Source organism: Saimiri boliviensis, chromosome 4 (genome assembly GCF_048565385.1).
Source record: "Saimiri boliviensis isolate mSaiBol1 chromosome 4, mSaiBol1.pri, whole genome shotgun sequence".
In the NCBI taxonomy this organism is placed as follows: Eukaryota; Metazoa; Chordata; class Mammalia; order Primates; family Cebidae; genus Saimiri; species Saimiri boliviensis.
The window spans coordinates 64,420,835-64,565,013 of NC_133452.1; the positions used below are offsets into that span (position 1 = coordinate 64,420,835).

Consider the following 144,179-nt stretch of genomic DNA (forward strand, 5'->3'; position numbering starts at 1 on the left):
GAGGATATGTTAATACCACTTAACTTATGCCCCAATTGGTGTAAATACTGCCTAAATGACCTCTTATCCTTTCACTTAACTTAGTAATAACACACATCATAAAAAAATCTCCAAAACCCATCATAAATGCCAACGTTATATGTTTTATTTTTAATCAAGTAGTTTTTTTAAGCCACAACATGTTCGTAATTGACAGAATAAGACATTAGGCATGAAATGAGAATATAAAACCAGGGTCTACAGAAAGGCAAACAGTGCTTCAGTCCATCCTGATGGCCGCACGCAAGTGAAATGCATTCCAAACATCTACCCCTTTTTTAAAAACATACAGTTCACGTGTTTTTATTTTCACTTGTAAACAATCTGAGTCAAGATGGACAATGAGGTAATCTAAATACTACATAGGATAATTTAAAAGCACTAAATAAAACACCATTATTAAAGACATATAAAAGTCAGGGTTCACTTTGGTCTCTAGTATAGTTAGAGTTGTTAATACCAAAAAAGCAACACACACTAATTAAAGCCAGCTTGGTGGTAGATAAATGTAAGTTAAGTGATTCACGAGGTAGTCAACACCATCATTTTCAAGCTGGTAACTCTCACAAGTGTTAAGCCATAGATGTATTAAATATCATAATACTTTCTCATAGTACAGTACTTTACCATAACTTGTAGCTCTGTTCCAAATATAAAATTTAAAAATGAATCATAGGTCAACTTCTCACTAACTGAACAACTATGACACAGATCACACAACCACCACATCTTAAAGAGGCTGTTTTCAGCTATGTAAGACAGAGTTTGATGCTTTTAACAAGATGTTCTTTTCTAAAACAAATAAATCTCATTAAGACATCTAGAAAATTAAAGTCAGTGCAGCTGCACTTGTACATACTTTCCCAAATTTTATAACCAAAGGGGAAATACACATATATATTTTATGATAAACATTTCTTAGGGAAAACAGATAAATTAATTTAAATTAACTTTAAGACTTAATGAGATTTCCCATGTCCTGTATAATTCATCTTATAGTGACTGTTACAAAGTCTATTAACACTTATGGGCTCCTATTCACAAACTAAATACAACCAGCAGTAACTTGGCGCTGCAATGGTGCAAAATAAAACTTAGCCAGAATAAAATTAAAAAATTGGCAATATTGGAGGTGGACTGATGCTAATAACATGTTATTTCTTGATCTTTTTTCTTACATTGCACGCTAAACTTCCAAGTTATAAGCAGGTAAAAATCTTTCTAAATCTTTCAAATGCAAAAATACATCCAAGGTCTTCTACTGAAGACTAGAAATCCAAATATGAAAATGTTTTCATTATAGTCTGCTATGTAGCAAATGATTAGCTTGCAGGGCTGAGACTGGTAGTGCATCTTGTTGAGGAATTACATTTATGTTGACATGAGGGTGAGGTCAAGAGATAACTTAATTCACAGACCTGCTGCCCCACCATTAGTAATCCCTGCCAACTGAAGCTTCACACAGACCCTTTTCCCTCAATAGCTAGTAATGGCATTGCGTTTCATTCCTTGGCAAGCCAGTGCTAGTTAGTGATATGCCTGGGGCTATAATGCTGCAATATGCTTGGCTTCAGGGCAGCACAGACAGTAAATGAAGGACACTGGCATCTTTTAAACCGTTTGCCTAGCATAAATACCTGCATACACCAACCCCTCTCCCTGCTTCCCTCTTCCAAACTCCACCTCTGGGCAAAGGGATGCTTCTAAGATTGCTTCGGTGTTCTGTTTTGCTTAAGTTGAAGAGTGCCCATAATTCCTTAAACTAAATACATGATAATTTTAAGAAAATGTTTGGAGACTTTGCTAACTAAAAAGAGATGCTTCATTATTCACAAGTGTTTGCCAGAAACATGCAGTTGTGAATTGCTATTTGTAATACAGATTAAAAGGTTCTGTACCAGAGAATTATCAGCCACCTGTAAGGCTGGAACAACATACAGGTGTGTTATGTATCAACTATGAGGTAGCCTTTTGCTGTAAACAGAATATTTTACCTATGTAAATGAATAATGTGGTCACATCAGTGATATTCACGTATGCAAGGAGTTGAGGGAATCTGCTTTAGAGGAGTTTTCACATGAAATAAAAATAGGATAACTGATATCTGAAATTCAAAAATTTTGATCTATGTCAAACTCAGAGGTAGTTACTATCATCAGCACATAATACTTATATAAAGGTATAAGTTATTTGGTTTGTTTTGAGTAAGCAGGACTGTAGACTAGTCTGTAAAGAAACAACAAAAATATTATATGGTATGTTCCCTGAGCAAAGTTCTTTGTCCTGAGTATGTTATGTAATAGTGATAATATTCTCATATAAAAAATAAACCCCAACTTTCAACTATAAGATAGGTTTGGTATGTGCTCTTAGTAGTTCAGTCTTGTAAGATGCTGAAAAGGATTTCAAATTGCACCCATAAGGACCATAGTTCTCAACTGTTTCTTTTTTTTAAACCATGATTTTAGCTCTGAATTTCTTTTTGTAAACAGGAAATGTCCAATTTTCAAGTCCATAATTTCCTATTTCCATAGGGTGAAGGAACTTTGGTTTGAACTTTCAAAGTGACTTTTATCTATCATGTTTTGCATTTTTACTGTTACCTGCTTTTTATACCTGCTAAAAATTGAGCAATGCTTATCATGTTTTGCATTTTACTGTTAGCCTGCTTATATATGCCTGCTAAAAATTGAGCAATGCCACTTTGATTTGTCTATATACTTTAAATAAAGTTGAAATCCTCACATAAGGCAAGGAAGTACTTCTCTACAGCTATATCACATTCATTATCGTCAAAGGTAAGCTTTGCATCACAGCACACCGATATTTCAGTGTATACCACGCAGATTCTCACAATCACTGTTGTGAAATTCAAGCTGAGTTGTAAAGGACTGGCAACCCAACCTGAGGCATGTTCTTCTTATGGTGGCTTTTGCTGAAACAGCAGCAACTATACACGTCTCCCATGACAGGACAGGCGGGAGAGGAAGTAGAAACTGTTCAGCAGAGTATGTCTCATTTGAGTCATGCTATTTTTGTTTAATTCTCTGAGCTTACACCAACAGGCCCATACATTATAATTATAATCCTTAATGTTACTCCCAATATTAAGCACTATAATGAACATCTGACCTACTTGCAGACGTTTCAGAAATTTGCCCATAACATCTAGAGCCAGGATGACCCCAAAATAATTTTTTTTCATGACTGAAACCTAATGGGACCAATACTATGACTGGGCTCTAGCCACTTTATCACTCTAACTGAGAAGCAACCTGAGAAGATTCTCTCTCTAGCACTGAACGTTCATCCTGTATCCAACATATAGGTTACTTCAGAATAAGCCTTGAAGGTAACTTCCACAGATCAAAGTTACTGTATAAAATAATTCTAGCTCTCTGGTGAGAGGTTTGGCACCTCTGCCCCAGGCTTGTCACTCTTTATGCCTGCCACTAACAATGCACTTTTTCATAGCATTCACAGGTCATATATATTGGGCAATTGTGAACATCCACTTAATTTCCATTCTCAACTCCAGTATTTCATTCATTTCTGTGCTGCTTGTTTGTTTTAGAAACAAGTTAGATAACTCTCCACAAGGAATAAAAACAGCCACCAAAAATATACACCAACAACTGGAGTTCTCTAAGGTCTTCAGTAGTAAGTAAGGAGGGCTCCCTGCTCTAAGCAACGGGCAGAAGATTGACTTAGCCAAGGGAAGCTGCTGTTGCCATACAATCCCTTACAAACCTCACAACATGGAAAAAGTTACAATAAGCTGGTATTAAAATACTACTGAAAACAAGTCACTAAGATTATCATCCCCTTCATTTCTCTTAATAAGCATCTAATTTTACAATCAAACATAGAATTAAAAACAGTGAAATATCAGCACAAATTACACATTCATTGTCTCTTCTGGAGTTATGTATCCCAGAATGAAAAAAGCTTATGGCAGTCAGAGGCATGTGAAGTCAAGGTACTGCCTTCAAAAAGGGGGAAAAAATACCACTTCAGACATTTCAAGAAAAAGAGGCAATCCCAAATTTGGGAAAACTGGATGTCTTAAAAACCTTTAGTACCACATGATTGGCAGCTGTGAGATCTGAAGTATCCTTTGGTTCACACAAAAGGTAACAGTCATGTTTTAATTTTTATATAATAGAAAAGAAGTGGTATATCAAAAAAACTCCAGTGGGTTAATTTAAAAACTATCTATAATGCTTCACTTAGATTTTCAATTATTGGAAACGTCCAATTATATGAGGGAGGGTGTGTGCTTTGATCTATACACAAATATATAAAGATGGAGGCTCTTTATATATGTGTATATATTCCTATATAAAAACCCTCATGTACACACACAGACTCAGGCTCTCTCCCTCTCACACATGCACATAATGATAGACATAGTATCTTATTCTCTGAAGTAACATAAAACATGACACCCTGCTCAAATGTAATTTGCTTAGAGTGATTTGTCTGATTAAAAAATTCACAGTTCCCCAATAGTAGTTAAAATCCTAGGTCAGCTACTGCTTATGAAATACTGTTCCCCTGTACTTTCATGAGGTAGACTTTGCAACCGGGTAAAGGAAAGAACACATGAAGAAGACCTATTATGTCTTCTTCCTTTTTTGAACTGAAGGCCCCTTTTTGCTTTGCTCTTCTGGCGCCGTAGATGACTTCGCGGAGGAAGCTTCTTGAGGTGACCTGCCTGGTCGTTCTGAGATCTCTGCTTTAGCCTCCTGAGAAAATGGTGGTGATGTACAGCCATGCCCGCCTCCCACTTCTCGAGGGAGAGTTGAAGTGCATGGCTGGGATTCTGCTTCCTGTCTTCCCTGAGAACTCGCGGGTGGCTGTGCAACATTTTTATGCGGGCAGTTTGCCACCATGTGCATGATGCTCTGACAGTAATGGCACTTCTTTGGCTGAGGAGGTAGACTACATTCCTTAGCATGATGATCAAGGCCACCACAGTTGTAGCATCTGCAAGCAAAAAGGATGAAAACATCTTAGAAGTAAGCAGCATGTATCCAACATGTTTTCAAATGTGAAAATATACAAACAATGAGATAAACTTATTTTAATGTGCTTTCTTTTTTTTTTTTTGAGACGGAGTTTCGCTCTTGTTACCCAGGCTGGAGTGCAATGGCGCGATCTCGGCTCACCGCAACCTCCGCCTCCTGGGTTCAGGCAATTCTCCTGCCTCAGCCTCCTGAGTAGCTGGGATTACAGGCATGCGCCACCATGCCCAGCTAATTTTTTGTATTTTTAGTAGAGACGGGGTTTCACCATGTTGACCACGTTGGTCTCGATCTCTTGACCTCGTGATCCACCCGCTTCGGCCTCCCAAAGTGCTGGGATTACAGGCTTGAGCCACCGCGCCCGGCCTTAATGTGCCTTCTTAAAAGCATTTATCATTACACTGCTGGTTCAAAGATTATCACCAAAATATTCTGGCAAGGTTAAAACTTAGTTGTGTGAAACACAACTAAACACAGTGAAAAACAAGAATAATAAAACATGAAAGAATACTTAATCACTTCCATAGAGAAATGATTTCTTTAAATTTGACACTATTTGGTCATTTTGAAAGAACAATTTAGCCCACTAGAGGGCAGCGAATATTCAACAATAAAACAGCCAGTTTTAAAAACAAGTGTTCTTAGAAACACAGCTGTTGGCATGATACAAAGTGGCAATTCACTCAGCAACTGGGAAAATTTTAGACCAAATTAAATTTCGTGAGTTTAACACTTCTTTGAATGTTAATTATTTTGACTGTAGAAACCAGCTAAACTGGAAAATGTTTTTCCCTTTGTATAAAATTAAGTAGTACAGTGAAATTTGATGTATTAGAAAGTCAGGATGATATCTGGCAAATTGCCAAATATTTCTAGTGCAATAGACTAAACGACTGAATCAGAACACTGCTGCAAAAAGAAAGTTTCTAAATTCTAAGATTGAATTTATAGAAGTTGATGCCACTTCAATGATGAGGAAAAATTTACTTTCTTCTCATTTTATAAGACATTAGCTTTCTTTTAGGGTGATTTCTTTTAAATTAAAATAAATGCAAATCTATCCATGATATGTGAATGCACATTAGTGACACGCTTTGTACTAGATGTTTGAAAAGTTCAGCTTTCAGCTTGGCAGGGAAAAGCTGGGTGAGAAAATTTTTTCAAAGATATATTTGGTCAGTTTCAGAATTTCTTCTAAAATTTTATATTAAAAATAACAAAAGACCGTATGTGGAAGAAACTAAAAACAATTTACATTTACCAAAGGTTTTAAATGATTGTTAAATATAGAATTTGTATAATGACTTATCTCCCAATGAAATATTTTAAGAACTTTCTATTTTATTTTCCAAATAAATTTATAACTCCGTAAATCTCATTATGAAGCAAAAAGAACAATGGGTTATAATTTTTTTTTTTTTTTGAGATAGAGTGTCACTCTGTTGCTCAGGCTGGAGTGCAGTCATCTCGGTTCACTATAACCTCTGCCTCCTGGGTTCAGGTGATTCTCCTGTCTCAGCCTCCAGAGTAGCTAGGATTACAGGCACGCGCCACCATACCCAGCTAATTTTGTATTTTTGGTAGAGACAGGTTTCACCATGTTGGCCAGGCTGGTCTCAAACTCCTGACCTCAAGTGATCTGCCTGCCTTGGCCTCCCAAAGTGCTGGGATTACAGGCATGAGCCATCACACCTGGCCAGGTCATAATGTTTTAAAAGATAATAACAAAATATGGTAACTGTGAGAAAATTGGTTTAAGACCAGAATGACAACAAAAATGAATTATGATGACTTCTATTTGTATGTGTGTGAGAACATCAAGCTTAGTAACTTACACTACCTTATATTTCAAAGACAAACTACTAATGTACAACCTGCTAAGCAGTACATGTAGGATACTTGGTATTTTATCTTCTGGGATAAATTATAAATAAAGAAGTTTTTAATTGGCAAAAATTAGAGTAACTATTGCTTGCTTCTCCAGTTAGCAGTATTACCTTACATACTTTAGAATAATGAATTCATAAGATGGGTTTTATTCTTTGCAACAATTAGCAATTATTTATCTTAGGACAGACCAAATCATATTTTCAAAAAGGGGGAAAAAAAAACAAGAAATCACATTTTATGGTTAAATTATTCACTGTACAATTACATGCCTTAATATGTTAAAGCATTACAATGCAGATTTAATATTGTTTCAGTCATATGTTCTAAGAAAGTGTAAGATTAAATAATAGATATTGGCTAATGCTTAAAATTTAGGTTCTCAAAATAACAACATGCAAAAATGGCATATTTGAAAAATATAACCACATTACTTATAATAATATATTTTCCCACACAGTTCTCCTCTACAATGGGTAAGTGAATTCTTAAATTAAATTTGCCCATCTCTGAAGTGTCTTATTTTGAATTAAACTCACTTCCTTGAGGATAACTCCCACTTAGGAGCTCATTTTCAAAGAGAGAGAAAATAGGTTAAAGGCTTCAGTAATAGGGCTGGCTCTCCTGCAGACACATCAATTTCATCAGTCACTGTGGTATGCACTACGTTATCCAATTCAGGGAACCATTTTGCCCACTCATTGACCAAGAGACTGATGTCAGTATTCTACTTTCACAAATGGGATCTTCTATTACATCTATCTGTGCATTTACCATTATATTTGGCCTATAAAATTGTTTTTAAGGATGCTATATAATTTCGGTTTCCTTACATTTTGATCTGCAGAGTTAATTCACCCTCCCTTGGCTTTTCCGTTATGTGCGATCATTAGGCTAGACTGTCTTCCACACTGAAAAGATTTGCATTTAGTGTATATGTGCTTATCCTTAAAAGGGGGAGGAATGTATTTATATTCTCTTCTATTTAATCATTCAGTGTCAATCACTCTTACTAAGAGTACAGATCACTCTCCATTATGAAACCCCTTCTTTCCCAAGGGACTGACACCAAAATAGAAATGTTCAGCTACCTTGCAGCTCACAAATTATACCACAACTATATACTCCATACAAGCCACATCCGGTTTTAGTCCCCTTTGTTCACCCTCACTTTTCCACATCAGTTTGCTTTTGTAGTTTGAATGAATTTTACATTGCGATGTGAGCATAAAAATGGCATGTGCGTCCATGTTTAGCTACATGCTTAAGAAGCACAAGGACATAGTCTCGCACAAGCGTAAGACTATACAAAGAAAACTATACTCATACTTTTTTATATATCCCCACAGTCTAACATAAAAAATAGAATTATTCACGTTAAGTACTTTATTAAATGCTGAACCAATGGCACAAAGGATATTTTCTCATGCATTACAAATAAAGATAAAATAGGCTGTGCACAGTGGCTCACGCCTGTAATCCCAGCACTTTTGGGAGGCCAAGGTGAGCAGATCACTTTAGGTCAGGAGTTTGAGACCGGCCTGGTCAACATGGCAAAACCCCGTCTCTACTAAAAATACAAAAAATTAGCCAGGCATGATGCACGCCTGTAGTTCCAGCTACTTAGAAAGCTGGGGCAGGAGAATTGCTTGAAACCAGGGAGGCGGAGGTTGCAGTGAGCCGAAATTGCTCCACTGCACTCCAGCCTGGGCAACAGGGTTAGACTTTGTCTCAAAAAACAAATAAAGATAAAATAAACATGTTCAGTTTAATCTTAGGTTATCAAGCTCTCCATAAAATCACTTTATAAATACTGTAATTCTAATGAGCTAGCACATTCTACAAGAATTATTTTTTATTTAAGGAGTGTTTAAAGATAGAAGATAAATAACAAATCAAAGTCAATTTTTTGAAAGATTATCAAAACAAGATTAAAAATTTAAGATTTTAAATGAAAGAATGGCAACAATAGATAGAATAGAGGCACTTATAATGGCCAAATAAAAACAAATTGTTTAGGCCTTTAGAACCATTTAATTATATTCTGGAATAATTACATGAGTTTTTATAAATCAAGTTCAAACACCTCACTAGCTAATAAATTAATCGAAACATATCCAAATTTTTGAGAATTTCATTAAAAAATGAAAACTCTGATTCAGAAATCAGAATTTAGATCTGCTGTGACCATTAAAAATATTTGCATTTTTTGATCCGAACAACTGAATAAGCAGATTATATTTTCAAATGACACCAGCAATAATGGAACTGAGCACAGCTGACAACCACTATGTTAAAATATAGACATTAATTTTTAAATGATATTTCAATGGGGTAAATGAAAATATTAACCAATTATATATTCTCTCTTGATCTGGAGAATGATTAAAAAAATTAAGAAGAGGGGCGATACCACAGAGGAAGAAGCAAATTTGCTTGTCTAAAAGTTCAATGGAAAAAAATGTACCAGAGTTCTTCTCAGGACTTGAACATTCTAACTTAGTAAGAATTTGTATGTAAACTCATATGCACAGTTTGAGGGTCTGATGGGGGCGTTAAGTATAATAATGATAGTGATGTGTAAGCTTCTGAGAGGAAAGAATTGTTGAAAGTATGTTAGGCAGTATCAGGGATAGAGAAAAGAGTGGTAAAAGAAGTGCAAGCTTTGGGCAGTAACAAGGTACTAATATAGAAATGGAGTACGTAAAAATCTCTGGGAAAAACAGATGAAAAAAAGGGATTAATAACTTCCAAATGGGAGGCAGAGGGGCTAAAGAAAAAGTCACAGATTGAAAAACATTTCAGGAGCTGAACTGGAGAAAAAAATAACTGATTCTTTGCAGAGATTATCATTTTAAACCTTGGTACAGTTCAACTAAAATCTAGAAATGACACAAATAACATTCTTCAGCTCTATTATTTTTTATTCTAGTATGTTTTAACACTTGTTATCTAATCAAAATTGTATGCCAATCAACTCAACACATGGAAGTGCTGGATCCCAGCCAGCTGGTAGCTTGGAGGTGGGTGGGTAAAAAGGTTATTAGAGAACGCAAGAGAGCTGACAAGCAAAGGATCCAGAGCGTAGGTTTTTATGGAAGCAATATGCCTATCCTGTACCTCCTAAAGGTAAGAGGGGCAGATCCTGGAACCAACCTTCCAGAAGAAGATTCCATTTTGTTCTGACTGATTCTACACAATCTAAATAAACATTTGAGTATAGTTTACTCACTCCACAGGACCCGCCCCAAAATACCAAGAGAGAAGTTAGGAAACTTGGCGGAGTCACAGAGCTAGTAAGTCTCTTTAATAGTATACATGTCTTCTGACCTCTATCAACCTATACTTTAATGAATTTGTTTCTTTTATTTCATTCTTCTCATACCAAATTCATAAGACTGTAGGCCAGTTAAACAGTAACAATTTTAGTAAAGTTAATTTTTAATTAAGTATGTTTTTCATACTTAAATATTTTATATATTGTTTCTAAGTACAGTGGTAAAAATACTGAGTTTTCAAAAACAGTTGGTGATACTGATGATTTACGTTCTTTTAAAAGGTTTCCTAGGTAATAAATACACATTTAACACCAGAAAGTTTTCATTTGGATCTTCTGGAATATAGAAGCCAGCATCATGTTATTACCTTAATTCATGCTAAAAACAAAATACTCTATATACAGAAGGACTAAACATACTTTTAACAATCAAAATGGTAATAACAGAAATAATAAATAGGTTCAATTCATTGAGAGTTTACTAAATTCCAGACACTGTGCTAAAGGTTTTTAATGTGTTATATAATTTAATCCTCCCTCAAACCCTATGAATTGGGTACTACAATATCTAAATTGTATTGATGAAGAAAATTAGAGATTACCTAGAAGAGAATTTTAATTAAAAACAGTTAAATTTCACTTCCATTTTGATTACATAAAAATTTTATACCCAAAAATATTGATGTAATTTTATTATATGTAAGTCTAAAAAAATCTAGGATCTTGAATTGAAAACACGAATACACACACACACACACACACACACACACACACACACACACATACTCACACACGATCTGAAGTAGATTTTTCTTGAGATTGTGTTGCTGGGGAGGTCAGTGTCTTTCCTTGAGGATCCCACCTATAAAACAAAAGGCTGGGAATAGTCCAGTCCAGATTTTTTTCACTGCCAAGGCTGGATTTTCTTTTTGTCTCTTCTATACTTTACACGTGTTGAAAAACTTGGTCTAAAAAATTTGTGAATACTTTTCCATTCTCTTTAATCTTATGTAAATTGGAATTTTAAGCTGACATGCTATATGATCAGTGCTATCAAACTGACTCAATAAAATTCCAGTCAAAAGAGAAAAGATGGAAATTTTAGTTAGCCCATGAAATCATACTGCAATATGATTTATTTAGGCTCTGATATGTTACAATCAGATTCTATTGGTTGGAGTGAATGTAAATTGAGACTGCCTCTTATTTGACAGCATATTTGAAAATATTAATACATATACTCTCTGACCTAGTAACTCTCACTCTAGGAATCTGCCCTACAGGAATATTCACTGATAAGCACAATGAATCAGGTACTAAGATATTAACAAGAGCACTGTCCATACTGGTAAAAAGTTAGAAAAATTAAATAGTAAGTTTAATTTTATTTATAAATTTTTAAAAAGCATTATTGTATTATGCTTATAATCTTATAATCAAAGAGTACTTATAATCAAACCCAGAGAGTCTGGCTAGAGTCCACGCTCTTTAACAGGAAGAGCTTTACCACTAAGCTATAAACATGTTAAAATGAAAAATAAATTAAAGCCATGTATACCAAAAAACATTTTACAGCTATAAAATAAATAACATTTTTTTAAATTGAGGTAAATTTATATGTATTGACCTGGAAAGATCTCCAAGACAAATTGTTAAGTAAAAAAAAGCAAGCCACAGCATAATACATAAGTACAGTATAATCACATTTATGTTTCAACGACTAGACGTGATTATAAGCAATTGTGTGCATTTTTTTTTTTTTTTTTTTTTTTGAGACGGAGTTTCGCTCTTGTTACCCAGGCTGGAGTGCAATGGCACCATCTCGGCTCACCGCAACCTCCGCCTCCTGGGTTCAGGCAATTCTCCTGCCTCAGCCTCCTGAGCAGCTGGGATTACAGGCACACGCCACCATGCCCAGCTGATTTTTTTGTATTTTTAGTAGAGACGGGGTTTTCACCATGTCGACCAGGATGGTCTCGAACTCTCGACCTCGTGATCCACCCGCCTCGGCCTCCCAAAGTGCTGGGATTACAGGCTTGAGCCACCGTGCCCGGCCAATTGTGTGCATTTTTAAATGCATGTAAAAACTGGCCGAGTGTGGTGGCTCATGCCTGTATTCTCAGCACTCTGGGAGCCCTAGGCCAGCAGACTACGAGGTCAGGAGCTTAAAGACCAGCCTGGCCAACAGTGAAACCCCAACTCTACTAAAAATATGTAACATAGCCAGGGGTGGTGGTGCACGCCTATAATCTCAGCTACTTGGGAGGCTGAGTCAGGAGAATCACTTGAACCTAGGAGGCAGAGGTTGCAGTGAACTGAGATCACACCACTGCACTCCAGCCTGGGTAACAGAGAAAGACTCCATCTCAAAAATACATACACACGTACATACATACATGAAAGCAAGTAAAAACCACTCAGAGGACAGACAGTGAACTGACAAATCAAGAGTGGTTATATCTAGGGAAAACAATACGGTGAAGTGACGTTTCTTTTTTCTTTTCTTTTTTTTTTTTGAGACAAGGTCTAACCTCCGTTGCTCAGGCTGGAGTACAGTGGTGTGATAACCGCTCACTGCAGCCTGGACCCTCCCAAACTCAATCATTCTCTACCTCAGACTCCTTAGTAGCTGAGACTATAGTGAGTGTGTATGTGCGTGTGCATGTGCGTGTGGTTTTATTGGTAAAGCTAGTTTTGCCATGTTGCCCAGGCTGGTGTCTAACTCCTGAGCTCAAGTGGTCCCTCCCATGTTGGTCTCCCAATGTGCTAGGATTATAGGCATTAGCCACCATGCCTGGTTGGCATTTTACTTTTACTCTATACATTTTTGTATAGTTTCTTTTTAAATAAAAAGAACTGATATATTATTTGTGTAAATAAAAAAGAAAAGGAGCAATTATAAAACTCCATTTCCTTTTTGTAATTTGACCCTCACTATTATTGTTAGTCATCTGACAGTGAGCCTGTCTGCCAGTGACTCAGAATCATTTTGGAAGCCTTCAAAAAATCCTGATGCCCAGGTCCTACTCCAGACTATTTAAATCAGAATCTTTGAGGATGAAGCTCTAAGCATCAGTACTGTTTTGAAGTTTCCCAGGAGATGGTGATGTGTAGCTACTTGAGAACTATAGCAGTTAACAAACCCAAGTGTTACACTGACAATCTTATCACTATATTTAACACTATAAGGAATGTGGTTCAAAAGAGAATATATCTCTCAAAACAGTTTTCAACAGGTTATTCACTCATGCCTCAGAAAGGAAAAGAGGGGAGGGATTGAAGGAAGGAAGAAAGAAGGGCAAGAGAAGGAAAGAAGGGAGTAAGAGAGGGAGGGAAGAAGTGTGTGTATGTATCTTATTTCCTTATTGAGAATGGCTCCTTGAAATTTCTTGTTGTAATGGCAGAAAAGTCCCTCAACCTATAATTTATCATCACTGATCCCTGGAAGGCACACACTGCAAATCTACCGAGTTTAACTTCAGATGTAGTTTCTCTGTTCAATTTAAAATTTGTCAATCAGGGACAGGATCAATGTGTACCCTGTGTCATCAAAATGGATAACTAACAGCCTTTTTTTTTTTTTTTTTTTTTTTTTTTTTTGAGACAGGGTCTTGCTCTGTTGCCCAGGCTGGACTGCAGTGGCACTATCAGGGCTCAGTAACCCTTACTAGCTGGATCTACAGGTGCCTGCCAACATGCTTGGCTAATTTTTTTTTTAAGTTTTTTTGTAGAGACAGGATGTCTCTTTGTTACCCAGTCTGGTGTTGAACTCCTGGGCTCAAGTGATCCTCCCACCTTGGTTCCCCAAAGTGTTGGGATTAGAGGTGTGCCACTGCACCTGGCCAATTTACAGCTCTTTAATCAATAGCTACTTTCCCTAAATTTCACCATCATTACAAATTAATATTTACTGATTTCCCATAACTCTTTTAATTCTCCATCTTCTATTGCCTACATTTAAAATAATTCTGAACAGCATATAAATGTTTAGTATGGACATGCTCTTGCAAACATTTCTCCTCATGGCCAAATTCTGTTGGCTTCTTATTTTTTTTTTTTTTTTGACAGAGTCTCACTCTGTCACCCAGGTTAGAGTGCAGTGGGGTCATCTCGGCTCACTGCAACCTCCACCTCCTGGGTTCAAGTGATTCTCATGCCTTAGCCTCTTGGGTAGCTGTGATTACAGGTGTGCACCACCATGCCCAGCTAATTTTTTACATTTTTAGTAGAGTCAAGGTTTTGCTACATTGGCCAGGCTGGTCTCACATTCCTGGCCTCAAGTGATCTGCCTGCCTCAGCCTCCCAGAAGTGCTGGGATTACAGGTGTAAGCCACCACGCCCAGTCTCTGTTATCATTTAAATAGAAAATTACTTTCTTAACAATATAAACAGAATAACAAGCTGTTTTTTATAAAACTTATTAGGTATATAATTTTAAAAAACTATATATAATATCTAAACTACACTGTGCTTAAAAGAATGCCATTAATAAAGTAACTCTGCTTACTCTGTTTTCCATACCTAAAGAAAAGGAAGTCCGTAATAGATAGTATTGAAACCTGTTTAATCAGACCAACCTATGGGTAGGTGCTCAATATTATTAAATAAAAAGCAAAATTCAGTCAGTATAATTGTTATTTGGTTCTTTCTGTTGCATAATAAATCGTGTACGTTTTGATGGCTCTGTATTGTCTAATACTATTCAGCGTAATAAACAGGGATCATCAGCCTGTGGGGACATGGAAGCAAAGTAAATTCAAACTCTGAAAAGCTGGCAGTGGAAATGAATACTCAGTATCTCCCTTAAAGCTCAGTTTTCAGACCAACTAAACTGATTTTTTAAAATTTAATTTGATTTTATTTTTTGAGATGGGAGTTTCACTCTTTTTGCCCAGGCTGGAGTGCAATGGCGTGATCTCAGCTCATCACAACCTCCGCCACCGGGGTTCAAGTGATTCTCCTGCCTCAGCCTCTCGAGTAGCTGGGATTACAGGCATATGCCTCCACGCCAGGATCACTTTTTGAATTTCTAGTAGAGATGGAGTTTCTCCATGTTGGTCAGGCTGGTCTCAAACTCCTGACCTCAGGTGATCCACCTGCCTTGGCCTCCCAAAGTGCTGGGATTACAGGCATGAGCCCCTAAGCCCAGTCTTTTTTTTTTTTTTTTTTTTAAATTTATCAACTACTGTTCTAACCTCTTTTATCATCTGATTATATGATGAGAAATTAACAAAACTGTCTGCAAGTGGATTCAACTGCTTGTAATACTCATTTAATCATTTTTATAAAATCAAATGAAAACCAAATGGACAAAAAAGCATTTAAGAATATTATGTGCACAACTTTGTATTAGATGCCAATGAAAGGTATGTGAATAGTTAGCTAGATAGTTAAGATTTACACATTTTATCTCATTTAATGTCTTCTTTTGACTGGTTTTTAGATTGTCTTAGGTTTATTAGCTTTTGGACACTTTCTCTGATTAATGCCATCAACTACCTCGTAACATCAATGAAAATGCATCAAAGTATACTGAAAACCAGCTAAAATACAGTAATAGCTCTATTCACAAACCTTCCATCGTCTTATAAAAACAAGATAAGATGAAAATGTGGAGGATGGGTATGTAATGAATGGTGGTCCAGGTCACTAAGAAATGGGGATGGAACATGTAGCAGTTTTAAAAACAAGCAAGACATGGAAGGGGAGAGAAATCACTGGAGGCAATGGGGGCAAAGGGAACATTTTTCATATAAGGGTTCTTCAATCAGGGTTAGTTATAAGCCAGACATTTTTATATATCATTCCATTATGTTTAAAAGTACTTGGTAGATGCTGTGGCAAATCAATGGAACAGTAATTATTTGTTGAGAGTTTCTACTTTGTACTATAACTTGAGAAGGAGCATAATAATGAATTCTAGGTCATAAGTTAAAACTTTATTTCAAATAGAAATGTTATCTCAAATGACAAACAACATCCCAGACAGATAATCTGTTCTGGCTAATGGAAAAGTTAAAAAAAAAAAGAGAGAGAGAAGATGTACTCAAACACAGATAACTTCATGTTTTCCAATTTCTTGGGAGTAAAAGCAGTTTGTTATGAAATAGGACCCAATCTCACATGCAGTGGGCACTCGGCCAGGGCTGCTTTCAGAACCCAAGACAACTAAGGAGGAGTGTCCAGTTCAAGAGTAACACACACACATATACGCAAGTAAACAAAAGCCACATGCATTTTTGCAGTTGTAGTGTTGTAACTATCCTAACTGCAGGCTTCAATCCATCCTTGTTGGAAGCAAGTTCAGTTTATTGACTATATTTGGTCTTACTAACCTTTAAGTTAAAGTTTTTTAAAAAGTTAGTACTAATGTCAATTATGAAAGAAAGGGAAGACATTCAATGTTTAACTTACCTTGAAATGGTTAAAATTAGGTGCTTGCTTAGATGGAAGAATCAGATTATAATATTTAGTCTGAAAATGTTTGTTCATTTGTTATAGCAGCCTTGCCAAAAACTTAAAACCACCACGGCTGCTTGCCTTTTTCACCAGACTATTTCAAATTCACCAGTGTCAGAGGTGTGACATCTGCTGTAAATAAGCATCAGCTCAGCCTGAAACAATACAATTCCACTAGAGCTTTGTGTCAGCTCATGGGTTTTTTTCTTGCCCATCGCATGATTTCTTTTTAGGCTTTAGTTCTGCAGCCAACATTCTTTTTATCTATAAATATGACACTATTTTGTAAGTCATTCTAAAGTTGCATCATTCTCCTATATATATATTGAAAATTTCTTTACTATTAGGACATTTGACCAGAGCACAAGAAATTTTAAAAGAATCTCATCATGATTACCTGATAAGTGAGGCAATAATTTGTTATCTAGAGAAGCAGATGTAAATGTCCAAACAGTATGTGAAAGAATTTAAACACCATATTAAAAGTATCTTAGGTATACAAAATTAAGGACTGCAAAATAGTGAATAGTGTACATTTTATCACATACACTTTTCCATTAAAACACAGAAGGAAAAGAGAACATGAAGAATTCCAAAGGAAAGAAAGATATATAGAATTCAAGAATCAATTTTGGTGGCATGACTGATGTACTGTACACAGAAGAAGAATAGATAACAGCTTCAGATTTATACTGGTTGCTTGCAAGCCAGAGGCAAAAGGGTGCTAGATTAAACAATGTTACTCTAGTTTTAGCAAAGTAAGTATCTTCTTGGTTACTAAAAACTTTGAAGTCATCTATGACTGAGTTACCTTTGATGCAAATAATAATGCTGGCAGAATCTGAGTTTTTATAAAGACAGAATGTTAAAACACCTTCCTATTGCTGTATGACTGACTTACTACTGAATTACTAGTACTTACTACTAACTACTGAATTATTTTTTGAGACAGGGTCTTGCTCTGTCACCCAGACTGGAGTGCAATGGCACTATCGTAGCTCACTACAGCCTGGAGTTCCTGGGTTCAAGCAATCCTCTCACCTCAGCCTTCCAAGTAGCTGGGACTACAGGTGTGCGCCACCATGCCTTAACAAATTTTTTTATTTTTAGTAGAGATGAGGTCTCACTTAGGTTGCCTAGGCTGTTCTCAAACTTCTGGGCTCAAGTGATTCACCTAACTTGAATTCCCAAAGTGCTGGGATTACAGGTATGAGCCACCCCACCCCCAACCCCCTGAATTATTACATTACTGAAATAGTAAGAAATATTCATAATCTTTCCATTTTGACAATGTTTACATGAATAGCGTTAAAATATTTATAGAGGATCAATGGTCTTAGAGCACAGGGCCTGGTATGATTTAACCAAAATATGTTCTCAGGAAAAATTCATGTGCAAATTCATATGTTCTCAGTAAAAATTCATGTCTCAACAGCTACATGGCAATCAGAAGGAGTTAAGTTTGATGAAGGAGTTAGTTTGATGAAGTCACCAAGGAAAGGCTTCTAATGATCGGTAAGTTTGATCTCCCATGCCAGCACCAGCTACCGCTGAGGAAAATGATGAAGTATAAATGAGAAGTAAATGACCTCTCTCCATTTCTCCCTCTAGCCCAATTATTTCTTCCAGTGATAGACTATATATTGCCCTTTGCCAAAAGCAGAAGTTCCTCAATTGTTCACTATGTATGTAAGTAAAAATTGAAAAAGGAAAACTGCTACCATGTTCAGATAACCTCTGTAAACTGTGATACTATCTTCTCTTGTTTGTGTCTTGTTTTTAAAATTAGGGCTCAAGATAAAGTCTTGTATGGTGTTCTTGGCCTCATGGCTACTTCCTTTCCTCTTCCTTGCTGACTGAGGGTGCCCTTCATGTCATAATCTCTTTATGACTAAAGCCTGATGGTCAAGCTGCTAAGACATCCCTACAGATTTTTTCTCTGATCACTGATCCCTTAAGGGATCTTGTCTCCCTGTTTGAACACTTCAAGGCTGTGACCCTGTGAATACAAGGCCACCAGGTAAAATCTGAAGGTAAGTATGGGAAAAGCAGTTCTATCCCCAGATAGAACCGGATTGTTTATATAAGTCCTAATACTCTTAGTAACTTCTAATCATTAGGGCTAGATTCTACATAGTAACAGATTTATTTGCACATATTCTGAAAGCCAAAAAATGGCTTTGTCATGAGGACAATTCCTTAAGTATTTGAATTATAAGTTTTCATCTCCTCTGGTCACCCTCTAGATTTGGCTGGAGGAAGTTTCCATCAAGAACTAGGCTTATTCTCTTAGTGGAACAAGACAAAAAAAGCCACTAAATTTTTTTTTCCCTAGATTTTTCTTTAAAAAATATTGAAAGATACCCTAACAGGTATGGTAAAGGGAAGTAAATTTGTTTGGACAATACTTGAGCCTCTTATTTAAAAGATATATTTCAGAAAATAAACATTTAAAAATACGACAGCTACAAATGGCAAAATGTTGTTTAACACTCTGAATGCAAAGTTCTGTTTATGTGTTTGACATGTAATTTGAATGACTGCAATATATGTGTGGGGGAAAGCTGTGCTTCAATGGAAAATTTCTGGAGCATGACTTTTGGATTATCTGATTCTGATTCTAGGAGGGTTATTTGAAAGCTCTTTGCATGACTGATAACTGATAGAAATACAAAATCATTTTTCTCTAAAGAGGGGCAAATTCTATCCTGGAGGGTGGAGAGTCAACTGATTTCCCTTCCCCACTGTGGAAGAAATAATTTTGCTTCATTTGCATATTCATGTCAACATACCTGATCTACAAATATGTCTGTCCTTTGATTCTCCTTTGAACAAGTTGCAACATTTGGTTCTCTCACTTAACTGGGTTAAATAAATTCTTTAACACTTGTTCATTTGATATTTGCATAAAAATCATAAAGCAAATTTTCTGAAAATTAACCTTTAACATACAGTAAACATGTACCACAGAGCCATGACATGAGATGCAAGAAACATTTATAAGCACTTTTAAGCACATAGACTTCTAGAAAGAAGACAAATAACCAAATAGCTTTAACACTCAGTTATTGGACCTAATTTTAGTTTTTTTGTTTCTTGTCAGTGATTTTGTTTTTCCTATATCTTGAAACATTTTGATCTTTCATAGTTTTTGGACTTATTTCCAACTACATTAAAAGATAAAATAATAAGAATATAATTACTGTTTTAACTATATTTAATAAGACATATTAAAAAATAAAATTCTGAAAAAAAATTTTAAGGCTGATCCTCTCTATGTTGCTTAGGCTAGATTGCAGGGGTTATTCACAGGCATGACTGAAGAAAGGTGCAGCCTCAAACACCTGGCCTTGAATGATCCTCTCAAGTAGACACATGTGCCACTGTGCCCAGCAAGGGATGACAGAGAAATAAATCATCGCTATTTCGTTATCTTTCAGTTTTCTTTTATTTTTTCTCTTTCTTTTTCTTTTTTGTTCTCATTCTGTTGGCCAGGCTGGAGTGCAGTGGTGCAATCTTGGTTCACTGCAACCTCCACCTCCTGGGTTCAAGTGATTCTCATGCCTCAGCATCCTGAGTAGCTGGGACTACAGGTGTGTGCCACCATGCCCAGCTAATTTCTGTATTTTAGTAGAGATGGCCATGCTGGCCAGGCTGGTCTGGAACTCCTGACCTCAAATGATCTGCCTGCCTCAGCCTTCCAAAGTTCTGGAGTTACAGGCATGAGCCACTGTGCCCAGCCTGTCCTTAAATTTTCTTATTGCATTGTTTTAAGTATTGCCTGATCTTCCAGTAACGTACCAAAGATATTGGAAGAGTGTTTTTTATAGTCTTTTTCTTTTTAACCTTTCATTGAACACAGCTGAGAATTCAGAAATTTTCATTTCTGTCCATAATAGCAGAGAGAAGATAAATGAGAGCATAACTACAAAAACACAGCTAGCAGTACTCTAGACTCGAATGATGACAATTTAATTGTATAAATTAAATCTCAGAGTATAAGCCTTTATATAAGACAAAAAAAAATAAATATTCACTAAATCAATGAGTAGACAATATTATTTCTAAGGACAAAAAGGAAATTTGTTATCCAGTTAGTCATTCTACGGGATGTCATCATGCAGTATTTTTGGACAAAAATTTTTGCTAAAAGTACATGTGACAGTATTTTCCCTTTTATGAAGTTTGGATGAGGAAATTTACCCAAGAAACTGTATATAAAAATATGGTCCATAAGTAGACAAATGCTTAAGGCACCGACTGAAAGGAAACAGAATAGAAATTTTAAAAATCAATTGAATTGATCATTCTATCAATGTCTAAAAATAAAATTTTTTTTTTTTTTTTTTTTGAGACGGAGTTTCACTCTTGTTACCCAGGCTGGAGTGCAATGGCGCGATCTCGGCTCACCGCAACCTCTGCCTCCTGGGTTCAGGCAATTCTCCTGCCTCAGCCTCCTGAGTAGCTGGGATTACAGGCACGTGCCACCATGCCCAGCTAATTTTTTGTATTTTTAGTAGAGACAGGGTTTCACCATGTTGACCGGGATGGTCTCGATCTCTCAACCTCATGATCCACCCGCCTCGGCCTCCCAAAGTGCTGGGATTACAAGCTTGAGCCACCGCGCCTGGCCAATAAAAATGTTTTTGTAGGCTAAAGGGAATGATTACCTTCTAACAAAATTATAAGCCATGAAAACTTTCCAAAGTATTTAATTTTGAGGATGTAAATACAAGAAGCACTACGAGCAATAAGCTGGAAACTTTTAGAAATGTATTTGAAATCTGAATCAGTATTTACAAAATAGGTGTGTTCCGGGATCATCCATGCACAATTACCTGCATTCAATGGAAATCATCCATTATGAAAATGAGTATCCTCATACCAGAAAGACATGCAAGAAAAAACTGAGTTTGTTACATTCTTACTAATTTCCAATGCAGTTTTTAAACCAGGTTTTGACTTATATTTTTGTAAATTATTAGTAGTATCACTTTAAAATATATTCTAAAACAGTCCATTGGCCTCAAATGATAACTGTTGATGATAACTGTTTTTCCTAGTATTATGATAGCTAATAAAATGTAGACTTTGCTAAGTGCTGTAAGATAGAAAGTGTTATGCCTTTTCAAATTTTTTTTTTGTTTTTGACATAATCAAAAACAAAACAAAATAATGACACAATCATAATTACTGAGAGCATGAGGGATGACTTTGTAAAGGGGATAGCCTGGCTGCAACAAGCTACCTAAAAGTTATTTTAAATTGTGTAAGGTTTAGGCCAACTTTGAGAACACTGCCTCAGAGTCAGCCCTGCATCTAAAATAAATAAATACACAAAAATAAAAAATAAAAATGAGTAAGGTTTAAAGACAAGCAGAGATGGGAAAGAAAATATGCCAGGCAAATAAATGGCCTGAGTATAAGACTGAAGTGCAAAAGCAGAGGATGTGTTTAGGAAGGCAAGTTGGCTGGTTTGGAAAATAAAATAGAAACCAAGACTACTGAGCAGAATATTAGATATATTTTACAATTTAGTATTTTTTAAACTTTGATCTTACGATAGAAAAAAAAAAACTAAGTTTCAAAGTTTATATACACATTGTTCATGACCTCAAATCTAATATAAAAAGGGAATCCAGGGTTTCAGTCTGTAACTCAGGTGGTGGTCCATGATAAAACCACCTAATCTCTCTAGGTTTCCTCATCTATAAGCAAGCTTCATACTTCAATAATTCATTTTTAAAGAAGAACATAATTTCCACTTACTTCATTTGGTTGTTGTTGGTCTTTAATGAGATAATATTTTTAAATGTTTTGTTAACTATAAAGCTCCATATAAAAATGGTAAGTGAAATGTCTCCACTAGTGGTAAGACAATTCATGGTATATGAACTGAAGCCCCCATCAACTGGGAAGTGCGGGAAGCGAGAGCAAAAATAAATAACAGAAGAAGCTTAAAATATTTTTCTCTTTACAAGAATGGTAAGAGACCAAACAACCTAATAATGATACTATACGTATGTTATGGATGCTCTATAATTTATTTCTATTTTCCATTCCTTGTCTACTGAGATTTTCTTTACCATCTCCTACTCTTCCATTTTAATGAGATATTAGTAAATTAATTTGCTTTGTTGCAGATGCCATGCATTTCTTCCTGTATGTAGCTCACTGTCTAGATATTTAATATTTTTCTGCTTTATCCCTTGTAATCCCTAAAAATCAAATTGTGGGGTAACTTAGTTTATATGAATTCTATCAGAAAATTTGCAGATAAAGAAAATGATAACATATCTATCTTTCTGTAGTATAGCCTTAAGTACTGGGGATTTGCTGACTATTCCTATATTCTAGGAACTATTCTTTCATCTGGTTTTCAGAATATTAAATTGATTTTCTTTCTACCTTACTGATATTATTTTCCTATCTTGTTCTCAGTACCTTTCTAGAACTTTCAAGATCTAGACTTACATTTGTCCACTAACTCCCCTTTGAAAAATTAATCAATTTCCTATATACAAACTACTTTCTTTAGTCTGATCACTCACAAATTACTCCCACTTTTATGTCTTCTTGTAATCTCAAACTCAACTCACCTCTTCAAGGTCATTTAGACCCACCCCTAGTTTCCAAATCTCTTCCAGTAAGTTCTACATTTATCACTGAATTCATAGTGTTTACTGGTATAATACTAGGTTGGTTCAAAGAAATGGAAAAGGTACTATTGAAAAAGTCACTATATTTTGGTCTTTAAAACAGCATGCTTACTGAAAGTCAACTCTCTTAAACCCATGAAGTCATCTCAGCTTTCTCTCTATTTGGGAGTGGATTCTTGATCTCTGGCTTTCATGCTGGAGACGTCACAGATAGGTCAGTATAACTGACACTTCAGGTACATCTTTCAGCCTATTTGTCCCACTCAATTACCAACCAGTGTGACCATATTTATGTTACTGTGGATAATATAAATGAAACAAACAAACAAAAAATTAGTTATAGGTCAAGCACAGTGGCTCACTCTGACAATCTCAACAACTTTTGGGAGGCCGAGGTAGGCAGATCACTTGAGCCCAATAGGTTAAGTCTGCAGTAAGCCATGATCAGGCTACTCCAGCCTGGTCAAAAAAGCGAGACCCTGTCTCAGCAAAGAGACAAAACAATGGATTAGCAAATCAGTCGCCTTTACCTTGTATTATTAAAAAATAAAATAATATGAGAATAAAAAGGGAAAATATTATGAGATGCTGGAATGTAAGGATGAAAAAAGAATATTTAGTACTTGGGCCGGGCGCAGTGGCTCAAGCCTGTTATCCCAGCACTTTGGGAGGCCGAGGCGGGTGGATCACAAGGTCAAGAGATCGAGACCATCCTGGTCAACATGGTGAAACCCCGTCTCTACTAAAAATACAAAAAATTAGCTGGGCATGGTGGCGCATGCCTGTAATCCCAGCTACTCAGGAGGCTGAGGCAGGAGAATTGCCTGAACCCAGGGGGCAGAGGTTGCGGTGAGCCGAAATCGCGCCATTGCACTCCAGCCTGGGTAACAAGAGCGAAACTCTCTCACAAAAAAAAAAAAAAAAAAAAAAAAAAAAAAAAGTATTTAGTACTAAAGGGCAGCATCATTAAAGTGGAAGAAATGTAAAATGACTAGTGTCAAATTGCAATAAAAATAATGCATTCCTATTTGTATTCCTTACTTTTTGGAGCAAACAGTATTGTCACACCTTTCAGTAATATTTCAGAGTAGCAGGCACCCACTGAGCTAAAACATAACTCTATGGCAGAAGCTTCATCTTCTGGGCAAAACTACCACACAGTTCACCTTCCTTTTATTTAATCAATTTTTTGCCAAGTCTTACCAAGCTTCAATTACCACTATAAGAATTTTTCAATAAAATAGTAATGGAAAAACTACAAGTGAACCACATGTGGATGTGCATTTTTGAAGACACAGTAAGTCTGAAACTTGAAGAGATGCTAAGGTTGAGGTCACAGACTTGGGAGACATCACTGAAAGAGCAGTTAGTAGCTAAAGCTCAGAAGTCACCTATTAAAATGTGAAGAGAAATCTACTGTTTGACAACTTGTAGGTGGAGGAACTAGTTAGGAGTTCTAAGAAGGAACAGTCAGAAAGGTAGTGGACAAGAAAAGAGATTATTTCCCTAGTTAGTAAGAGGCCACAGATAGAACATAAAACAAATACAAAAGAATTAAGGAACTAAAATTAAACCATAGTGCCAGTATCAAACTTCCTCAAAGTCAGACAAGCATATCTTAGGAAACAGATCTTCCTAGGGAACTCATTTCCTTAGAAAAGCAGGCCTTTCCAAAGCCATGTACTATATATTCTTTTGAAAATCACCAGAGTCCAGTAGAAAAACAGACAATGGACATGAACAGGCAATTCACAAAAAGAGAAAGAAAAATAGCACAAATATTTTTTAAATACCCATAGGAGCAAAAGTATAAAGTTTAAAAAGCAACAACCATACATTAAAATTACATTATATATAACATAATTACATTACATACAAAAATATACTACATTTCCTTCAAAGTAGCATATAAAATATTCTTAACAACCATACCCCTGAAAAACAACTAAAGTTGCTGGAAAAAATACTTCTGAAACATCTTTTGAACTGCTTTGCTGATGGCACTGGAAAGCCAGGGATGCACAGAAGCCAAAAACAAAGTGAAAGCAGGAAACTAGGGAGCTAAGTGGAGCACTGAAATGGCCTCTCATTCTGGAGACATCTACAGAACACTAGCAACAATCTGAGGCTTTCACCTTGTAAGTTGGATGATGAAGCAGAGGGGTTAGAAAACAAAGCCTAAGATCCACAGATCCTGTGAGACAGGATCTGTGACCCCACCCCCTTAAATTATACTCAGATTGCAAAGATCAATGAAAAGTAGTTACCTCTGAATAGGCAAGAGAACTTTTCTGCTCCCAACTTTGTGGAGGGAGGAAGAGAAGACGGGTTCCCCCCTTGAGAAGTGATATCACAAGCCAGATGCTATATGGTGTTACAGCTTACATGGGGCTACAACTCAAGCTGAGGTTTTATTTTTAAATGGTTCCTAGTTAGTACAAGTACTTCTAGGCACATGATAAAATAAACACATACCCTCCTCAGAGAAAATGTACTTTCAAGTCAAAAGTCAAAAAATTCCTGTAGACAAAAGTTCAAGAAATATGAATTTCTGGTGACAAAAATCACAAAAGACTAAATAAATAAATAAGGGACCATGAGCTACAGCCAGTAGAATTAGATCCAAAGTGTTCAGATATTCAATTGGCCAGAATTAGACTAAAATAAGTATGTTTTGATATGTTCAAAGCAACACTTCTTAACTATTAGGCCAATACTTCTTTTGTATAATAAATATTTTTGTAATGCCCCATTTTTTTTTTTTTTTTTGGAGACAGAGTCTCGTTCTTTCACCAGGCTGGAGTGCAGTGAAAGATCACTTGGATCACTGCAACCTCCATATCCTGCGTTCAAGCGATTCTCCTGCCTCAGCCTCCCAAGTAGCTGGGATTACAGGTGTGCACCACCATGCCCAGCTAATTTTTTTGTGTTTTTAGTAGAGATAGGGTTTCACCATGTTGGTCAGGATGGTCTCAATCTCTTGACCTTGTGATCCACCCACCTCGGCCTCTCAAAGTGCTGGGATTACAGGTGTGAGCCACTGTGCCCAGCCGTAATGCCCCTATTTTTATACTGAAATAAATTTAAAGTAATATCTCTATATACATAAAATGTAAATTATCTATATTCCTTAACTGTAATATATAGAAAAAATTTATAGTAAAGTAATACATACTTCAGTTTTAAAATGTAGTGGTAAAATTACACAACAATACAATAAAATATCAATGCTTGTGCTTACCTATGATAAATAAATTGGCTTTAAGCCATTCCATACAGGTATAAGAAAATGAAAGAAGAGGTACATGGGGATACTAAGACAAAAATTAGCATGAGTATATACATACACAGAAAGAGGAAGAAACATCACCTTGATTGAAGCAGCATAACATGTCAAAGCAAATTAAACAATCAATACTGCAAAAATGAGAAATACAACCCTATTCAAATGAGCTACATTTTACGTATAAATGGGAGCCAAATAATTTCCTAGGTTGTCAGATGGCAGATGATAGTGATGATGTGTAGCAGAAAACATACCACATGTACTTCAATTCTACCTTATTGTAAGACATAAATTCAGTTTCACGTATATAAAAAGACCTTAGAGACCAGATCCTTTTATAGGTGATGGATTGGAAAACAAAAACTAATACAAGAGGTTATAAAGAAATTATCTCTGGAAATGGTACCACAGTCAGGCTGTAAAACAACCTCCAACCCCCAAATAAGTAATTCAACATGTAATTTTTACAACATAGATATTTTATCTTTGTATTACAAAAAATTTATGAATACTGTTTAAAGGTTCAGTGGGTTTCTGAATATGATAGACTTACTCTTCTGCAGTCTACAGCTATAAAACTGGAAAAGATCTATGAGGCAACTGTTTATCGTCAATGGACAGGACAATCGGTAGTAAAAAAACTATAATGCTTGATAGAAGGGAAACACTCAAAGTAAGCCCAGATGTTTACCCTAGCTTTCTGTCTGGGTAAACTTTTGGGACTAAGGGGCAAGAAGACAATGAAACACAAGCATGCCAGTGATCTCAGTGAACCATAAAGGCATACGTTTCAGCTCAGAGTTTCTAAAGCAGTTGGAATTCATGGGACAGAATACTGGAGAGAAGAGATCTGTGCAAATCCTGTACCTCTCCCTCCTTATTCCTAATTAAGGGCCAGGTTGGACGTGCACAGGTTGAAACCCTTCAAAGCACAGCAGCAGGCTTTGTTGCTTAGCAGAGAGATAAGCAAAACTATCCAAGGCCACAAAATGCTGGGAGATACTGGAATTCTGGCCTAGTTAGAAGCAAAAAAATCACACTGGATTTTAAATCGAGAAACATAGTTCCACTTGAGATCCTAGTAAACTCATACCTCAGGAATAAGGATCATATTCTGTATACCCTAGAACTGTATCCTAGGACTAAGCAAAACACGAAAACAGATTTTGTTTTTATTCTACCATATTCTAGAATAAAAACAAAATTGGCAGAAGTAAAAAATGTCTGCCAGAACAAAAGTCAACACCTTGTAGAGAAGACAAATGACCCAGACTCCCTACAAACTATCAGCCCAACATTCTATGGTACAATAAAAAAAATACTAGACATGAAAAGCAAGAAAAAGTGACCCATATTTAAGGAAAAAAGTAGTGAAGATCTTAAAAAGACCCAGTGGTTTGAAATAGCAGAAAATAACTCAAAACAGCTATCATAAATATGTTTAACAACTTAAAAGAAAAGATGGACATAATGAATGAACAAATGAGAAATCCTGGTAGGAAAAACAGAGGCCGGGTACAATGGCTCATGATTGTAATCCCAGCGCCTTGGGAGGCCAAGGTGAGAGGACTGCTTGAGCCCAGGAGTTAGTTCAAACCAGCCTGGGCAACATGGCAAAATCCCATCTCTACAAAAAAAAAAAAAAAAAAAAGCTGGGCATGGTTAAAAACATCTTTTTTAAGATGAGGGCAAAATAAATATATCTGAGTGAACTTTTGGCTAGCAGATTTCACAAGAAGCAATGCTTTAATTAAAAAAAAAGTTGTTGGGTTTAAGAGAAATATAACCACATGGAAACTCAGATCTACAAAAAATAAATAAAACTAGAAATGAGAGATATGTATAGGAAATGCTATCTATTTAAATCAAAAGTAATAACACTGAATTGTGGGACTTATAAATTATGTCAAAATAAAAAATATATGACATAATTAATGGTTAATGGAATTAAATTTTGGTAGCACTGTTACATTTTGTAGCAAATGAAACAATATTAACCAAAAAAGATGACAGAAAACAAATACAAACAAAACCACATGAGAAAAATAGAAAACAGAGAGCCAAATGGCAGACGTGCATCTAGGCATATCAATAATTATAATAAGTACAAAAGGTCTCAAATCCCAACTAAAAGGCAGAGATAATCAGGTTTGATTTAAAAAAAAAAAACACACACCCTAATTATATCTTGACTGCATGAGACACATTTTAAATATGTCATAGATATGTTGAAATTAAAAGGAAACAAACAAAAAATAAGCTGGTTGTGGTGCCTCATGACTGTAATCCCAGCACTTTGGGAGGCCGAGGCAGGTGGATCACCTGAGATCAGGTGTTCAAGACCAGCCTGGCCAACATGGTGAAACCTCCGTCTCTACTAAAAATACAAAAATTAACTGGGTATGGTGGTAGGTGCCTATAATCCCAGCTATTAGGTAGGTTGAGGCAGGAGAATTGCTTCAACCCAGAAGGTGGAGGTTGTAGTGAGCTGAGATTGTGCCATTGCACTCCAGCCTGGGCGATAAGAGTGAAACACCATCTCAAAAAACAAACAGGTTGGGCAAGGTGACTCACGCCTGTAATCCCAGCACTTTGTGGGCTGAGGCGGGTGGATCACAAGGTCAAGAGATCGAGACCATCCTGGCCAAACCCCATCTCTACTAAAAATATAAAAATTAGTTGGGCATGGTGGCACGTGCATGTAGTCCTAGCTACTCAGGAGGATGAGGCAGGAGAATCACTTAAACCTGGGAGTAAGAAGTTGCAGTGAGCTGAGATTATGGCACTGCACTCCAGCCTGGAGATAGAGCAAGACTCAGTCTCAAAAAATATATATACATACACACACACACACCATACAAGCAACCACAAAAAAGTTGGTCTGGCTATATCAGTATCAGACAAAGGATACTTCAAAGTAATAGATATTACAAGAGAAGTGGGACATTTCATAAACATAAAGTATCAATTCATCAGGAAGATATAATATTTCCAATATGAATATGGACTAATCTGCTGTTAATATGGTTTCAAAGCATATGAAGCAAACTGTTAGAATACAAAGAAGAAATAGAGAAATCTACAATCACAATTGAAATTTAACATTCCTTTCCAGCAACGAGTTTATGTGCATGCATGCATGTGGACACACACCCCCACCCCATAAAGATATAGATTCCGGCTACACTATCAACCACGATTATCTAATCAGCACTATAGAACCATGCACTCAATATATGCTTAATACCCATTATTTTCAAGTGCACATGAACCACTGTCTAGGACAGAATATATCTCGGGACAAAATAAGTAAATTTCACAAAGTGGAAATCTTACAGAATACATTTTCTAACCAAAACAGAATTAAGTTAGAAATAAATAAGACATATAGAAATTCCAAAATATTTTAATCATACAAGATACTTTTAAATACACTTAGATCAAATAAGAAATCACAAGGAAAATAAAAATGAAAACAAAATAAATTAAAATTTGTGAAATGCAGCTAAAGCAGTGCTTAGAGGGAAATTAAAAACTTTCTCTGTTTATGATAGAAAAGAAGGTTTAAATATCAGTGTTCTAAGGTTTTTACCTAAAGAAGCTAGAAAAAGAGAAAAATAAACCAAAAGTAAAGGAATTAAGTAATTAAGAGCAGAAACCAAAGAAATAGAAAACAATAGAAAAAAAATAACAAAGCCAAAAATTGGCCTGAAAGGATTAGTAAAAATCAATAAACACCTAGTTAGAATGATGAAGAAATCATCAAGACAGAAGAAATCAACTCCCATTATCAGCAATGAAAAAGAGAATATTGGTATATATCTTGTCATCATTAAGTAGATATAAAGGAATAGATACAACAGTTTTATGCCAAAAGCATTCCACAGCTTATGGGAAAAGGACAATCCTTAAAGAAAAAAAACATAAGAAGACTGACAATAATAAAGAAGAATTCAGAATTGCCACTGATGATAGTTAATTTTATATGTCAACTGAAATTGGTTATGCGTAACCAAATTTTGGTCAAACAGTAGTCTAGATATTTCTGTGCAGACAATTTAGATGTGATTAATAACTGAATCAACAGACTTTGAGTAAACCAGATGACTCTACATAATATGAGACTCTTCCAATTAGCTGAAAGCCTTAAGAGAAAAAAAGTGAAGTTCTTTGAGGAAAAAAAATTCTGTCTCCTGACTGTCTTTGGCCTTGAGCTGAAAGATCAATTCTCCCTTGGGTCTCTAGCCTGCTGTCCTGCCACACAGATTTCAAACCAGCAAGCCCTTATAACAGTGTGAATCAATTCCTCAAAAGTCAGTCAGTCTCTCTCTATCACTTGCCCCATCTCCCCTACTGCATTTACCGGTTCTGTGTCCCCACAGAGACCTAACTAATACACCTTCCATTACAGAAATTAAATTTGTAATTAAATTTTTTTAATAAAGAAAGCTTTGGTCAGGCACAGTGACTCATATGATCCCAGCACTTCGGGAGGCCAAGGCAGGCAGATCACTTGAGGTCAGGAGTTCAAGAACTCAACTCAGTCTGGCCAACATGGTGAAACTCCGTCTCTATTAAAAATACAAAATTTAGCCAGGTGTGGTGCTGCGAACCTGTAATCCCAGCTACTCAGGAGGCTAAGGGAGGAGAATTACTTGAACCTGGGAGGCAGAGGCTACAGCAAGCCGAAATCATGCCACTGCGCTCCAGCCTGGGTGACAGAGCAAAACTCTGTCTCAAAAAAAGAGAAAGCTTCAAGCTTATCCATTCCTGTGGCTTTAAATAACTATCAGTATCTTAATGACTCCCAAATTTATATCTCTAGCCTTTGTACCAACCTTGAATTTCAGGAAGAATAACACAAATGTCTCTGATATCCCTGCTCTAGCAGCTGAAGCTTAGTATGTCCAAAACAGTACTCTTGATTCTTTAAGCCTGTTTTTCTCTATCCCTATCTCAGTCAGTTGCACCTTTACCCACATTACATCATCACAAATTGCACTATCCCTCCTGCTCACACCAGAAATCAATAATGTCCTAATTCCTCTCTTTCCCTCACACTCCATATGCAATCTATCAGCAAATCTTGTTGCTTCATTCAAAGTATGTACAGAATCTGACAATCTCTGTCCATATCCACAGCCATGTCCATGGTAACCATGCCATCATCATCTCTCATCTTCCTGCATTATTTTAACAGCCTCCAAGCGGATCTCTCTGGCCTTTATTCTTGTCTTGCCTAGCTTCCAAACAGCAGCCACAGTGACCTTTGCTAAACAAGATATAGGTCATATCACACCCTTTTTCAAAGCCCTTCAATAGCTATCTATCTGCTATAGATTGAATGTGTCCCCCAAAGTTGGTGTGTTAGAAACTTGATCTTCAGTGCAGCAGTACTGGAAGACAGTTATTTTAATTTCTGTATTTTTGTAATACCTTTTAATTCTTTGAAAGTAAATCTCCCTTTATTACTGTTGTAAAATGTTATTATAGCTATTTTCATTTATTTTTAAAGATGAACTTCAAAATCACTTTCTTCCCATCATTATCAACTCTCCTTGGTATTTTGATAGGAATTCAATTATTTTATTCATGAAATACCTGTGATACAGGAATCGCAGTTTGTAAATCCAAAGTATAGTACTATAAATAGAAATTTCAATTCCCACAATGAAGATATAAATCTAGCTGATAAGCCACTACTTTATATTGATCTAATTTATTTTCATGACCTAAAGATTGAATTAATACCATCATTGGAAATTACTATTTTCATTTAAAAAATATTTTCATTTCAATAGTTTTAGGGGTACAAGTGGCTTTTGGTTACATGAAAGAATTGTATATTAGTGAAGCCTGGCTTTTAATGTACCTGTTGCCCAAATAGTGTATATAATACCCAGTGGAAATTATCTCAATGGTAACATTTTAAAACTGTGTTTATAGTCATTTGAACTTTTCGATCAAGTGCAGTGGCTCGCACACATAATCTCAGCTATTGGGAAGCTGAGGTGGAAGTATCACTCGAATCCAGGGGTTCGAGACCAGACCAGGCAATATAGTGAAACTCTGCCTCTTAAAAAAAGAAATTGCATAAGACATTTATAGCTACAGGTATATGTGCTATGAATAATCTAAGAGTTAAACTGTTAGGAGCAGTAATAGAAGCAGCAAGTAAATAATACATCATAGATTGAGAAAAATTTCAGAAATACTTGAAGGCGTTGTTTGTTTTACGTATATCTTCTGTCTAAATCCTGAGTATTCCTAAATTCACTCACTTTATTTAAAAATAACAACAACTATTATTATTTAATTTAATGTATTTGTATATCTTTTTTTTTTTGAGATGGAGTCTGGCTCTTGTCGCCCAAACTGGAGTGCAGTGGCACGATCTCAGCTCACTACAACCTCTGCCTCCCAGGTTCAAGACAGTCACCTCTGAGGAGTCAGTCAATGTTCTAGAAGAACTCAATTAATGTTCAAAAATAATGATCTTACAACAGAAAAAAAAGAATGATCTTACAACAGAAAGCAAGACAATAGGTGAAAATGCTAAGAAAAGACATGAAACTTTAAAGACCAATTTAGGAGAACTAATAGCTGTGTAACCAGATTTCCGGGAGAAAAGGAAAAGAGTAAAGAAGAAACATGTTAACAAATAACAGAAGAAAAATTTTAAACACAGGAAGAAATCAATACTTGGTACAGGTGACACTGTTTTCGTAGCAAGGCCTTCCAATGAAGGAAGTGTTTTATTAACTTAGATTACAGTACAAGTTTACTGTCTTCCTGAAAACCAGTCACAGTATACAGACTGGTTACTCTGTAATCCAGTGCTGTTTTACGTGTATCAGTTATTTTTGCCTGCCCTAGCCCCGCCATTCAGCGCCTGTACTCATAATGGCACTTTTTCTTCTGGAGTATCCTCTTTCCCCTACTTTTAATCCTTGTGGTTTAAATGGGGGTGAGAGTTCACCTGACTCCCCAATATCAAGTGGGCAAATGATTCATGTCTAGCAAATCAGAAGAAATAACAGGCTACATCAATAAAATTAATTCTGAACTTCTATGAGAATTGCTGGGAGTTCTAGGATTCCCAGCACTAGGATTAGGCACTCAAATCCACATTATCTGAACTAAAATTAATTCCTGGAATTATGAACTATGTGATTCAACAAATTTCTCCCCATATCACCCTCCCATACCAAGCCAAGGGATCTCAAACTTAGAGTATATCAAAATTACTCAGAGAGTTTGTTGGAAAAAAGAAGAAAAAAACCGTAATAGCTGAGCTTAATTCACATCCCAGGTTAAGTCTAGGATGAGGCCTTCGACTGTATTTTGAATATGATTCCATGTGATGCTAATGCTAGTACAAAAATGACAGTGAGGGCAACTACATAAAGCCATGATGAGTTCATTTGTGTAACTTGCACCTGAAAGATTTATGACCAATATGCCTCCAGTCAGATGATAAACAATAACCCTTTAACGGCACTGGATTTCAGAGTAGCCAGCACAGTGAAAATCAAAACCAAATATCAAATTATCTAGAAAATAATAAAAAATAACTAAAGCTTCATACTGAAACCTGTGCAAAACAATTAAGTTTTCCCTAAAATAATATTTATGGTCTGAAATCCTTATTCCTATAAAAATAAAGACTGAAGATAAATTAAGCATCAACTTATGAAAATAGAATATAACAAAATTAACAAAGAAGGCATTATACAAGTGAGAACTGAAAGAAAGAAAAAACAGGCAAAATTGTAGATAAAATAAAAGGTAATTATAAGGTAAACTCACAAGATGCCTAAATGGGAAAAAATGAAAATAAAAACATAAAAAATATTAGGAATTACTAAAATCCAATTGCAGGCCAGGAGTGGTGGCTCACATCTGTAATCCCAGTACCCTGGGAGGCTGAGGCAGGAAGATTGCTTGAGCCCAGGAGTTCGAGAACAGCCTGGGTGACATGGTGAAACCCTGTTTCTATTTAAAAAAAAAAAAAAAATTAGTAGGATGTGGTGGTATGCGCCTGTAATCCAATCTGCTTAGGAGACTGAGGTGGAAGAATCACCTGAGCCCAGGAGGTCAAGGCTGCAGTGAGCCGAGATTGCACCACTGTGCTCCAGCCTAGGCAACCAGAGTGAGACCCTGTCTCAAAAATACATAAATAAATAAATAAATAAAAGAAAATTCAATTACATATGTGGAAGAAATTTAAAGAATAAGAAAATCTTATTTCAATTTTTGGCAGCAAATTAGAAAATCTAATGGAAGTAAATAATTTTTTTAGTAAAATATACTAAATATTATCTAAAAGGAAACAGAAAATCCTAACAGATATGAGAAAGTTCTGGGCAATTTTTTCAACTACAAAATGTGAAGGGCTTTGATATTTATAGCTTAGTTCTGTTGTCTTTTAAAGTTGTGGGCTCTAAATTATTTTGAGCATGCACACTTATCAGTAAGAATATTTTTTGAACATCCACCCCATTATACGTAAATACATACAAATATACATATATGAATTATATATACAAATACATGTATATATGCATATTTTTGTGTATTTATATACCAGGCATATACTAGTATACATTATAAAACATAGAAATAAAAAGTACAAAGTAAATAAATATAAACAAGTTTTAATGTTTTTCCCATGAAAGGAGCAATCTATTTTATTGAGAGGGGACTACTACTTAAATTGTTATTATGTTAAACTATATAGTAACACAGAGACAGAAAACTCACTAATTCATGAGGCTAGAAGAATCTTAATAAACAATAAATAAAACTCTTCAAGGAAAGTACACAAAAAGTCCTACTTCATGTATGACAGAAATACTATGAAACTGAATAGCACATAATGACTAAAAAGGGTCCCACTCCCCCCAAAGAAACGTTAAGAATGCTTTAACTTCATAAAATCTATACATGTAACTCACTTTATCAATATACTAAAGTAGAAAATTACATAATTATGTCAATGGATGATGAAAACACTTTTGATATAATAATCTAGCAGTCATCCATAGTAAAAACTCCGAGTAAAACAGAAGAAAAAAAAAGCAATTTAAATATGGTTATTTGCTGAAAAACAATAGCAAACATCACACTAAATTTCAAATACTAAAGCCATTTTCATTAAATTGGAAGATAGGATGCTTGCTGTCATCAGCATCATTTAATACTGCTTAAGGAAGTTTGAGTGTATTCCTAAGAGAAAAGAAAAGAAAAGAAAAGAAAAGAAAAGAAAAGAAAAGAGAAGAGAAAACAATAGGTACAACTCTTGGAGAAGAGACAAAACTTTCCCCTAAATCCACAGCTTTCCTCTACGGTAGGCAAGAACCAGTTAAAACTGAAGAAAAAAATTCATTCACAATAGCATCAAAAACTCCAATACTTAAAAATAAATATCATAAGGTGTGAAATCTATCATATATGAATATCCTACTGAAGGACTCAAAATAACTTGAACAAATGGTTAAATATGGTTTGTATACTCTTGTAATCCCATTCTCTTCTCTGACTCTTCAGAGTAGTACTATCATGAATTTAATTTAGGGTTTATCATGTTTTCCTATTTTTTGCCACATATGTAAGTATCCATAGATAATACATAATATCACTTAACGGTTTAAAAAAATTAATATGATAGAGTAATATTTCATACACTATGTACAACTTACATTTTTATTCAACATTATAGTGAGGTTTTTAAAAAAGACGTTATCCTTGAAATGTAGCCCTGATATGCTCACTTTAACTGCCATATCATCCTAAGAATATACTATAATTTTAAAATTCTCATTTACAGATATTTAGGTTGCTTCTAGTTTTTGTTATTACAAACAACGCTCTAAGTAACATTTTTGTATAATTATCTTTGTGTGAAAATGACCATGACCCACACTGAGAAAACATTTTAAATCCTGAGTCAGTACTCACACAAATACACACACAACTCAAAATTATGAAACAAGTTACTCTTACTATATGCAATGTGCTCTGATGATTTTTATTCTATTTCACTTTTAAAAATTAATAATACTGGTCATAAACCATCAAATAGATCTCGAAGCCACCAGAGTGTCCCAGTCCACAGTTTGGAAAACACTGCCATGAGCAATCTATCCAGAGCTGGAATAAAAAGATATGAACAACCTTCCTCCAGATATTGCCAAACTGCTCTATGAAGTGGTTCTGTCAAGAATCCCATCAGTATTGTGGAACATTCTTCACAATGCTTAGTATTGTCAGATTTTGAAATTTCTGCTAGTTCAACATGAGTGAAATGATGTCTCATTTACATTAGTAATGCCACACATTTTTTCAGTGAATACTTACCTTTTCTTTATGAATCATTGTTTATTCATTTGTCAGGCTTTTGTTTTTTTCTTTTTGATTTGTAGTGCTTTATATATTTTGGATATTAATTATCAACTACATGCATTGCAAGTATCTTTTCCCACTCTATCTAACTTTGTTAATATTATTTGTGCTGGACTGTTTAATGTCAGTTTGGTTATGGATAACACCTGTACTTCACAGAATCTCCTCCTCTGGATGGTTCTGAGTTAGAGTCAACCCAAAGATAAACTTGTATAAGATTTGGAAGTGAAGTCATTACTCTTGGACCTGGCCAGACTCGGTAGCAGACAGACCTGCCCACCAAGTCCCGGCTGTTCTCTCTCTGGGGCTCTGTGCTCAGCTTGTCTTCCAATTGTTGACCCTGCCAACCAACAGCAGCAGCCTGACACTGGTCCACTCAGAGGCAGCAGTTTCTATAGGCCTCTCCAGGTACTCCCTCTTCCAGTTCTCTTTTCATAGTCAGATGTGCCTACTTTTTGGAATTCCCCGCAAGCTCTGATTTGTACCCCCAGCCCAGTGCTTCTGAAGACTGGTTAATGACTATTTCTCTCATCTACTGACTCTTCCATTCCCCTGCAACTCCCACAATTGTATAAGGTCTAAATTCCTAATTTCTACAGATAATTTGAGTGGTTTAATCTGTCTAACTGAAACCGGTGCCTGAAGTTTAAATTTTAGATCAGTCAATTTTATTAACCTTATCCCTTACAGTTTGTGCTTTTTGTTATCTTCTTTTTAAAAGATCTTTCCCAAACCTAAGATTACAGGAATATTCTCCTGTATTTCCATCTAATATAGTTGTAAAGTTTTGCTTTATACTTTTATGTCTTTAAAAATGGTGTAAGGTAAAGGTCAAATCTTATTCTTTCTCTACAGGTAGAAAATTTTCCTGGGACCATTCATATATATATATATATATATATATATATATAAAATTTAATATAAATAAGGTAATTCTATTATTCCAACAAAAAGAAACATCTCTTTATGAGAAGAGTTCAAGTTGTAGCTGTCGGCCAGAGCAGGCAGAACACTTGAGGTCAGGAGTTTGAGACTAAACTGGGCAACATGGCAAAACCCAGTCTCTAAAAAATAATACAAAAATAATACAAAAATTAGCTGGGTGTGGTGGTGAAAATGTGTAGTCCCAGCTATTTGGGAGGCTTAGGTGGGAGGATCACCTAAGCTTGGGAGGTGGGGGTTGCAGTGAGCCAAGATTGTACCACTGCACTCCAGCCTGGGTGACTGAGTGAGACCCTGAAAAAAAAAAGGGAAAGGAAAGAAAAAAGAGAGGAGAGGAGGGGAGGGGAGGGGTAGGGAAGGGCGAGGAGAGGAGGGGAGGGGAGGGGTAGGGAAGGGAGAGGAGAGGAGGGGAGGGGAGGGGTAGGGTAGGGAAGGGCGAGGAGAGGAGGGGAGGGGAGGGGTAGGGAAGGGAGAGGAGAGGAGGGGAAAAAGGAAAAAGGAAAGAAAAAGAGAGGAAAGGAAAGATGTAGCTCTTAATCTGTTATTTTAACCAAATTTCAAAAATTAAAATTCCAATGTGAATTTGGAAGAATCTTTACATAAGCTCTTCAAACTTATCAGAACAGAATTTGACTTGCATATCCTTATTATGTCTAATTTTAAAAGTCTAGCTGGAGACTGCTGAAAACTTTGTGATTCCCCTAGATTGTTTGGGATACAGACCTAGTATTTCAAGGGAAGGATTCAGCAGTGAAAGAAAATTTTCTGTTCATCAGTTGTTCATCTTGATCAGCTCTTATTTTGTTCTCACAGGAACAGACTGGGTGCCGTAACTGGCAAATATAAATCATGATGATTTATGTTTAAATTTAAGAAATTTAAGCATAATTTTAAAAATGCAAAATGACATTAAAATGTACAAGTGATACTCTAAACAATAGTGTTCATTTAAACATCTACATATTTAATATTATGGGCTAAATTAATTTCCTTTTTAGAAAGGATGTCAAATTTCTAAAATACTATCCAATTATCATCACAACACCTTTCTACTGAAATCATACAATAAATATCTGATCTAATTTCAGCAAGGCCACAGTCTAAAGGAAGACAAAGCTAAGTTACTTCTTAAATCCATAATTTCCACTTGAACTATTATTAGAATTACTACTGGAACTTTCTTTCTGGAGGCATTATTTTACTATTTATTATGCTTAGACTAAAACAGCAATCAGAAAATCAACCTAAAATTCTGATTATTTGCCACTTGGCTTCTGACCATTCCAATAAGGCATCTTGGGAGACCTATGCAGTGCCAAATGAAGCTCAGCCCACACAATGTCTGGCAGAGGGTGATGAGAATGGCACATTGTCTGCCCGGTATGAACAGAGGTCACAGCAGGGAGAGCATCTGCTAAGATAATGTGAATGAAGGAAACAACTATAATTGCCTCATTAAGAGATCCCTGGCCAAATAATCACAAGAAGAAAGGACTTGGATAACCATCCTAAAATTAGGCTATAATAACGAAACTTGGGATAGAATTAAAAATACAGAAGAATTAGGAAGACTTGGGTATTCTACTGGTTATACTAATTTCCTTAGTCACCATATGGATGATTGAAAATCTGGATGCAATAGTTCAGTTATTCAAGTCAAGCCTTTGCCAGTCATTAGAAGGAAGTACAAGATGCAAATTCACAGCTGTCTAGGATACAAACAAATGTAAAATAAAGGGTTGTGGGGAATTTCTTACAGAGACCAAAATACAGAAACTAAGAAGGATATCTACTGATCTACAGTTCAGAATTACAATGAAAAACATACAATTAAAAGGCCTAAGGAACATTTTAAAGGAGAAAGACAAAATTCAAAAGAGCAGTCTCAAAAGGCAAAGGAGAAAAATGAACACACTGTCTCTGCGTAATCAATTTACCTTCTTTTACTTTCTATCTTCACTTTTTAAAACTATTTTTTCCCCAAAAGTCAACATTGTATAATTACAACTAAATCTCAGTCACTTCATATTACTGTATGTATGTATTTTATGCAATAGTGTTAATAAATTAAATACTTCATGGTAAAAGCTCAAGTATTTTCCCAATTTAAATTTAAATTAAGTATGCAAACACACACAAGACTAAATGTATTGATATTGTGACAAACTATTTTTACATTTCCTGATATTTTGACGGTAAGCTATATAAACTTAATTTGTATTATGCAGTTAAAATTTATTATTATAGTACCTTGCAGTAAATTATAATTATTAACTTTTCTGATTCCAACAAACACAATAAAATTAGCTTGTTATAACCATAAGCCAGGTTTAAAATAAGCAAACTATTTGATGACTTTGATGTTTTGCACCCAAAATGTGCTGGCTAATTTTTCCATTCCATTTACCATTCCGGTCTTTAAACTGCCTTAATCTCCTGCCCTCAGATGTTGACCTTGTAAGAATAGGGGTCATAGGTCAGAATAGACAGACCTCAAAGGATCTGGACTATCAATTCATGCCTGAAAGATTTCTCTGCCACAATAGGAACCTACTAAACAGCAAATTCCTAAATCTGATCACACAAGTATCATGGCGAAACAGTTATTTATTGGAATTTGTTGATCTACATTTTCAAACATCTCTATCATCTAAAAATTATCTTATTTTTATTTTGGGAACAGAATATGGGATATAATACATACAAAAACAAAATCATTGACAGAATCTTTAAAGTAAAACAGATATTCTTTAATAAAACGACACCATAAACCTAAACACAGGTTTTTGTTTTGTTTTGTTTTCAGGAATGCTATGGAGATTTCAAAAATATAGTATTAGATTTCCCAAGCATAAAGTACCTGGGAAAATGTCAAATTATACTACAGGATAATGAGTGGAATAGGTTATATTGCTGTAGAGGTGGGTGGGAGTGGGGCAAAATTACCACTAGTTAGTTTTCAGCTTACTTGCTCTAAAACTGAATGAGGGCAATAAATATTTTTCTGCTTAATAAACAAATGCGAATTTAAGCACCTCAATAAGGAAGCCTAACTTAATTTTCTTAACCCCCAAAACAGAACTTTCTTGCAAATTTAAAGAATTTGAGGCCACAAAATTATGGCCCTGCAAAAACAACTTTACTATCACATACCTTCACTTTCTTTTTAAAAAAAGCAAGTTAACTCATGTGAGCTAAGAATAAATCAGACATCCTAGTTGGTTCCTGTTTCCATTCACTTCGGTCTTTTTGATCATAAATGATAAACACACCATGATATACCATTTTAATACTGACTACAAGGAATGTTAAATTTCATAATCAATTTTTAAATCTAAATAAAGACCATCTTAAAAATGACAAATTAACAAATTCTTCTAATATGATCAAACTAAAGAAATTCCCCATGCTTCCAAGCCAAAAGTAGTAACATCAAACATCTTTTTATTTTTTTACAGGTCTATTAGCCTTCTTTTTAAACAAAATATATTACCACTTAAACTCATGCAGAAAATCAAAAAGCTTACTCATACTAATGTAGTTATAAAAACTAAATATTGAACAAAATAATATAAAAGCAGTAGAATGTTTGTATTAGTTTCTAAGTTACTTTTAAAAACTCAAGTCAACACTGCCTTATTATGAATAACACTTCTTGGAATATGTGGTTGGGTCAAAAGATGTAGAAGGTTAAGAAGAAAAAGACAGTCACTACTCTAAAAAAATTAAAATTAAAAAAGGAGAAACCATAAACAGTTAAAAGGTACAAAGCTATATGTATATATATCCAACATATACACTACATATCCATGCACTTTGTGTTCTTTAAAATAATATGCATTTTTATTCATCAACTATTAAGGAGTAAAAACATTTAAACTATATAAAAAAAGATTTCCAGACGAGTTATTTCAGTCTAAATCCTTTTTACATATTTAACATATTTGTTAATATAAACTAAAATTATATTATATATTAAATTCTGTACTACAGGCTGACATGATTATTTCATATAAATAATAGAAATCAACAGTGGCAAAGAAAATAATTCTACCATCCTCACCCATAATATCATTATGTTAGAAGTCACTCACTTATTTTTCCTTATAATAAATTGCATTTTTAAAGAGAACAAAAGGTCTCAAGTATAGGATAGTTTTATAGAAGAAATATAACATTCCTTAATTTTTTAATTAACAATCTTCACTTTACTATAAAGAGAGCTGTATAGTCATTAAATCTCTTCACTCTTAAAGAAAAACTAAATAGAAAAATAAATCTGAAATTATTTCATTTGAAATGTTAACAAAACTTTCCAAATGTGGAGGATTTAAAATAAAACAACATATTTACTACCTATTGAGTAGTCAGTAGTAAGTGGACATTAAATTTATGCAGAATTTTAAGAGAGAATAAAATAATCCCATTTTCTTTTAGAAACAGTCTACCAATAATTAAAGTGGAATCTTCAAAATCATTTTACATTTTTTTCCACAGGGATTAATTCTTCACAAAATATGGTTCTACCTTACTTACAAATATTAGAATTGAACAGGTAAGTTCTCAAGTGATGAAATCATATTTGTTAAACATTGATTTCATGTAATAAAAACTTTGAAATTACAATTTTTAACCTACAATGACAGAAACTAAACTTTCTAATCTAAAAACATTTCAAGAGAAAGGATATTCTTTTTGATACATGGTGTTTGAACAACTCATATTACAAATAGGCAGAAATGAACCTCTATGTAGACCTTATACAAAAACTAACACTACATGGATCATTGATGTAAACAGAAAATGGTAAGACTGATAAATTCTCTTCAATCAATTAAAAACTTTTGTTCTATAAAAGATATTTAAGAGATTGAAACAACAAGCCACAGACTGGGAGAAAATACCTGCAAATCATGTATCTGGCAAAAGACTGTATCCACAATATATACAAAGAGCTCTTATAGTGCAATGGTAAGAAAACACACAACCCAGTAAAAAATGGGCAAAAGACCTAAACAGTTTGTCAAAGAATATATGAGAATGACATAAAAATACATATAAAGATGCTTAATATCAGTAGCTGTTAGGAAATGATAATTAAAACCATGATGAGATTATCACTACACACCTAACAGAATGGTTTAAAAAAAATTTTTTTTTTGATACAGGGTCTTGCTGTCACTCTGACAGGAGTGCAATAGCCTGATCACAGCCCACTGCATCTTTGACCTCTCAGGCTCAAGTGATCCTCCCATCTCAGTCCCCCAAGTAACTGGGACTATAGGCATGCTCCACCATGCCCAGCTAGTTTTTTTACTTTTTGCAGTGACAGGGTTTCTCCATGTTGCCCAGGCTGGTCTCAAACTTCTGGGTTGAAGCAATTAGCGGGCCACGGCCTCCCAAAGGGCTGGTGTTAAAGGCGTGATCTACCACATGGGGCCACAATTTTTAAAAAACTGGCAATACCAAATGCTGGCAAAGATGGGCGGCAGTTGGAACTCTCACATACTGGTTGCAAGAATGCAAATGAAAACAATGACTCTGGAAAACAATTTGGCAGTTTCTTATCAAGTTAAACATACATATATGACCTTATTATGCAACAATTCCACTATAAAACTGAAAATGAATCTTCATACACCTGCACATAAATGTTTACGGCTTTTCTATTCGTAACTGTCACAACTGGACAGCATTCAAACACCCTTCAATAGAGGAATAGGTAAACAGTTTTATACCCATACAATGGAATACTATTCAGCAAAAAAGTGATCTACTGATACACTCAACAGCTTGGATGAATTTCAAAGACATTATGCTGGGTGAAAAAATGCAATTTAAAAAGGTTACATACTATATGATTCTACTGATATGTCATTCACAAAAACACAAAACTACAGAGAATGAGAATAGGTCCACGGCTGCCAGGGTTATCAGTGGGAGAGGGGTAACCATTAAAAAGATGGAGTTTTTTGGAAGTAATAAAGTGTTCTGAATCTGGATTATGGTACTGACTACAGGAATGTACATGTGTGTTAAATTCATCTAACTGAACACCAAAAGAAAAAAGTCGATTTTACTATATGATAATTTAATATTATGTATATATTTATATACAGAAACGTATCACTGTTTACTTCCTAATTTAATACAAATTAACTGGAATTCTAGCTTTCTGGTACATCAGCAAACCAAATACATTATTTAATATTGTTATTTTAAATATTTTGTAGGCTATAAGGTCAGTATGAGAGTATCTTATAGTCTACTAAGACAGTACTCAAAAAATGATGAGGACCCATCAAAAGGACACAGAAAGCAGCCTGCCTAAAGGGGCTCCTACTGGTCAAATATGGAAAATTTGAGCCATAAAATAAAGGTGGTTATAGATTGTAACTTTCAGAAAAAAGCAGAAATCCATGGTTCGGACTAATATAATAAATGAACATTTAAAAGTTTGATGGTGAATGGGCTATTTAAATAGTCTTAAAATATCCCCCCACAAAATGCTGATTACAAAAAGATAAAGAAGCCACTTTAAATACACAAGGTGGGCACATATGTTTGTTGGCCATAAGATTTTTCCTATCTTTTTGTATTCTAAAAATTTTCATAAGAAGTCAAAAATAAAATGAAATAGAAGGAAATAGAAATAATTACAGAAAGTATTAGGGGAAAAAAGAGTATAACAGAAATTAATCCAAGAGGCTGGGTGCCGTGGTCATGCCTGTATTCCCAGCACTTTGGGAAGCCGAGGCAGGCAAATCCACTGAGGTCAGAAGTCAGAGATAAGCCTGACCAACATGGTAAAAACCCATCTCTACTAAAAATACAAAATTAGCCAGGCATAGTGGTGCACTCCTGTAGTCCCAGCTACTCAGGAGGCTGAGGCAGGAGAATTGCTTGAACCTGGGAGGCAGAGGTTACAGTGAGCCTAGATCACACCATTGCATTCTAGACTGGGAGACAGAGCAAAACTCCATCTCAAAAAAAAAAAAAAAGAAAAGAAAAGAAAAAAGAAAAAGAGAAAGAAATTAATCCAAGAGCCTGTTCTTTGATATATATATATATTATCTTATTAAGGAAAAATAGCAATAGGAAATAACTAGAGAATGCAGAATAATCTGTAAGACTGTAAAGGCTGCTTCACATAATTGTACTAATAATCATAAAATCTAGATCAAAGCATAATTTTATTCTCATTACTAAAACTGTCTCAGGAAATAGTAATGAAAGAAATCAAGAAAGTTATCAAAGATCTTTGAAGTTTTTTAAACATTTGGGGAGCAAATCACGCCTTGGTAACTGTTCCAGCCATCAGCTGACAAAGATCCATTTCTTGCTACCACATTATCAGATCTTATTTTCTCAGTTTCAGTTTCTATAGACCTCTATGCTTATTAAATATTTTATCATGTTATCTCTGTCATCTTGTAAAAACAAGCAGCACATGGAAAACTGGAATTGCTAATCCCAGTGACAAAAATTACAGACATCCTCAGCTTAACAGAAAGTTGGAAATCATTAGATATTGTGTGTCAAAGCTTTAATCACAATAAGACACACAGTAAGCGTAAGCAGTTGAAGCAGTTATTCACTTCTGACCACCACCACCTCATACCTTACAAGATCAGTACCCCAACTAAAACAATTCTTGGGCTTCACTGCAACCCACACCCCATGTACGTACTTACCAGCTTTTCAATGTCTTCACTCTTTATACAGTTTATATTCTATCATCCATCATTACATTTGCTGCCCTGCATACATCTCCAGTGCCCTGTGTCATTCTCAACTAGGAAAAATCCCAACTCTGGTTAAATCATTTTAATGACTATTTCACAGCTGCAGCCATGAAGTCAACAACGGCTGGAGAAAAAACACAATCGCAATAACTGACTTTAAATTCATGCCCACTATTCTTATGAGGGTCTTTGGCACAGCCTGAAATTCTGCCTCTTTTCTATAATGTGTTCATTCTTTTATTTTATACTTCTTTCTTGTTAAATTTCCAAACCTACTCTTCTACCATCACTCTCAGTTGATGACCGTGCTTCAAATTCAAAGGGGGGGAAAAACAGCATAAAAAAGAGAAATCTCACCTTATCCTACCTTCGTATCTATCTACCACTTGCATCTGTGCCCATAAGTCATGCCTTTTCTCCAGGTTTGTAAGAATGAACCTTCTGTACTCATATGACCAGCTCTCCCAGTTGTGCTTTAAATCTCAATCCTGTCACCCACTCAAGGAAATCACTCCAGTAATTTTTCTCTTTCCTGCATGTTTAATCTTTCCTTTCTACTAGACCATTACTGTGAACATGTAAACATGCTATAATTTCTTCCGTTTAGCTACTGCTTTGTTTCTCTCCTCCCATTATAGAAACACTTCTCAAAAAATTGTCTATATTTGCTGTCTCTGCTTCCTCTCTTTTCATTCTGTGTTGAAAACAACCCAAGAAAGCTTTCACTCCCACCAGTCCATTGAGCCTGTTCTTGTCAACCTCAGACCTCAGTAATGACTTCCATGTTGCTAAGTGGTTAAGTTTCTGTGGTTATCTTACTTGATCATTTCACGATCAGCACCATTTAACAAACCTGATACCTATGCTTGAAATACTTTCTTGCCCTGACTTCTGGGACAATATTCCATCTTAATTTCCCTTCTATTTCCAATCTTCTTACTTAGTGCCCTTGGCTGTTCCTCCCTTTTATTGACTCTTAAATGCTAGAAAGCCCCAGGGCTTAGTCCTCTTCTTGCCTATGTATACTCACTGTGATGGAGATCTTATTTCCTCTTGTGGCTGTAAATATCATCTTTTTGCTAAATGTTGCCAAACTCCAGTGCTAGAACTCCATAAAGTGCATCCATCTGCCTAATACATATCTTCACTTGGATACACATTATGTATCTCTAATTAAATGCCTGAAACTGTACTTTTGATTTCCTGCCCTTCTGTAGGTTTCCCCATCTTGATAAATGGTCCCTTCATCTTTCCTGTTCTACAGGCCAAAATAGTCTGGAGTCACCCTGGACTCTTCTCCTCTGATAGTTCACACCTAATAAATCCATCAGTAAATTCTAAGGTCTCTTCCTTCAAAACACATCAGAATTTTTGTTCACCATGTGTAGCACTACTACCCTTGTCCAAACTCCCTCAGTCACTTTTCTGTATTATTGGAACTACCTCTTTCATGGTCATTCAGCTTCTATCCTTGCCTCTCCACACTGTGTTGTTATCACAGCTGCCAGAATAATACTTTGAGTAAATCAGATCATGTTATTTTTCAACCTAAAATTTCCCAATGATTTCCTATTTTCTCCAGAATCAAAGTCCTTACAATGGTTGACATGATCCAACATGAGAAAATGTCCTGCTATCTTACTCTTCAAATTTCAACCTCCATTATTCTCCCTTTTATACTGATTCCAACCCAGAACTGAAATGTAAAACATGCCACAACTACATTGTTAAAGATTTTATCTAAAAGACATGGAAAAATAAAGGGCTGTTTTATTTTATTTTACTTTGCTTTACTTGTACGTATTTAAGTATGTATGCAGGCATTATCTCTACAGGAGCAGAAAATCACTTTAATAACTAAGTGTATCACTAAACTTCCACACATATTCATGGACTTTCTTTTGTACAAAATGAACTCCTGAAAATGTCAACGAAAATGAAATTTATTGTCTCCCTGGATGGCTTTTCAAACCAATAGGAAAATACGGAATAGGCAACAGAGATAACTGGTTACCAGTTTGGAGAGAAAAGAAAAACTAGATTTTTACAGTCCTTTCTTCAAAACCAAATTCGATTACAAAGAGAAGAGATATTTACATGTAAAATATAAATTAACTAAAATAATATTAAAAATGTAAATGAATACAGTATGTTTTTAATTCTGTAGTTTGGAAAATGAGACAGCAATCAAAGTCAGATAACATCAAGGAGAGAGACACACACTTGTCTGTATAAAAATTCAGAACTTCAAAATACTATTTTTAAAAACTACTATCATAAAAGCTAAAATACATTTTACAAGCTAAAAAAAGTCTTATTTTTTATTTGAGACAAAAGATTCATATCCTAAATATGTCAAGAGAACTTAGAAATCAGTAATAACAAATGAACATCTTAATAGAAATGGTGAATGGACAAGAAATGTACAATTCTTGGAAGGAAAAATAAAAATAAAAACATATAAAAGATATTCAACCTCCAAAGTACTCAAATAATGTGAAAAACAAACAAGGAGCTGCATCTCTAACCTATGTAACTGAAAAAGACTTAAAACAACACCAACATTCAATAAACTATCTCACTTTCAGAGGTATTATATATTGTCCCGCTAACCATTTCTGGAGAGTAGTTTAGAAATACATATAGAAATTTTAAAAATACCTATTTTTTGATCCAGACTGTTCACTATTAAGTATTTACTGGAAAGATATAATCAGACAACTTTTCAAAAAATGTACATTTAAGAATTCCCACAGTGGTGTTATTGATCAATTCAAAATACAAGAGATAGCCTAAATATCCATTAATATACTATTCTTATTTTTTTTTTTTTTTTGAGACAGAGTTTCACTCTTGTTACCCAGGCTGGAGTGCAATGGCGCCATCTCGGCTCACTGCAACCTCCGCCTTCCGGATTCAAGTGATTCTCCTGCCTCAGCCTCCTGAGTAGCTGGGATTACAGGCGTGCGCCACCATGCCCAGCTAATGTTTTGTATTTTTAGTAGAGACGGGGTTTCACCATGTTGACCAGGATGGTCTCGATCTCTTGACCTCGTGATCCACCCACCTCGGCCTCCCAAAGTGCTGGGATTACAGGCGTGAGCCACTGCGCCTGGCCAAAAATGCCTTAATTTTTTTTTTTTTTTGAGACGGAGTTTCGCTCTTGTTACCCAGGCTGGAGTGCAATAGCGCCATCTCGGCTCACCGCAACCTCCGCCTCCTGGGTTCAGGCAATTCTCCTGCCTCAGCCTCCTGAGTAACTGGGATTACAGGCACGTGCCACCATGCCCAGCTAATTTTTTGTATTTATAGTAGAGACGGGGTTTCACCATGTTGACCAGGATGGTCTCGATCTCTCAACCTTGTGATCCACCTGCCTCGGCCTCCCAAAGTGCTGGGATTACAGGCTTGAGCCACCGCGCCCGGCCAATATACTATTCTTTAAATTATATTTTAGTACATTCACATAGTGAAAATTAATGAAGTGATAACTGACATGAAATATTAATATAGTATCAAGTAAAAAAATTACAAGTTTTAAAATACTATATATATTATGATTCCCACCTCTAATTAGGATTTCAAGTGACTTTTTCGTCTTTATGGATTTTTATATTATTTGGACTTTCTATATGTGAGCTGTCTTTTAAAAACATCCAAACAATAAGTACATTTTCATTTGAAAAAAGAGTTGAGGTGTTGGCAAATTCTGGCTATAAAAAGAGGCAGCTACAGCCAGGTGCAATGGCTCATGCCTGTAATCCCAGCATTTTGGGAAGCTGAAGTGGGGGGATCACACGGTCAAGAGATCGGGACTATCCTGGTCAACATGGTGAAACCCTGTCTCTGTTAAAAATGCAAAAATTAGCCGGCATAGTGGCGGGCACCTGTAGTCCCAGATGCTAAGGAGGCTAAAGCAGGAAAATTGCTTGAACCTGGGAGGCAGAGGTCACAGTAAGCTGCACCACTGTACTCCAGTCTGGTGACAGAGCAAGACTCTATCTTTGGAAAAAAAAAAAAAGAGGCACTTCTGTCTGTTGGGAACTTCAACTCCTCAACTGTGGTCTCAGAACAGTCTGATGGAAAAGGTGGTCAAGGAACTATTCAGTGCTTAATGCTTAAGGCTCAGTTCAGTACATTCTGCAGGTAATTAAAACTGCAAGATAGCCTATGTTCCTGTAGTTTAATATATTCTATATGATGGTGGTTTCCTTGGGTAGACAATATAAAATCCAGTAAGATGAAAAAATTTTCAGAAATCCTTTCCAAATACAATATACCATAAATTAACAAGGCAAAAATGATTACCTATCTCCCTTTGGTTTTCTTTTCTGTAGAGTCTTCCCTTTAGGTCTTCTTTCACTTCCTGAACAGGGGATCCCACCAGGTCCTGTTACCCGTATTGATTCAAGGCCTTTGGAAGATTTTTTAAATGTGAATTCCACTGGTTCTCCTTCTTTTAGGCTTCTAAAACCTTCCATGAATAGTTTGCTCTGAAAAGAGCAGAAGAGGGAGGGGGCGAGAAAGAGAGATCATGATTAACATTGCTTTACAAATTATCTCTGTAATTTTTACAAAGAAAGATACTCTGTTATGCATTACAAAAGTATAAAGTCTTTAAGTTCAGTGAAACATATGCCATTTTAAAGTCTCCTTTTGCAATACTGGTAGTGAGAAAAAAAATTTTTTAAGGCACTTTAGTAGTACTTACAAAAACTTAAATGTACATATTCTTTGTCCCAGCAATTCCGCTTTAATGATTCTACTACAGACATACACAAAGGCTCAAAAAGACATCACAGCATTGGTAAAAAAAAAATTACATCTATCTGAATGTCTATCAGTGAGAAACTGATTAAATAATTAGTATAACACTTCATATAACATTATTAAGCCATTAAGAGAAGTTTTATTAGTTCTACATGTTCCGATGTGGAAAGATAAGCATGTAATATTGTTGAGTTAAAAAAAATAGTTATTCTGTGTCTACCATAATGTTATCCATATAAAATTTTAGTTTTATTTATTTTTGATACAGGAACTTGCTATGTTGCCCAAGCTGGACTTGAACTTCTGGGGGATTCTCTTGTCTCAGCCTTCTGAGTAGCTGAGACAACAGGCACATGTAGAGTCCAGCAAAAGTTTTTGAAAGGTATATGCTTATTATGTAGGATGTGGTCTGAAACAACAGACACTAAAGAGTCGTTTTCTCCAGTCCTGTTCTAGAAAGATAATAAAGTTTTCTGGTATATACATTACTGTATTGTTTGAGCTTTTTATAATATGAAAGGTAATCAGTTTTGATATTTGAAAGACAGCTGATTTTTTTGCAAAAATAAAAATGTTCACCAACTATAAAATTGTTAACTTTGGTTTCAAATATTATTTGGCTCTTTCGATCCTACTCTTTTCATCAAAGTCAGTGTGCCAATTCAAAATATACTAAAAATAATTAAATCAGTAGTTTTATCTATTTTTTCAACCCATCTGCGTACATTTTACAGACCTAATTTGGAATATCATGTAGTTTTTACAGATTCTTCTGAATTGGTATGGCAATAGAAATAAAACATATGATGGGAGAATTCCTTAGTTCAAGTCCAGTTCTTTAAGTAAACTGCTTTATTGCTTTGAATGAACCATTTACTATCTTTTCTGTTTATTTATAAAATCTAAAGATTTGAGTTCTGAATAACAAGAAGACCATAAGAAAAAGGTTTTGTGGTCAAGTAAGTTTGTAAAACACTGTATGTTGTTTCTCTGTGAGAGAATCGTATTAGCATATTAAAGTCTCAGAAATGTTCTCACCTCCCTAGCTCCCAGGAAACTAAAAATCTTGTTTAACTGTGTTTAATCCAGCAGTTTCCTGACCTAATTGATCCTAGAGCCCCTTCTTTAAGTAGAGATGATGAACATACTTAGAGAAACACTGGACCAGAAAATCTTCACTCCTCCAAGTCCATGATTCTAAAGCAGCTAAATAATTACACGTAACCAAATTATTACATGCAACAAACAAAAACTTCAAATATACATTGAAAAAGGAGACCATTCATTATGACAGCAAGACAGCCCATGAAAATACGGTTATTAACCTGCTTCTAGTGCAGGCCACCTGACATCGTGAAATCCTTCATGTGGAAATCTGCAATTTGGCAGCACCTTTTCTGCTATGTAGGGGAAAGAAATCACAACTGCCTACACTCTTTAAAATAACAAAGTATTATTATTAAAGCTATTTTAACATTTCTAAAGCATCTTCTCATTTTTTTCTAAGCTTTCTCCTAATTATAGTTATTTTGCTTTCATTTCCTTTTTCCCTCTCCACTCAAGAAAGTAGAGATTATTTTTCTTTTATGGATGAAAGGGAGCACAGTTCAACTACTGAAATTATGAGAAAAAAGAAACAGCATTTTTTATTAGAGCTATCATATGCTCATACGTTTTGTTTCCATAACAAAAACTCTTATCACTGGGCCGGGCGAAGTGGCTCACGTCTGTAATTCCAGCACTTTGGGAGGCCGAGGTGGCCGGATCACCTGAGGTCAGGAGTTTGAGAACAGCCTGGCCAACATGGTGAAACCCAGTCTCTACTAAAACAGTACAAAGAATTAGCCAGGCATGGTGGCGCTCGCCTGTAATCCCAGCTACTTGAGAGGTTAAGACAGAAGAATCAGTTGAACCTGGGAGGTGGAGGTTGCAGGGAGGTAGAGGTTGCAGTGAACCAAGACTGTGTCACTGTACTCCGCCCATTCTATGTTTTGGGGTACATGTGAAAAACATGCAAGATTGTTGCATAGGTACACACATGGCAGTGTGATTTGCTGCCTTCCTCCCCTTCACCTGTATCTGACATTTCTCCCCATGTTATCTCTCCCCACCTCTCCACCCCCCATCCCTCCCCCATTTCTCCCCAACAGACCCCAGTGTGTAGTGCTCCCCTCCCTGTGTCCATGTGTTCTCATTGTTCAACACTCGCCTATGAGTGAGAATATGCGGTGTTTGATTTTCTGCTCTTGTGTCAGTGTCTCCTCGTAGTTCTTAGCGCACTTTCCTAGGAGTTAGTGCATAGCTCCTAGTGTACCCAAATTAAGCTGGTGTGCTTTCACTTAATTTAATTTTCCATTATTACGATTTTTGATAGGTATCTTATAAGTGAACTCCTTTTCCAAATCTGAAGTAAAATTCTGGCTCTTACAAACCAATAAATTCTTGCTATTCTTCATAATATTCTGAAAGAATACTTTAAAAAGTTCTATCATATATGCCCCTCCAAAAGTTAGCACATAAGGCAATTTAGATTCATAATACTTGGCAAAAAATAATAAACATCTATAAAAACTATAATGGCTTTGCAAGAAAAAGACAAGAATTCACAGAGAATACTCTGTCTTTGCTATTAAACCAAAATAGATGCTAAATAGGTGGGAAAGACTGTTGAAAGTAAGAAATTAGCTCACTATATTTGTTCCCCAAATATCAACTTCTCCCCTTAACTTGCCAATTTTTATTAAAGGTTTCTCCATTTTTCCAATCACACTGGTTCCAATGCTTAGTTTTACCCAAACCATTTCTTCAATCTTGTTTATTCTTGCTTCCTATCTCTTCTCTTTCATCTGCCCCATCCACTTCACTGGATTGCTATCACCCTACTTCAGGTCTTAACTATTGTTTGGGATTCAGAAAACAATACACCAACAATGAAAACTTTAGAAGCAAAAGTTTTTATCTGTCCTTCTCCAGTCTTCCTGTTTCTCAGTCTCATTTCCCCCTAAGACTAGCCATAGAAACTGGAATCCCTCTTCCTCAAGGTCAGTTACAGAAACCAGAACCTCTTTTCCCCATAGCCACCATAAAACCTAAAAATACTGCTCTAAATCTACCGCGACCCCAACCTTTCTGTGCAAAAACTGATCTACCTTATTTGATTCTAGGTCAATAAGACCTCCAATCAGAGAAGGTCCTGCCCATACCCAGAAGGCAGGAATGCATGCTCAGAGAGGCCAAGAAAAATCTAAACAGGCCTTGCTGGGTTTCCCTACTCAGTCTATTGGCATTAGATTATACATAATCTTTTTGTCCAATTATATTTCTACATAGCTGTATAAAATTTTTTATACAATTTCCCCTGTATTTTTGGATCTTCATTCTGAAGGCTCCTGTGTCATGGTAAAACTATGATCAAATAAACTTGTAAGCCTTTTCTCCTATTAATCTGTCTCGTCAGCAATTTTTAGTGAATCTTCTGAGGCCAAAGGAAAGTTTGTAGTATCTACTACCAGGATAAATGTAATAGTTTCTTCATTGGCATCTCAGCATCACAACTGCTCCTTACTCTACAACAACTTCCATACCTGCGTATAGCATTCTCTCTCAATAAATCTTAGCCTGTTAAGTATCTTGTCTCAAAAATCTACAATTCTGCACTTAGGTTATAGGTGAGATCCTTCATATTCTCATCTTACTTAAATTTTCCACTTCCATTCCCATTACTCAAAAACACAATCCCTCCATTAGTAAAACCAGATGACTTACATTTCTCTGAATATTTTCTCATTTCTGTATTCCACCTTATTCTGGTAGGGGATGTACTCTCCTAGTCATGGCTGTCTATTAAAATCTTACTTAATAAGACCTCAACAGCAAGGCAACAGAACAAAAAATAAGACAAAAAAGACCTAAACTAAAAAGCCTCCTTCTTGACAGCAAAAGAAATAATCAACAGAGTGAACAGACACCCTGTGGAATGGAAGAAAATATTTGTAAATTAGTTATCTGACAGATGATTAATACCCAGAATATACAAGGAACTCAAACAACTTGACAACAAAAAATAGTGAGCAAAGAACATGAATAGATATTTTTCAAGAGAATACATACAAATGGCCAACAGGTGTGTGAAAAATGCTCAACATTACATCACTAATCATCAGAAAACCACAATGAAATATCATCTTACCGCAGTCAGAATGGCTATTATTAAAAAGAAGTTGGCAAGGATATGGGGAAAACAGAGCTCTTATACAAGAGAACTCTACCAACTTTTTGCATTCCTGTTGGTAGGAATGCAAATTAGTACAACCTTTATAAAAAAGAGCATAAAGATTTACCAAAGAACTAAAAATGGAATTACTATTTGATTTAGCAATACGACTACTGGGTATCTACTCAAAGGAAAAGAAATCAGTATGTCAAAAATAACCACACTTTTATGTTTTGCACAGCACTATTCACAATAGCAAAGACATGGAATCAACCTAAGTATCAATGGATGAGTGGATAAGGAAAACATGGTATATATATACAATGGATATTACTCTACCACGAAAAAGAACAAAACTATGTCTTCTGCAGCAATATGAATGGACTGGAGGTCATTATCTTAAGTGAAACAAGCCAAGCACAGAAAGTCAAATATCACAGGTTCTCACTCATAAGTGGATGCTAAAAAATCTGTACATATATCAAGGTTACCAGGGCTCAAGCAATGAGCAGCTACCCACGATTATGCCACTGTACTCCAGCTTGGGCAACAAAGCAAGACCCATTCTTGAGGGAAAAAAAAAAAGAATATCAGAAATAAGGAGTCAACTCAAAATACTCCAAATGCTATCATTTATTTGCCAAATATTTTTACCCAGGGCTTCAGATATTAATGGGATACTTGTATCTCTTGACACAGGCTTTTTCTCTCTAGCTAGACTGGGAAGTGGCTACAGTTTAACAACTTATTCTCCTTAGAAATAAGAGTAATTTTTTTTCTCTAGAAGGAATAAACTGACTTCCAGTTCAAAATGGCAGGCTGAACAGACAAGTGAGGTGCCTCACATTACTCTTGAAAAGCCATCAAAATGACAAACTAGTAGAAAGAAACAAATTCACAATAAAGAAGAGATGGAGAGGGGTGCATCAATTCAATAAATTTCTAGAAGTTTGAGTGCTGATTGATTACTGAGTTAAAGGACCCACACCCAAGAAAACTAACAGAAGGAGCTACAGCAGAAGTAGGAACCAAGATTCCTAACAGAACCCCGAGAAACTCTGCTTATATATATGCATGATGAAGGGCAAGAACGAGCAATGGACTTGAAAACAGGGAGGTTAATGGAAGGTTTGTGTAAGGACCAGGTTCCCATTTCATCCTAACATGCCCTTCCTACCTACACATGTGAAAACTGGCAAGCACTGCCTCAAGGTAAATAATATGAGGCCCTTCTCTAAAGAGACTAAAGGAAATATCCAGGCTCTTCTCTAAAGAGACTGAAGGAAATATCCAGGCATGTGGTAGAATACTGAATCCTGTGCATATACCGCATTCATTCTGACAATTAGAAGACTACTGGTATAAAAAACTGGTTCTCTACCCACTGGACCTTAAATCATTCCTGTCCCTCATTCTTATCCCTTATTCATGTATCTGAAGGGTCAACCAAGAATCATAAAACATGAAACATAATTAATAAAGACCAAGATAAATGAAAGAACAAAAGAAATGTTATATGCCATCTACTTAGTATATCTGGAGACATCTAAGACAATATAGCATCAATAAAACAGTATTTTAAACCACCAGAGAATTCAAAAAGCACTCTTCAGAAAATTTTGAAATGACTATTAAAATTAAGTGGCTTAGAAGTAAAAGATTAGAATATAGAAGGGGGATGGGAAGGAAGGAAGGAAGGGAGGGAGGAAGATACATGAGACAAAAACAAAAACAAACAAATACAGAGGATGAATCAAAAAAGACAAGTATTTAACTTTAACTTGATTTTCAGGGGGAGAATACATAAAATAGAGATAGAGAAAGAAAAATTATGAAATGAATAATACAAAGGAGCAGTCTATATCATGTAGAAGCATTCTAGAAGCTTTACACGTGAGGTACGTTTTTGAGTGCATGGAGGGTGAAATTCTAATGGAGATTGAAGACAGTAGTTCAAACCAAGCTAATGGTACCATATACTTGTGCAGCAGGAACAGTTAATACAATGTTTGAGGATGGCAAAGAGAATAGTTTAAATGTATTATGTGAAGGGAGAGAGAAAAAATGACGTTGCAAAATGCAAGCTATAGTTGTATCATGGAATTTTATTTATTCTTCTTAAGAGGCAGGGTCTCACTCTTTGCCCAGGCTGTAGTGCAGTAGTGTATAATCACAGCTCACTGTAGTCTTGACCTTCTGTACTCAAGCAATCCTCCTATTTCAGCCTCCCAAGTAGTTAGGACTACAAGTGTGCCCTACCACGCCTGGCTACTCTTAACATTTTTTTGTAGAAATGGAGTCTCACTATGTCGCCAAGCAAGTCTCACTAGGCTGGTCTTGAACTGTGGTCTCAAGCAATTCTCCTGCCTCAGCCTCCCCAAGTGCTGGGATTACAGGCATGAGCTACCATGCCCGGCCAATGGAAATTTTAAATTGACATCTTAAGCACTTTATTATGTCTAATACAAATATTTCTTTCTAAAATTATTTTTCTATTTTCAAATTTCAACTTCTTTATTTTAGATTTAGGGGGAACATGTGGAGGTTTTTTACATGGGTAAACTGTATGATGCTGAGGTTTGGGGTATGATCAATCCCATCACCTAGGTAATAAGCACAGTACCCAATATTTAGTTTTTCAACTCTTGCCCCTCTCCCTTCTCTCCTAACTCTCTAGTAGTCCCCAGTGTCTACTGTTGCCATACTTATGTCCATGAGAACCCATGTTTAGCTCTCACTTGTAAGTGAGAACATGCAGTATTTGGTTTCTGTTCTCTCATTAATTTGCTTAGAATAATGGCCTCTAGCTGCAAAAACCGAAAAAACAGCCAGAGCCCCAGTTTCCATGTCTGTAAACTAGGGGTAATAATATAACTTAGGAATACAAAATATCTCATATAGTTATTGTTGGATCCCAAATAAATGTACAATGCCTAGAACAATGCTGAGTATACTATTTTTAAATTTCATTTTATTTAAACAAAAATGAACGATTTTTGTTAAGTATCCAGTCTACTCCCCCATCTGCTAACACAGGGATGGAACAGGTGGGAGAAAACAAACATGTACTGAGAATCTGTTCAATAACAGGTACTATGCTGACTGCTTTCACTGCTATTTGATATGCTCAACCCACCCTTACCCTTCACCCACACTTGGCAAATATCTGTATATTACTGAGTTTCATTTAAACATGGCCTCAGCTCAAAGTCCTTTATGATATTCTTAAGCAAATACAGGTACTCCTTTTCCAGTGCTCCAATTACATATGGTATATATCACCATTATAATACATCACCACATTATAATATGTCTGTTTTTCATATTTTGTTTTGTTTTTGCAACAGGGGCTTGCTCTGTCACTCACGCTTAAGTGTAGCAGTGCAATCTTGCCTCACTGCAACCTCCAGCACTCAGGCTCAAGGGAAGCTCTCACCTCAGGCTCCCAAGTAGCTGGTACCACAGGTGTGTACCACCACATTCAGCCTTTTTTTTTTTTTTTTTTTTTGTATTTTCATTAAAGATGGTGTCTTGCCATATTGCTATGGCTGGTCTTTAAGTACTGGGCTCAAACGATCCACCTGACTCAACCTCACAAAGTGCTGGGATTACATGCATGAGCCACCACACCTGGCCAATGTATCTGTTTTCTTATAAAGCTACTAAGTTCTTGAATGGAAACATCATAATTTTTCATTTACATGCCTAAAACTATCCCTGAAACATAGCAGGTGTTCAGTATATATTTAGCAGAGGGGGAAAATCAGGGTGGTGGGGAACAAGGGAAAGAGAGAAGAAGGTAGAAAAAAGGAGCTGTGACTTTCTCACTTAGATAGGACATTAAGAGTCCCAAAGTCCTATCTGATGACAGAGAGAACCAGGACTCAAAGCCAGATCATTTGACATAAAAAGCCCTTGTCTATCATGATGCTTACTATAACATTCTCTGGAATATTTCAAACGTCCCTCAACAACATAATAATCACAATAATAAAGTCTAGAATCTTGAAATACATGCCACAGGTAGGCCACCCTACTCATGCTCACCTTTTATCCTTTAATTTTCTTATCTTTTAAAATTTTACTATAAAACTTCTTAGCTGATGCAATGAATTGTAAAGAAATGGATGCCTTTATGGTAGAGTATTGTTCCTCTTTGAAAATAAAAGACACTTAATAGATGACGGCTAAAGAAACTTTTAAAATCCCTATCATATCTAACCTTCCATGGTATTCATGTTGCACTGTTGAAATAATACTATATTTCAAGTAGATCTAACTTATAAAAATATCTCTGATTTTAAACAGAGTGGCAAAACAGTATATCTGTGGACGTATACTACCTAAGGATGTATACTATAAGCCTAGAACACTGTTTTTCAACCTGTTTTTCATTATACTCCCCATTATACTCCCCATAGTGAGCATTGTTTCCTATTTTCTCCTCCATGTAAAATTTTAATACCACAGATATATTGAATATTCACTTATGTACTATAGCTCTTTGGAAGACCATAAACCACTACAGTATCTGGGATGGTATTGCCTCTATAACAACCAATTTTCATTTCCTTGTTGTGATATCATGCTCTGAAAATGCATGCCCTCAACCACCTAAAGACGCAAAAATGTGTAAATGAAAAGCCAGTGGATAAATTAAAATGGATTTTAAAAATATCGTATTAACACAGACAGTGGCAGAAAGACGTAAAAAAGTTACTAAAGAAATGGGATAAACAGAAGGATATCAAAGTGGTGGATCTAAATCCAACCATATGAACAGTTAGATTAGATGTTAAATTAGGACTTAACACTCCAACTAAATTTCAGAGATTTATTAAATTGATGAAAAAGCAAGACCTGACTATTTGCCATCCACATCTACAAAAGAGCCACTTTAACTATGAAGATACATAAAAATCAACAATCAGAGGATAGAAAAAGACGATAGTGTAAACAATGCTAAGGCCATAGGTATGTTACATTACTAAATGTAGGCTTTAAGACAGAGTTATTATCAAAAATAAAGAAGGAAATTTCATCATGGAATTTTTAAAAACTCATTAAGAAGGCATAACAATCATAACTGTGTATGTGCCCAGTAATGGAGCTTTGAGATGCATATATCAAGAACTGACAGAATTATAAAAAGAATTAGACAAATTCCAAGCATAGCTGGAGATTTTTTTATAAGCCGCCCTCTACATTTAACAGAACAACTAGGGAGAAACATGTAAGACACAGAAAATATCAAAAAACACCATCAACCAATTTACCCTATTTGAGATTCATTTGTTCTCTGATAAAAAGAGAAGTAAAAACCATTATGACAAATAAAAAGATAAATAATTATAAATATTTGTAATAATATAGTATACTTTAACCTAATAATGCAAAAAAAAACCACAGGAAATTTAAAAATTTTTAACTGAATGATAATAAAAAATACAACATATCAAAATTTGTGGGATGCCGCTAAAATCATTCATGAAGGAAAATTTAGACTTAGGTACTTTTATTTATTTATTTTTTAAAAGGCCATGTAAAGTGGCTCAGGTCTATAATCCCAACACTCTGGGAAGCCCAGGCAGGAGGACTGCTTGAGGCCAGGTGTTCAAGACCAGCCTGGGCAAAACAGTGAAACCCTGTCTCTATAAAAAAAATTTTAAGGCAGGGCACCGTGGCTCACGCTTGTAATCTCAGCACTTTGGGAGGCCAAGGTGAGTGGATCACCTTTGGTCAGGAGTTCGAGACCACCTGGCCAATATGGTGAAACTCCATCTTTAATAAGAATACAAAAAAAATTAGCCAGGCGTGGTGGTGGGCACCTGTAATCCCAGCTATGTGAGAGGCTGAAGCAGGAGAATCGCTTGAACCCAGGAGAGGAAGGTTACAGTAAACAGAGATAGCCCCATTGTACTCCAGCCTGGGTAATAAGAGTAAAACTCTGTCTCAAAAAAAAATTTTTTTAATTGGCTAGGCATAGTGGCACATGCCTGTATTCCCAGCTACTTAAAAGGCTGAAGTGAAAGGATCACTTGAGACTAAGAGGTTGAAGATGTAGTGAGCCGTGACTGTGCCACTGTATTCCAGCCTAGGCAACAGAGTGAAATCCTGTCTCTAAATAAATAAATAAATAAGAGAGAAAAGGTTTCAAACAACATCACAGGGTTTCACGTTAAGAAGCTACAGAAAGTGCAAAGGAAACTCCAAGTTGGTAGAAGAAAATAATAGGAACATAAATCAACAAAATAGGGTAAAAAACAATAAAGAAAAGTCAAGACTGCTAAAAGTCAGTGCTTTCAACAAAACTGATAAACCCTTAGGTAAACTGAGAAGAGAAAAATAAAGTACACAGATTAACAAAATCAAGAATCAAAGAGGGTGTATCATCACCAATCCCACAGACATACAAAGGGTAACAAAGAAATATTACAAATAAATGATTGCAATAAAACTGACAACTTACAGGAAATGAACAATTATCTGAAAAGTAAAACTTAGAATGGATATGAGATGAAACAGAGTAACTGAAAATAAAATATAATAAGATAAAAATTCAACAAAAACTCACTAAATTAGGAAGAGAAGGAAACACTCCCAATTCACTAAATGGCATCTCTGGAAAATCTAAAGCTAAATCAAACTTAATAATGAAATACTGAACATCATCTTCCTCAGACTGGTACAGTGGCTCACGCCTGTAATCCTAGCACTTTGGGAGGCCAAGGCTGGTGGATCACTAGAGATCAGTAGTTAGAGACCAGCCTGGCCAACGTGGTGAAACCCCGTCTCTACTAAAAACTACAAAAATCTGCCAGGCGTGGTGGCAGGTGCCTATAATCCCAGCTACTCTGGAGGCTGAGGCAGGAGAACTGCTTGAACCCAGGAGGCAGAGGTTGCAGTGAGCAGAGATCGCACTATTGCACTCCAGCCTGGGCCAAAGAGCAAGACTCCATCTCAAAAAAATCAAAAAACAAATAAAAAAAATAATTCTCTGACCCAGTAGTATCATGCATTCTACCACTTTCTATGAAATTTTGACAAACTAATTTATTTGCTACCTTGTATTTGAAGTAAAACCAAAGCCCCTTCACAGTTTTTGACAACTGTGATTCATTCCTTTTTATTGCTCAGTAGTATTCTATTGTCCATAGCAAAACTTATTTATTTCTTCTATTGTTGAAGAGTATCTACACTGTTTTCAGTTTTGGGCTATTATGGATAAATCTGTAATATATATTTACACACAAGTCTTTTTGTGAACATGTGTTTTCATTTCTCTTGGATAAAAACCTAGCAGTGGAATCAGGGCTCATAGGGTAAGTATGTTTAATTCCATAAGAAATTGCAGAACTTTTTCCAAAGTAGATCTACCATTTTATATTCCTATCAGCAATGTATAATAATTCTAATTGTTCCACATCCTCACCAAATTTTAAGCCATTCTAGTGGATGTGTATTTCATTGTGGTTTTAATCCTATTTTTTGAAGCCTAATTACTCATGTGCTTATTTTCTATTTTATTTATTTATTTTTAGTAGTCATATCTAGTCAAGTCTTTTGCTTACTTTTAAAAATCAAGTTATACTCTGGCCAAGTGCAGTGGCTCACACCTATTATCCCAGCACTTTGGAAGTTTGAGGCAGGAGGATTGCTTGAGCCCAGAAGTTCAAGATCAACCTGGACAACATGTGACTACTTTATCTGACAGAGGGCACTAACATACTTGAGCTGTTTTTAAATCACAACATACAATTTATGATTTTAAAAGGGGGCTGGGTGTGGTAGCTCACACCTGTAATAGCAACGCTTTGGAAGGCCAAGGCAAAAGGACTTCTTAAGGCCAGGAATTACAGACCAGCCTGGGCAACAAAGTGAGACCCTTCTCTCTACAATTTTTTTAAATTTAAAAAATAAGAATTAATAAAGTGGCTAGGCATACTGGCTCATGTGTATGATCCCAGCACTTCAAGACAAGCCTGGGCAACACAGTGAGACCCCAACTCTACAAAAACAAAAATTAGCCAGGTGTGGTGGTGTACATCTATAGTCCCAGCTACTCAGGAGGCTAAGGTGGGATGGTCTCTTGAGCCCAGCAATTGAAGGCTGCAGTGAGCTATGATCATATTACTGCACTCCAGCCTGGGCAACAGAATGAGAAACTCCTAAAAAAAAAAGTATATTAAAAAATATACATGCTTATTTTCAACAAAGAAAGAACATTTAAATTAGCTGAGGAACACAGTCATTAAAAAATCTCCATATTGGATATTTATAATTCAAGAATGCAAGCAGTTATTAAATACTGCCAATGATGCAACACAGAAACAAAATGTCCCACAATTCTTTCAAGTTTCTGACTGTTTCAAAAAGCATGCCTCTAAATCATCACATCTTAAACTTCTATTGGGGAAAATAACTCCCTAATGTTTTCATTAACTGTACATTTACTCACCAAGGCAGACTTGCATTTCTCTACTGTCTTTTATATTAAGCATGGCCGTGTAATTTACTTTGGCTAATGAAATGTGAGTAGAAATAGCTTAGGTACTTTTGGGCAGAAACCATAAGAGCTAGCTAGTGTAAAATCTGCTGTGTGCCCTTTCTGCTTCCCAAATCATGAAAGTAAGTTTCAAGATCCATTGTCTGGGTTTTGAAGTGAGAGGACCATGACTAGAGGACCCTGCAGACCACACTGAACATGTAGTGTGAGAGATAAAACCTTTACTACTGTGTTATGTCACTGAAAATTTGGGATCATATGTTACCAAAACATAATCTAGGCCAGGTGCAGTAGTTCACGCCTATAATCCTAGCACTTTAGGAGGCAGAGGAGGGTGGATCACCTGAGGTCAGAAGTTCGAGACCAGCCTGACCAACATGGTGAAACCCTGTCTCTACTAAAAATACAAAAATTAGTCTGGTATGGTGGCAGGCACCTGTAGTCCCAGCTACTCAGGAGGCTGAGACAGGAGAATTGTTGGAAAATTTCTTGAACCCAGGAGGCGGAGGTTGCAGCGAGCCAAGATTGTGTCACTGCACTCCAGCCTCAGTAATAGAGCAAGACTCTGTACAATCAATCAATCTAGACTATGCTGAGTGGAATAAAATTAGAACCTAAAAGTGAATCACGGCCACTTGGCATTATCATAGGGCTGGTAAGCAAAAAATACACTGGTTGGCAATCCATGCTATGTAGTGTTAAAGGCATTTAGCAAAAATGTCATACCATCTTCCTTTTTTGTACAGACAACCATAGGACGGTCTGGATCCCCTGACTTCATAATCTACCCACCTTGGCCTTGATCTCTGTTTTAAATCCATTCTCCACATTGCTGCTAGAGAGAACATTCTGAAACACAGATTTGCTCCCCATCTCCCCAAACTTCCATGTTACTTACCACCACTCATACATATCAATTTAAAATTTTTCAGTATGGCCGGGCGCGGTGGCTCAAGCCTGTAATCCCAGCACTTTGGGAGGCCGAGGCGGGTGGATCACGAGGTCAAGAGATCGAGACCATCCTGGTCAACCTGGTGAAACCGCGTCTCTACTAAAGATACAAAAAATTAGCTGGGCATGGTGGCACGTGCCTGTAATCCCAGCTACTCAGGAGGCTGAGGCAGGAGAATTGCCTGAACCCAGGAGGCGGAGGTTGCGGTGAGCCGAGATGGCGCCATTGCACTCCAGCCTGGGTAACAAGAGCGAAACTCCGTCTCAAAAAAAAAAAAAAAAAAAAAATTTTCAGTATGTTCTCACAGTGCGCAGGATAAAGTTTAAACTTCTTAGTCCTTTCTTTTCTAGCCCCTGCATATATTCCCAGCTTAACTCTTACTGTTCTCTTCTACTTCCTCTCTGTTCTTTAGCTATATATACCTCACATATCTGTGTCTTTACACACTCACTCTGCCTGAAATACCCTTACTACTTTGTTCTCAACAACCTTGGCCTGGCCTCAGACAGCCTTCCTTTCTGTTTCTATATCTGGTATATATCTAGAATAGGCCTTCCTACCCTTTATTATAATATGTATCTTTTTCTTTGACTTGACTCTAAGCTCTAGGAGATCATGATCATTTCATCTATCCAACAGCAAAATAAAGCAGACAGGTTACGTAACCTGTTCAAAGTCATAGAGCTAGTGATCAGAGGAAATGCTATCCAAACCTAAATCTGCATGACTTCAGACTAATGAAGGCGTTTATGCAGAAGAAGTGAACATGATGAAAGCAGTAATTAATGAAAACGGCTCCAACTCAAGACCAACAGAGTCCTTGTATTCCTGGGTGATTTAGTGTGTCTACAGTTAACTGCTCTATATTAAAATGATTTTGAATAAGGGGAGAATCAATTTTACCACCTTTATCAGTATCTTTCTCATTGTATTACTTTTTCCATTCAAAACCATAGGTCTTTTGTAAAAGTCATATCTAAGCGAAGAAAATGCTCAGAATTAACTATTAAAAGGGACTTTAAAAAATATTTCATTTAAACCTACAACTTAGAGATGAAGAAATTAAATCCCAAATTAACCTGTCCAAAGTCTTGCAAGTTAGTGCCAAAGCTGGGACAAGGGTCCATTTTTCCTGTCTTTAAGGTCAGTGTTCTTTTTCACTGTCTACACAATGCTGTTGCCCAGAAGCCCAACTTTATAGTGTAGTATTTCACAGTGTAACACAGTAAATATTGCTGATTTGAACAAAGTTGTCATCTACTAAAGTTAGCTACCTTGCAAGTCTATTCTCACTGTAATACACTGTCAAAGTTACAAGAACATCTGTCCAATTTGAAAAAAGTTTCTATTCAATACACTTACACTTAAAAAGGAATATTGATGATCTCTTCAAGATAAATACTCTAGAGGAGTGCTGACCAACAATACTTAACACAATCATGGATATGGTCTATATTTGCTCTGTCCAGGATGGTAGCCATTAACTAGTCATGTGACTACTGAACACTTGAAATACTGTTAGTGCAACTGAGGAGTCAAATACTTTATTTAATTTTTATTGACTTCAGTTTAAATAGCCATATACAGGCAGGAATTATTGTTTTGGATAATGCAGTCCTGGAGTTATATCCCAATCTGAGGTAGTTTGCAAAGGAGGAATGAAAATAGATTCCATCTCTACCCTATTCAAGCTATTAATGTAAAAGAATTATCATAGATAGTAACTATGAGATATCATATTATTTTAAAATGTATTTCTTCGCCCTGAACACCTTCATCTTTTAATCTATGTATCAGAGAGCAGGATATTATACGGCATGGGAGAAAATCTTTATGGCTAATGCAAAGTTGGGCAAAAAATGAACCAACCCTTCTCCTGCTGAAAAAAAAAAAATACCAGAGAATCTCTTCAAGTGCTCAGCCTGCTCCAATGATCAGAGAAGGGTCAGAAAGCCCCAGGGGATCTTTCCAGGCCTAAAACAAGTTCCACAACTCTACTCTAATTCTTTCACTAAAATTGTTGGATGCATGTAAGTCAATGGCCCAGTTTCACCATATTGCAGTTTTTACATTACTACAAATTGTTCCAAATAACCAGACACAATAGAAAAATATGCAATTTTAGACAAGAGCTGCATTAATTTATGATTGTACTATGTACTTTCTCTTCTCCCCGCTTTCTAACATTTGAATACTTATCTAAAAATAAATTCTCTTCCTGCTAGAGAGAGTTTTTTTTTTTGTAATATCAAGAAAATCTTGAAGAGCTCATTTTATTTTTAGGGATATCATAACATCTTAATTAGCTCATCATCTTTTGATAATACTGATTTCATTTCTATGATATTTTCATTAGCACATTTCCCCATAACTTCTTTCTCTTTGTCTTCCCTATTCATTAGTTCGTAACAGTTCATTGACTTTGTTAATAATTCTCCCATTCTCTTACTTGTGTCCCTTTTCCCTTAGAATCCTAGTAATATTTTTGTTCCTGACACTTACCAAACTTAAACGGTATTTTGGAAATGCACTGACTATCTATTGTATGAAAAAAGCATATACATAGCGATTATTAGTCTCTAAATGCACACTTGGATTTCTCTCAGTTTTCTCACCTAGCTCTGAGAAGACCCACAAGGTCATAGATAAGAAAATATGTAGATAGATAGTCCAACGCAGCTAGTTACCATCATAAATAAGTCAGGCATAAACATCACTGACAGTCATCTCCAGTATAAAAAAGTGTGATTTATGTATATCCCAAGGGCAAATGATTTATATGTGTTTCACAGGCAGGGCATGTAGACACTGTTCACAACTACATAATGGTTGTAGTCAGCTTGCTTAAAAATATACATAGTAACTCGAGGCCAGGGCTACCACAGACAAATTATATAACTGAAGGCATGAGACTACATTTTATTCATAAAGCATAAAATTCAACTAAAAGAGGGATGTAAATCTGTTAACATTTTATTATCATTTTGTTTAGATTTTTCAGTATTAAACAGAGAATATACTTATCAATGAGCATACTCCAAAATAATTTAGAATTAGCTGGTTTAATTTTACTCTTTGTATAATAGTTTATTGTTAAAATATAGACAATAATTATTTGTGATTTTAAAATTTGTTGACCTTCACCATTTATATTTAACTGCTTTTTTCTCTCCATACTTGCCAGCTATATCATGTTACAACTGCCTGTATAAAAATTAATTTCTTCTGGTCCATTCATTTCCTCTTAGAATCCAATATCATTTATCATTCAGTGATGTTGACATTTAAAGTCATCTTTATATTTAGATAACCTATTATTTATAAAAAGTAATGATGGCCATTTAATTAGTAAAATATTTTATTCCAAATATATTTTAATGTCATAAAAGTTTACTTACACACTGGGGTCTAATTTATTTAAGTGAGCAAATTATGAAAAAATATGTATGTATAGTAAACCAGGTAATTTTTTGGATATTGTGCATAAAGAAGGATCTTTGTCATTTTAACTATATTTTTATTATTAGACTTAAATAACTCATAGAAACTTCTTAGGTAATTGAAAGCACAACTGCAAAGTAAGAAAATGATGTATAATGCACAGACAAAAGATTAAAATCTTTGCAGTATATAGAACTCTTGAGAATTATTAAGGAAAAACAAGCATCCTTATTGAAAACGGGCAAAGGACAGAAATATGGAAATTCATGAAGGTATAAATATAGAAATTAAAAAATCAAAATTTGAAAACAACAGTAAAGTTTGGCAATGTTATTATTATTTATTTATTCATTCATTTTTGAGGTGGAGGCTAGAGTTCAGTGGCACGCTCATAGCTCACTGCAGCCTTGAGCTCTGGGGCTCAAGAGGTCTCTTAACCTCAGCCTCCAGTGCAGCTGGGTGTAGACTACAGGCCTGTGACACCACTTCCAATTGATTTTGTATTTTTTGTAGAAATGGGACTTGCTATGTTTCCCAAGCTGATTTTGAACTCCTGGCCTCAAGCAATCATCCTACCTCAGCCTCCTAAAATGTTGGGATTCTAGGCATAACCCACCTCACTTGGCTTGTTTTAATGATAATACCTAATACTAGCAAGTTTGCAGACAAACGGACAGGAATTTATATACTGGCATCAATTATATTTTGTAATCTCTATCAAAAGCATGTTAATGAGCACAAAGATATTTATTATAGCACAACAAAGAATTGGGAACAACTACATGCTCATCATTAGGTGGTTAAATTATGAATATTAATGTAATGGCATGCATACTGTATAGCCAATTTAAGCAAAGGAAGTTTGTTTGTTTGACCCTGTCTTACGGTGCTGTACAAAGGAAGGGTTTTTGTGTGTGTGTGTGTGTGTTTTTTGAGACGAAGTTTCACTCTTGTTGCCCAGGCTGGAGTGCAATGCTGCAATCTCAGCTCACCACAACCTCCGCCTCTTGGGTTCAAGCAATTCTCCCGCCTCAGCCTCCCAGGCAGCTGGGATTACAGCCATGCACCACCGCAACTGGCTAATTTTATAGCTACGAACTTCAATTATTTCTGGGTTTTAACTTTGTGGGGGTCTTATGATATGAAACACTTCTTAAAAACATGGGTCATGAATGAGGTATGATTATTTTAATATTGTTATTATATGGTTTCCTCAGTATTATGCATTTTAGCTAAAACTATTTTAATATGACTAAAGTTAAATGGATAACAAAAGGACTTAATTTTAGCAAAAAAGGTTTTAAAACAATCTTTCAAAAATAAGGCTTTTCCAATAATGAAACTCTTTTTTTCTTAGTTTATTATTGTATATAAAAAGACAGTCTTTTCAGAAGCATGTAAAAGAAGAGAAGCTTATCAAAAGGCACAAGGGAATAAATTAAGTGAAAGTCTACTGCTGCTTTCACTGAGTGCCACCAACACTAACGGGAATGCTAGGCATATAAGCCTGGAAGTGTCAGCCTTAGCTAATGTGCTAAGACAAATTTTTATGAGCTATGAACCCAGCCATGTGCATTTCAGTACAAGTATAACCTCTTACCATTAGAAATTCTACGATCATTATTCTCTATCATTATCACCAAATGTCAAACCTCTCAACCTGTAAACATTTTATCATTTTTGCACTCAGATCTATATTGCACCTTTCAGGCTTTTTCATAGAAGTGTGTGTGTGTAAACTGGGCAACTGAAAAACTATACACATAGATACAGTTAAATTTTGTTATCATCAAGGTTCATATTTTTTATTCTCTTCCTTTTACTCCATCTTCTCTGTCTATAAATCACAATATATAAAAATCATATTTAAGTATCAGAACAATAAAATTAAAATGATAACTATGTAAAAATGTATTATGGACAAACTTTTCTTTTTAAGAAGCAAGGTCTCTCTCTGGAGAGAGAGGAGGCTGGAGTGCAGTGGCACATTCCCAGCTCACGCAGCCTCAAATACCTGGGCTAAAGTGATCTTACTACCTTAGCTTCCCCCAAGCAGCTGGGACCACACCACAGGTTCATGCCCCTTACCTAGGTTGGACAAACATTTTTAAGAAAAATAAAGTTGTTTGAAATAGACTCACAGGCAAGGTAAAACGGTCATTAAGTGATTAAGAGGCAGTTTTGTCCACAAACATTATTTTCATCATACCACAACCTGGTTAAGGAATCTACACGAAGGATATTCCAAGCTTATCAATTAAAACCATACACTACCTGGTTTTTCCTTACTTTACTTCCCCTCCAAACCTCCTTAATTACTGTCCTACTGTATCCCCAGTACAGACTTACTAGAGCACTTCCTAACAACACCCAACATTTGTCTCTGCCACCAAGCCTTTGCTAAATTCTTCTCTTCCCTTATCACTGTTACATACTGAGAAAGACGAAAGCAGCCCTTCACAGTCAGAAGCTGTCTTGGGACCGTCAGGACAAGAGTGTTCTGTTGAATCATAAACAATTTCAGAGAACACTAACATCAGACAAGACCATTCTGTGACCTTACCTGAACAGAGACAAAAAAAACAAGACTGCTGTCCAAACCAGAAATGATCAAACACTCCCCTCTTCTGGCTAATAAAGTTGTTTAACAATTTCTAGTTTTAGCCTCACTGTATTCCTCTTTCTAGATAAGAATTATTAAGACACCCAACCACAGAATTACTCCTGCTTTCAGACAGCATCCAATTCAGAGCAAATCCCGCTTCCTTAACCCTTTGCAAATCCCCTAATGTAAACCCAAGTCCTATAAGTCCTTTCTAATACCCTCTTAGAAAGGAGAGGGATCCTCAGATTTGGTGGGGGGAGCAGATGTGAAATCTGTTTTAGAAATCTAAGTATGCAGGTTCTGTGACCATCCAGTTGGATATATCTATGTGGTCTGAGAAGTCAAGTCTAGCTTCTAGTTATAGATATGGGAGTCATCAGATTTAAGTGGTAGTAAACGCGGAAAATGTGGAGGGGAAAGAAAAGGATCCAGGAACAGAACTTTGGAAAGTACCAGTAAATAAGAGGAATTAGTGACATACTTTCTAATGATAGAAAGATATAAACATTTGGATCCACAAGAAGCTTATCTTCTTTTTTGGAAGTAGAGGTCGAATATATATGTATTTAATGAAAACCTTTTTACTCAACAGCATATACAGCATATAAATAAATACATATAATACAATAAGAACTGTAAAAATATGAACTAAATATAAACAAAACTAAAAATAAAGAATAACTAAAACCAAACTAAGAAGAGCTTGGGCTGAGATAATAAATAGAAACTTCGTAGATAATGTATCTTTCGAGTAAGGGTTAAAAAATATTTTAAAATCATTCAGTATTTTATGTATATATACACACACCCCACTAGAAATACATCTGAATCAAACAAATTGAGATGATACAAGATTTCATATGATGTGCCATGTCCCTCACTGCCGCAAGTTATAAACCTGATTTACATTGTAAATAGCAGAAAAAATTAGGAAATATTCCTACAGTATTCAAAAACGGTTATCCGAATCAGCAAAGAAATCACTCATAACATTCTCAATGAATAAAGTTCTAACATACATCTTTCTCTTTGTTGTTTTACTTTCATGTTACTAACTAGTATAAAAAAAAAATACTACTTAACATGCATTTAAGAATTATACTACTTTGGGAGGCCAAGGTGGGAGGACTGTTTGAGGCCAGGTGTTCAAGACCAGCCTGGTCAACATAATGAGATACTGACTCTACAAAAAACTAAAAAAAAACAATTAGCTGGGAAGGGTGTTGCACACCTAGGGTCCCAGCTACTTGGTAGACTCAGGCAGAAGATCAATTGGGCCCAGGAGCTGGAGACTGCAGTGAGCCACTGCATCCCAGACTGGCTGACAGAGTGAGACCCTGTCAGAAAAAGAGAGAAAAAAAGAAAGAAATATACTCATTCATCAACTGCAAGCATAGTTTGACTAGAGATACAAGAGTTGAGGTAAAGCCAACAAAAGCATTCCAAGATAATCAATTGGCTATATAGAATTTATAATGAGTACTGTATGTTTATTATTTATAAATTGTGTGCTATTTTTTAATCAGTAAAATATATAACACATATATACAATTATTTCTCTGGAGAAAAAGCTACTTATTAAACATTTACCAAATCACCATATATTTTCTTAAAATGCACAATGGGCTACAAATAAAAATGAAATTCAGTTATTCAGAGAAAGCTCATATTTTTAAATCACTTTTTTTTCTACTTGTAGAACAAAAGATGTAGTCTTCAGTAGGAAGAATTTTAGGCAGTTAATAGTAGCCACATTTTCAATCTGGCAGCTGGATACCCTAGTACAATGACAGTGTAGTATTAGGATTGGTGCCAGCAAGTAAGCTGTTCATGACTTCCTTGCCACAGTCCCTAAGTATATAAATTGAAAATAAGCATTTGTACACAAGTATTTGGTCTGTAATCAATCAGAAAAAATTTTGAAACACCTGGAGAATCAGCCAGGCATAGTGGCTCATGCCTGTAATCCCAGTACTTTGGCTGAAGGCGTGCGGATCATCTGAGGTCGGGAGTTCGAGACTAGCCTCACCAACATGGTGAAACCCTGTTTCAACTAAAAATACAAAATTAGCTGGGTGGGTATGGTAGTGCATGCCTGTAATCCCAGCTACTTGGGAGGTTGAGGCAGGAGAATCGCTTGAATCTGGGAGCTCATTGTGCCACTGCACTCTAGCCTGGGCAACAAGAGCGAAACCCCGTCTCAAAAAACAAAAAGAAAAATTTGGAGCATTACTGAGCTAGCACACCAAGATCTGCCCAAGATTTGACAGTAAAACTGGCAATAATCTGTTAAGTAACTAAGGTAGCTGCCTTCAAGCAGATTTTGCTGCTCCTCAAGAAAAGGCAGGCAGGTGCTACTGGCCAAAGGCCATTCCCAGAAGCTACTAGTGAAAGAGAAATGTGTATCATTTATCATTGCTTTTCTTTTTTTCCTCATAGAAACTGCCCCGACCAGATTTCAGCTTCCCTATACCATCACCACTACCACTATCTACCAACCTTGAGCTATCTTCACTCTCCTTTTAAGATGCCCAGATGCATAGTTGATGCTTTCTAAATACTCACCTGCTATTAGCTTATCTGCTATGATATTTTTATATAATGAGCCATCCCCCTGCCAGCTTTTCTGGATGCCTTGAATATTATATGTCTCTGGTTTTATAAATAAAAATATATAATTGAAAATGTTTAGAAAGACCAGGTGTTATCGCCAGCACTTTGGGAGGTCGAAAAAGAAAGGATCACTTGAGGCCAGCAGTTCAAAACCAGCCTGGGAAACAGAGTAAGACCCTGTCTCTACCAAAAAAAAAAAAAAAAAAGTTAGCTAGGCATGGTGGTATACACCTGTAGTCCTAGCTACATGAGAGGCTGAGGTGGGAAGGTCACTTGAGCTCATGAGCTCGAGATTACAGCAAGCTATGATCACAACACTGCTCTGAACAGCAGAGCAAGACCTCGTCTCTAAAATAAATAAATAAATAAAAATGTTTAGAAGATGTTTAAAAGACTTTTAAATTTTTTGACTTAACAATTAATTATGAGATAAACAGTTAAGTTGTTAATACTGATTAATATACAGATTAGTATCAGCCAAGAGTTTCCCAGTACTTGTTTCCATGCAACCACACATGGCCCATGAGATGATTCCTTAAAAAAGGAGGAGTGGTCAATGTTCAACAAGTATGGAAAATACTACATCTTATCTCCCTACTATGGAAACTGACAGCATACTATAGTATGATAAAGCACTGATATGTCATCTATTAAATGAAAGGACTGAATTTCGTATAGCCAAGAATTTCTCAAACTTACTGAAGAGGAACTTTTGTTTTTCTTTCAGGAAACAATGACTAATACACCACAGAATTATTTATTTGTAAAACATGCTTTTGGGGCATTAGCTGTCATTCAACCTCATCACTTAGGTGGAGGCCATTCAAATTAATTCCGTCTTCTTATGATAATCCTGCTATATCTATTATCACTATGCACAAACACCTTTACGTGATGCCTAAAAGATATTCCAAATATAATATATCTGACCATTTTGTAAATATTCTCAACACATAACCTTATTTGTAGGCAACTTGGCTGCTCAAACTTGTTCATGATCTAATGACTGTTCTAATTCTATTTAATTCTGAGATGCTTGTCATGCTTAAAGAAACATACCTATAAAAAGAACAACAAGTAACTTTCCCTTGTTTTTCTGGGTATCTTTGCATTGGTATTAAAATTACTTTCCCTTCCTGTTTGCTGGAAAGTCAGTAAGACCTAGAAAATAGACACACTCATTTTAATTTGCAGTCACTGTGTTTTGAATAGGAAGCAGCTTTATAAATTGCACTGCACAAGTATACACATAAGCTGGAATCGCTGAGAATATATGAATTACAAGAAATTAGCTTTTTACTCTCCAATACAAATGAGATAACTGAAAGCCAAGAATTAAACGTTTGTAATAAAAGGGCAAAGTGACAGGAATAGAAGAAGAGCAGATACAAGCAACGGGCAAATGAGTGAAATTTCTGGTTAGTTTTCTTTTGTTAAGAGCAGTTTCTCCTGTAAAGAAAAATTGATTAATCAGAGAACTGACAACGATCACAGGAACCTGGTCAATTTCTGTTAGCAGCCAGCTCCATGTGTTAAAGACTTTGAAGCAGAAAGACATGGATTATCAATTCCGCACAGAAGCTTTTAACACCAGAAAGAGGGAATGGGGATAGAAGTTGAGAAAAAGGGGAGGAGAAAAAAAACCCAAGTGGTGAGAGGAACAAATATGAGTGGAATTATTTTAAAATAGCAGTGTTTTCAGAAGGATGGGAAATAATAGCATACACAAAAAAGCAAAGGCTAAGGTGAACTACAATGTGAAAAGCTATATACTTCATCAACAAATATATGTTCTGCATCTTTTGTGATACTGTATTTTTACTAGCTAATATAAAATATTCCAGAACCTGTTCTGTCCAACCTTAGTTCTGCTTGGCATTATCTTAAGAATGAGCTAAACACCCACAAGACAAGAGAGAAAATATATAGCATGAAATATAAAGCAGAATATGATAGCATTTGGCATGCATTTTAATACACGGTATGAATAAAATAATAGATTAGAAATGGGCTGTTTCTTGTGGCTCTGCTGATAAAATCAGGATGGCCAACAATTTATATGGACCTAATAAGAAAAGGTTAATTCAGTTTGTGTGCAGAGGAAGTATCCTAGTGTATAGAGAAGATATATGAATGACCAACAATAAATATGTGGATAAGCAGATAATGAATCAATCATCATAGAAAAAGGAACATTTACAAAAGGTAGAATGGCTGTTTCCTTTCATATTGAATGAAAATTCTTCCTTTAACATCAGTTTTAAATGTCTACAATGCAGGACAAAACCTGAAGTACATCTCTCATTTAAATTCAGGTCAGCATATCATCTTCTAATCATAAAAGGAATATATACATTTGTGCATCTCTGAAACCAATCTGGGATGATGAAGTTAAGAGAAGCTCCTGGGAACTCCCCTATGTCACACAAAATTTCAAGATCAAAAGACTGTTAACACTGCATCATTTCTGCTACCAGAATGCTTTTTCTCCTTGCTCTGTGGTCAGACAAAATATCTTCCTTTCTCAAAGAAACAAAAACTCATCTCTCTCAACTGCAAATGACACTACAAAGGTACTTTGTATATACCTCGGTTACACCTACAGATTCATCAAAACTCGTATAAACCTATATATTTTAATAACATAATTACTTCATGCATTTTATTAATTTAGGAAAACTATGGAATTTTAAATACATTTTAGGAGTGAAACTGATCTCTAAGTATAGTTAAGAAAATTGAATTCCATATTAGCTAGAAGAAAAAATATTAACTTGCCTATTAAAGATGACCAATTAATAAATTTTTAAGCAAAAACACACCAATCCTGTTTCTCATGTTAAGAGAAAGACATTATTACTGTAATTCTGTTGTTTTTCTTCTCTAACCAGGTGACAAAATTTCCCAAAGCACTTAAATTTTTAAAAACAATAAATGGCTTACATGTTCAGACTAATGAAATTCTGAGTGGATCAAAGTAAGAAATAATAAAGAATATTAAGTTTACTCATTTTTATAGATGTACACTTCATCAACAAATATAATTTATAATCTGTTACTCAAATGCATAGTATATGTTTCTCTACATTTTCTTTTTTCAATTTCTAAAGTAATTTATATACTTGTTTTTCCTATATAATTTTAAACTCTTGTAATTTATAATTTGACAAGTAAATTAAAAGTTAACTTCCCTATCTTTATAAAAACTTTTCAGCAAATAGCATAAATAGCTGATTCAGAAACAGCTTTTTTTTTTGCTTTTAACAAGAAAAAGAAAATATACAGTGGTTATCTCTGAGTAGTAGAATAAGGGGTGATTTTAAAAATCATCTTTGGTTGGGCATAGTGGCTCATGCCTGTAATCTAGCACTTTGGGTGGCTGAGGCGAGTGGATCACTTGAGATCAGGAGTTCAAGAGCAGCCTGGCCAACATGGTGAAAGCCCACCTCTACTAAAAACACAAAAATTAGCAGGGTGTGGTGTTGCACAGCTGTAATCAGCTGAGGCAGGAGAATCACGAGCCTGGGAGGTGGAGGCTGCAGTGAGCTGAGATTGCACCACGGCACTCCAGCCTAGGCAACAGAGTGAGACTGTCTCAAAAAACAAAAACAAAAAACAGAATACCTTTATTTTCCTTTCAGACACTGGACCAGACACTTGAAATACATGAACGCTAATCCTCACAGTCCTATAAAATTATTATTACCGATTTCTATAAATAAGAAATCTGAGTTAAGGTAATTTGGCAAAATTCAAGCAGCTAATAAGCACAATAAAAGCAGCTAATAAGCACAATAGCTGGGGTTCAAACACAGGTATCTCTCATTTCAAGGTATCCAGTAGTTACATTTAATACCATCTAATCTTTCCAATGAGACTGACACTTCAAAATATTTATTAAGTATTCAGTTCAATGTTTTTAAGTATTTATTAAATATTTAGTTCAATGGTTTTTGGGCTTAAAAAGGTAATTAGACCCTCCCCCTCCAATGAATGGCAGATACTTTAGACTTAGTGGTAAACTATAGTAATTATAGAACACAGAAGCCACCAACTTTGCTGCTTAAAGAAAAGGTGGCTGGTGGGGGAGGTATTAGCCCAAAAGTATCTTGGACTTCCACAGTTTACCATATATAACTCAATGCATAATAAAGAATCTATTAAATAAAGAAAATGCAATTTAGGTTAAACACTTGGTTTTCTTAAACAAGAAGAGTTAACATATGTCCTCTTGCACACGATGAATCCAGTTAATGGTCTAGAAGCCATATCTTGTTACCTAATGGAAGATAGGAAAAAAATTCCTAAGGTATTATACTTTTTATTTTCAATTGTTCAAGAAATGTTCTACAGGAGGAATTTTAAGAAAGGTATACACCTAAGTGTTGTTGGAATACCAAATTTAATAAAACAATTTCCGTGCTGGGCGTGGTGGCTCACGCCTGTAATCCTAGCACTTTGGGAGGCTGAGGTGGGTGGATCACCTGAGGTTAGGAGTTCAAGACCAGCCTGGCCATCATGGTGAAACCCCGTCTTTAAAAAAAAAATACACACACACACACACACACACACACACACACACACACATAATAAAGCAATTTCTACTTAGAGAGTTTACACCTCAGTAGGAGAAAAAAGAAAACAAAATAATAACAGAAGACAGCCTGTGACAAATGACCCATTATTTATAAAGGGTTTTGAAGTTTATAAGAAGGAAGTAAGCAATTTTAGCTAGAAAGGCCTTAGAGAACGAAGGTTCTGACTTTGGGGCAAGGTTCTGAAGGATGGCAATGAATTTCTAAAAGTGAATGTAGGAAGGAATTAGGGAGAAAGTACTGTCTGTACAAAGGAAAAGTGGCAAAGAAGTCAAGGGTATGCTTAGAAAATGGCAGGTCCTATTTGACAAAGCAAACAATTTAAATAAGAGATATGAGAAGAAATATTTTAAAAACAGATTCACTCAGGAGGCTGAGATGAAAGGATCACCTGAGTCTTGGAGTACAAATACAAGATTGTATTTAGTGAGCTATGATCATGTCACTGTACTTCAACTTGAAAGATAGAGCAAGACCCCGTCTGAAAAACAAAAAAATAAAAAATTAAAAGTAGATAAGCTGGGAGTGGTGGCTCAAGCCTGTAATCCCAGCATTTTGGGAGGCTGAGGCGGGCAGATCACAAGGTCAAGAGATCGAGACCATCCTGGTCAACATGGTGAAACCCCACCTTTACTAAAATTACAAAAAATTAGCTGGGCATGGTGGGGCGTGCCTGTAATCCCAGCTACTCGGGAGGCTGAGGCAGAAGAATTGCCTGAACCCAGAAGGCGGAGGTTGCGGTGAGCCGAGATCGTGCCATTGCACTCCAGCCTGGGTAACAAGAGCGAAACTCCGTCTCAGGGAAAAAAAAAAAAAAAAAAAAGTAGATAAAATCAGATCATGGAGAGCTTAAGTGTCTGGCTAAGATGTCTAAACTTTATTTAGAAAACAAATAGGCAATTAAGCTTTTGGGGGAGTGAATGCTTTAAATAAATTCACAAATAGTAGTGTTCAAGGTAAGGACTAATAAAAAGTATAAGTCTGCCAGTCACAAGCTGGTCCGAACCTTGGCTTAAGCTTCATCTTCTACCAGTCCACAACTTCTTTCCCCTTCGCCCTTCACCCATCAAGTCCCCATGCTCTAGCCAGATACTGGCCTTTCTAAGAGGCTCTTTAACCTCTCCACATCTTTGCCATTTATAATATGAAATGTCTTCTCAGGCTAACAGTGTCTTAGATATTTCCAAGGCCCATCTCAAATGAACTCTTCCTTTGTAAAAGCCTTCCCTGCTACTAAAAGCATTGGCAATTGCTACCGTAATGCTCTTATCTTAGCACTTAACACTCTGTGGGAACTGTTGGTCACATGTGCATACACATGATGATAAGCTCTTAGAGAGACTGGATATTACTGATCTTTGTCATCTTAACACTTTGCAAAACTAAAGTTCCATTGTTCTTCCTACCACAAAGCTTCTGTACACAACTCCTTCTGTTGGAAAGCTCTTTTCCTTGTTTTTTGCCTACTCATTCTTCATTCCTCATCACAAATCTACTGCCCCAAAGAAGCCTTTCTCACCCTGAGACTAGGTCAGGCAGCTCACCATTATACACTCATAGTACCATGTACCTTTTCATTATCACACTAATTTTACTTTCATTTGTGTGATGAAATTGTCTGATCCTCTTTCTGGTCTTTAAGCTTCACGAAGCCAGAAACCCTCTCTGTTTTTTGTTCATACCTGAATCTCTAGCACCTACCACAAAATAAATAATTAATATAAAATTAGGCTAGGTACGGTGGCTTATGCCTGTAATCCCAGCACTTTGGGAGGCTGAGGTGGGTGAATCACGAGGTCAGGAGATGGAGATCATCCTGTCTAACATGGTGAAACCCTGTCTCTACTAAAAGTAAAAAAAAATTAGCTGGCTGTGGTGGCATATGCCTGTAGTCCCAGCTACTTGGGCGGCTGAGGCAAGACAATCTCCTGAACCTAGGAGACGGAGGCTGCAGTGAGCTGAGATCGTGCCACTGCACTCCAGCCTGGGAGACAGAGTAAGACTCTGTCTCCAAAAAAAAAAAAAAAAATTAGCTACATGTCGCCAAAACCCAGAGATTTAAGAGCATTGCTCTGAGGTATTACTGTTGGCTGAACTGTGTGAAATTAGGCAATAAGCCATTCTATGATCATTTTCTTCAACAGTAAAAACAGGACATTAATTGTATCTATCTTTCTGAGTTTTAAAAAGTTAATGAATATAAAATGCACCACAGACTAGGAACAGTGGCTCATGCCTGTAATCTCAGCACTTCAGGAGGCCGAGGTAGGCAGATCAGAATGCTTGAGCTTAGGAGTTTGAGACCAGCCTGGACGATGTGGTAAAACTCCAGCTCTACAAAAAAAGAAAAAATTAGCTGAGCATGGTGGCAGGCACCTGTAGTCCCACCTATGTGAGAGGCTGAGGTGGGAGGTTCACCTGAGCCTAGGAAAGATGAGGCTGCAGTAAGCTGTGATCACACTACTGCACTCCAGCCTGGATGACAGAGCGAGGTCCTTTGTCTAGGAAAAAAAAAAAAAAAGCACACTACTTGGCACATGTAAGTACTCTGTAAAAGTTAAACTGTCATCACCGTGTTGTCACTATTTATAATCACTTTCATAATTACTACAATACTGTCTGTAGTTTAATAGTTCTCTCAGGTGGCAGAACAGAGGCCTTGGTAGAGAGAATTTACATCAGTGGCTTTGGATAATCAGTTAAGAACAAATGGTGGCAAACTGGGGTCTATGCCTAGGGACCAGTGGTAGTGGGGATTTAGTGTTAGCAAGCATTTAAAACAACATAACTATAAATGTTAATCTACAAAACTTGAAAGTAACTATAAATGTTATCTGGAGAGGGATTAATACAGAAAGAACAAGGGATTATAATCTAACTATTTTTTAATATTATTAAACATTAATATTAAATAGATATTCTATTTAATAGAATAATCAGATATTACTCTATCTTTTGATAGAATAATCAATTTTATATTACCTTAAATCTACTTAGCTTTATATTTTTATATTTTAAACAAATAATATTCAAAAATTTCAAAATATCCAGAGCTGGATGCAGTGGCTCACACCTGTAATCCCAGCACTTTGGGATGTCAAGGTGGGCAGATCACCTGAGGTCAGGAGTTCAAGACCAGCCTGGCCAAAGTGGCGAAACCCTGTCTCTACCAAAAACACAAAAATTAGCCAGGCGTGGTGGCGGGCACCTGTAATCCCAGCTACTCAGGAGGCTGAGGCAGGAGAATTGCTTGATCCTGGGAGGCAGAGTTGCAATGAGTTGAGATGGCGCCATTGCACTCCAGTCTGAGCAACAGTGTGGGACTTCATCTTGAAAAAAAAAAAAATTCAAAATATCCTTGATTCTTTCCATAAAACATAAATATTATAAAATATTTGTTTATTGTTTCAGTTGTAAATCAAAATCCTGTTTAAGCTAATTGTGAGATTCATAACCATACTGTGTTTTTCAAACTAGTCAACAAGTGTAAGAGACTTAAATCCATGTGAAGCTAAGTAAACAGACTATCCTTTAAGATGAAGAAAAGCCAACAGAAATACCTACAGCACAATGGAAGAAACTTTAGCCCTTCAGGGAGTTTATACTATGGTTTTTAGTGTTTATGGTTTATTGTGTTTATTCCACTGAATTGGCATTTTCTTACTCATCTTGGAAAATAACAAACTTCATAAACTGTCTCTCTAAGGAAGTAAACAATTAAAACATTTCTAGATCTGTTGATACCAACTGACTTTCATTGCAGTCTATTTGATGAGTCAATCTGTGGTTTTAAAAGTCTTCCTCAGCCGGGTGCGGTGGCTCAAGCCTGTAATCCCAGCACTTTGGGAGGCTGAGGCGGGTGGATCACGAGGTTGAGAGATCGAGACCATCCTGGTCAACATGGTGAAACCCCGTCTCTACTAAAGATACAAAAAATTAGCTGGGCATGGTGGCACGTGCCTGTAATCCCAGCTACTCAGGAGGCTGAGGCAGGAGAATTGCCTGAGCCCAGGAGGCGGAGGTTGCGGTGAGCCGAGATCGCGCCATTGCACTCCAGCCTGGGTAACAAGAGCGAAACTCCATCTCAAAAAAAAAAAAATAATAATAATAATAAAAATAAAAGTCTTCCTCTAGGTAAAAATATGCTAGAAACACAAACACTAGCTTTAGATGACAAATGATGCAGAGCAAAACATTTCATATATACTTCCTTTAGAAATTCAGGTAGTATCAGTATGTGTGTAGAAATGTTAAAACTATGTAACCATCCTGTGCTCTTGTTAAGAACTCACTCTTCTTCAATGTTGAAAAAATCATTGGCCTTTAGAAAAGGTATAAAAGAATTAACCAAACCTAAGCAAAGACAGAAATGTGCTGAAGAACTGGATTTAGCTTTGCTAATACCTAAACAGACAGAACAGACATCTTTTTTCAAGATAGCAATAGCCAGCTATATAAAAAATAAATTCTAAAGTAATTTAGAATAAATTCTAAAACTCCATTATCTGTTATTAACTTCTTCTTAACTACACTCTTCATCAAGGAATGACACTTCTGCTAAAGACAGACACTTTCTGCTGAGTGATTGCTTTTTCCTGATATCTCTAAATCCAGGCTTCCTTCCCAAAGGGGAGTGGGGAGAGGAGGAAAAAAAGAGAGTAGGAGACTAAAAAGAGAGATCATTTAGGGCTGTAACAATTTTCGGTGACAGATCAAATTATAATGATAGGGCAGATAATTTGGGGACAGCATAATGCATCAATAATTTGGGTAAGTTTGTTTTTCAATTTACAACTTAAAGTTGAAAAATATAAAGCAAAATAATGAATTCTATTCTATTAAATTCTCACTCTAAAAACATTATCCCATGTTTTAGGAGATTCTGGAATACATATTGAACACTAAATATCAATGGAAATTCTGAATTACTATTAGGAATATTAACACTTTAACTGTGACCAGTCATTTTTAAAACTAAAGACAGAAAGGATGGAAAAGTGGTCACTGCCGAACAAGACAATTTCCCAAACATCATTTGTTAAGATTTTTCTTTCTCTCTTTTTTTCTTGACAGAGTTTCACTCTATCCCCTTGGCTGGAGTGCAGTGCCATGATCTCGGCTCATGGTAACTGCCACCTCCCCGGGTTTGAGTGATTCTCCTGCCTTAGTCTCTTGAGTAGCTGGGATTACAGGTGACTGCCACCATGCCTGGCTAATTTTTGTATTTTTAGTAGAGACTGGGTTTTGCCATGTTGGCCAGGCTGGTCTTGAACTCCTGACCTCAGGTGATCTGCCAACCTCTGCCACTCAAAATGCTGGGATTACAGGCATAAGCCACCACACTCGGTATCATTTGTTAAGATTTTTAAATATCTTATCCTTAAAAAGTAAATACTGAACTCTAAAAAACATGTACTGAAACAAGTATCTGCAACTTTTTGGCTGTTAATATATTTCAACTACTTGAAAATTTATTTATTTGTTTATTACTAATTTTATTTTAAAAGAAAGAAAATCCAGAAATCGAATAATTAATTAAACTTACACTTACAATAACCCACATGAAAACAAGTAGCAACACACCTAATGGTGTAACCCCCCCCTGACAAATTAACCTTTTATTTTTGACAAAACATGAAGACACTTAAAACTCAAATGCATTCATTTTAAAAACTACTTTTCTCCACAGAGGTTAAAGAAAAACTCTAAAAGAAGAAAACAGGTATAAAGGGAAAACCCTCAACTTCTCACTTTTCACTACCAAATTTTGTTATTAATACCAAATTTTATTAGGTTATTTCTTTTAAAGCCTGTGTCACACAGAAAAGCCCAGGTAGCACTTCTTTAAAAACAGGTTTTTGTTTATCATTTTATTTTAAAATTCACAGTAGGCTCACACCAGTAATCTCAGCACTTTGGAAGGCCAAGGTGGGCGAATTACCTGAGTTCAGGAGTTCAAGATAAGCCTGGCCAGGCCAACATGGCGAAACTCCATCTCTACTAAAAAATACAAAAATTAGCCGGGTGTGGTGGAGCACACTTGTAGTACCAGATACTCAGGTGGCTAAGGCAGGGGAATCACTTGAATCTGGGAGGCGGAAGTTGTAGTGAGCCGACGGCTGCAGTGAGCCAAGACTGCTCCACTGCACTCCAGCCTGGAGACAGAGTAAGACCCTATCTCAAATAAATACATACATATGTACATACATAAATTAAATAAATAAATGAAAATAAAACTCACAGTAATTCTAGGATACAAATAATTCATCAATAAATGTTAGTACTAGATTTAAATGCTTAATAATAGTTGTTAGTGTTTTCTGGATAACTGCTATCAAAATGGCAAATGAGGGAGGATCATGGATTTGAAAGATTTAGTATCTTAAACCTTTCCAAAAAGCAAAATTTAAGTGACAACTTAAACATTAATTAAAATATCAATAAAAATTTAATTAAACAAGTTGAAACATTCAATTGTTTCAATATAAATAAATCAATTGCTGTAAATTTTAATGTCAATGAAAGCATGGACCAATACTTGAATTATAGGCTTTTTACTCTTCTTAAAAGAAACTTAAGTAGCCTTTCTATGTAGCTCAACAAATCTTAATTTAACTTTTAAAGGCAAAATAAACTTACCACAAAATACTACTAAAAATTAAAAGATGACTTTGTTTTTCTCATTATTCATCCTAAAAGAGGACCAAAAGATCCTATTAATAAATCTGGTTAACTTAAGAGTTATCTTGGATTGACAGGAAGATCATATGATCAAATATCATTGTCTTTTAAGATCTACAAGAGGATGAAATTTTAAGGCAGAATTTTTTATGTAAATAATGAATACTCATTGAAATAAAATACTCATAAAAAACAGATCTTTTAAGATCTACAAGACTGAAAATTTAAGGAAGAATTTGTTATGTAAATAATACTGAAATATAATATTTAAACAAAATGCATTAGATTTTAAAATATTACTTATGTCAATGGAAGTCTATACAGTATTTTATGAATTCTTTTAAAAGTACCTATTTGCATGAAAATGTGCCAATAAATATCATATTTTAAAAATCAATGGCAGAGTGGGTACTCTTTTTGAAACTACTGCTGTTTCAACTATTTTAGTTATTATTTGGAGACAGCTACAATGGAAGTCTATACAGTATTTTATGAAATCTTTTAAAACTACCTATTTGCATGAAAATGTGCCAATAAATGTCATATTTTAAAAATCAATGGCAGAGATGTTACTCTTTTTGAAACTACTGCTGTTTCAAATATTTTAGTTATTATTTGGAGACAGCTATAGTGTTTACTAAAATAGAATTTAAATATTTGAATACAAGTAGCTTAAGAACAAATTAAAGTAACTTTAGAGATCAAATATTTATTGGTTCACAATAAACTAGAACATCATGACTAAGTCACCAAATTAGGAATAAATATCAAACACTTATCCTCACTTAACTGTATAATGAAATTTTATAAATATTATAGGAGTTGGATAGGATTTTCTTCCAAACAGCTAGCTATCTTATGCTAACTGTTAAGAGGTGGGTCAGAAGAGCAAGAAGAAATACATCTAATTAATTCCCTCTTGCATTTTACATGCAGTCCTATAACATATTTTTTTCTTTTATTCTGCCCGAAATTACTTATTGCTAACGTCTTCCAACCACCACTCCTACTTTCTCTACACTGTGAATTCTGAGAAACAAGCTACAGTTTAGAAACCTCAAATGATGTCAAAAGATAACTGATAGAAAAATAACTATGAAATTACCACAGTATAGATAAAAAGGTATGTATTATTTTAAAAATCTAATTAGTAGTAATTTTTTCAGCTTCCTAAAAAATAACAGCATAGATGTAATGTTAGGTGAAGCATATGAAATTAAATGAGACATGTAACAGTAAATATTTTCTCTAAGTTTTAGGCTTCATTCTGAGATTCACTTCAATCCTATCTGTGACTAACTAAAAGGGAAGTCACATGACTTAAGCAATGAAAGAGAAAGAAAGTTTTCTTTACTTTCCTTTGCTTTCTACAGGAAGAAACAAAAGCTTGGTATTAGCTATCCAAAGCCAAGGGGTGGAGCCTAAAAGCCAAAAAACTATACTGAAGTAAGATTACTCTTAATAGGGGCTCACTTTAACCTTGTGAAAGTATCAAAAATGTGAGGACTGCAGCCAAGACTTAAATAAAATAACAATCTTTTAATGTACATTAGGTTTTACAACTAGAAAATTCTTCAGGGACAAAATTCAGTTTATAAACAATGTTGAAGCTTTTGTTGGGGTAAAATCACCTAACTGCGATCCTTACACAGATACACACACCATCCCCCACTAGCACACAGATACTTCACAAGCCTCTTGAATAAAGAGGAGTATCCAATGTCGGGGTGATGGGTGGTCTTGAGGTCCTGAACCAGAGCTGTATACTTTTAAGGGATGCTAAGATAAGAACAAAGTGTTTTGTGTTTGTTTAAACCTGGGTCTAAATGTAGTCTTTGCACCATTATTGGAACAGCTCATAATCTTGTGATATTATTAATTCAAGCAAGGTTTAAATGTCTGCATAAATGCTAGAAATTAAGTACATCAAAATAAAATACTTCAGGGCTTTTTATGGATCTCATTCAAATTAATTCAATTTACTTAAAAGTAATCACTACATTTCAGAAGTGTTAAAGCTCAACCTAAGAGAAAAACGTCATTGTGACCACACTTTCACTACCAACAGGATACCATACCCTATCAAATAACATATATTTAAATTAACGTTTATGCATCAAATAAACTGCAATGCAATGAGAAACTCCTAAAGATAATGAAATTAACCCATGGACAGTCCCAATAAAGAATCAACTTTATGCCCATTTTTATATTGCAGGCTTTATATCTGTACAATATAAAGAGCAAGCTATTTGTGGGGCTTTTTGTTGTTGTTGTTGTTGTTTTGTTTTGTTTCTCAGAGCAGAAAGCAGGCTTTACAAGCGGCCCAAGGAAAAGATAAGCAAAGAATAGTTCTGACCCTGGCTTCTGTGGCTTGATCAAGTGGGCCTGCAACCTGAGCCAAAGGGCACAAATTCCTCACCATTCAAAATTCTTCAATGGCATGGGGGAGGAAACAGTGAAAGGGGCAAACATGCAAATCCAAGTGTCCTTAGATTGAGTATTCAATGAAAATTTTTAATGAGAGAGCTAAAAAATGAGGCCAATACTGTGACTAAATTTCTCTAGCACACAGTTTAATCAACCCTGAAAGACAGAAGCTTTTTTGTGTGTGAAAACTGAAAAAGATGCACTTAAAAAAAAAAAAAAAATTATGGCTTACACTGAGCTGTGTTAGGTATATGTCTCTAATATCATTTAATCTATTTAAAGGAGTTGCTGAAGAGTGTGACTAATTTGGAAGGATCAGTGCTTACATATTATAAGCAAAATCACGTATTATTAAAATAACACAGGAAGAAACATTGATACAATTCATTCAAAACTTTACAATATATTAATGATCTATTAAATATTTAAAGGGAAACTACGCTGTTACAGACTGAACTAAGGATAAAGAAAATTCATTTGAATGAAAAAAAAAAGCTAAGATAAAAGAATTTAAGCATTATAGGATCTAACATTCTACTCACTATCCCTAACGGCCTAGGAAACTGCTTACAAACGTTTAACCAAAAAAACGATCATGAACAAATCTTGGCTAAAGTAAAAGTAATTTGAAATTTATATGGAGTCTTTATATCATATAACACCATAAAACCAAATAGCAATCTTAGAGTTATTACAAAATTAAACTTACAAGATTTAAAAAGAGTCTAACTTTAAGATTAACAAAAGTAGTAAATTTAAGAGGGTTTTGATTTTTTAAAGTGGGCTGTTATGACAAAAGATTTAAAGCAGCTGGTAGAAATTAAGTATATTATTAATAGCACAATAAATTAATGATTCTAAGCACTGGCAAAAATAGTTTCTCCACATGAAATGTTAAAAGCATAGATTTTAATACTATTGGGAAATCACTGCATTTAGCTAAAAATTTTAAAACTAACCTTTGCTTTTTATCTTAGCTATCCAAAATTTAATTTGTAGAGGCTGTATAATTAGACTTTGTAAAAGGAAGTGGATAGAACACAGGAAAAATGATCCTTCACTTTTACGCCTTATATGAAAACAATGAGAATTAACTGGAAAAATCTCATTTTAAAATTTGCTAAAATGAAAATACCAAACCAACAGTGTTTCATACTTAGTAAGTGTTCAATAAAAATTAGTTGACTTGATAAAATTACTGAACCACAATTTTTATAATCATTTTTTAAAAAGTTAATACTTTCTATGGCGATAAGCCATCTTGTTAATTTACATTTCTAAAAATGCTTATATATGGCTCAAGCCTGTAATCCCAGCACTTTGGGAGGCCGAGGCAGGTGGATCATGAGGTCGAGAGATCGAGACCATCCTGGTCAACATGGTGAAACCCCGTCTCTACTAAAAACACAAAACATTAGCTGGTAATGGTGGCGCGTGCCTGAAATCCCAGCTACTCAGGAGGTTGAGGCAGGAGAATTGCCTGAACCCAGGAGGCGGAGGTTGCGGTGAGCCGAGATCACACCATTGCACTCCAGCCTGGGTAACAAGAGTGAAACTCCGTCTCAAAAAAAAAAAAAAATTAGCCAGGCGAAGTGGCATGTGCCAGGCATGGTGGTTCATACCTGTAGTCCCGGCTACTCTGGAGGCTGCAGTGGGAGGATCCCTTGAGCCCAGAAGCCTGAGACCAACCTGGGAAACATATGGAGATCCCATCTCTACAAATGTAATAAAAAATATCAGCTGGGCATGGTGGTGCACACCTGTAGTCCCAGCTATTCAGAAGGCTCAAGTTGGATAACTGCTTGAGCCAGGAGTTCGAAGTTGCAGTGAGCTGCAGTCCCACCACTGCACGCTGGACTGGGTGACTGAGGAAGACCTTGTTTCTTAAAAATAATAATAATAATAATAATAAATTAATTAATTAAAAATTTAAAAAATGTTTATATAAAAACCAAGTTGAGATAGAAATTCAATTTTCCTTCCTTTCTTCTTTCCTTCCTTCCCTCCCTCCCCCTCTTCTCTCTGTCTCTCTCTCTGTCTCTCTCTCTCTGGCATGATCTCAGTTCATTCAACCTCCACCTCCCTTGTTTGATACTCCTGCCTCAGGCCTGTCTAATCTTTTTGTATTCATAGTAGACAGGGTTTCACTGCGTTGGCCTGGCTGTTCTAGAATTCCTGACCTCAAGTGATCTGCCCACCTTGGCCTCCCAAAGTGCTGGGATTACAGGCATGAGCCACCACGGCCAGCCAATTCAATATTTTTCTGACAAGAAATATGAATATCAATAAGCCTAATTATGCCCTTTAGGTAAGCAGTGAGTTTACAGTGGATTAAAAAAAAATACCATAATGATAAATAAAATTAATACTGAAGATTAGTAAAATGCATGTGAATTAATCTCATTCAGAAGCACAGAAACTACTAGGATAAAGGTTAATTTCCAGGCGGGAAAAATACTAAACAAAACCAAAGAGGCCAGCCATGGTGGCTCACGCCTGTAAATCTCAGCACTTTGGCAGGCTGAGGCGGGAGGATCCCCTTGGCCCAGGAGTTTGAGACCAGCCTGGGCAACATAGGGAGATCCCATCTCTACAAATCTAATAAAAAATATCAGCTGGGCATGGTGGTACACACCTGTAGTCCCAGCTTCTCAGAAGGCTCATGTGGGATAACTGCTATGGCCAGGAGTTTAAGGTTGTCATGAGCTATCATCCCACCACTGCAATCCAGCTTGGGCAAGAGCAATATCCTGTCTCAAAACAAAAAACAGAAAAATGCTTATAATTAAAACAAAAAAAATATAGCTCTTGGAAAAAAAGATTAAAACTAAAAACTGAGATTGTTATAGTTTTAAAATTATTTTATTGTGTATTATTTCAATCGACCCTTACCATAACCCTCTAAAATAGAAAAGATTTTATTTACTTATTTTATTTATTTATCACATTTTATCCACGAGAACACTGAAGCTCCCAGGAAGTGAACAGCCAAAAGTTAGAAACCAACCAAATAGCAGAGCTGAAACTAAACACTCATTCCCACGGGGTTTTTTCTCTCAATACCGCACTACTTCTTCTTTATAATAATTATGTACAACAAACACTGAGTTCCTACTATCTACCAAATTTGTCTTCGTTGCTTTACATGTATAATAACACGTAAACCTCCTAACAGCCCTATACAAAGTGGGTACTATTTTTGTCCTCCCATGTATAGGCCACTGAGACACTGACAAGGTAACTTATTTCCCTTACAGATACATGATAAGCTGGAATTTGAATACTGATTTGACCAGAACCTATGTCATTCTATCCTATTATTAAAGGATTAAATAATTATTAATCAAAAAATGGTATTTTATCACAGCAGGCCTATTTAAAAACAGTATTTTTTTCTTTAACTTATAATGAATACACAAGCTGGATATGTACACAGGTAAAATCTCCCGCAAGTAAAATCTTATGTTACAACAATTATTAAAAACAAAATATCTATGTAACAAAAATATTTCCAAGCTACAGTTTATATCCTGATATTTTAAATAATATTCTAGGCCTGGCACAGTTGCTCATACCTATAATCCCAAGAGTTTGGAAGGCCAAGGCAGGAGGATTGCTTCAGCCCAGGAATTCAAGGCTTTAGTGAGCTATGATCCTGCCATTGCACTCCAGCCTAGGCAACAGAGTAAGACCCCATCTCAGAAAAAAAAAAATTCTAGAGACAGTCTGACTCTGTCGTCCAGGCTGAAGTGCAATGGAGCAATCTCGGCTCATTGCAGCCTCTGCCTCCTCGGCTCAAGAAGTGATCCTCTTACCTCAGCCTCCCCAAAAGCTAGGACCACAGGTGCATGCCACCATACCCAGCTAATTTTTTTTGTATTTTTTGGTAGAGATGGAGTTTTGTCATCTTACCCATGCTGGTCTAAAACTCCTGGGCTCATCCAATCCGCCAGCCTCAGCCTCCCAAAGTGCTGGGATTATAGGCATCAGCCACCATGCTCAGCCAGAACAATTATTTTAAATAACAGAAACAATATTGTATACCCAAAAACTATAATAAAAAGCCTTAGAGTTAACTGTAATGGAAATTATAGTGTTAATATACAACACATTTTGCCCAATTTTAAAGAAAGCACATAAAAGATCACCTTAATTATCCACCATGAGTATACACCACTGAAAATATCTAAACCATGATTTTTTGTTTTCGGCAAAGACCAGTTTATATTATTTTCTCAACAAGATACTTACTAGGCAGTTTATAGAACATTACTTCTACTCTTCACAACAACTTAAAAGGTTAGGCATTATTACTCCAGCTAACAACAAAGTATAGAAAAATTATAAGACTAAATCAATCAATTTTTAAAATAAATCTTATTTAGAAAATATTTCTAAATTGTCAAATATTTAGATATTGGGAAGGAAGAAGCAATAATCAGACTATCCTTCAATTTGAGATAAATGATTAGATGTATCCTGATGTATCAAAATGCAACATGTTTTTATTACCTGTTTGATAAACTACTCATTAAAAAATCATTTTTAAATGTAACCCACTGACCTGCAATGTACTTTCTTAAACATATTACTGTTAACAACTTTTATCATACTAGAAGATGCTATCCACAATAAAATTATTTTAGGGAAGAATATAAATCAGTTAAGTTTCTTATGCACTGTATATGGTACAATGCCATAATCTAGTCTAACTATATATTAAATAAGATGAACTTCCTGTTACTTAAAATTCAGGGGAAATATCTCAAGGCATAAAGAATTGAGTCTTTGATAATCATAAAATATTTATTTCATATTTCATTCCAAATCAAGTCTATAAAATATAACATTTAAGATAACTTTCTAGTTTAATTGACCAGAAGTATCTTCACTTTGTTTAAGTTATTCCTGGTTTAGAAATAAAAATATAGTACATCAAGCTGGACATGGTGGCACATGCCTATAGTCCCAGCTTATTAGGAAGGCTGAGGAGCGAGTATCTCTTGAGCCCAGTAGTTAGGTCAGCATGGGCAATTTAGGGTAAAAAAAACAGAAATAATACAGTGTATCATATTTTTAACCAGCAACATTTAAGTTAATCACAACACTAAAAGAGCTGTTCAGTTAAAATATACAAAACTATCTGCAATATTTATGTAATCTCTGAACAGGAAGAATTAAATCAAATCCGAATAATGTTTTGTTGCTTCCTGAAAGCAACAAAAATTACAGTGAAGGACTTACTTTTTAATCTACCAAGTTGAACGCAGGTAACAAATAAGTTTTTAATTTCTCATGAAACCTAAGAACTCTGAGATAAGTTAGACATGTTTTAAAAAGTAACACTGAATATTTGTACATGGTTTAACACTCATATTTTTATTTAAAAACCAATTCTTTGATTTATTGCATTCATTTGTTGTAAATTGTCTTTTAAAATAAAAGAGAAATTAAGTGAGAACATGCAACACCAAAGGCTAACACTAATGTAAACTATGAACTCTGTGTGACTATGATGTGTCAATGCACATTCATTAATTGAAACAAATGTGCCACTCTGGTAGGGGATATTGATAACGGAGGAGGCTATGCATTTGTAAGGGCAAGGGTACATGGAAAAGTCTATGTATTTTCCTCTTAATTTTGCTGTGAACCTAAAACTGCTCTTTTTAAAAAATGTTTTTTTAAAAAGTAGGAGAAAAATATTTAAGAAGTATAACAATAATCTTTAAAATAGGAGAAAGGACTACATCTTGAATATGTACCCAATTCACATTTCACATTTAAATTGAATCAGACTATCTCTGGAGAACTTAAATACACAAAAGAGTCTGAAAAATGCACCACCACTTGAAAATCAAAAGTATCTTTAGGGTGATATTTTTTTAAAAATCAAATAAAATTTTATTTTATAATAAATGCCTTTAAATGTGATGTTATGATTAAACAGCTTTAAAGCATTTAGTTTGGGATTCTCTGAAATTGGTCAACTGGGCAAATCACCTTAAAAATCTAGTAAGTTATAATCCATTTTAAAAATATCAAAATATATAACTCACTATACAAATGAGCTGTAACTTTATAATCACATTTTTAAGTTTCTAAGACATCTGTCTAAATATTTTTTTAATTGGCATTTTAAGCAATTCAGAGAATAATCATCACACATAGTCTTCATGTGAAAAATGATTTTATGCTAAACTATAAGAAAACTAAACATGGCTAATTAGCAACAAAATATTATGAAAAGTCCTTAAAAACGAACATAATGAAAGAAATTTGTTTTCCTACACTGTATAAATGTGTAAGAACTCTATATTAGATCAATTGATTGAACTGTGTGTAATACTTACATTTTTCATATTTTTAAGTATTAGTCATCTCTAAATGTTTTCATATCTCATACTGTTAACAATGCTTTCTAAGTTTAACTCAGTAACAATATTGATTCTTATTTCTTCTATTTCCATTATTCCATGAGATATTTTTGAAGCAAAGGAACATAAAATATATAAAGCCTTTCTAATATGGGCATTTGAATTATCCATAAAGATCAAACTCTAATTCAGAAATAAAGACCATAAGAAGAAAATACCAATATTTGAAAGCTAAATGAAGATGAATAAAGGTAAATTATTAATAAATATTTAGGCCTACTGAGTAATGGTAGCTAAATTGCAATCATTTTGAAATTACTCTTTGGGAAAAAAAGAGATACATACATAATGCATACCTTATTGCATACATTATGAAATAAATAAAATACATTTATGTTAACAATTGTATCATACTTGATGGCAAGGAATTCCAAGTATATATATACACCCAATATGTGAAGAAAGTATTATTATGCACATAAGCTGACGAGAGGCTAGCAAAGATCATGCATTCTATACCACCCCAGAACAAAATCAAATTCAAATTATCATTTTATCTTATTAGGTAAGATAATGACTTTGGAAATCAGTATCAAAATCCACATACAGAAAAACTTATATGAATATAACAAACATCAACAGGTAGTTATTAGGTTAACATTGCCCTTCTCCAAAAGAGATCTGGTATTTAATTACCATTCAATTCCTCTGAAGTACCACTAAATATTTAAGTCTGATTAAAGACTTTTAATGTTTCAAAACTAGCAGTAACATTTTCCAGGTAATGTAAATGTTTCCCTACAATCACACTGTGATTTTTAAAAAAACGAAAAAAACTGATAGGAATATTAATTACTAGAACTTACAAAATAATCATATTCTTATTTATGAAATCACCTTAGTAAGAATCTAGACTTACAAATCTGTGTTAACCATGTATATCCTTACTTAATTGAAACTAATCTGTGTTTGCACTAGACACTTAAGCAATTCTTTAAAATATATCATATTTAAAATCATCAAAAATTTCACATTTTATCAAATATTTTAAGAAAAACCTTCAAAAACAGTGAGATATGACAAAATTCAAATATAACATATATTTTGTTAATTTTAAAAAAATAAAATATTCATTATTGAACTGTATCAATGTTTTACAACATAAGTCAGAATACATATTTTCAGATCATAAAAACATGACTATTTAAACTACAAGTTAACATTAGAAAATCAAATGAAGACTGTCATTTAAACCACCAATGGTTACACACCATCCTCAAACAGCAGAATCTCACAGCATTTATCAACATGTCTAAACAGAGAGAAAGTGCAGCACCCAGGCATGTGTTTATTTTGAGGATTTGGTGACATCACAGAAACTACAAGAAAGTTTGACTGTATTACTGCCAATAAATTTTAAGTAGAATTATATAACTATAAAATATATAACTACAAATACACAGCTCTATTTTAAAACGCATGTATACATTCTCTTTATTTTGAAGCAACTGAATATATTTTGATATGCAGTTACTTGCAATCAATATTTTTAAGCGAAAAAGTAGGTGCCTTGGCATAAATTTTTATGCATTTATTAAAGACACTAAAATATTTGTATTTTATTTCCCCAAATATACATTGCTAAAAATGTTTCAGAACACTTCAAAAAAAAAAAAAAAATCCAATGACACATGTGCTTCCAAACACTCCAAAAATATTGTCATATATTTAAAATATTTTGAGTAGATGTAGGTCCAGTTGAACATTTAAAATTTCTAATCATCTATGATATATATCCTTTCACAACAAAATAGTACACAGATATAAAACCTGGTGTTTTCAAAAATGCTTACACAATTTAAAAGGTTTCTAAAATAATAATAGAAAAATGTTTTTTGAAATTCTATGACATAGTCCTGAATTGCAACCTAATTCCGTAAGGGATGCGAACATAATACGTATATCGTTTACAATTATCTATTACTCGTAGTTGCTTAGCTAACATCAGTAGGATTCCTGCCTTCTTCAAAACAATTATTCATACAATTTATATACAATTTATGTATATTACAATATAAGACAGAAACCTCTTTAGGCATCATTTAATACTGTCCTTTTAGTATATACATGAACTGTATGTATATACTGTATGTAACTGAAGATTAAAGCAAGTCAACTATTCAAAAATCAATGTTTATAGTCTAGAAACAGCTATATATTAAAAAGCTTTAGCAGCTACATGTTTTAATTCAGTGAAGAGAGGAATGTTTATCAACATATAATCATTAAATAGCATAAATACAAATGTCTCATGGTTCTAAACATTAACATTGGCTAATAAAATATCTAACATTTGAATATTTTAGAAGGTAAACATAGAAAATCAAATTATAACAAGGTGTGACCAGACAAAGAAGAAAAGGGCTATTTTTTTCATTTATCTATAAAACAAATTTATGAGATCGTAAAAAACAATTTAACAACCTAAAGAAGGTTCAAAGGGGAAAGAAAGAGCCTGAGAGAAAATGGATTTGTCAATGATTTCAGTCATCCAGTCTTAGAGGGGAGAAAACAGAAAATGTAGCTTCATTTTGCACTATAAAATAGAAGTATAAAATCCAGTAGTCTGCATGTAGACTCCTATTTGTGTATTTAAACCCTGTTTCAATTCACAGATTATGCTGATCCTTCCACATATAAACAGCCAATAATGATGGCCAGGCCTTCAGGAAAGGAAAACACACACCACACAGCAAGGTCAGGAAGCTACCAAGCACCACAGGACAACAGATCAAAACAGAATGGTTTCATATGTTTCTGTTGTTTATATACTTAATTTGAAGATGATATTCCTTAGGGAAGGAGGTATAAATATTACTAGGAACATGCAACACAGTATCAAATATATACTTTTCAAGCAAATATGCCAAGTATTTCATGCATGTATCTGTCAATCTGTATTAACAGCCATTCACTCAATTATTTTTAACTTAGATATGAAGCCAAAATAAACCTCTTTATTCCTAACTATGAATTCACTGCAGAGAATTTATACTTACCTTTTTTTGAGAAAACGAGCTTGCATGAAACTATCTTTTTTACTATAAAGGGATTAAGCAGTAGAAAGAAGTAAAGGCAGAAGAGGTATTAATTCATTATTTTCTGGGTAAACTTTTGAAAATGGGAAGCAATGAAATTCTGTTTGGTATTAAAACATCTTTAAAAATTACAACACAACAGGAGCAAAGGTGGAAATTTACCCTAAGAAGCAGACTAGCACATTTTAAACACACAAGCTAGAGCCGCCTCTGGCCACATGTTTTTTTGAGTTCAGTCTCTTAAAGAGACAGTATACTTAGACCAATGACCACACAGAGCACCTTTCTAAAATGTTTGTCAAGCATCCTTGTATTGCACACATTTCTTTACAACCATACTAGACCAACAGTGTTCTATTTTATTTTACTGTGAAGTCAAATTATTTGTTCTGAATCTACAAAATGACAGGACAGGCAGCGATGAAATAATAAAGGGACTTGAGGTGTCTAAAATAAGGCAACCTATACATTTCTTTCATCACTAAACTGTTTCGATTTGTTTTTTCGACCTTAAAATTATCATGTTTCTTCATTCATTTTTCTACCCATTCACCAGATACAGGCCACAGAGTATATTGTAATACAGAGTATACTATAATACCGGAAGCTACATGAACACAATTTTGCTGGAGAATGAAGTAGAGGGAAATGCTAATAACATCAACATAAATATTAATAGTAAAATTTCAGATCTTTTCTCTTTACGCATATACCCAGGAAGAGGCCCACAGACGTACCTTAAACGTTGGACTACCTAACGACTTCAGGGAAGATTTTGTCTTTCAATATACCAAAAGGCATCTTCTTATACGTCTATTGACAAAACTACTGATCAGCTCCTCCACAAGGAAAAAGATGAAGAGGGAGAAAAAAAAAGTTTGGCTTACTTGGTGTACAAATACGTCAACTGGAATATCCAAGGGACTTCCCTCTCGGTTTATCATGGAGATGAATCCAAATCCCATGCGCACGTTGAACCACTTACAGTGGCCAGTTCCGTGCAAAACCTGGGATTCCTCCTCTGCCGGCTCCGGCAGCTTCCCGGGCTCTTCTCCACCACCTTTGCTCGCCCCGCCTGAGAATGAACAGGACAAAAAAGTCAGTCTGTATTCCCATTCATTGTGCATTCGAAGATTAAAAAAAAAAAAAAAAAAAAAAAAAAAAAAGTTGCCTGCCTGGAAGTGAGGGGGGAAGGGTAACAGAAAAAAACATTTAAATAAATGGTTTGACTTCTTTTCTCCTACTGAAAATATTTAAAATGAAAAGGGTTAAAAGGAAAGCGGGGGAGGGGGAAGTCACACTGTTCTATCGATCACACCAACTTCCACGTTTCTATACATACGTGTACTTTTTCATTTAACTCCATTTTTCAGCCACATTTTACATTACAGCATGCGATACTTTACTTGTATATTGCTGATTTAATACTGATCCCATTGACAAAGAGAAATTTTCAGCGAAACTATTCTCTCCGGCGGGCACGAGGAGGAAACAGAAATCGTGAAGATGGTTTAGAGCTACTAGTTAATGCACAAGGGGCAGCAGTGAATCAAGCGTTATTTGCAATGTGCATTCCCCTCCCCCCCATAACTTTCAATTAAAGTTGGGGTGGAATGGGGGAGGGGGCAGGTGTATAAAAGTTTTCTTGGGCTCACTAACTGAAACTGCGCTTAATCACACTCACACAATTCAAACAATAGCCCCCTGAAAGCTTTTCAAGTTGTGAATCAGTGTGGGCGGTACAAAACATTTTTGGAGATCTATAACAATAGGTTTGCAGAAAGCCCCACTGCGTGATGGGGGGTTGGGAGGTAATGCCCAGTATTGGGGTAAAAGGGGAAGGGGGGACGGTCAAAGAAGGGTGGAAGAGGGGGAGGGGGAGGAGAAAAGAAGAAAGAAATTCACAGTAAAACAATAGAAAAGAAAATTAACCTTCGGCCATGTTGCCCCACGGGCCCTCAGCTCCAAACTCGTGAGATGAAAACTTTCCCTTTGGAACGGAGTGATCTTCTGCATCAATCTAACATCTTGATTTTGTGCGATCACAAATTTAGCTCGCATGGTCTAATGTGCTTTCCTTCTTTTGATTTTTTTTCTCTCCTCTCTCCAGTTTCTGGCCCCCTGAGCACACGTGACTTTGTCAATTACATGCTTTCTTGCTACTAATTTCACCTCGTATCCTTAAGGGGCTGGCAAGAGGAAGAGATAACCAATCGCCATTTCATCTATGCTGACATCAAAATAATTTATGAATGAACAGGAAAAACTCAAAACATGTTATCTTAAAGACATTTTGAAACGCTGCTTTAGGATAAATCACAATGCTGATTTCGTGTTTCTACCTAAACACAATGGAGGGTCCTTGTGAATCATAAATTTAGGAAAAAAAAAAGGCAAGTCATATATGTGCACACGCGTGCCTTACACACAAGCCTGACTAAATAAAATCATGGTGGGAGAGGTGGTCGTTTAAATAAAACAACCAATGTTAATGCTTTTTTTCCTCTAAAGAATTCAGCTATTCCATGGCTGTAAACCTGCTTGGAACGCTAATTTCATATTTAATGCAGTTCTTAGAGGAAAATACATAATTTATGAAAGATCTAATTAAACCTAATTACATCCCCATGAAACTTTAGATAACGAAAACACACACCTAGAAAAAGGCAGAGGCACATAACTACCTGATTATGACTGAAATTGTTTCAAATTTAAAATAAAATCCTACTAGAAAAATCGTTATCACCTTCATATAGTCAAACTGTGTTTAGGTAAACCATTTTTGAAAATTTTAGAGGGGGTTGGTAAGGAATTGTACTTCACAGGTTTCTCTGCCGTCTCTTTCCGGGGGAGGAGATGTGATTAATGACTTCCTAAATAACAGCCTAGTTTTCCAGCCTAACATAGAGTGAACCTCAATCAGTGGCGATTGTTCCCCAAGAGCCGGAGGACATAGGGCAGGAGGGGGAGGGGATCGCAGGCAGGGGAGGTGAAGAGGAGCCGCCAGGATAGGCAGCAGCAGAGCCGGAGAAAGAGGTGGGAGAGAAAAAAAAGCCGGCGCGGGCAGGGGGTGGGGTGGAGAAAGGACAAGTGGGAGAAAAAAGGTAAATTCGTATCATATCGAGTTGTACTCTGATATTTTTAAAGTCCACTACTAGTGGCTAGAAGAGTTGAATAAACGAAAATGTAGTAATGGATGAAGCTCCTACTGTCCTTCTTCTACTGACCCCCGTTTCAAAATGCTTACCCTTTACCTTTCAAACTGGTTCAAACGATGGACTACAAGATGCTGACAACAGCATTACCACCCTTATCGAATACTACAGTAAATGTTATAGATTAACTAAAAATGCTTTATTTCCTTTAAAATATGAAATATCGCCTATTTTAAAACCTTAAAACGTACCACCAGACTTTCCTACCCCACCCCCAATTTTCTTAAAAGAGCAGTTTACCAAGCAACTAACTGTTCAGATACCACTTCCTTCGACAAAGCTACTCAGTTGACCCTCCCCCCACCATGCCAGCAATCCCCCTCCCAGTCTCTCCAAACACGTCCACACTACAACACTGTTTCACACAAGCTAAAATGTAGGGATTATGAATCGAAGAGCTATGGAAAAAGCTACATACACCTATTTATACTCCCTCCCAATATTAAACAACTAAATATAAATTTAATTGGTTCAGATTGGAAAATGGATGTATATAAAAATAGAAGTTATATTCAGCTGTTTGTGATAAAAGGTTTAATCAAAACTAATCAATTTGGAAAGTTTTTTTTTTTTTTTTTTTTTTTTTTTTTTGTCGGTTATTCCTTTTGTTATTTCTCAGGAAAAGGGGCTTTCTCTTTTATTTATTTTTTTTTTTGGAGGCATAACCCTGTGCCAGCTGTTAAAGAGAAAAGAAAAGGTGTAAAAGTCCAATGATTTTGAAAATGTAACAAAAGCTCAAAGCTCTGAAAAGATTATTTACTAACAAAACATTTACTAGGCATTATTTTGATGGCAGAAATTACTTCTATTATACTGATCACACTGACAAGAAAGTAGTATCAATGATGGCATTACAGGCTAAAGTAGTGACAATATGAAATCGAAAAAGTAATTTATGTGTTTTTCATATTTTAAAGAATCACTTAAAAAAATCAACATCTGGTATCAGAGGAAAAAAAATCTCAGAAAGTGTTCATGTAAATTGAGGTGAAGTGCTTTTACATAAAAGTAATAATCACAAAATTCACAGGGCAGTATAATTTTGCTTTGTAAAATATTTATGGTAAATAACACTTTACGTTTTTAAATTGGAAAACAGTTTAATTATTATTATAAAACCAGAATCATAATAGGTAGGTAGATTCAGAATCTCTGTTCATTGTTAAATTTGATGAAATTCAAATTTATTAACATGTGGATGAAAAGTGTGGAGTACCATAACTGAACCACACTGTATAGTTATGAGATTCACAGTCTTGCCTAATTGAGGGCCTCCAGTATTAGTGGAATTAAGGTAAGGTTCACTGGAGTGGTCACTGGTGTCAGAGGTTATCGACTCATTCATTTCCTGAGAGGGACATCAGCCTTTCAAGTTGTGTAGAAGGCTTTTTCCAACTGGGAACCCTGAAAAATCTTCTGAAATTCATTCACGAAGAATTTAAGACAAATGCATTTACATACCTTGGGGGAGGGTAAAAGAAAAGGGAAGAGAAGAGGCGAGGGAAGGGTAGAGGGAGAAGGAAGAAGAAAGCAAGGAAGTTGGAAAGGGAGAAAAGTAAAAGAAGGAGAAACACTGAGAAACATAAAATAATCACTCACCAATTCAAGAATATGGCAATGTCTTTTCTGTGCCTTCCCTCAAAACTTTTGAACCTAAGACCCTTTTACCCATAAGCTCTTAAGCTCCTAGAGTGCTTCTTTCACCTAAAATCGTCCTATGAGTCTCCTAGAATGCTTTCCAATTTGTCACTTTCCTGAAGTCTTCTGTTTTTATTTTTTTTTCTCATTTCCTACTTGTTTTTAGTGCCTGAAAGACCTGTTTGACTCAAAACCCGTGTTTTATTCTGCAAAAGCCAAATACTTTATAGCTTGATTTATCACAGTTCTTTCAAAATGTCTTTAAAATGAGTTCAAGTAGGTACAAAGAATCGTCAATGCACTGGGGGTTAAACTCAAGGAAATAACCTATCATATGCCTGGTTGGCTATCACAATCTTTCCCATTTAAAACACGAGGTACACATTTTCCTAGACTTTTTTCCTCCAACAGCACAATTCAAGGAGCCGAAAGAGATGCCAGAGCCCACCGTCGTTGTTTTCAACAAGGAATGAGTGACATCGGTTAAAGCTGAAACAATGCTTCGGTTCTTCTTAAAACTAGGAGGAGGGGCTGTGGCACTGCGGCAAGTGACTCCACCCGTCCTCTCCTCCCCGCAAATAAGGCGGGGTCTGTAGCCCGGCGCTGCCATCGCAGCCCGCCTCTCCAGGCAGGTCGCTCCCCAGGCTGCCCGAGACCGGAGACCCCAGACCCCGCGCCAGCAAATCTGCGCTTTCCCTCCACCTCCTGCCTCCGCAGCTTCCTCTCACCTTTCTCTCCTCAGTCACTTTTCCCTTTATTCATCACCTTACCATCTCCCCTCTCAAAGTGGGGTCGATCCGGAGAAGGCTGGTGATTTCTCACTATAAGGGACTTCTACATTTCTCATCTTGTCCCCAAGAACACCAAACAAAAGAAACTCCTGCCTTCACCACTATGGCAAAAACACTATGCGCAACCTAGTATTTTTACTGAATTTCCAGATGTGTATCATTTATAATTTGATCTCTTTTCCTATGAGATGCCAGAATCTCAAAAGCTAAGTGCAGTCCGTACCCAAGAAAATGACCACCTCCACCCCCACCAGGCCATGCCTAAAACGGAGCTGTCTTCCAGCAACCCCGGCGCCGTCCTTTCGGGAAGCCGCGGTGGCAAACGTTGCCCCGGGCCTTCAGAGGATCAAGAAAAAACGTGGCGGGAAGGGGCTGGACGCGATTTTCGGGATCTCTCTCTCGGCCCCAGGCAAGATCTCTCCCGCCTGAAAGCCGCCGACCCGCCCGTCGGGCAAACTGTCCGGATTCCTACCACCACACCACGTTTTTGTAAACCACTTGGTGGTAACTTTCTTGACATTCTACCACATGGAGTCAAATGCAAGGCGCGCCCGACTGGGTGCATGGGTCTTGCAGCAGAGGCACTTCAGAATATAGATATGGTCACTCTGCTTTTGTTTCCAAAAAGCAAAATTCCATTCTCGTTTAATTTCCTTGCCTGGAGGTAAAATGCTCCGGCTTCACAAAATTGGTCCAATTTTAGAATATGTACACAGAGGTTAAAAAAAATCTCTTAAGACTTTCCTTTAATACCTTAACACACTTTTCCCAGAATAATTAAGTAAAATTATGGAAATACAGAAACGGATTAGCATAAATTTTAAGTTTTCCAGACAAACTGCCTTTATATTTCAAAATTTGCAAATGCTTCCTTCTTTTTGGTCAGTTACATTTCAGCAAAATATTTAGTACAAAATTCAGAAAAGAAGCATTGTTTTAAGACTAACATTCCATAGAAAGCACTTTTCAAATTTTCAAAAAAAATATACATAATAGCTGTAGAAATATCTTTTTAAAAACCTGGAATAGCAAAAATCCTATTACATTAACGTACTTCTCTCCCAATGAGAAGGAAAAATATTTTCCAAACTGTGCTCAACAAGTATTTTCTTAAATGACTTTAATTAGAACAGTAACAGGTTAGAAAACTCATTTAGTACTAAGTTTTACATTACTATGCCTAGAATAGCACAAAAGGAAGCTTCATGTTTTAGTTGCAAAATGAAAGTATTTTTCAACTGTACTACTTGAGCATGTATGTTTCCTAATTTAAAGATCTTTTTGCAATAAATACCATGAGCCTGTGGAAAAACACTAAATAATGTTAATATACTATTCTTTCTTCCTTCCTCAAAGAAATGAATAAAAGTATTCTTTAAAACTCTATTTCATCAAAAGAAATAATCAACTGAAATAAGAATGTGGACTGTCTCCCTGGTATTTGTTTCAATATTTACCCTTTGGGTTTATTTGGGGAGAGAGGGCAAGTATATCCGAAATGAAAAAGGAAAGAAGAGTAGTAGCAGGGTAGAAGATGAGACAAGTGAAAAGAAATCTTCGGGCTTTAAAGATGCCTGTGTGAGAAGCAAATTTGTGGAGAAAAAGCATCAGCTAGAAAATGGAGGTCAAAATTCTGTTTCTATTTACCAACCTGTTGCCTTGGGCCAATAACTTCTCTGGGACTCAGTTTCTTCATCTGTATAGTGAGGAAACTGGACCAGTGGATATTCAAAGTCTTTTAGCCTAAAATGTCATGTCTAGAAACAACCGTTCTTCTGGTGAAAGTGATACCTTTTCCTTCCGATCCCCTTTATAATCACAAGGAAATACAGACATGAAACTTTATTGCAGTCACTTAACACATCGGTGTTAACATTATTTCCCAACAAAAAAGAAGTCTCTGGACTGGCTCCAACAAAAAAATCACAGTTGATAATAAGGAGAAAAAAATTTTTTAAATAAATGAAAGGAAAATAATAAAAGGAAAGTAGTTGGTATACTAAAACATTTATAGCAACTTTGGGGAATCGCTTTTTTCATGATATTCAGTAGAGCATCATCTCTATGTCAAGATTCACTCTGAAAAAAAAAAAAAGCAGTTTCTCAAATGGAAATACCTATCATGGTTTCCTTGTTGAACCTTTTGATCCTTACTGGTTTCCTCTTGCTACCCACAATCCTATATTTGATAAGTTCAATAATAAGAATAACATCATTTTATTTGTAGTTATTAATAGTCATATACTTTGCAATATCACAGCTCCTATGTGTGTCTTCAAAGTGGTGCTAGTCAAGCCAGAGTAATAAATTATTATCAAATAAGATTGTTACTAAAAGATAGTGCTATGACTTTTAAGTTAGTTCTAGCAATATAAGAGAGTATGTCAAAAGTCTAGTTTTAAAATACTAAAGTTCGAATGACTCAGTTTTGCAGCATGAAAATGAGGAGCAAATTCTGATATATGCTCATGAAAAGTAACACAGAGCTTCCTGGATAAGAAAAATTTCCTTAAAATGTCTAATGTATTATATTGTACTATTTATGCTATGATAAATTATTTTAAAACAGCACCCTGTCTTCATTTTTAATTTAGTTCAGCAGGTATCTGTTAGTATCTATTTTACTTTGGGAGCTACAAAAATAAACAAGCCATGAATACTTTTCATTCATCTCCATAAACATTTAAACATCTATTATCTATGTTGCTTAAGTTACAGAAAAAGAAATCACAAAATACAGTACTGCTAAAAGTGGCAGTAGGGGAAAGGAGTTAATTAGAAGAGGTCATGCATGTAATTCTTGTGGGAATACCAGTTTTTTAGATGGAGAGATCAGGATAGAGTATAGAAGGACTTGGTACCCATCTTGCTAAAGTAGAAAGGATGAAGAATTCCTGAGGGCTGTCAAGTTCTTATATGCCTCTAGTGACCTTGATCTTTTAAAACATTAATTAAACAAAATATTTAAAAAAAAAAAAAAAAGACTGACCTGGGGCTGGGGCTGGGGCTGGTGAAACCTGCTTGAATGGCTTCATCCTCTTCTGAAGAACCTAAAATCAGAGAGCTCAAGTCAGTACTACATTAATTGCCTATTTAATTGCCTCTTCTTCATCCTAATGGCCATTAGAAAGCAATAAAATGCCCAGGTTCTGACTCTGTGAAGAGACCTGTAAAGTTTTTTTTACAGTTTAAGACTCACCTAGCAAAATTAGATAACCAATTGGCATATACGTGCCTTGTATTTCTACTAGAGGACATTGGTTTAAAGAACATTTAAGACCATTAACATGTAGTCAAAAGATCCCAATTTCATCAACAATGCAGTTTAAATTTTAATATTTAATTTTACGCTGTAATTTAAAAACACTAGTTTTTCCAAGTACAGATAAAATCTACTTAACCTAGAATATTATGTTTCTCGAAGAACCTGATCATTCTCTTCAGATACATTATAGAAGATAAATCATGAGAATCTAATGATGGTACTATAAAATTGGTATTGCAGCTGTTACAGTCAAGTAAATGAAAAATTACATTAATGGTAATACACTTAATCATTAGGTATATCTGAAAGCATCTAGTATGCATTAACGCGTATTTTTAAATGGGTTAATATTTGTTTAAAAAGCAGTTTTCATTTTTTAAATATGAGTAAATATTGATGTTTTTAATATATCCATTGGCAGATGCCACAACACAATAAAACTTGCAATAAATAATAATTGCATTATTACTTGCAATCATGTATACTTCATTACACATAGTAATGAAGTATAGTGATTGGAAGAGGAACTCCTGATGACTACTAAATTATTGTTTTTATCCTTGGGTCAGTTACTAAGGTTTATAAAAATTGGTGTGAACGTGCATACACTCACCTGCTACACCCAGAACTGTCTTTCCTTAATCAAGTATTACACATCATTATCTACTATATCAGCGAACTCTCTCTCTCTCTCTCTCTCTTTCACACACACACACACACACACACACACACACACACACAAGCCATTCTGTGCAAATTCTTTTAAGTTGCAATCTAATTTTCTTCTCAAGAGGAAATGGAGAATTTTCTAAGTGCAGAGTTCTACTGAATGTTGACCCAAGGTTCTTTTCACAAAGGATGACAATCTCACTGAGTTAAATTTGAAAATAGAGGAAGAATGTGAACAAAAGGCATGTGAACCTCTGTACATTAAATCTTTCAGTTATCCAGTGTTTACAACCAAAAGATACAAGATAATGACAGATCCTAACTTTAACAAAATTCATTATAGACACTTATTGAAATAGAGCTTTCCTTTAAATTGATCCTGTATCAAGTTTTATTTTGCACATCTGGCTTATGAGTATATTTAATTATTGTACATAAATATTTCAGTACAAATATAGCTTATGCCTTTCTATTCTAATAGTCCACAGCCTATTCTTAATCCTACCTGCTTATATTTACAGAAGAATCCAAGCCAACATGTTTTAAAGATGTGTAAACACAACAGATAAGGTTTATAAAAAAACCTTTGCAAATAATTTGGACAAATTATCACAAATAGTAGGTTTAATAAAGTTAAAATCAAATAATGTAAGAAAGTTAGCTAAATAATGCTATTTAATTCAAGAGCTCTAACTGTAAGCTTTTGGAGTTTTTTTTTAAAGCCAATTTGATAATAATGTTCAGATTCTTTACTATTCAAACTTAAATATGATGTTCTTGGTTATGCTAGTTTTAATAATGTTAGTTTCAAAGGAAAAGTAACATGAGATTATTTCACAATTATTGTACTTCACTGATGTTAATGGTTTAAAATTGTTCAAAAACAAGAGTACAAAAAATAGAATTAAGTTTAAATATAGATATTGTTATGTATCCATCCAATACTTACTGAACAACTATGATAGGAATGAGACAGGTATAAGCTGTAAAATATTTATAATTTTAAATGTTTATATTCTTATTCTAGGTGACTGTTTTTTTAAATGAAATATCAGGAGTTAAATAATTCTTCAAATACATGAATATTCCAAAAATAGCCACAAATTTTATACAAGTATTTATATTGAAAAATTTTTGGTAAAATATTTAATAGAGTTCATTAAGTTTTCTTAGAAAACAAAAACCTAAACCTGCAAAATCCCAAAATACACTTCTCTGCTCCTACACTAGAATAATGTCTGTTCACCATTTAGAGCTCTACTTAGAGCTCTTTTTCATACTGTTCCATATCGAATACAATGTCTCCACCATGTAATAGTATACACTGTAGTTTATTATACACTCCATGAAAATGTTCTCTTTCCTAACTGAACTCTATGCTTTGTGATTAGAGAGACTGTGCCTATTTAGCTCATTCTCATAATTCTGACATTATTTTGTGCCTATTATACTTTTTTTTTTTTTTTTTGAGACGGAGTTTTGCTCTTGTTACCCAAGCTGGAGTGCAATGGCACGATCTCGGCTCACCGCAACCTCCGTCTCCTGGGTTCAGGCAATTCTCCTGCCTCAGCCTCCTGAGTAGCTGGGATTACAGGCACACGCCACCATGCCCAGCTGATTTTTTGTATTTTAGTAGAGACGGGGTTTCACCATGTTGACCAGGATGGTCTCGATTTCTTGACCTCGTGATCCACCTGCCTCGGCCTCCCAAAGTGCTGAGATTACAGGCTTGAGCCACCGTGCCCGGCCCTATTATACTTTTTGAACCAATGACACGGAATTCCTGTACCTGGGTTGATTATTCCTTGGCTGACTTTAATTAAAAAAAAAATGGAACTTACACAAAATGTTCTGTTAAACCATCTTTTCATAAAAAACTGGATAGACAATCTCTTACAAATATAATTACATATATTACAAATATAAAATGCATATATACGAAATAATTCCAATTATTTTTATTTTAAATATATGATTTACTGCTATAGGAGTGACTAAATTATAAACAGTATCCAACACATTCTTAAAGTCACACTTCCTATTAAAACATATTAACAATATTCTTCTCAAATACATTATATACCGTTCATTGTTAAAATCCACTGTTGTAACTAAAAGTAAAGGAAATTATTGCTATTATGAATTATACATTGTAATTCATTTAAAAACTGCCAGCCAGTATAGTGGCTCATGCCTGTAATCCCAACACTTTGGGAGGCCAAGGCCAGTGCATCACTTAAGGTCAGGAGTTTGAGACCAGCCTGGCCAACATGGTGAAACCCATCTCTACTATACAAAAATTAGCCAGGTGTGGTCATGCATGCTTGTAATCCCAGCTACCTGGGAGGCTGAAGCAGGAGAATTGCCTGAACCTGGGAGACAGAGGTTGCAGTGAGCTGAGATCCAGTCATTGCACTCCAGCCTGGGTTATACAGTGAGACTCTGTCTCAAAAAATAAAAATAAAAAATTGCCAAGCTGTTTGAAGCTTACAGAATAAAGGGACCAATAAAAAAAACATACTACGACATTTCACATTACTCAGAATTTTACTTCAATTCACATCACGTTAACTTTTATTTCTAAGAAATGCAAAAGTTACTTTAAGTTACAAAATGATTTCACAATCAAGAATATTCACCATAGTAAGAAAAATTATTTCATTACTTATTCTCATCTCCAGAATTTTCAACATTTTAAAATGTAAGATACTTGTTTCTGTTATAGTCAGTATTTTCTAAATTAATAAAAGTATAAAGCACATTCTAACTTACTACAATAAATATTCACTTTATGGTTTAAAGAAAAACTAATCTGTAGTACATCTCAACTATCACTGAACTACATTCTTTGGAAGGCAGCATAGATTTTTCTTTCCTAGCTGGAGAAAATGTTTTAAAATAACACTAATTAAAATCATATAGCAAATATATTAATATTACACTAACACTAGAGTAAAACCTAAAGCACAATACTGATGTAAATTGACTATAACTTAAAATATAACATATACACACATCAAATATATTAAATGTGGAAGTTCAGCACTGAAGTGAATGTTAAGTACTTCATGAAAGCATTTTCTTACACTGTTCTCTTAACAAACATTTAATATCTATGAACGTTACTGTAATTATTTTTTGCAATTAGTCAGACTAAATTCAAATGCTGCCTCAGTAAAATCAGGATAAATTATTTTGCAACTTAACTGAATATCCTACTTTAATCATAGATGTTGCTCATGTACCTTCAATCATACACAGGAATAGAAAATCTAAACAGAACAATCTACTTAAAAGTAAGATAAATAGTTACACATGACTTTCTACAGCTTAAAAATATTAGGTTATAGCAATCATAGGAATTGGTATAAGAAGAGACTCATTTAGAGCTCAGAATTTTCTTCACTTAATGGGGGTATTAATTATTTGAGCTGTTGTGAAATTATGTGTCTTATTCTTAAAGCCATGGTAAAAATAGTGATCTGTGAAGGAAATTTCTAAAAGTGGATTTATTAGGTTTTGAACTCTTGAGATTGCACAAATATTCAATGAACTTCAAGTTATATACATAGAGAAGAAAATTTGGTGTTAGCAAATGACAGCCTTCAAAAATATTTTGTAATAATGTGAATCCACCAAAAACTCGGGGCAAGGCAAAAATATATATATATTAGGTTATTAGAATTTGAAAACAAGAAGCTTTACATTTGGTGAAATATTTTTTAAATTATCCAGAGAACAGAAAATTTTATATTAGAAAAAAAGCATTTTTTATATTTCATTCTTTTTATAAAATATATGATTTAATTTGTAATATATCACATGAAACACTCAACCTTAAATCAGAGGGTAGTATTTGTGACATTGCTGAATCATGGAGATAAATTTAACTTCCTAAACCATTTTAACAAATAGAAGTTGTATTGGTTTCATATAAGATATGGACAGCTCTATCACTCTCTTCAAATACTGTAACAAATTTATTTTGGAAAATAAAAACAAATGAGTAATAATTTAAGATGACTGGCATATTTTCAAAATTGTTTAAAGGCAATATTATGGCACCAGACGAGTTGGTAAACACAATTCTTTAGCTTAAAAAGTTGTAACAGTTGAGCCACAGCATAGTTAGTTTTGCTAATGTGTTTGCATCTTCCAACATATGAAATAATAGTTTTATGTAATCAAGCTCACAGCTCATTGTTAGATCACAGTAAAGAAATGTAAAAGAAAGCACTAGTGGTTTCAGATCAAAAAGATCAAAATAATCGCAAAATTCCTGTCTTAAAAAAGGTAATCACATATATTTTAAAGGCCCACCATAACTTTAAGACAAAACTTTAAAGTGGCTTTTTGATACAGTAAACAAAAACGATTCCAGGTAAAACTGAACACTTCTATTTAATTACAATAATAACAAGAAAATTTTATTTGACATATACATTTTAAGTTTTAATATACAACATTATTAATCGTTCAAAATATATATCACCAGAGATTAACAACTGAGAACTTTTAGTGTATTCTAAGTATTTTCGATAAACATTTTAATAAAGATAAAGAGATACTTTACAAGTTACTCATCCTTACAACGCTGGGTGACCTACTGATGTAATAAATGTAACACCAAATAAAAATAATAGGATTTTAACTAGCAAAGGTGATTATAACAACAGACTAATACAAAAGATAAAACATAATTTACAGATTTTTTCTAAAATGTTCAATCCACGAAATGTCTATTTTTTTAACCTATACAGTCCAGAACATTTTAGTTAAAATGATTTTGCAGAGTCTGAACAAATGATAAATAGAAAAATATCCAAAAAATATAAACATAGTATTTCAGCTCTTGCCTTTTCAATTAAGTCTGTAAAAGTAATACTGATCTGAAAATATCTAGAAAATTGTAAACATGTTTTTCCACCATTAGAACTGGCCATTCAACATTAAATCTTTTTTTTTTTCCATATAATTAAGCTTTTGTTCTGCTAAGAAAAAACTAGAAACTGATTGCTTGAAAATGAGCTGCATGCCCTTTGTCCTGATTTGTCACCTTTGACCCTTAATTTGATGATGCTGCATATCAACCCATTCTATTTTTAGAAGAATCATGTAAAAGTTATATGCTTAAAATAGTACTTTTTACTGATACAGTAAATGGATTACAACATTCCTTTTCAGGTAATTTCTACAATGGTTTCATACTAGTACTCATTTCATATAATATAGAGCACAGTAATATTTTAAGCAATGAGAAAGCTGGTGTTTGTCCTGTTTCAAACAATAGAAAATTTCCCCAAAATGACAGGTCAGTATCCTTATAATTTCAAAATTTATATTCTTATTTTTTAAATTATTTAATGTTTTTAAGTGAAATTTATTTCATGAATGATTTCTAATTTGATTAAGTTTGATAATAACATATTTTGATGTTGGTTTTGATAATGCCAGAATATGAACCTAAATCAAAAATTGCAAATATCAAGTTCATACTCTACCTTATAATAGTGTCAACAAAAATTGTAGTTTCTGAGTTAAATGAGTAGTTGCTTAAACTGGTTTTAAAAATCTTGTCATCATTTGCAAGTAGCAGCTTTCAAAGAAACAGAAAACCTCTAGCATTAATCCTATTGATTTTACTGACATTATTCAAAATCAATGCTACACAGTAAATTAATATACTTCAGGGATAACATTTCTCTATCAAAATTTCTGATGATCCCAATTCAACTAGGTGAAAAGCAAAAAACCAAAAATTTTTATGAAATACATATGCATACACTTCCTATGGTCATAATGCTATTTGAACCCCTACACAATTTCCGTGTACTGTACAGTTTTCAGTCAGATTTAGCAGTGACCAATATGGCTGTCTTGATTCAGCACTATGGCCAGCGACTTTGTCAAGCATCATTGTGCCCGAGAAATCCAACACAATAATGTACATGTATAAAAGCACATGGTGGGCAAGTTTCTCAAAACTGTAAGATTCTGCATTCCATATATTCCAAGACTTATTCATATAAATCAACCTTAAGTATCTGAATGTAAAGAATTTCCATTGTTGTTCTTGGCAAGCTAGAAACTCCTTACTTTGTGGTTCATCAAAAACAGTAGTTACTTGTAAAGAAAATATAGTTCCCTTAAAAGGCAAGAAAACAAGGTACAGGTTTAAAAGCATTTAAACAAGAAAACTGAGTATATGAGAATTTTAAAATTAGATTCTACTGAAAAATACCAAATAAGAAAACACTTCAGTTGTCCAAAAATTTGTGACACCACTATCTTATGAATAATTTAATTACTTCTAAATTGATTAGTCTCTGTATCCCCATGTTTCTTTTTTTAAATCAACTCAATTTTGGATTAAGGTAAATGTTTATAGATCATTTCCTGACCTGAACTTGTTAATAGTCCCCAAATTTGGTAGCTGTGCCTAGCACTTCACAATTATGTTTAAAGAGACATCAGTCTCACACCTGAAGACTGTTATTCTTACATGTTTTATTTAATAACTTATTTTTTCCTTTAATCATGATTTGTAAATTATGACAGCAGTGTATCACAAATCCCTAAAAATGTTACCATATCAGATACCAAACATTATCAAACTTTCAGGCAGGTAAGATCTGTTAAATCTTCTCTTTCCTCAGAGTAAACAGGGAAAAAAAAAAAGCCAACCTTAAATTCACTGTATTTTGGAATTTACATGTGCAACATTACTTAAAAATGTTATTCTGAAGACTAACTTTGAGCACTACTATTTTAAATCTCAATTTGCTTCCCTTGAAAAGAATAAGATTGACCATATCTTGCCTCACAACCTAGAAGATTTTTTAACTTAAATCTTGACTAATTTCACAATAAACTTCTTACTGTTTCTGAAAGAAGTCTAGCAGAGAACATATATAATAAGACACCATACCATCTGACAAGGATTAATGAGAATATAATCATTGAATCATTTGGTTCCAGATCTATTAATTGAGACGCACCTATAAGCAGTTACCAAAAACCAATCCAATTACTTACATTTTTATGACCTTATATTGTCAAGCAAAGATTAGCTGATCCCACTTGCAAAATGGAAAAGTCAAATAAAACTTTTTATTCATTGGTAATATAGCCTCTTCCTCACTAAGTGCCAAAAGAGGCCTTGTGTCAGGTTCATTTCTAAAGCTCTGTAGGGAATTAGACACACTGGATTGCTGTATTTCATACATGCAAAGATAAATAATTTGAGAGGCAAGAACTTTCCATAAGATGGACAAGGGTGTATTATTGAAAATGCAATACTGGTTATTACATTCCCTTTGTTAATTTATCATACAAGTCCTCTATAAAATCTGTACAAATCCACAGCAGAAGAAAAAAATGGCATACATTTCATAACAAATTTTATATCTTTGAAATAGAAATTGGCATATATTTCCAAGAATTCACCCTTAACTTTTAAAATTTCCCTGAAAGCTTTCATAAAACTGTGATGTTTTGTACTTATTGTTGGACGTAAAAATGTGCTTTTTAAAAAAGCACTTTTGCATTATTGAGTAAATATGATAATAACCTGCACTAAAAAATAAAACATTAAGATTTTCTTGATTAAAAATCACCTTAAGACATATCTTTCCAGCAATGTTGTAAAACATTTTAAATTCATTCTAATACTAGTTGTCAGGTGTTTTTTCACTTCCACAGTATTTGTGACAGAGAAATAAAAAACTACAATAGAACACGAGCACAATTTATTTTTCCCTTGCATTAACAATAATAGATATAAAAATCTTCAGTGGATTATTTAGGTCCATGAGCAGTAATAATACTTGGCAACCTTAAAAACCTAAGTATGAAAACAAATCCACAAAGAACTGAAGGGAACTCAAGGAAAACAGGCACCTAAGATTTCAGTGTTACATGAAACAATTCAAAATGGCGGACTTACTTACATTTAAGAAATTTCCGCAATAAGGGCACTAAATACATACTGTTAAATTTTACTCGAAAACACTCAATATTTACCAACGTGCAATTTTTTAAAAAAGTTTTTGGAGTACAAATCCTCATAAAGCACCCGCATCCAATGTTCCAGTCAGTAGTCAGTCAATTCTCCTGCAAACGTATCATTTCTTCTTGGGCTTTCCTTTTCAAAAACAACCTAAATCCAAGTACGTTCTTCTCCGTTCTCTTCAAAATCCTTAATTTTAATTCATGAATTTACATCACCGATACCGAAGCAAAAACGATCCCCGACGCCTGCCCGGTACAAAGCAGCTCTGTTTGCGGAGCGCAAAAGGGAGGTGCGCACGCCCCCTGGCGGCGCGGCCCCGTGCGTCTCCGAGGAGCCCGCGCCGGCCGCGAAAACCCGCCGCCGGGACCGCAGCCCGCGCCGCACCGCTCCACAGCATCCGAGTCGCAACGCCCCCGCCCTGCCCCGCCCCGCCCCGCCCCGCCCCGCCCTCCCGCTGCGAGCCGGCTCCGGCCGCCGGCAGCCGCCGGAGCGGCCAGCTCGGTCGGCAGCTCTGGCGACGCAGTGCCCACAGCGGACGCCGACCCAGCAGCACGGAGCGGGGAGAGAAAGGTGTGAACCCGGAAGTACATCGACTGCCCGCGTCTTAGTGGCAGCACCGGGGCAATAAATCAGGGCCGGCAAAGGAAAGACGCGGCGCGCCGGCTCCCGAACCGCAACTTGCTGCGAGACCTGTCACTTCCCCGCGGTGCCCAGTCCTCGCCCCTCCCTGGCGCTCGCGCCTCCTCTTTTCTTCCTGCTCCTCAGCACGGAGCTCCCCTCGACGTTGCTCACGTGCCAGACTCGGGACCGCGAGCGGCGTCCGCACCCGCACGCACACCCGGCCACGCTCGCACTCGCGCGCCCGCGGGGCCGGCTGCTTACCTCCGGGGCCTCATGGTCGCGTCGCTAGCCTGGGTGTGAGGGGGGAGAGGGTGTGAGGACGTGTGTGGCGTTCAGTCCCGGAGGACGGGGCGGAGGAAGGGGCCTGGAATCTGTCACTTCCTGAGGGAGCGCGGCGGTCGGGAGACCAGTGAGGCGCGCGGCGGGGCCGGGAGGGTCAGCACATTGTGAGCCGGCGAGGGGACGCGAACAGCCGGGCGGCGCGCGGCCACCGGGCGCGGAATCCGTTGTCGCCACCGCTCCGCCGCCGCAGCCCGGCGAGTGGCGGGCGCGGGGAGGAGGGGGCTGCGCCGGGTGGGGGAGCGCGGGGCGCGGCGGCGGCAGCAGGCGGTTCGACTGGAGCTCTGCGTCAGCCGGCGGCACGCGCACACCTGCCCGCCGCCGCTCCCGGCCGCGTCATTGGCTGCCGGCGCCGAGCGCGCGAGATTGAACCTTCCATTCATTCCAGGGCCGGGCGGGCACGCGCGGCCACGGTGGAGCTTTACAGCAGGCGCCCCCGACCCCTCAAGGCGCGTCCCCGCGCAGGCCGTGGGCGCGCACGGCCGCTGCCGCCGTTTGTTCTGGTGGAGGCTGCGAGGGCCTGGGCCTGGGACTCCCGGCTGTGCGCGCGGCGTCGGTCCCGGAGGGGAGTGCACATGGCGGTCCCTAGGGCGCGCCCGGAGGTAGGCGGCGCGATGTTACTCCTTGCTCCCCAACCTAACAACCTCGGTGTGTTGAAACTGTAAGAAGGTACCAAAATTATATCTGAAACCCAGACCCGTTTTTCTTTTACTACAGATGCTCTGGACGTCATTCCTAACAGCACAATTCCAGGTAATAATAGTAATGTATTTCAGAATCCAATGAGCATCGTAGACAATGCCAGAAATTTGGGGAACCTAATGTCAGCTGTCCCTTTTCCAAAACAGTAAGATACGCAACATCAAATTAATAATCATCACTCAAAGAGCCACAAGATCTGTGGCCAAAAATATTGTGACACCCATATATTTCGTGTTGGCATTTTGGTATATGTTCCCAAAATATTACTGCTTTCTGTCCTATAATTTTCTACCTGACAATTTTATACTTCTTTCTGATACTTTGGGTAGTTTCTCATTAGACTCAGAACTAAACAGTACTGGTCAATCATTATCTGACCAGCTACAAATATCGAATATAGGCTTGTAATAATCCCTTTAAACAGTTCTGCTGTTTTGTAGAACTGTTTAAAGGGATTAAATATTTTAGCAAACTAAAAATGTGTTCAGAAGTTTAAAATATAGGATATAAAAAAAATTAAAAGTGGAAGAGTTTTCAAGTGAAAACACTTTCATTTGAAAATGACTAATAAAGGCCAGTTCACTAGCTACTATTGTAGGACTAAAAGGCAAATCAAACCGTTGCTGTGTGATGATGCATATTCTCCCTTCCAATTTATGGATTAGGATCAAGAAACCGGTTTATCTATCAAGGGTAACCACAATCTAGAAAAAAGCATCTCTGGCCTGAAAGTGAGATCATGGTAGGCAGACTGATCAGAAGCAAAATCCTGTTGTGACCCCTCCTAAGAATTTTCCACACTGGCTTCCACCTTCAGCAAATTCCTTAGATGGCTGCTCAACTTTCCATTGAGCCAGTGGAGTGAATACTAGTTACTTTAAACATGCCTTTTCACTGGCAAGTACATAAAGTATCTCTTACATTACTTGTTAAGTAGCACAGAGGATTCTTTCACAAACAATTCTTAATTATAATCATTGTATCAATTTACATTATGATTCCAAATATAATTCGGAGGAAAAGGATGTGGACATTGATTACTAGAAATCAAAAACAATAATTATGTATCAACATCTGAAATGTGATACACTTTGACTTTAAAGCAATATAGTAATTATTTATGAGTGGGGCTTACAAATGATGCACTTCTAGAATAAACCCTGTGGTGTTTTTTTTTTATGGCTATGGGTTTTTTAGGTATCTTGTAAGCCTTTCAGCATTTAAGTGTCATGTATAGTTATGTAATACCTGTTTAAAGTCCTGAGAATAACTGTAAACAGAAAATAAAAATTAAAACACAACCCATGGTTGGTGTCCCAAGCACTCAAGAGGTCATCCTTTTTGATTTCAAACTAGTTATCATCATGCCATCATGCTGCTGTGACAAAAATGAAAAATGGGACATTATAATATTTAATGTATTATTTTATATGAGGTATCTGAAAGGGGAGATGATGAACATTGATAGGCTAAGCATTTATTAAGGAATATGTTGGCATGATTAGAAATGAATGAAAAGCCATAAGAAGAAAGGAATTTATCATTTATGTATGGCTCTTGCAATTTCTTTTTTTTTTGAGACAGGATTTTCCTCTGTCCCCCAGGCTTGAGTGCAGTACTGCAATCTTGCTCACTGCAGCCTCCCCTTCTGAGTTCAAGGGATTCTCATGTCTCAGCTTCCTGAGAGCTGGGATCTTCCCTGCAACACCATGCACAAAAATAACAGCTAATTTTTGTATTTTTAGTAGAGACAGGGTTTCACCACGTTGCCAACTCTGGTCTCAAACTACTGGCCTCAAGCAATCTGCCCACCTGGACTTTCAAAGTGCTGGGGTTATAGGCGTGAGCTACCACACCTCACTTTGGCAATTTCTTTCTAAAAGCGAATCCTGGGACCAGGCGCAGTGGCTCGCGTCTGTAATCCCAGCACTTTGGGAGGCGGAGGCCGGCAGATTACGAAGTCAGGAGATCGACACCATCCTGGCTAACACAGTGAAACCTTGCCTCTATTAAAAATACAAAAAAATCAGCTGGGCGTGGTGGTGCATGCCTGTAGTCCCACCTACGCGGGAGACTGAGGCAGGAGAATCGCCTGAACCTGGGAGGCGGAGGTTGCACTGAGCTGAGATTTCACAACTGCACTCCAGCCTGGTGACAGAGTGAGACTCCGTCCCCCACGCCAAAAAAGTGAATCCTCCTACCTGGGGCCATGGTAATTTGTTTTGCTTTATTTCCAACCCCCCGTTTTTATAGAGACTCTGTCTCACTCTGTTGCCAAGGCTGATGTACAGTAGCACCCTCCTAGCTTACTGCAGCTTCAACCTCCTGGGCTCAAGTGAGAATCCATCTTCAGCCTCCTGAATGGCTGGTACTACAGCACCTAATTTTTTGTTTGTTTGTTTTCTGCCTTTTTTGTCTGTAGAGACAGGTTCTCACTGTGTTGCCCAAGCTATTCTCAAACAGCCTATGGAGGTTGCAGCAAGCCAAGACAGTGGCCCTGCACCCAGCCTGGACAAAATGGCCACCGCTTCTCTACAAAAAGATATCCTTGTGCCCTTGGCCTCCCAAAGCACTGGGATTATAGGCATGAACCACCAGCTTGGCTTCCTTTACTTTTAGAATATGTCTAATAATTATTCCCAAAGGAACAGGGTCTCAGTATCTCCTATGACTCAGTTCCTGGCCTATGATAGTGTGTAGGAAATGTTTTTTAATGTATACATGAGAATGCACCCTGATTATATTTTCAAGGAAATAGCAAGACATTTAGAAAACATAAAAGGCAGTGTTTTATATTTCTCTTGCCCTTTATTTTTTATGGCTGGAGCATATGCAAGCAAATCACAGGCATCACGGCATTTTACTTATGAATTACTAGCATTGAGTGTTAAAATGTTGAAAAACTAGGCTTTTGTTTTTTAGTCTTGCTCTGTCGCCCACACTGGAGTGCAGTGGCCTCGGCTCACTGCAACCTCTGCCTCCCAGGTTCAAGCGATTCTTCTGCCTCAGTCTCCTGAGTAGCTGGGATTACAGGCGCGCACCACTATGCCCGGCTAATTTTTTGTATTTTTAGTAGACACGGGGTTTCACCATCTTGGTCAGGCTGGTGTCGAACTCCTGACTTCATGAACCACCCGCCTCGGCCGCCCAAAGTTCTGGGATTACAGGCGGGAGCCACCGCGCCCTCTTTATATACATATTATACTACATTAAAACAATTTGAAAAATAAGAGTTGGCCGGGCGCGGTGGCTCCCGCCTGTAATCCCAGCACTTTGGGCGGCCGAGGCAGGTGGATTACTGGAGCCCAGAAGTGGGAGAACAGCCTGGCCAGCATGGTGAAACCGATTCTACGAGAAATCACGCTGGCGCATGCCTGCACTCCCAGCTGCTCGTACTCAGGAGACAGCCGGGAGGCGGAGGTTGCAGCGAGCCAGAACTTCGATCCTGCACCCCAGCCTGGGCAAAATGGCCACAGCTTTTCTACAAAATATTTCTACAAAATATTACCTGAGCCTGGTGGTGCGCGCCCGCGGTTGCGGCTTTTGGGGAGGCTGAGGTGGGAGGATCGCGCGCCCGACCGGGAGGCAGGGGTTCTAGTGAGCCAAGATCGCGCCGCGGAACTCCAGCGACACAGTGAGATCCTATCTCAAAATAGAAAGTAAGACAGAAAAATAGAGTTTGAAAATCAACTGACCTGGCGCTGCGGCTCACGCTTGTAATCCCAGCACCTTCCTTCAGAGGCTGACGTGGCGAGTCGCTTGAACTCAAGAGTTCGAGACTCGTCTGTGCAAAATGGCGACCCGGCTCTTCACAAAAACTTCGCTGGGCGTGGTCGGCGCGCCTCTGGTCCCAGCTATTGGGGAGGCTGAGGTGGGAGGATCACTCCGGCGGGGGGCGGAGGTTTCAGTGAGCCCGGATTGCGCCGCTGCACTCCAGCCTGGGCAACAGTGAGATTCTGTCTTTAAAAAGAAGAAGAAAAAGAAAAGAAAAGGAAGAAAGAAAAATCGAGTTCAAAAATAGCTGGCCAGGACCAATAGCTCACGCTTGTAATCCCGACACTTTAGGAGACCGAGATGGGCGGATCGCTGTAGTACAGAAGTTCCAGACCAGCCTGGGCAATATGATAATGTCATTACATTTGCTTTATAGGGTGGCTGAAACAATATGTATTGTCTCACAGATCCGGAGGCTTTGGGTCGATTCCGGACTGTGATGATAATCTGTCCCGTGCCTGTCTTCCTGGCTTCTGGCAGACTCGGGCATTCCTTAGCTTGTAAATGGCTGCTGCTTGTGTCATCATATTGTCTTCCCTCCCTACTTATCTGTCCCCATGCCCCAATTTTTCCTTTTCAGGACGCCAGTCAGATTAGATTAGGACCCACCTAATGATCTCATCTTAACTTGATGAACTACAAAGACCCTATTTTTAAGTAAGTCCACATTTACAGGGACTAGGGGGCAGGACTTCAGCATCTTGTTGGAGGGATGCAGTTCAACCCATAACAAGAATCATTGTTAGAAATCGATGATTTTGCGTCTTCACTGAAAAGTTAATACCATTCCCTAGAGAACTGACTTGCTGCACATAGAAATCGGCCACAAAAGCTTATCTTAGAATGCTACATACCTATCAAAAATATGAATTATTTTCAACGTTAAACGTTAATAAAGCTGGACGCGGTGGCTCACGCCTCTAGTCCCAGAACTTTGGGAGGTGGAGGCGGAGGTTGAAGTGAGCCGAGATCGCGCCACTGCGCTCCACCCTGGGAGACAGAGCAAGACTCCAGTCTCAATTTAAAAAAATAAAAAGTTAATAAAGCAAGCACTGTCACCCAAATTTTAAGGTATCTACTGAGCATTCCCTTGTGTACAGAAGAGGAAAATGAAAAATGAACAGGAAGTTTAACATTAATAAAAATTGTTGGCCAGGCGGGGCGGCTCACTCCTGTAATCTCAGCACTTCGGGAGACTAAGGTGGGCAGATGACCTGAAGTTAGGAGTTTGAGACCAGCCTGGCCAACATGGTGAAACTAAAAATACAAAAATTAGCTGGGCATGGTGGCGGGCACCTGTAATCCCAGCTACTCTGCAGGCTGCGGCAGGAGAATCGCTTTAACCTGGGAGGTGGGGGTTGCAAAGAGCAGAGATTGTGCCGCTGCACTCCAGCCTGGGCGACAGAGCAAGACTCCGTCTCAAAAAATAATAATAATAATTCATGAAAATTGTGACAAACTTGTGTTTGCCTATTGAACTGGCAAAAATCCTCAAGTTTGACTATACACTGTTGGTGAAGCTGTAGGTAGACCCATACTTTGATACATTGCTGGTGGGAGTACCAAGGGGCACAACATTTAGAGAGGGAAATTTGGTGAAATAGCTCAAAATTTTAAATATACTCTATGACCTAGCAATCCCTTTCCTGGGGAATTATCCTACAGATATAAGTGCATCTTATACACATGCAGCAAATGATGTGTATGCCTGGATTGATTTTTATAATAGCAAAGGAATGGAAATAATCTGAGTGTCCACCGGTAAGGGCTGAATAAATAAACAATGGTACATTGAGATGTAAAATCCCTCTGTTTATTTATATGGGAAGAGCTCCACAACACATTGTTAAGTACAGGGAGCTGCATGCCAAACATCACGTATGCTGCGTTTTGTGGAGAAAGGAAGGGGATAATGAGAATATATATGTTATACCTATTTATATACTTATATAATATATTTAAATACAGAAACACTCAGAAGGATATATAAAAAAACTAAACAATTGCCAATTGGGAGCAGATAAAGAGATCAGAATGGATGAAAATAGAGGTGGGAGCAGAATTTAATGTATATTATATAGTTTTGATTTTTGAACTATGTGAATGTACAACATTTAAAAAATTTAGTAGCAACAATAAGGTATGGAAAACTGTTGATGTACTCCTATGAAAAATGCTTTTAAAAACCTATATTTTGAAAACTCAATTGCTAAAACAGATAACCTCAAAAAAAAATGGATATATGAAGCAAATGTGGCAAAATCTTGATAACTGTTATCTGGGTAATGGATATATGGCAGTTTATTGTGCTAGCCTCTCTAGTTTTATCTGTGTTTGCACATTTTCACATTTTAAATGCTCTCTCAATCATCAAAATTTATGAAATTTCATAAGAGGTATTTTTAGTGTTGTTTTAAAATTGTTAATGACTAAATATTCTAGGCTCTGGGGACAATCTATGTAATTCAGAGCTTTAAGGTAGGTGCTAGAAATAGCCAGTAAAGCCTCCTGTGAATAGATAGTCTTGCCAAGTATGTGGGCCAGGAAAAAGAATAATCCTTGGCAGAATGGTTATTTATTATTACAGTTCAGTCATACGTAGATCTACAGACCCCAGCTTTTTAAAATCAAACTTCTTTATCCACCTCCAATGTCTGAAAGAATAATTATTGTTCATTTTTTAAAATCATTCATTATTTTAAAATTTCAAAGCTGTATTTTAAATTATTAGAGCCATGGTGTGAAGGTTTTTATCTTGCACCACTATCAGTTAAAAAAAAAAGTATTATGCACACATATCTGTACAGAAGATAAAAATATCTTATCTTTCCATTCTTCTTAGGTTCATTAGCCAGGACTGTGTAAATTAGACTAACAAATAATGCAAGAGTCTTCATAAGATAATGAAGAACTGGATAAATAGTTTCGTCTAAGTGTTTTTACACTAGGTTTGATGAAGACTGGAGTCTTGGGAAAATGTGATAGGACAAAAAGATCTGAGCTAACAGTGGTAAACTGGGAGAAATGTAGTGTGTTCTCTTTGTTTGGATTCCTCTCAGCATTCTTCCATCTTCAGAGATAAAGATGCCCCTTTCCTCCAAGTATAGGAAGGGCACCTCTCATATGAGGGTCTTATGACCTGCTTCAGGGAAGCAGGGCAAGGTCAGAGAGTCCTAACATCTGCATTTCTCAAATTCCTTCAACTTAAAATATTCAATTGCACCAATGTACCATACTTCAGGGTAGAATGCTCTGAACCCTATCACCTCCAATTATATATATTTATTTATAGAGTGTATGCTTGTGTACTATAGTACATTATATAATTCAAAACATGTACAAGTAGAAATTTAAAAGAATAAGATTTTTAAAAACTGTAATTACACTTTTCCCATTCCTCATTGGATAATCTTGTATGCTTATCCCACTTGGAGGCTTTGGGCATCCTATCATTGTGCATGAACATAGGCTGGAGGTCAGGGACGGTGAGCAGCCCTAATCCTACTCTGCTAATGCTTAAGGCATGATCAGAACAGAAAAAGTGCAAATTAATAAGACGTTTTCCCCCACTTCTGGGAAATTAAGATCTAAGACTTAATGTAGGTGCATTAGTATCATTTTTGTATATTACAGTACAATAATAATTTAGCCCCGTGAGGGCAGGTGTTTTCCTTATTTTCTCTGGCATATGTACACAATAAATAATTGTAGAATATTAGCACTGCTTTCATCTCATTGTCTCAAGCCTTCAAGACATAAAATGATTTATTAGCCCCATTATATAGATGTGAAAACTGGTATCTTAAGTGAGATAGGTGGGCTTTTAAGTAAAAGAACTAGTGTTCAAATTCAGATGACCTGATGCTTAATGCAGTATTCTCTGTGGGCTTCTTCAGTCTGACATATTTTTGTCTGAGATTTTTAATTCACAAGTGAGGGAACATCTCAACAATAATTTTATATATATATACCTATAAAATATTTACATATTCTTACAGCTAGATCTAGTGGCTCACACCCATAAATCCCAATACTTTGGGAATCCAAGGCAAGTGGATCACCTGAGGTCAAGAGTTCAAGACAAGCCTGGCCAACAGGTGAAACCCTGTCTCTGCTGAAAAAAAAAAAAAAAAAATTAGCCAGACGTGAGTTCGAGACCAGTCCAGCCAACATAGTGAAACTCCGTCTCTACAAAAATAAAAATAAAAATTAGCCAGGCATGGTGACTGGTGCCTATAATCCCAGCTACTCAGGAGGCTGATGCAGGAGAATCACTTGAACCCAGGAGGTAGAGCTTGCAGTGAGCCAAGATTGTGCCATTGCCAGACTGGAGAGCCTGGGCAATAAGAGTGAAACGCTATCTCAAAAAAAAAAAAGAAGAAAAAAAAATGTGCATATTCTTCCTCCATTCCATAAACCTCTTAAACTTTCAGATTTTAATCTTAACTTTGCTTGCAATTCCTTGTCCTTTATTCCTGTAATTGGATAAAATTTTTAAGTTTAAAAAAGTATATTATTTAAACTTTTCATTAATTTCATAATTAAATAATTCTAACACTTATTAAATGATTTATTTAAATTAGTGCTCTCATGGCCCTTTTCTATTTTAAAAACATTTCTTCCTGGCCAGGTGCAGTGGCTCACACATGTAATCTCAGCACTCTGGGAGGCCAAGGTAGGAAGATCAATTGAGGCCCAGAGTTTGAGATCAGCCTGGGTAACGTAGTGAGTCTCCCATGTCTACAAAAATAAAGTTTTAATTAGCTTGGTGAGGTGGTGCACACATACATCCCTAGCAACTTGAGAGGCTGAGGCAGGAGGATTGCTTGTGCTCAGAAGTTCAAGGCTGCAGTGAGCTAGGCATGTGCCACTGCCCTCCAGCCTCAGCAACAAACCAAAACCCTTAAAAAAAAAAATGTATTCCATCATCAATCATTGGCATGCAATTAAAAAGAATAAGATTTTAAAAATAAAATTGTAATTATGTTTTTCATTCCTCATTGGATTATCTTCTGTGCTCATCTCACTTCTTGGAGGCCTGTGGCTTTGAGTGTCCTGTTAATATGACCACAGATACAGTCTGGATGCCAGGGATAGTGAGTATCCCTACTCCTCCTCTGCTATTGCTTATGAGCATATTGAGAACAGAAAGAGTATAGGGTAAAGTTATGGCATATTGATACAGACATTCTACTGCCATAAAGAATAATTTAATAGAAGTAGAATTAAAATAATAATGTTGGGTCAGGCATGGTGACTCATGCCTGTAATACCAGAACTTTAGGAGGCCATGGTGGGCAAATCACGAGGTCAAGAGACTTGAGACCATTGTGTCCAACATGGTGAAAACTCGTCTCTTCTAAAAATACAAAAATTAACTGGGTGTGGTGGCATGTGCCTGTATCCCCTGCTACTAGGGAGGCTGAAGCAGGAGAATCGCTTGAGCCCAGGAGGTAGAGGTTGCAGTGAGCCAAGATTGTGCTTCTGCACTCCAACCTGGTGACAGAGCAAGACTACGTCTCAAATAATAATAATGATGTCACTAATAATATCTAACATATAATTCCTATCTGAAGTCTGATACAAGTGCTTTACATATGTACTTTTATTTAATGATCACAACAAACATCTTGGTACAACTGCTAAATTTTTCTACAGGGGAGGTTTTTCCAAGTTGTGCAGCTGATAAGAGGCAGAAAGAAGCAAAGAATGATCATGATCTCAGGTTGTACTTCTTGATTTATTGCTTCTACTCAATGCTGAAATTCTTGGGGCTTGATTCCCACACAGGAATTACAAATTTAAGAGTGCACCAAATGCTAGCTTTTGGTCTGGTAGGGAAGTTGAGACTTTCCCTCTGAAGATTCAAGTCTAAGTCTGCTGAAATGAATTGGCAAAAGACAGATTAACAAGAGAACAACCAATCAAAATTTATTACATGCATAGGCACAGGAACCACATGAAGTATGAGACTCAGAGAAGAGCCAGATGATTAATGTTTCTATAGCATGCAGAAAGGAATAGAGGCTTGGAACGTGGCAACAGCTTATAGGAGGGAGAGGGGAAGAAAGGAATGGTGAGCAAAGGCTGTCTTGTTATGCAGATGAAGCCTCAAAAGTAGCAGCCTTTAGAAAGAATTGGCTGGGTGTGGTGGCATGTGCCTGTATTCCCAGCTACTCCAGAGGCTGAGGCAGGAAAATCGCTTGAACCCAGGAGGCAGAGGTTGCAGCGAGCCAAGATTGCACCTCTACACTATGTGATAAAAATTTCTCTGTTAGACATTTAAAAGCTTTAGACATAGCCAGCCACGGTGGTTCACACCTGTAATCCCAGCACTTTGGGAGGCTAAGGCTGGTGGATCACGAAGTCAGGAGTTCAAGAGCAGCCTGGCCAGCATAGTGAAACCCCCATCTCTACTGAAAATACACAAAATTAGCCAGGCATTGTGGCGATCACCTGTAATTGCAGCTACTCAGGAGGCTGAGGCAGGAGAATCGCTTGAACCCAGGAGGCAGAGGTTGCAGTGAGCTGAGATCATGCCATTGCACTCCAGCCTGGGCTACAGAGCAAGACTCTGTCTCAAAAAAACAAAAACAAAACAAAACAAAAACCAGTTTTAGGCATTTGGTCTCCTTTTCCTGAAGTCAGTCTTTCCTAGGTCTGAATAAGGGGACCCCTGAGAAAGCATCTGTAGCTGCTGTTTATTTCCCTAATGTAGATTTTCCCACAGAACGACAGCTTTTAGGGAGCTATTTCTGTGGTCTGTAGCCCCTCTGAATAGCCGTCTTAAAATATGCCATAGAAGTATATTTTGGGGTGGCATATTTTGGTTTCCTTCTGTCTCTGAATAGATCTTCTGTCTAATCTTCCTCTTTTAAGATTCCATGAAGGGAAGATGACATGCACAAAAGTTTTTAACTGGATTCAAAGATACCAAGTTTCTAAAGGGTCTTCAAGGGGCTCCTTATGCCAAATGTTTTATGTGTGTTCAAGTATACACTTTTGCTGGGATGAGAGCCCATAACCTTCATCACACTCTCAAAGAGATCCATAACCCACAGGAGGTTAAGAATGACTTAGAGGATGTGTGAAGATGAGGTAACAACTCTCCTCTAGGAGTACCAGTGCTCACATCAATGGTAAACTGCACTTCTAAGAAAAGAGGCAGAGAGAACTGTGAGTATGATTATGAATGGCTTGGCCTTCCTGGCCTTCCTGCTTGAGAATGACTGATTGCTGTAGAAATTAGGGGTAGAGCAATCTGGAGAGAACAGTAGCCATGAAAAGATATTCAGAGCTTTCTTGAAAGCAACCACACAAAAATCAGTGAAAGTTATTCTAGAGGTGGGCGGGTTTGGAACTCCTGGCCTCAAGCAATCCTCCTGCCCCCCTCCACTTCCCAAGTAGCAGGGTCTACAGGCATGAGCCACCACACCTAGTACCAGCAGGTCTCTTTAAAGACACTTTGTAGCAGCCCTTGACACTATTCTAATGTTTATTCTGGAAACTGACCCAAGGGCTCTATTTGGCCACTCTACATTTTAATGTAAAATTACTGTGCTAAACCTAAAATTAGAAATCAGGTGGCTGATATCTGTATTTAAAAGCCAGCAAGTTCCTTCACTTTCTCAAGTTGTCATCTCAGTAACATAAAAAATTTTTTTTACTCTGACTTGGACTGGTCATAACAGTGCATTAACCGATTGTTACTTGCACTGAATTGGATATGTTGACTCATCACCACATTATTGTCTGGTTATGTCAAAAAGCCTTAGAGACTGAAAGGCTGCAGAATATAGTATCAAGGTCCCTGATTCCAGAGACAGACTTAGATTTGAGTCTTGGCTTGGTTATTTAGTATGTCCAGTGACCTTTAGCAAATTATTGTACTTCTTCAAATCTCAATGTTCACATGTATAAAATGGGCAGATGCTTGGCATATATTAGTAGTATGCTCTCAATACACATTGGTTGCTTTTTTACTTCAGGGTGAAGACGCATGACACACGCAGTGCTCAGATTCTAAGTTCAAGAGTCAGACTTAAGTTCCGCATCATCATTGTGGGCAGTCAGCACTGCGCTAGTATTCCTGTGTTCCCTTTACCAGTCATCATAAGATTTTAGCATTTTTAATAGAAAGTGCTACTGATCATCAGATGGCTTTTTTCACAAATATACTTGAATTTGTCCATCAGAATGAATGTAGTCTACTTCTTAATACATATATTCCAGCACTATCTGCTTTGAACATATTTGACACTCCTTTTTTGGACTAGCTTTCAGAGGTGACTTTCTGTCCTAAGAAACCTGTCATACTGCTTTGTAGTCACAGGATATTCCCTCTTATCTGATATTTCATTTCTCTGTCTCTCCTAGGCTCAATTTCTTTCTCTTAGGTCCATGCTTTTTCTCATCTACTTCTATGAGTACTGTGGAGTCAATGTCTAAGAATTCTCAGAGTAGGGCTGTGATAACTGATTGGTTAGGAGTCTATGTGTATGTAAGCATCTGTCTGTTTTAAGAATAGGGGGAGACTAAGGGATTTGGAGAGGTGGCCAGGCAGATAGGACAGAGCCAAAAGCCAGGAGAGACTTATGGGGAACAAATGAAGTGAACCATCATTAGGGAGAGAGAGAGGAGGGGAATTAATTAAAACCAAAACAAGCTATGGATGTTATTAATGGCACATGGAGCCAGTAACTAGTTTGTTATCATATAGAAAAAAAAAAAAAGCTTATTTTGGGAGAGTTAATACTCCCAGAGAAATTACTAAATTGGTCTAAAACTGTATAAAACTGCTCTAGACTTAGAACTACTCTTAGGCTTGTAAGAGTCTTTGGTCAGGAAAAGGATTGAGAAACATGGGGAACCTCCAAGGAAGGCATAGTTTCCAACAACCACTTCAGGCATGGCTGAAGAGGTAATAGAAAAGGAAGAATCTTCTGGGGAGGTTGACATGGGACCGGGGAGGAGCAAAGGCTGTAGAGAACAACAAAGGAGCTCCTCTTAAAGAGCAAAATCATGACCTAATCAAGGAAGATTTCCCACACCTTGGTTGGAAGGGCCTCACATCTATCTAGCAGGATTCCAGAATTGCCTTAGACCAGTGACTACTGTGTGTCTCCCAGTTTTCTCCCTTTCAGAATGGGAGAGTTGATTACAGTCCCAGTTGTGCCATCATATACTGGGTGTGGTTCAGGAAGTGAGAAGCAGATATTTTATCCCTTTGGGCCGTATGTAGTGGAATCAAAGGGATTCACATTTGGACCTGATGACAGGACAACTGTGAATCACTGAAAAATGTAGAATTTCGAGCTCCATGCCGTAACTAGTTGGGATTTTTAGATTATCTTTTTTGGGAAGGTGGTTATTGATTCTGCATCTGAGAAGAAGAGACATGGCCTTGTGATGAGAAGAATGGTGGACTATAGAAGATACTTTTGATGCTCACACACATCCACAGCTCTCCTGATAAACAGAAATCTCATGTGCAGTTGGGGAGGGCCATGTACCAGTTCTACCCAATGGGTTATAGATGGAATTGCACATGCTTCTTGTGGACCAGAACATATCATTGCCAGTATAAGAACCCTCAGTATCTTTCCTGATGCTGTGACCAGCAACTTTCCAGATGGTGGGCTCCATCAGCCTGAGTCTTGGGGACTATGCAGGTAGAGTTCCCTGTCAATATAAAATTGACATGTAATAAGATTTGGCCAGGCACAGTTGCTCACGCCTATAATCCCAGCACTTTAGGAGGCTGTGGTGGGTGGATTACCTGAGGTCAGGAGTTCAAGACCAGCTTGGCCAACATGGTGAAACCCTGTCTCTACTAAAAGTACAAAAATTAGCCAGGTGTGGTGGCATGCGTCTGTAGTCCCAGCTACTCAGGAGGCTGAGGTAGGAGAATCACTTGAACCCAGGAGGAAGAGGTTGCAGTGAGCTGAGATCACACCACCACACTCCAGCCTGGGTGACAGAGCAAGATTCCATCTCCAAAAACAACAACAAAAATGAGATTTAAAATTTTTTGTTTGTGCTACTGATATATTTATTATTATTATTGCAATACAACCTAATTTATTGGTGACTGCTACAGTGTTGAATATGGTAATTGATAATGTCAGTATGTTCATTAATGATTTCTACCTGAAATATGTGCAGTGTATCTTAATAGCATTTAAATTCAAATAAGATGCTCTGTTCCTGAAATTAACAGGAATATAAAAAATTAAAATATTTACCTCTAAGAGAAGAGTAACTTCTCAGTAATCTTGCAACTTTAAAAGTTGAAGAAATCGTGTACAAAAGAATGACACACCTGATAACTAGAGCCAATCCTGGATACAAGTGTAAAGAAGATAAATTTATCTCCCGATTCTATGCAAAATTGGTTGCAATAATTCCTCTGCTTGTTTCCAGTCTCTTGGGTAGCCCCCTCCTACACCAACTCTCAGTTTGTCTATGGCTTGTTTTAGACAACAGGACGTTAGCAAATGAGATATAAATACAGGCTTGAGAAGTACATGGGCAATGGGGCTTGCTTACTGGCTGCTCTTTGGAAACTGAGACTACCATGTGAAGAAGTTCGATGTACTAGAGGATGAGAGAGCATGTGCAGTAAAGATGAAGCATTCCAGCTGAGATCTTCCCTAGAGCAATCAGCTTGCCAATGGCCACAAAAGTGAATAAGGCTGTCCAAGAGCATCCAGCTATAAGGTGAGCCAGTCCAGCCCGGAAGAATCACCTGACCAACTGAAAAATATATGTGAAATAATAAAATGTTTGAGGTTTTTAATTTTAAGAGGTACAGAGGCAATATGGTTGATGGTTTCTGTTGTATAATCATTGTTTAATCTGGAAAGGATCACTTGGAGTTATGTGCTTTTAACTTTTGTCATAAATAAAACATATGTGATAACATATTTCAAAACATTTAAAAATTTTTGTTTTGTTTTGTTTTTGTTGTTTTGTTTTTGAGACAGTGTCTTGCTCTCTCACCTAGGCTGGAGTGCAATGGCTTGATCTTGGCTCACTGCAACCTCTGCCTCCCAGGTTCAAGCAATTCTCCTGCCTCAGCCTCCCAAGTAGCTGGGATTACAGGTGTCCGGAACCATGCCCGGCTAATTTTTGTACTTTTTGTAGAGACAGTGTTTCATCATGTTGGCCAGGCTGATCTTGAACTTCTGACCTCAGGTGATTAGCCCACCTCAGCCTCCCAAAGTGCTGGGATTACAGGCTTGAGCCACCGCGCCCGGCCAAAAAAAAATTTTTTTTAACTATAGAAACCCCCCTCAGGTTTGTAGTTGATGTTGGGAATGAAGATGTCTGTGCTAACTTTTAGAGCCCATTTTCAAGTTTTAGATACTAGATTATCCCCCAACAAAAATTCACAGAGGTTTCAAAGGTTGCCCATAAGAATATATAGCTCAAGGCATTGGATTTATTTCATTGTACCATATTTTGAAATGTCAAGGAAAAAGGAAGATGCTTCAAAACATTGCCAAATTCATACACAGCTTTTCTTTATTTTTAGCATTAACATAAATTACATTAAACTCTTGAATTTGCAAAATCATTATAGAGTTAATTGGTGAAGAATTCCTAAGTGATTATCTGCCCAGGGTCATTTCTTCTATTAGTTCTCCCTTAGTACTTAACTGAAATTGCTGTGCTTTCAGACCTAAAGACTACGCCATGGGAGGTTGGTGTTAAAGTACAAAGGGTGTTTGGTATTTAAGATACATGGTATAAAAGGGATGAACAAGTTAGCTCAAATTATGGGACAGAGGGCCGGGCGCGGTGGCTCAAGCCTGTAATCCCAGCACTTTGGGAGGCCGAGGCGGGTGGATCACGAGGTCAAGAGATCGAGACCATCCTGGTCAACATGGTGAAACCCCATCTCTACTAAAAATACAAAATATTAGCTGGGCATGGTGGCGCGTGCCTGTAATCCCAGCTACTCAGGAGAGGCTGAGGCAGGAGAATTGCTTGAACCCAGGAGGCGGAGATTGCGGTGAGCCGAGATCGCACCATTGCACTCCAGCCTGGGTAACAAGAGTGAAACTCCGTCTCAAAAAAAAAAAAAAAAAAAAAAAAAAAAAAAAAAAAAAAATTATGGGACAGAATTAAAATATGATAGTTATCTTGATTTCCATTTATTAGGACACAGTATAAGGTACCTGGGGCAAATGGCAAATGAATTTTAAGCACTTGGCAAAGATTTTCATAAGTAAATCTAGCTGCACATCAGAATGTATTGTAGTCCCAGCTACTGGGGGGCAGGGAAAAGGGTAGCTGAAGCAGAGGATAGCTTGAGCCCAGGAGTTCAAGGCTGCAGTCAGCTATGATCCAGCTTGAGCAACAGAACCAGACTTTGATTCTAAAAATAAATTAATAAATAAAAAATAATTAAGCAGTTTTCTTTTTTGTATAGTAAAAAAATATCTCCTAAAATAGGAAGAGGTATAGGGTGAAGAATTAACATATGTTGAATCTTTACTAGGTGCCAGATTCTATTCTTAGCATCTATGTACATGATCTCATTTATATCTCATAATAGACCTATAAATTGAGCATAGTCATTTCCATTTACAAAGGAGGACTCTAAGGCTACTCACTGTATGTTTCTCAAAGTGTATTCCACAGATCACTCACACTAAATAACCTAGTGAACTTAAAAGAAGTTTAAATTTCTTATCCTTAAATCAAATTTCCCTCACTCATAATTTCTGGGGCACTTTCAAGAAAACTAGTATATTAAAGTATACAAAAATGTCTGGGTGCGGTGGCTCACGCCTGTAATCCCAGCATTTTAGGAGGCCGAGGTGGGCAGATCACGAGGTCAAGAGATTGAGACCATCCTGGCCAACGTGGTGAAACTCTGTCTCTACTAAAAATACAAAAATTAGCTGGCCCTGGTGGCACATGCCTGTCATTCCCAGCTACTCAGGAGGCTGAGGCAGGAGAATCATTTGAACCTAGGAAGCAGAGGTTGCAGTGAGCTGAGATTGCACCACTGCACTCTAGCCTGGTGACAGCATGAGAGTATATATATATATATATGCAAAAGTTACAAAATGCAGCCTGCACAGTAGCTCATGCTTGTAATCTCAGCACTTTGGAATGCTGAGGCAGGAAGATCGCTTGAGGCCAGGAGTTCCAGATGAGCCTGACCAACATGGTGAAACCTGTCTCTGCTAAAAATACAAAAATAATAGCCAGATATGGTGGCGAAACTACTTGGGAGGCTGAGGCATGAGAAACATTTGAACCCAGGAGGCAGAGATTACAGTGAACCAAGATTGCGCCACTGCATCCCATCCCGGGTGACAGATCAAGACTCTATCTTAAAAAGAAAAAAAAAGTTATAAAATACATGAAAGTTTTCACTTTTCGTGGGTGGATGTTAAAGTCATTAGTTAATACACCTCTGTTCCTGACAGTTTCTTAATGATCTATATCTATAATTACATGACTGTTATAAAAGGCCAATTATTTTTATCTGCAAATAAAAGCAGCATAAGGAAGAAAGAGATTAACATTCTAGACATTAGTGTCTATCCTGTCTCTTTCTCAGTATATTGTCAGAGATGGCACCAAAAACAATTGTTAGTGCCATTTTTGTGACTTATAGTTATTTAAAAATATATATCCTTCTTTTCTGTTTATTTTGTTTTTCTTATTTCAGTCTCTCTTTTTTACTACTTTCTTATTCTACACCAACTTTTCTTCTTCCCTTACTAGCTAGCCTTGGGTTTGTCACTAGTGTCTGGTGATACTTGGTGAGGTGTTAAATAATACTACCTTTTCCCAGTTCTGAACCAGCTAATATCCTATATACAGAGAATTGAGACAGATGGAGATTAAAACCAAAAAGCTAGATTGAAACCTAGGGCTTAGATCAACAACTAATCAAGCTTCCTAATACTTCTCACTAAGTGTAGACCTTGGGATGACCCACTTACCCAGAATCACTGCTTCAAACCTGTCAAGCCCAGAGAGGAGTAACAGGGACAAGCAGCCTACAGCCATGTTTCTAGACCACAGTTTTAAATTAGGTATAGGTATTGACACACATATATTTGTATATGTTTATAATGAATACATATATTCATATATATTGATATTATATGAAAGGCAAATATTTCTACAGAATTTAAACCTAAATGAAAATCAGTCAATCTCAGTTTCAGGGGCAGAGTGCTAGGCTTGGCAGATATGTAAATGTGGGAGAAGCATGTGCCTCTGACGACTGCCTTAAGACCATACCCTCCCTCCCAGCAATAATATACAGGAACAGAGATAAAATGATGCCATAGCAGATTCCCTATCATGTCCACCTTGCTTACAAGTTCATGTTGCTTGAAGAGATTCAGTAAATCATGTAGAATTGTAGAATCATGACTAATTATATGAATTAATGTGAATCTCATGTGAATTAGGTGAAATCATCCAGTGGAAGTTAAGATATAGTTCAAGAAGTTGTATGTTGGCTGAGAAATGAAAGTCACCAGGCCCTAATATCAATTCTCTGTGACAAGTATGGGGTTTTCCCAAAGTTATTGTGACTGATTTTTTTATATACCATGTAGCAAGAAGACCTAATTGGAGGAGTCTAACAGAGTGTGCAGCAATGGGGATGATAGTGGTGGCAATAGCCGCCATGACCCAGACTCAGTTAAAGCTTCAGGTAAAGCTTCCTAAAATGATATACACAGATGAATAAGATTGCCCTGTCCTCACAGAATTTATACTTTGGCAGATAGAGAAGATGGAAACAAACATTTCATAATATAAAGGGTGATAATAGCTAACATTTATTGAGTCTCTGTTATAGTCCAGGCACTGCATTACGTAGTTGACCTTTACTATAGAATCATGATGTAGGTATTAATATAATTATTATTTTAAGCCTGGACAACATGATGGGACACCATCTCTACAAAAAATTTAAAAATTAGCAGGTGTGGTGGCATGCCTTTGTAGTGCCAGCTACTCAGGAGGCTGAGGTGGGAGGATTGTTTGGGCCCAGGAGGTCAAGGCAGCAGTGAACCATGATCACACTCTTGCACTCCAGCCTGGGCGACAGAGCAGGACCCCGTCTTGCTCAAAAAAACCCCTCATTTTATAGATGGAGAAACTGAGAGTGGTGGAGTGTCGGTATTAAGTAGTTTGCTCATGAATGTGCAGAAAGTAGATCCTTAAGCTAGAATTTAAACTGAGGAAAAAACATGTAAAACATTGTGAACACAAAACCCATAGATGAGGAGGAAAGAAAGACTTGGGGAGATGCCTAAGTGCCGTTGCTGCTAAGGCCCTTTTCTCAATAGGCTAGCACCTTGCCTAGATACTGTTAAATATTTTTTGAATTTTTTCGTGTGAATAGTCATAATGAACTCACATGTTTAGGGGAAAGAAGTGCGAGAATCACGCTTTATGTTGGAATCCATGTTTTCCTCTATTTTTCTCTTGGTCTGAAGAGAGAGACAGGAGGGAGAGGCTTTAGCAGCCAGGCTTAAGAACAGAGGGAAGCCGAATCTGCCAAGTGAGGGAAGTGCCAAGAATTCAGGTCCTAGAGATTATGGTGGATTCAGGCATAGATAGCTAGGGCAATTAGAATATGCAAGTAATCAGCCAGAGCTAATTAGTTAACAACAGACTTCTGCTCTAAGCTCTGAAAACCTAAAGTTGCAAAGCAGCTGAAAGAGCTAAAGTAAGGTTTTAGATGTCAAAACTATTTCTAGAGTAGAACATACAAATTGAGTCAGCAAACATAATTATGAATAGGTCTAAAACATCAGAATTGGAAGATTTCTGTTTTTCTTAAAGGTAGTAAAGGAAACCAAAGATGAAAGAGTTGTTAATAAATGTTAAGATTTATTCTAACAGGAATATGATTTGTACCTAAAAGATATAATTCTTTTATAACACTTTTTGTATATTTATTTGTATAATGAATAACTAATTTATAGTATTATTTTAATAAAGGGTTGCATGTTTAGATTTAAACATTTACTTATCAACAAAGCTAACTTGTAGAGCTCAAAGGATTGTCATAAACAGATTCTAGCTAGGAAGCTATGCTTCTGAGTCCTGATAGGGCAGCTCAACACTGTCTTATATGAGGAACTATAGGAAATATCTGATGGGGGCTGGGCTTGGTGGCTCATACCTATAATCCCAGCACTTTGGGAGGCCGAGGTGGGTGGATCACCTGAGATCAGGAGTTTGACACTAGCCTGGGCAACATCGTGAAACCCTGTCTCTACTAAAAAATACAAAAATTCGCCAGGCGTGGTGGTGCGTGCCTGTAATCCCAGCTACTTGGGAAGCTGAGAGAGGAGAATCGCTTGAACCTGGAAGGGACAGGTTGTAGGGAGCCAAGATTGCACCATTCTGGGCGACAGAGTGAGACTCCATCTCAAAAAAAAAAGAAAAAAAAAGAAAAGAAAAAAGAAATATCTGATGGATGGGAAATGGAAGGATGGAGAGAGTGGCCTTGGTTATTAATATACCTAATTCAAAGCTCAAAGGCAGGTTACAAAACTTTGTTTTTGCATAGAATCCTAGGATCCCTTGGAGAAAGCTTTAGGAGTTTCTTTAGTAAGGTCCCTGTGATATTGAAACTGGGACAAATAGAGGAGACAAAATCTACCCAATTCCTATGCAGGATGGGGCTGGGGGTTAATACATCAGGAAAGGAAACAATTTGCCATATAGTAAAAGATTCTTGTTGGCCAACAGAGAAAGGATTTTTTTCAGTTGTTTAGATGGGGTGAAAACATGTATCTGTCCTCAAGTTCAACTGCTTTTATCCTGTCATCTTCATTCTATGCTTGGAGATTCTATGAGCTGATTTAGTGTTGTGTTGTTTGAAACAAAGTCTCACTCTGTCACCCAGGCTGGAGTGCGGTGGCACAGTACAGTCACATCTCACTGCAGGCTCGACCTTCTGGGCTCAAGCGATTCTCCTGCCTTAACCACCACCACCCTCACCTGCCGCTACTGGTCCCTAGTAGCTGGGACTACAGGCATGTGCCACTACACCTGGCTTATTTTTGTAGAAACAGGGTTTCACCATGTTGCTCAGATTGGTCTTGAACTCCTGAGCTCAGGCAATCCAATCACCTCAGCCTCCCAAAGTGCTGGGATTACAGGCGTGAGCCACTGCACCCCACCTCTAGTGGCTTTTAAATTTTGATTGTTGTATTTTTCAGTTTTTTATTTTCCATTTGAATTTTTTTTGAGACAGTCTTGTTCTGTCACCCAGGCTAAAGTGCAATGGCTTGATTTCTGCTCACCACAACCTCTGCCTCCTGGGTTCAAGCAATTCTCCTGCCTCAGCCTCCCAAGTAGCTGGGATTACAGGCACACACCACCACGCCCATCTTTTTTTTTCTTTTTTTTTTTTCTTGCTCTGTTGCCAGGCTGGAGTGCAGTGGCGCAATCTCGGCTCACTACAATCTCCGCTTCCTGGGTTCAGGTGATTCTTTGGCCTCAGCCTCTGGAATAGCTGGGACCACAGGCATGTGCCCCCACGCCCAGCTAAATTTTTGGTATTTTTAGTAGAGATGGGGTTTCACCATCTTTGCCGGGCTGGTCTTGAGAACTCCTGAGCTTGTGATCCACCTGCCTGGGCCTCCCAAACTGCTGGAATGATTTGTTTTTTTAATTTATATTCTTTGCTGAGATTTTCTATACTTCTATTCATTTCAAGTGAAATCATAATTGTTTGTTGATGCATTTTTATAATGGCTGCTCTAAAATCCATTTTAGATAATTCCAACATCTGATTCGTTTTAGTGTTGGTGTAATGCAATTATCTTTTCTCATCTAAGTTGTGATCATCCTGGCTGCTAGTATGATAGGTGACTTTCTATTGTATCCTGGACATTTGGGCTTTGTGTTAGGAAATTCTGGGTTCTATTTAAATCTTCTATTTTAGCAATCAGTCACTCTGCATATGTTTACCACACAGGTTGTGGTCTAATTTTAGACTGTGGTTCCAATGACAATTTAATTTCATTTTCAAGGCCTTTGCTGTGCTATTTTGGCCTGCTTGGTTCCTCTGATGACACCAGGGTTCCCACTGATCCCTGCAGTTACCTCATGTGGGGAGAAAAGGCACTTCCCCAGTCCAGGCCACCTATGCCTCTATGTGGGAGAAAGAAGTCTCCAGCCCCCTGGAAGGAAAAGTAGTTTCCCAGGGTCACTTGTCAAAAGAGGCTCTACTCTATCCCTCTTGTCAGTGGAAGACCTATTAAATCCAAGAGAGGAATAACCCTACTTGGGACATCTTCTGCTACTAGATTAGAGTTCATGAAAAACAGGGACTGGGCTATCTTCTGTTGCTGAGTGGGGAGGATCATAAGATTCCTGGCAACTGTGCTGCTCCTCCCCTCTGATAGTCCTCGCCAGTCTGCCTTGAACTTTTTAACTTCAAAGTGCTCCTGTGGTTACCTCATGCATTATTTCTAGGGTTTATAGTAGTACTTGGCAGGAGCAAGGGGTACCAAGTCTATACCATCTTATCTGGAAAGGAAGCCCACTAGAAGGATTTTTATTTTATGTATTAATTTTTGCCACATAAGGGGTTTCGCTCTGTTGCCCAGGCTGGAGTGCAGTGGCATAATAATAGCTCACTGCAACCTTGAACTCCTGGCTTTAAGCAGTTCCACCTGCCTCAGCCTCCTGAGTAGAGGAGTTACAGATGCAAGCCCTGGGGCACAGCTCAGAAAAAAATACTTTTAAAGGTAATACAGCGCTATCATCATTTAAATTCACTCTAACCAATCTTTGAGGGACTTGAAACAATTGAGCAGGTATTGTTGAACATTTACTAGGTGGCAGACAGTGCACCAGAGATATGGAAATAAACAAGATGGATATGGTGCCTGCTTTCACTTTGAGGGGGCAGGGGAAAGGATCAGTAGAATGTGGAATTATTATTAGTAGGAAGAATCATATTTGGAGGCCAAAAGGGTATCACGGAAAAGAACACCTTATCATTTCTCAGTCTTCCACTATGGTGGCAGTACAACAGAGACCAGAAGCACACTGTGACTACTAGAGCAGGGAAAGAGGGAGGAGGGCAAGGACTGAAAAACTACCTACTGGCTACTTTGCCTACTATCTGGGTGACGGGATAATTCATACCCAAAACCTCAGAATTACACAATATACTTATGTAACAAACCTGCACATTTACCCCTCTGAATCAAAAATAAAAGTTGAAATTAAAAAAAAATTAAAAAGAAACATTCAACAAACAATGAGAGGTTAGAGGGTAGATGTTCTCTTAGCAGGAAATTCAGTGCTGGATTTTTTTTTCAAATTTATGGTTTTATAATAATCAGTGTGCAAAAGACCTAGTGATATATTTTATTGATAACTCCTCTTTTTATAAATGAAAAAGCATTCATGGTCATTTCTATTTTTTTTAATTTTTTAATTTTTGTGGGTACATAGTAAATGTGTATATTTATGGGATACAGGAAATACTTTGATATAAACACAATGCATAATAATCACATCAGGGTAAATGGAGTATACATCACCTCGATCACATCCTTTCTTTGTGTTAGAGATAATCCAATAACATTCTTTTAGTTATTTTTAAATGTACAATAAATTACTGTTGATTGTAGTCACCTCATTGTGTTTTTAAATACTAGATGTTATTCATTCTATTTTTTATTTTTTTAAGAGACGGGGTTTCACCATGTTGGCCAGGATGGTCTCAATCTCCTGACCTCATGATCCACCCGCTTTGGCCTCCCAAAATGCTGGGATTATAGGCGTGAGCCACCACACCTGGCATCATTCTATGTATGTTTTTGTACCCATTAACTGTCCCCACTTATCCCACCCCACTTTCCCTCCCAGCCTCTGGTAACCATCATTCTGCTATCTCTTTCCATGGTTCAGTTCTTTTAATTTTTAGTTTCCACAAATAAGTAAGAATATGTGATGCTTGTCTTTCTTTGCCTGGCTTATTTCACGTAGCGTAATGACCTCCAGTTCTGTTCCTGTTGTTGCAAATGACAGGCTTCCATTCTTTTTTATGGCTGAATAGTACTCCATTGTGTATATGTACCACACATTCTTTTTTTTTTTTTTTTTTTTGAGACGGAGTTTCGCTCGTTACCCAGGCTGGAGTGCAATGGCGCGATCTCGGCTCACCGCAACCTCCGCCTCCTGGGCTCAGGCAATTCTCCTGCCTCAGCCTCCTGAGTAGCTGGGATTACAGGCACGCGCCACCATGCCCAGCTAGTTTTTTGTATTTTTAGTAGAGACGGGGTTTCACCATGTTGACCAGGATGGTCTCGATCTCTCGACCTCGTGATCCACCCGCCTCGGCCTCCCAAAGTGCTGGGATTACAGGCTTGAGCCACCGCGCCCGGCCCACACATTCTTTATCCATTCATCTGTTGATGGAATTCTTCGGTTGCTTCCAAATCTTGACTATTGTGAATAGTGCTGCAATAAACATGGGATTTCAGGTGTCTCTTCTATATACCGATTTATTTTCTTTCGAATATATACCTAGCAGTGAGATTGCTGGATGATGTGGTAGTTCTGTTCTTAGTTTTTTGAGGAACCTCCAAACTGTTGTCCATGGTGGTTATACTAATTTGCATTCTCACCAACAGTGTACAAGGGTTTCCTTTTCTCTTCATGCTTGCCAGCATTTGTTATTACCTGTTTTTTGGATATAAGTCATTTTAACAGGGTGAGATGATATATCCTTGTAGTTTTAATTTGCATTTCTCTGATGATCAGTGATATTGAGCACCTTTTTAAATACCAGTTTCCTATTGTATATCTTTTTTTTGAAAAGTGTCTACTCAGTTCTTTTGCCCATTTTAAAATTGGATTATTAGATTTTTTTCTGTAGAGTTATTTGAGCTCCTTATACATTCTGGTTATTAATCCCTTGTCAGATGGATAGTTTGCAAGTATTTTCTCCCATTCTGTGGGTTGTCTCTTCACTTTGTTGATTGTTTTCTTTGCTGTGCAGAAGCTTTTTAACTTGATGTAATCCCATCTGTCCTGTTTTGCTTTGGTAGCTTGTGCTTGTGGGATATTACTTAAGAAATTTTCCATGTCCAGTGTCCTGGAGAGTTTCCCCAATGTTTTATTTTAACAGTTTCATAGTTTGAGGTCCTAGAATTAAATATTTAATCCGCTTGGATTTGATTTTTGTATATGGCAAGATACAGGGATCTAACTTTATTCTTTTGCATATGTATATCCAGTTTTACCAGTACCATTTACTGAAGAGACCGTCTTACCCCAGTATATGTTTTTGGCACCTTTGTGAGTTCACTGTAGATGTATGGATTTATTTTCTGGGTTCTCTCTGCTGTTTTCATAGTTCTATGTGTCTGTTTTCATGCCAGTACCAGGCCGTTTTCATTACTATGAAATTTGAAATTAGGGACCAGGTGAAGGCATGGTGGCTCACGCCTGTAATCCCAGCACTTTGGGAGGCCAAGGCAGGTGGATAACAAGGTCAGGAGATCAAGACCATCTTTGCCAACATGGTGAAACCCCGTCTTTACTAAAAATACTAAATTTAGCTGGGCATGGTGGCAGCGCACTGAGTAGCCCCAGCTACTCAGGAGGCTGAGGCAGAAGAATCGCTTGAACTCAGGAGGTGTAGGTTGCAGTGAGCCAAGATGGTGCCATTGCACTCCAGCCTCTCAGCTGTCTGCTTGCCTGGAGCCATCCTGACCACTATAACCTCAACAAGTCCAGTTGCTCTGTTGGTCTGACAAACAGAGGTTTCTAATTTTTTAACCACTTATTCCAGAGTGAGGTAGTGGAGGAGTCAGAAGCACATGGCAGGGGATTCTTTAAAAACCCTTGATAAACCGGACCCCTGTGGTGGGCACTCCTGTAGTAGCGACATAAACTTCTCTCTTAGTACTGCTTTTGCTGTATCCCATAGGTTTTGGTATGTTACATTTTCATTATCATTTGTTTCAAGAAAAAGTTTTCTCTTTCTCTCTAATATTTACTTTATATATCTGAGTGCTCTAGTTTTGGGTGCATATATATTTGAAATTATTACATCCTCTTGCTTAATTGACCCCTTTATCATCATGTAATGACCCTCTTTGTCTCTTTTTATAGTTTTTGTTTTGAAATCTGTTTTGTCTGCTGTTTAAGTGTAGCTACTCCTGCTCTTTTTTGGTTTCCATTTGCATGGAATATTTTTTGTATCCCTTAATTTTTAGTCTATATGTGCTTTTATAGGTGAAGTGTGTTTCTGGTAGGCAGTGGATACATTAGACCTTGTTTTTTCTTTTCTTTTCTTTTCTTTTTTTTTTTTTTTTTTGAGACGGAGTTTCGCTCTTGTTACCCAGGCTGGAGTGCAATGGCGCGATCTCGGCTCACCGTAAGCTCTGCCTCCTGGGTTCAGGCAATTCTCCTGCCTCAGCCTCCTGAGTAGCTGGGTTTACAGGCATGCGCCACCATGCCCAGCTGATTTTTTTTGTATTTTTAGTAGAGACGGGGTTTCACATGTTGACCAAGATGGTCTCGATCTCTTGACCTTGTGATCCACCCGCCTTGGCCTCCCAAAGTGCTGGGATTACAGGCTTGAGCCACCATGCCCAGCCTAGATCTTGTTTTTTCATCCATTCTGCTGCTATATGTCTTTTGATTGGAGAGTTTAATTCATTTACATTTTGGTTCTTATTCACACATTGGTAAGGACTTACTTCTGCAGTTTTGTGATTTGTTTTCTGGCTGTTTTGTGGTCTTCTCTTTGTTCTTTTCTTCTTTCCTGTCTTCCTTTTAGTGAAGGTGATTTTCTCTGGTTGTATGTTTTTCGTGTTGTTGTTTTGTTTGCTTGATTTTTGGGGTTTTTTCTTTCTTTCTTCTTCTTTTTTTTTTTTTTTTTTTTTTTTTTTTTTTTTTTTGGTGGTGGTTGTTTCTGAAACAGAGCCTTGCTCTGTCACCCAGGCTGGAGTGCAGTGGTGCAATCTCAGATCATTGCAACCTCCGCCTCCTGAATTCAAGCGATTCTCCTGCCTCAGTCTCCCAAGTAGCTGAAATTAAGGTATGCACCATATTGCCCAACTAATTTTTTTCATATTTTTAGTAGAGATGGGGTTTTACCATCTTGGCCAGGCTGGTCTCAAACTCCTATCCTCAAGTGATCAACCTGCCTCAGCCTCCCAAAGTGCTGGGATTATAGGTGTGAACAACTGCGCCTGGACTGTTTGTATGTTTTATGTCTTGATTATTTTTTCTTCCAGTTTTATTGAGGTATGGCTGACAAATAAAAGTTGTATATGTTTAAGGTGTAAAACATGATTATTCGATATTCATATACATTGTGAAATGACTGCCACAATCAAGTGAACACATCTATCATCACAGTTACTGACCATGTTTTGGGGGCAGGGAGGGAGCACTGAGGACATTTAAGATCTACTCTGTCAGCAAATTCAAGTATACAATACATTATTGGTAACTATAGTCACCATACCATATGTTAGACCCCCAGGACTTATTCATTTTATAACTGAAAGTTTGTACCCTTTGACCAACATCACTTCATTTCCCTGCCCCCAGCCCCTGGCAATTACTGTTCTGCTCTGTGCTTCTATGAATTCAACGTTTTAAAGATTCCATATGTAAGTGAGATCATATAGTATTTGTCTTTCTGTGTCTAGTTTATTTCACTTAGCTTAATATCCTCCAGTTTTATCCATGTTGTTGCAAAAGGCAGGATTTTCTTCTTTTTATGGCTGAATAATGTTCCATTGTGTGTATGTATATGTGTGTGTATACAGTGTATATATGTATATACACGAATTTATTGTTTTTTTATGTATTCATTTATTGTATGATTTTAGATTTGAGGTTACCATGAGACTTGCAAATGATATAAACTATTATTTTAAACTAATGACAACTTAATTCTTATTGCATAAACTAATAAGCAAAAAGAAAACTAATAAAGACTCTGTACTTTAACTTTGTCTCCCCACTTTTAAACTTTTTGTTGTTTTTATTTATATCTTATTGTACTATCTATGTCTTAAAAAGTTGTCATATTTATTATTTTTGATCAGTACATCTTTTATTCTTTTCTACTTAAGATATGAGTTGTTTACACATGACAATTACAGTGTTATAATATTCTGTACCTTCAGATGATTTCTCATTACTCATTACATCCTTTCCTTTCAGATTGAAGAACTCCCTTTAGCATTTCTTGTAGAGATCTGTAGAAGAACAGGTCTGGTGTTGAAATCTCTCAGCTTTTGTTTGTCTGTGAAAGTCTTTATTTCTTGTTTATGTTTGAAGGATATTTTCACCAGATATGCTATTGTAGGATAAAAGTTTTTTCTTCAGCACTTTAAATATTGCATGACTCTCTATCCTGGCCTATAAAGTTTCCATTAAAAAGTTTGCTGCGAGACTTATTGGAGCTCCATTGTATGTTATTCAGTTATTTTGTCTTGCTGCTTTTAAGATCTTTTGTTTATCCTTGACTTTGGGGAATTTGATGATTAAATGCCTTGAAGTAGTCTTCTTTGGGTTAAATCTGCTTGATGTTCTATAATCCTCTGGTATTTGGATATTGATCTCTTTCTCTAGGTTTGGGAAGTTCCCTATTATTTCTTTGAGTAAACTTTCTACCCTTACCTCTCCCCCTCCTCTCTAAGTCCAGTAACTCTTAGAGTTGCTCTTTTGAGGCTATTTTCTAGGTGTTGTAAGTGTGCTTCATTCTTTTTTATTCTTTGTTCTTTTGTCTCCTTTGTGTGTTTTCCAATATTCTGTCTTCAACCTCACCAGTTCTTTCTTCTGCTTGATCAGTTCTGTTTGTTTGTTTGTTTGTTTTTTGAGACGGAGTTTCGCTTTTGTTACCCAGGCTGGAGTGCAATGGCGCTATCTTGGCTCACCGCAACCTCCGCCTCCTGGGTTCAGGCAATTCTCCTGCCTCAGCCTCCTGAGTAGTTGGGATTACAGGCACGCGCCACCATGCCCAGCTAATTTTTTGTATTTTTAGTAGAGACGGGGTTTCATCATGTTGACCAGGATGGTCGCGATCTCTTGACCTCGTGATCCACCTGCCTCGGCCTCCCAAAGTGCTGGGATTACAGGCTTGAGCCACCGCGCCCGGC

The 144,179-nt window shown here is 36.5% G+C and overlaps 1 protein-coding gene and 1 long non-coding RNA gene across 2 annotated transcripts; one reads left to right on the top strand and one right to left on the bottom strand.

Moving 5' to 3' along the window:
- Nucleotides 1–1,024: 1,024 nt before the first annotated feature.
- LIN28B (lin-28 homolog B) lies at nt 1,025–97,142 on the bottom strand. Its single transcript, XM_003935921.3, has 3 exons — nt 96,894–97,142; nt 50,034–50,218; nt 1,025–5,028 (listed from the first exon to the last, which is right to left on the bottom strand). The coding sequence occupies exons 1-3, from the start codon at nt 97,131–97,133 to the stop codon at nt 4,659–4,661; spliced, it is 795 nt and encodes a 264-aa protein (XP_003935970.2). The 5' UTR covers nt 97,134–97,142; the 3' UTR covers nt 1,025–4,658.
- A 17,817-nt stretch (nt 97,143–114,959) lies between these two features.
- On the top strand, nt 114,960–119,804 carry LOC141584137 (uncharacterized). Its single transcript, XR_012517080.1, has 3 exons — nt 114,960–115,107; nt 115,273–115,308; nt 119,408–119,804. It is a non-coding gene; the product is annotated as an uncharacterized LOC141584137 (long non-coding RNA).
- Nucleotides 119,805–144,179: the final 24,375 nt, after the last annotated feature.

Coding starts and splice junctions, on each gene's coding strand:
- LIN28B (XM_003935921.3), bottom strand. CDS start 97,133: ATGCACAATGAATGGGAATACAGACTGACTTTTTTGTCCTGTTCATTC. Junction 50,219..96,893: donor TTGACGTATTTGTACACCAA/GTAAGCCAAACT, acceptor TGCTCTTTTCAG/AGCAAACTATTCATGGAAGG. Junction 5,029..50,033: donor AGAAAACCAAAGGGAGATAG/GTAATCATTTTT, acceptor TTTTGCTTGCAG/ATGCTACAACTGTGGTGGCC.